At 46.1% G+C, this 144179-nt stretch overlaps 1 protein-coding gene and 1 long non-coding RNA gene across 2 annotated transcripts; one reads left to right on the plus strand and one right to left on the minus strand.

Moving 5' to 3' along the window:
• The first annotated feature begins 529 nt into the window (after positions 1–529).
• Positions 530–8232, plus strand: LOC140213730 (uncharacterized). Its single transcript, XR_011890643.1, has 2 exons — positions 530–1041; positions 8050–8232. It is a non-coding gene; the product is annotated as an uncharacterized lncRNA (long non-coding RNA).
• LOC126544746 (uncharacterized) lies at positions 5937–85790 on the minus strand. The gene is made up of 4 exons (XM_050192212.3): positions 84655–85790; positions 17029–17200; positions 12466–12778; positions 5937–10735 (listed from the first exon to the last, which is right to left on the minus strand). The coding sequence occupies exons 1-4, from the start codon at positions 84845–84847 to the stop codon at positions 10526–10528; spliced, it is 888 nt and encodes a 295-aa protein (XP_050048169.1). The 5' UTR covers positions 84848–85790; the 3' UTR covers positions 5937–10525.
• Positions 85791–144179: the final 58389 nt, after the last annotated feature.

A 144179-nucleotide genomic window follows, 5' to 3' on the forward strand; every position in this document is an offset into this window, starting at 1 on the left:
ACAGAAGAAAAGTAAATGTTAGGTAGGGCATTGTCATTGGTGCTGCCCTAGCCGAGTGAAATGGGAAAAATGAACATTGCACTCACTGCATCTTCGTTCATATTAGATTATTTGCAATATTTTAAAGGATATATCCCTTAAGAGATACGCGTTCCTGTATGTGGCTCACTCTGAAAAAGCCGCAGGCCTGCACACGCAGCGTAAGCTGGAGGAGCAGCTCCATAAGAGCTCCATTTTCGGCACCACTCACTACAGGGTCTTCGCGGTGAGATATCTGCGTTGTTTTCACGAGAAGGATCTGAACTGTCCACCCAGTGTTGACGGCAAGCTGCGGCTTGTCCTGCTCTCTGCACAGCAGTCTGCTGAGCTTGATGTTGCTTGGTTGCAGCCGCGTGCGTAGCTCTACGATTCACTTATTCAGCAGTGGTTCGTACCTTGCAAGGAGGCGCCATAACATGTACTGAATAGTAAAGACAGATATCCAGACTACGTGGCACACATCACTTCCCTTGACCCCTGGCACAGTACGTTGCTGTTGATGATGATGATAATGATGGTTTATTGGCATCCTCTTTGAAACGGGCTGGTGACAAATAGCCACCTAGTCTGCTTGAGTTAACCAGGTCCAGCTTCGTGCAGCATGCAACTGCTACATGTCGGGACACCTGGTGGAATATAAGGTAACTGCAATGCAAAGTTGGTACACATCAACGATGCACGGCGCGCATGTTGCATCGCATGTCAAATGGCACGATACGATGTTAGTGATGATGATGATTGAATGGCATTCCATTTGAAATGGAACGGTGAAAAATGGTCACCCAGACTGTTTGAATTAATCAGGTATACCCTACATGTTTTTCATTATATCAATTTTATACACCTCCATAATCTTCTATTTCTTTCCTCAAGGCTTCTCTATTTAGCTTGTACTGCTACTTATGCGACTGCTACATGAGGTCCTCCTGGCGTAATAATATACAACTGCAATGCAAATGGCGGACAAATAGATGCTACATGGTGCACATCTCGCATTGCAAGGCAAGTGACATGATACGATGATGACGATGATTTATTGGCATCCCCTTTGAAGCACGGCAGTGACATTGTCACCTAGCCAACTCTATTTAATCAGGTACACGTTTCCGAACATTCTTGTATACATCTCCTAAAACTTCTTTTTCTTCCCTAAACCTTAAAAGAGAAGTACTCTGCCACTTCATTTGTGTCGTGAAAATTTGCACTCTTTACAAACTTGCCTTTAGAATGCTCTTGAGGTTGCAGTCAGTAGTCTGAGTAGAATTGGCAAGTTAATGCATGTTTGTACTGTGAAAGGGCAATTGTGAAACTGCATGGAACCAACGAAAATGTGCAGGTCATGCGCAAACTCTGATGAAAAATTTTATTGCTTAGAAAAGCTACTCACAGAAAGGACTGGCATGGTAAAATGGTAAAAAGAACAATAGAAATAAAATGTGCCATGCATGTGGTGAGTAAAGTGAGTTGGGGAGTTGTGGCAGTAAAAAGTGTTTAGAGGATATGGTCATCAAGAATGACGACTCAAGCAGACATACTGACCTATTGCACCATATTGAAAGTTTAAACAGTGCAAAAAGGTAAGCAAGAAGATGCCCGCATGCACAGGATCACCACTATACTTGGTAGCTCTTGGTTGATGGTAGTAGAGTGCTGGTGTTGCGTGTATGCATGCCATTATCCTAGTCTTTTCGCACTGCACGAACCAACTTGCCCGTGCTGCGGTAGCACTGTGCCAAATATTACTGCGTTTGCACTTTTCAGTTTCGGTGGGGTTTCGTGCACCATGCAGACTGCGACAGCAGTGGCATTTGTTCGTGTACTTCCAGAGTCTGGTGAATGATGATGTTGTGCACATTGCGAAAATAGAATTGTGTTTGAAAAGATGGTGCCACTAAAAAAGACAAGCAAATAAGGTGGCAATCACCAGTGTGAGAAAATGCTGTTGTCTTAGTGAGTTCAGAGGTGAAGGAATTGGTGATTTTTATGCACCGAGAGGTAACATTTTGGCTGAATTCTCAGTACTATTTCCAACTACAGCTACTTGCCGTGAGTACCAGTAGGCTGGATGTGCTTTAAATTGTAGTAATTAAGCTGCTCCTGAATGTGCTTTAACGCCTGCTCTCAGAACTCTTCCATGAGCAATGCCACAAACTGTACGAGGCGAGACTGCACTTAAGATTTTGGTAACATTTGGAATATTGTGGCACACTGGGGAGTCTAATAAAATGAAACTTTGACATGATGCATCGTTTAAACTGGTCTCCAGTGCACCTCACACTTCCCAAATCAAACAAAGCAAAAGGTATGCCTTGGTGGGCTCAGCTACATAATTTTTGAGTAACAGCAGAACTAACGACACAGCAGGCTTTGTTGGGTTGCCTAATTTTCCACTTCAACGTCTGCATTTATTCAACGATGCCTTGAAATTTGGCATGTGGTCATGAATGTGCTGCATTTATATTAATTATGCTACATGCTATTAGTATTGCTACATATTGCTATCGGCTAATATCAAGTGCAACCTAATTTCTTCCTGCAGTGGGTCGCTTTTGTCCATTAGCATTTTGACAGTGCGTGCAGCATATTAAGAGAAACTGTCCAGTCATGTGTAGTCGTGGACACCCACTTGTTACAAGGTGGGCAAGGCGTCCCTCGACTTCACGCCTGTTACTGTGCGAGGTGTATCAATGCCTGGGGAGGTGAACCTTGACTTCACTACTCCAAACAGTACACCCACTTTTGAGCGCAATCTGCAAAAGGTGCCCATGGTATGTCGAGCCTGTTTCAGGCATACCTGCCAAGACGGCAATCGTTGCTGCCCTGAAACAGACTGCCTGGCACAAGTACAGTTAAACCTCAACATCACGAAGTCGGTGGAATCGGCAATTCGTTTCGTTATGTCAAAATTTCGTTCTATTGAAATTCAATCTTTTATGCAAATAAGTACAGGCGCCGATCGATTTTTTGTTACCCGGAAAGGGGCCGGAGAATTTTCCGAATTATCGGGCAATCGAAAAACAGAAATTTGCATGAGAAAACGATTCGTTTTCTAAATGTGCGAGTCTGCGACGAATGATACGGTTTCATGTCACTACGTCCACGATATCTCCGCTCCCACGGCTGATAGCGTCGCCCGCACTGCGACGACGCTATCGGGAAAAGCGCCGGCAGCGAATGTTTCGTCTGGTTCTCGCTCCAACCGGTCACCGAAACTCGAGATTACGCAACCTCCAATACTAAACGTGCGGTAAGACAGCTTACATATTGCCACGCCGTCTAGGCACGCCCACTCTTTCCACATGCGGCAGATTAGCTATAAAGCAGGGTGCACGGCTGCGCATGTGCTCAGTCGTGCTTACAGCCATGCACGGCCGAGGCGCGCGCCAGATATCGAGACCGTCGAGACGCGCGCCAACGTACCCTCCACTCCGTTCCCTCGCGCGCGCTTGATCGCGTTACCGCGAGCTCCCTCCCCTCCTTTCCCTTTGCTCACCCGGGAAGGAGGCACTCGTGAAGCCGCCATCTTTCTTGTCTCACCCTCGCGCACTTTCACTCGGACGTAAAGCACGCAGTGCCTGGGGCGCGATAGGATCTTACCGCACTTGTACTTTATACGGAATTCGGTGGTCGCTCTTGTAGCGCGGCGCGCGATTTGAGAGGTGCGTTTGCAAAGAGCCGCTTGTAATTCACTCGTTTGACCATCTGCGTCCGCGGAAGTTTCCATTAATTGTCTCGGCAGTCCTTTGTGGCGGCAGTGAAATTTCGTTATATTGAAATCGCATACACACTTCGTTATGTTGAGGTTCTAAATACATAGTGTTGCATGGACAAGAAATGGACAAGTTACATACTTCGTTATATCGAGCTTTAGCTATATTTGGACCCTAAAAGGAGATTTTCATTAACACTGGAGTATGCAGTCAATTTCAGACTGAATTTTCACGCATATTTTGCTAGCAGTCTGATCTCTTACTTTTTGAATGCCATCTATGAAAACATTATTATTCACTACCAAACAGTACTATGCAAAGTGGACAGAGTCAGCGTGCACAGAGACAGTGTCAGTTGAAAGCACCTCACTAAGCCAGCTTGCTTGCAAAGTGAAGCTGATTGAGCTTGAGAAGGCTTCTGGATGTTCCGCAGCATGAGAGTCATGGTAGTCGTCGTCGCCATACAGTCATCACCACGCATTTGTTGTCATACCATCGTCGGGATACTGTCGCATTCATTCCCTCATCATCATTATCAATTCGACAAGTGACTCTCGTCATGCCATCGTCATCACGCTGTCATTTCACTATCATCCTTACTTCAGTATTGTTATCCATTGTCATATCACCTTCATTAATCCATCAACATCATTCTTCGTTTGTCATTCTATCGTAGTCACGCTGTCGCCATTCAGTTGTGATTATGCCGCCATTGTTATTCCATCATCATCATTGCGTCGTCACACAGGCGCTATCATGCATTCGTCGTCATGCCATCCTCGTGATTCCCACTTCTTCATCCGGTTGTATTCATACCATCGTTGTCATACCATCATTGCCATACAGTCGCCATCACCTCACTTTTCCGATGTTGTCGCCGTTATACCATTGTCATATTTTACGAATCGTCATCTCGCTGTTGTCATGCCATCGCCATTACATGCCTTTGTCATTCCATCTATATCATTCTTGGATATTTTATCGTCACTGTGTCAGCGTCATGCAGTTCGTGCTATGCCTCCTGCTCATGGGGTGACCTTGGCAAGGGAGTGCCATAGCAAAGTAGGACGATATCGAAGTATGTGGCACAAAGCCAAAACAACGGAAGTCTCAGAATTGCTTCTACACGTGTCAAACAAACGTTACTTCAGGAATGTGGTCTGTCACTTCACTGCTCGACTGCTATTCGCATTACCGTCGAATCTCATAGTGAGAAGAGTTCTGGCATAATTTTTTTCATAGCCAATCGGGACAACCTGAACGAATTCTAGGGTTTTATGTGCCAAAACTACTATACGATTGCGAGGCGCGCCGTAGTGGGGGACTCTCGATTAATTTCGACCTCCTGGTGTTCTTTAATGCGCACCTAATGTACAGTATGTGGCAGAACTTGTTTAGCTTGGTGCTTTTGCTAGCTTTGTTCACGAGCATAGGTCGAGACTATTTGGTCACGAATATAGGCTGTTAGCTCACTTTGGGTACATTTTCGGAATAAAAAAAAGTCAACCTACATTTGAACAAGTATGGTACTTGTTTTCACATTTTCCAAGCCACAGCGTTACTGCATAGCATGGACATCACTACAGATATGCCAACAAATCTGCGTACTCTTACTTTTTGGGCGCGGTTTTACTTAGAGTTGGAAACCAGGAACACTGCACGTGTTTTGTAGATTTAAGGTGTCTTTTACTCAGTACTTTTGGTATGTAGAACTCAAATAATTTCACTTTTCATAAGGTGTTTCTTTGAAATTTCGCACAAGGATTCTTGAAAACTGAGAAATTATACCTGCCTTCCATTCAAAACACCAATGATGAGGCTGCAATTTCGTCTCTCACAGTTTATGTTGCAACTAACATGCATTGAAAGGAAACAATGAAACATAAAAGCACTGAAAATGAGCATCTCTTTGGTGGTGCGTATGTATTTTTGTCGGTGATTATTGTTGTAACACCAGTGTTGCGACAAAGATTTTGCACTGTCCCAAGGGCAGTAAGGCATGACCTACCAAATTTTATATTTTTTTTTATATCCAGTGGTTCACTATATACATTTCACATCAAGGTTTGACTGTATGGGGCAGATAGTAGCTACTCTTTCAATGAGCATGGAGGCAGCCAAAGTATGCTTCACACTAAACATCAGCACTGTGTACGCACATGCAAAGAAGGCTACCAGAAAACCTGGGAAGATGCGAAAAAGGAAGATGCTTTATTTTACAACAGAATCACTTTATACATAGCGTGCACGTAAAAAAATGGCATATCTGGGAGGGTGTTTCTCTTGGACAGGAGGCAGTACACTGGGAACTAAGTTGGCACGGGGCCCTGCTTCTTACGAAGCATACTTTCTTGCAACGACATTGTATCACTGTGCAAGCCACTCCGAGAAGAAAGCAAACATTGCAAATTAGTGTACACATTTTGGACAGCAGTAGTAGCACCTTAGCAGAAGGTTCTGAGTTTTTGGGTGCTCCCCTCCTTAATGTGGAAATTACCGTACTGTAATTACCGTACCGCACCACTGGTAAATGTGTGCATGACATTCACACTCCGAGCTGCCCTGGCTAATTCGACAAATTAAGAAATGTGACCAGCATTTTAAGAAATCGTTAAGACACCTGGTGCCTTTAATTTGCCATGGAGCGAGTAAAATTTCAGGGAGGAGCGTGTTTAGTTTCCTAAATTAATTATAACCAGTGCACAAATATAAGTTTACAGCAGAGACCAATATGAAAGCAAGCAAATGATTTGCTTCGATTTAGATTCATTGAGAGGAAAGACTGTTCATGGCAAGCGTTAGTGCGAGAGGATTGAGGTAACACTTCCACAGTAACCGTTGATCAAGTACTAATAAGCTGTTCCCTTTCACGCTGTCACACCCTATAAATTTCACACTATCAAATACATCCGTAACTGACACTCTCTGCTGTGAATACGGAATCGCAATATGCTTTCATCCTATCTGCTGCCGAATTCATTACTATAGTTTTGCACTAAAGTAGTAAACAATAGACAGTATTAAAAATGTGCTAGTCACTTCTACACAAACATTGTCTGACCTAAGCAAAGTTGTGAACCTCAGTCTAAAATTGCAAATAAGGTGTCATTGTATGGACTGATCGCTACTGGAGCCACCATCCTTGTTACCATTTGTTCCTCACACAATCCATCTAGGTTTAGCAGTGGGTCTCTTCAATATGTTGTCCCAGACTGCCCAAGACGCTGTGTATGCTTAAGCTGATTGATTACAAGCAGCACCTCAGGCAGGGCTAGCCAGCCCTGGACATAGCCTCCTGTATAATCTGGCCTTGCCGGATCGTTGGCGATCCTATAGGAAGCTGCAGTCACTGGAACTACGGCAATGGTACCTCTCAAGCACACTTTTTACATTTTTGGGTGGTCGCTGCTGACAAGAAAAGCATGGGAATCAATAAGAGAGTCATAGCAGCGAGTGAATAATGAATTTCTTGTTTATAGTTCCTTTTCCTATAGATTTGCTATGGTACATTATAGGGCGATGACAAGGTTTGTCCTTCCCCTGCCCAAAATATCATTACTCTGACCCTACATAAGTGGCACTTGCAGCAAAAGCAGCAGCTTTTGCTGATCCAGTAGGCACAGAATGTATATAGCAGGCTACGCCTAGGATGACAAATTGAAGAGACCGAGAGGTTGGCCATGTTGATTAAGGCAAGGTATGTGTGGAAAAGATTGCTTACTCAATTTTGAACATTGTTTATTGCACTCCGATGCTGCTTGAATTCACTGAAGGCAACTTCTGAATGCAAATGCAGCTGCTCACACATTTTGCTGTTCCTAAAGCAGTGCACATTTGACAGCATTTTGATTAGTAAGGGGGTAAAATTTTTCATGGTTAGAAATAATAACATTCGGTGACTGAAAGTACCAGGAAATTGGTTTAAAAACATGCCTCTAATAAATTATACTGCATTGTGCAATCTGAACAATTGCAAAACAGATTTTGCCGTTTTTCCGCATACTACTACAAATGGCCATTATTGATGAGCAAATTATGGCTCTTTGTTTGCACCAGAGCATTCTCATCCAGTTTGTACCAGTGCACTAAACAGATAACTGCCAAAGTGTAACAAGGTGAAGTAGTATTCCCTCTGCGTGTTATGACATCATACCTTTCAGAATTCAGCCAATATCAAAAACTCACGTCTACACAAGAAGTTCACATGCTTTCTGGGTCACCTTTTTATCGTGTATTTCCGGTCTCTTTTACATCAAGATAGACTGGCTGGTAATCCATACTATTTTTGTACGGTGCGCAGATGACAAAACCAACATGGCAGATGTCAGCGTCGACATCCACATTCCTGTCTCATCGACATTTCGGAGAGAAACCCAGACCACCCTGTGCAAAGCGGTTGCTCATGCATTGGGGCGTTTCCGTGGCAGACTGCACAAAACTGCAGGCCTGTCACTATATTGATTAAACAGACATTTGCTTCCAGCGTCTCAGAATGTTTGAACAGCAATGTGCGACACAGGGTATACAAATGGCATGAAGGCAGGTTAAATGATATCCAACAACCCATGGTCGTTTGCCGAGGCAACTCTTAAATGTCTTCACAAGTATAAGCCTTGCAGCGAGATCATATCGAGTCATTGTTTTCTATGTACAGCAACATGCCGGTTCTCATATGTGCAGCAAAACGCGTGGGATAGCAAAGCAGGGGAAAAGTGCTGAGGAATGGGGAATGGTGGGACGATGGCATGAGGGACATTTTTTCTTTTTCTGAATAAATAAAACTCGGATGGCACGATAGGGAGCGGTTGATTGGCCTCCCTCAAAGATATCTGCTGCAGCTGCTCGACTAGATAACAGGATAGAGCGGCTCGGGCACTCTTTCTGTTTGCGAGATAAGAAGACTGCTTTCCATTTGGCGTGGAGGTATGCCAAAAGCATTGATGACACACGAAGGAGTTAGAAGCTTAATGTAGAGGACAGCTGCAAGCAACGCCGAAGCTGAAACAAAATGTGGAATAAGAACTTGCACAGTTCATATCATTTTCAGTTTGATGACATGGTTGCTAGCAGTACTAATGAGCCTTAAATAATATGGGATGCCTAAAGGCAAATGATGAAACCATTATGTATAACTCGCCAAAGCAAGCCTAGTTGGGGATGGTAGCTAGCACCTGTGGTAACAAAGTAAAAATGGACTTGCGTGATCACACGCATAGTTTATGAAACTGGACTGAACCACAAGTATAGTGATAAACAAGGTTACTACGTAAACATAGACATCAGTATAGCAAAAACAAAAAAGGTGGTAATTTTGCAGCCTGTGCTTGCCACACAGTAGACAATGCCCTTTTATCTATGCTGGTAGCAGAACACGCTTCTCGACTATTATTTCAGTTGGCGTCACAATATTGTAAGTTCCTCCAAAAAAAATGTGAAAGATCTTTTACAAAGCCCACCATTGTGATGTGGCTTTACCTCTTCCACCTGAAAGTTCAGGTCTTAAAGAGTGCAATATGTTTCTCAGGTGAAGCCTGCGATGCCTGCTAACCAGAAATGAACTTCTTCGGCTGCAGAAGCATTTTATTTTATGTTAGCCACCAATAAAGCAAATTTTGCTGCAAATCAAAGTGGCAAAATTTTTCTACATTTGTATTTGGAAAAGGGCAGATTACTCATGTCCACTTAAGGAAAGCATAAGCTGTGGTGTCCAGTGCACCTTTATAGCTAGGAAGAGCATGGTGCAGCAAGCTCTGTTTCATGCCCAAGATTCCAAATTTATGCATGTGAATGAGGTATGCTGATGTTCTCAAGCTTTCCTTAGCGGTACTTGAGCGCCAGCCCATGTGTGGAACAGTGAAGGACAGTACAGCTTCATGAAGTCCTTATGGTAGCAACAATTGAAATGTGGATGAAGATGCCATATATATATGATAGCAAGTCTCAATATAATGCAGGCTCATCACATCAAAATGCCATGTGCATAACATATTCAGAGATCTTGTTAGGAAATACAGCTAAATAAAATTTAGCGTGGCTGACGTCTATGGAGCAAAATCAGCTTTCTTTTTAAATTGTTCACTTCCATGTGTTCAGTCACATTTCACAGTCATGACATAAAACATTTCAGCTCGGCTGCATATGTGTTCAAAATGTAAAATTTCACTAAAACAAGACATAATCATGTTCACCTGAGTGGGTTCATCGAATGTACAGACATACAATGCCATTGACATGGTGCAAGGAGCATTCAGAAGCAGGTTATCTGATCTGGGATCACACGTCACAGTTGCTATGGAATGCTCAGGGCTCAGAACGCTGGAGTTACCTGGTGGCCATGAATGTAAACAACCATTGCTTAGGATTGCCATAGCAATCAATCAGCAAATCTATTCCATTAGATGTCCCTCTCAGCACTTTCATGCTTCTGTTCCTTGTGACGTTATCGCTGTTCACTGGTGTCGGTTGAGAGTTCCTGCTCCTTCATGTTCCATGACTCCATGATCAAGGACTGCACTCACTTACGAGCTCACTCCATGCGTGGAGCAGTGGCAAAACCTCAGTATAAGGACATAGGCACAAACGAGGAACCGAAAGTTGGGAGCAGCACACACACAGCTGCAACAGACAGCCAAAGTTCTGGCGAGTCCTTTGAAGGAGGCCAAAAGAAGGCGGCGCTCCGAGATGCCTTTGCCAGGAGGTAGGTTTCCACGGGAAATTTGCCACGGTCGTTTCTTAGCCGGCCAGATTTGAGGCCTGCTGTTGAGTGTCTAGGCATCCTAACGTTCCTCTTCTGCATCCTCGTTGAATGCCGCCTGCACGACATACCAGTAGGGCCGGTGCCGACTGAAGGTTCCGATGCGCGGCCTGGTCGCAAATGGGGTGTCGTCCTCTGGTGATGTCAGGAATGGCATACTCGGCAGCAGCATGCGGCCCGTCGTGTGCCGCGACCCTGTTCCAGGGCGCCTGTGAGGACTGGTGTTGTCAACCTGCAGGCACATGTGCAGGGTGACACGAGAATAAAGACGTTGCTCAAGTTAGCCAGGCACATTACCTCACATCAGCTGTAGTGTAGCGTGAATTTAAGGAAGTACAGCCTGAAAGTTGTAAGCACTAGCACATGCCATGGCGTAGATGGAGAACATTTCTCAGTTTACTACTGTATCTTAGACTGGCGCCAAGAGACATATAATATGGACTCCCAGTGCATATTTCACTCCAACATTTCAATTTGAAGTTGTTACCTCTCCCAGCGACTGCCATTTTGACATGGCTTTCTAGAAGTGGAGGGTGATCGCTGTGTCGTCTGCTCCGAAGTATTCCGAAACCATATGCGCGCCACCAGATTCCCTACTGCACAGCAATGGCGTCTCCGTTTCAGCCCAGAATTATTTCACATGTGCGGGAAAAAAATTACATACCAAGTGTGTTATTCTAGACCTTGTCAAATTCTGTCACTTTAGAGTTTTAGCTTGTCTAGTATCCGGTAAACGCAGGTAGACTGGGCATTTTAACTCCCCTCCGTTAAAACGCCCAGTCCATAACGTGAGCACCTTAACATCAACAAAGTGTATTCTACTTTGCTGCTGGTGTAAATTTTATTGTGATCCAATTATACACAACTGCGAAAAGAAATATACTTGGTTACTGCAATATTAGCTCAGTGTTCGTCCAGTTCAGCTCTGTGCCACCAGTTGCCTGCACCGCTCTGGCCGCTCAAATTTATGTCTCCACCCATCCGTTAAAACGCCCTTTCGGCATGTGTTTGCCAGAATACCAGACAAGCTAAATCTAGAGAATGTTGCTTTACTGCTGCTCAACTGCAATACATAAAAAAAAAGATTGAATAGTACAACGTTCCTGCTACACCAGATGCACTATTTTACCGTCTTGCTGAGGAAAGCATACAGTTTAACTTGCAGTGCATAATTCAAGTTCGAAAAATCAGGTGCCATGGCATCTTGTATAAAAAAACAAAGTTGCCGGTGAATCCATCCTTTGGAAATGATTGTGGATGCTATTGCAAAGCAACCTTTCTTATGATGGCTGTGTAATTGATTATGATATGTTTTATATGTTACAATGATTGTTGTGATGATTATGATGATGGAAGCAACGAGGCAGTTGCGATATGTGCAAGTGCAGAGTTTATTAACGAGATTGACGTGCCATCTTTAATTGTTCTGTACACATACATACCCATGCAGTGGCACCTACCGAGTGACCCAAGTTGTCTACTAGGCCAGACAGCAGCCAGCAGCAAGTTGTCGATTTGGTCACATGACCTGTGACCCATGTTGCCTGCTCCGCAAGAGGCAGCCAGCACACATCTAGTGGCTGGTAGACAACTTGGGTCACTGCATGGGTCACTGCATGGGTACGTGAAAGAGGTTAGATAGGGACAGACAAACAAACATTCTGCAATGCGGGTAAAGTTCCCACAGAATGCTAACCGAACTAAAATGTTAACAAATATATTACGGGGTTTACCACTCCAAAGCGATTCATGGCGTATGGGAGACGCACTGCCTTCTTCTGGCACTCCACTGTTCATGTGCATCTTTCGGGCACGTTACCACACGCGTTTAGTTAGTAAATGAACATTTACTGCAAATTAATGTATACTCTCCATTAGGACTCTTAATTACTTCTTGTAATGTTCTAACAGTACTTTGTCACCTTCAATGCGTGTCTGTTTGTCTGAAACGTTTATACACACCTCGTTGTGCTCCCTGTTGACCTCGTGCGCCATCTGGAGCCGGGACGACGTAACGACACGGGGCGGTGTCGTCGTCGTAGACGGCTCGAGGCGCTGCTGAATGAGAGGCGACGGTTCCTGCCGGTCGCGTTGCATGCCACTCTCGGACGAACCTGAAGAAGCTGCAGAAGCTGAAGAGGAGCCTGAGGAGGCGACTAGATTGAAGGCGTCGAGGCTGGTGCCATCCGACGGCCTGGCGCAGTAACTGGCCAGCGTTGTAAAGCTGCACGGCTTGCGGCAGCATTCTTCCACTATGCCGCCGCTCGAGTATTGCCTGCGTGACACAACACGAGAACAGCTATTAGGCTGCTTCATATTGACTTCATCAGCAGGAAATATATATATGCAAACTTTATATTCCTGAGCATACAAACCTGCCAGGATCGCAAGAAGTGCTCGGTTTTGTTTCATATGGATCATGGTACGAACTAAAGTCAGTGCATCGCGCTAGGAACTGGTTGTTTAATCTCTTTTAGCCTGTTGTCACGATTTCGGGACATGCCAACTCGGAACTCATAAATCCAAATGGGACTCTTAGGCAAGAGAAATCCAGTTTTTGATGCCACGTGCAGTCATACACCAAAGCAGCTTACGCAATGTACTTCCAACAAGAGTGAACGCTCCCAAAGCTCGTGCAGCTACATTTATTCAGGCACATAAATAGAAGCTGCCATCTGTGCGAAACAGGCTGTTTTACATACTGCCATATGATATGAGACGGTTCACCTGCCAAGTCTGAGTTTGTTTAATGTGAAAAGATGCAAATATAAAAAGCATGTTCTTACTTTGCACGCAAGTGTTTCTGACTGCAATTGCAATGTTTTCACATTCAGGCAAAACAAAATTCAAGCCACTAGGGGTTAAAAGGCCACCAACGTTTTTAACACTCGATCATTTATTTGACGGAAAAGTGTTTGTTATTAGAGCAGAATGTGAATGGCAAGGTTTTCATTTCTATATTTCATACCCGAAGTGATATTTAGGGTACATAGCGACAGCAGGAACATTGAGGTATTTTTGCCGTGCTTGAAAAAAATTTGCGAACCTAGGCTAGGCTTCTTAGTTTCGATAGAGTGCAATCAGTCCTTCTTTATCGTATAACTACTGACACACGTTAATTATTCCCAGGAAGACATTTTTCAAACTTGATTACGCCACGCAAGGTTAGATGGGTACTAACACACCATTTCCAGCAATTTGCTATTTTTTTTCTTTAGGTGAACGCCCTTGACTTCCGTCTTAAAAAAAAGCATCCAAAATGTACTAAATAATTTATTATCACAGCTTTTCCGCAGGCAGTGCATGTTGTGATGTACACAAAAGATGGCAATGTGGGGAGCGACATTCTGGCACTCGTTCGTCTGCTGTGCTGCTACATTGGGATGTGGCATGAGTAACAGCCTTGAAGACGACCGAATGAAGCAGGGCGAATTCTAAACGGTCGCGCCGTCGACTACATTCTGTTCCCACATGACCACCTTCTGCCTTAGGACGTCACGATGCATACGCCTCATCACGAACGAAACTGGTTCCTACAAAAGTTATTACAACACACTATTTAGGCTACCCTGAGGCTCTCCAGTATTTTTCCTAGGGCTTCGAGGTAGAGGCTGTTCCACTTAAAGCAAGAAATGGAAAGTGAAAGTCAGAAATGTCATGTGACATCAGGCCAGCCTTATGCATTTCTGTCTTTTCTGGCTTACCGAGAAACTCCACTCACTGTAAGACTGATAGTTTAATTTACCAATGCAACCTAATTAACATGGCTTTTAAAAACAAACACTAAAGAGCAACACTGAATCAATTTAGACCGGTCAAATAGTATTTCCAATCTTTTTCATCCATTCTGCAGGTAAAGGCAGGTGTTTAATTGAGGAAATGAAGGCCTAACTTCCCTTTTTATTTTGTGTTATGTTGCGTCAAATCCTCAGTGATACCACATCAGCACGATGTCACAGATTTCAATGTATACTGTCTCCTATTCAGGCCGTTTTAGAGCAGGAGAAGTTCTCATAGTTTGCTAGTTTTAACCTGTTGTTGTTTCAGAATGCAATGCAGTCGTTCTTTAGTGACATACAGGGGACGAATTTTAAATCCTCTACAGTTAAATCAAGCTCAAGATCACATTTAATTGTTGCCAACTGATAAGATAGCTTGACCAAATCAATATTATTGCGTAGGTTGCGTATTGCGTAGAGAAATGCTGTCAAAGTCTGGGATGTCTCCGCGAGAGTCAAATTCCGCTATATTGTCAGATACTCTAATGGCGGCATTTTGAGGGAATCGTTAAAGCCATAGCAGATCTCTGGACCAATCAGAGCTGGCAAGATGGCGAATTCGACAAGATCGTGGAATTCGCCAATGGGTGTGCAGTCTAACATGGCTACCTCGCTGCCAATGTTTCAGCCATTTTGCTAGAGTGACACTTTTTTTGGATTCTAGAAGCGCAGTGTATTGATATGGCCTAATTTAATAGTTTTACGTGGTGCCCCTTTCAGTTTCTTTTACTTTTCTCATGAAGAGGCCATGGCGTGGTCGCACAACTATTATTGCGATAGCAATTATATGGACACTCCAGGTGCATTTCTGCCGTCGGCGTCGCCGTGAGGTTCCGCATAAAGTCTAATGGCGATGAAGTCGTCGCCGCGCGCCTTATGCTGTACGTGCGAGCGAGGGTGAGCCGGTGACCGCGGCTCAACCTCTCGCACGAAATGGTGGAAAGCAGGGAGGAAGCGCGCCGCCTTCCGTCGCGCGAAAGGCTTCGGGGGAGGGTACGGAGGGGGAGGAGGTGGCGTTCTACTCCTGGCGGCGGCGCGCACCCGGCCGGGCCGCCGCATCTTGAAAGCCATCTGCGACGGGTACAGAGTGCGCGCTGCGCTGTTTTCACTACATAGTTCGCGTTGATGTGAGCGGCAGCACGGATATCAATCAGCTCGCTGCTGCCGCCGCGTGTCCTCACTTCAGCGTCTTGACAGCGAGTTTTCGCGGTCATCGAGGGAGATGTGTTCTTGTTTGCTTGTGCGGTCGTGACGCCACTCTTGTTAATATAGTTAGCATGCCTATCTCTACAAGTTTATACGGCCGATAAAGCTACTCTCCTTACTTCGTATAGCTGTCCACTAGTTTGCTATCGCAATCGATGCTTCGTCTTTCGGGCAAAACTGCGACTTCTTTTTCTGATTATATATGTAAGTAAGTATAGAGGCACCAATACGGTTACACACAGAAAACTGGGCTCTCAGAGTAAGCTTTAATACGAAGTTCCCAATTTTAGATCGCTGCCTCTAAGCCTCTCACACTGTCAAGGACCGCAATTTTGGCATTGCTTGTGACGCCATGAAGTGCGAGGCCACTGCCACGTTGTATGCCGTAAACACTACAAAACCCTATGCATAGCTACCCTCACTCCCTGACACCCAGTGGACTCTCCTATGTTTACTGGTGGGCCAGCTGGTGGTGCATTCTTCGTGGCAGCGTACAGCATTTACAAAGCGTCGAGAAAAGGAGGAAGAGGCAGGAGAGCGCACTATCTTGTCATTTCTTATTTTTTTTCCTACACTTTGTAGCTGTGCTGCAACACTGCGACGAAGCACTCTCTTATCTCCGCATGCACCCACCAGCAGGAAGCAGAGAACGCCCGCAGGAACCAACTCGGGCAGACCACCGTATGATGATGATGAAGCCTCAATCAATGGCACAAACCCACTATGGGGGATAGGCCACGAATCGGGTGGTAATATGATTGAATAAATAAATGAAATAAATGTGCGCGATGCACTTCATTTCGTCACCCGTCAGTGTTGCCAGACCGTTAATGATGATGAAGCCTCAATCAATGGCACAAACCCACTATGGGGGATAGGCCACGAATCGGGTGGTAATATGATTGAATAAATAAAAGAAATAAATGTGCGCGATGCACTTCATTTCGTCAATCGTCAGTGTTGCCAGACCGTTGATGATGATGAAGTCTCAATCAATGGCACAAACCCACTATGGGGGATAGGCCACGAATCGGGTGGTAATATGATTGAATAAATAAAATAAATAAATGTGCGCGATGCACTTCATTTCGTCACCCGTCAGTGTTGCCAGACCGTTGCAACGTTTAACAGCAATATAAGAAACTTCGAACATAAATATTGCGCAGCACCGAGTGCGCTCAAATTTGGTCAACGTGCAGTGGGGCTTGCACGGTTTAGCTAAAGTTCGTTGAACAAGTAGTGTATAATGCAAGCTGGAAAATTTGGTGCTGCGGCCCCTTTAACACAATGGCACTTTTTTTTTCGCTTCACGGGATAGGTTATGCAGGCAATAGTTTTTTTTTGTTTCGTCGTCGTCTTCGGGATACCGATACTTCGTTTTCACCAGCTAGCTTCCATATATAGTAAGTAACGGAAGCTCTACATGCAGGACCTCATTCTCCAGGAGAGCCGGAACGCTCTGCCCTAATTAAAGCGTGTTTTGTGACATCGGGTCCGTATCTATGCTGTGGCGATGTTGCGATCATGACTGCGCACTTACCCTTGCGAGCTGTGATACCTCGCGGAGTTTACGGCTGGCTCTGGTGCTGTCGTGGTGGCGACCGCCTCGGCCGAGGTGCTGCCGTCTTCATCTCCGGCTCTGCCCTGGGCGCCGCCATCGCGACGGAGTGGCGAGGGCCTGTATATGATGAACGGCCTCCGCACCGTGCTCACTGTAAGGTACGTAATAAGGACGAGTGAGGCCCTGCCACAGGATCCAAAGGCGCGTCCTGAACGTCACCGTACATCCGTAAAAAATTTACACCCTTTGGGTCGTACACTCTTAAAATTACACCCTTTGGGTCGTATCTTGACACAACGATAATCGTCATCTGTCTTCCCCGCATTTCCTTTCTTTAATGCTGCGAGCCCGGTACTTCCAAGTCACGAACGGCATGAGAGTTATCAGCGTGACAGAGCATTCTCGACAGGAAAGTAGCGAGCGCAGCGTTTTCAAGAAAGGAAACGGAAGACAGATGACAATTGTACACTCTAAAAACAGTTGCACCCTTTGGGGTGTATATTTGCCACACAACGATAATCGTCATCTGTCTTGCCCGCATTTGCTTTCTTTAACGCTGCGAGCCCGGCCGATGGTACTTCCAAGTCACGAATGGCTTGCGCGTTATCAGCGTGACACAGCATTCTCGACAGGAAAGTAGCGAGCGCCGAGTTTTCAAGAAACACTCTTAAAACGGTTGCACCCTTTGAGGTGTATATTTGTCCCACAACAATAACCGTCATCTGCCTTACTTGCGTTTCCTTTGGTAATGACACCGGCCTAGATGGAGATGAGCAAGTGGCAAAATGGTTACGCATGCTTAGACAACTCGTACAGGAATTTTCCGCGTGATTTTTTTTTTTTTTTGATCGGATATACTTCCTGTTGGTTTTCGGCGACGAACGCTCTCCGCAAATCGATTGCGCTAGAGTACGCGCCCTTTGCATCGGCGCCCTTGTATAGCCGGTGAAAGTCCAACCACAAATCACCGTCCACGGGCGTAAGGGCCAAAGAAAGTTATTAGCTTTGCAATGTGACTGTATAGCAGCCGAGCAAGAGAAAAAACAAGACCCTTTGGTAATGAGCTCAACATCGTTAAAATGCCTGGTATACTACAATCTTTTACCAAGGTCGCCAGGATCAGTGTGCTTCGAGAAAAAATAACGGGGTGCATGGCTCTTGAGAAGCTCCTTTGCATGCACCCGTTCTTTCCGTACAAGCTGTCGTCCTTCAGATGAGCGGAGCTTCATCGAGGAGCACAATCCTTTCCGAGAACCCTCAACTTCCTGGCACGCCCTTTCCTCGAAAAAAAGAATAAGCCAGGGATTTGAGATGCACGCTTTCCGCCGCGGCCGGCTGACACATACATTTTTTTTCGTCAGATACCACGGATGCAACGAACGCCATTCGTTTGGGCCCCTAGTGGAGACGTCTAAAGGTTTGACTGACTGGTCCGATCGCATATGCTATAGCTTTCTCTTCATTTTATTCTTATATTATTTTTTTACTCATATGCAAGACAGCGGGCTCGCTGTTTACAAATAAGCCGTTCACATTTCGCGGAAATCCCGTAGTTTCCATGCTTATGAGCAGTGGCCTTGCGCTGTTGCAATGCTTGGTCGATACCCGAGAATGCTGAAGGTCGTGTTTGGAGTTTCCCGCTAAAGCAACAGCGATATAAGTGCGACAAGGGTGCCGTCAGCGCGTCGGCTTTCTTGTAGAGAACGCCCGGTGAAAAGCAAGTTGCCACTGTTATTAGAGGTAAACATCTAATACCCTCTAATCTACATATACAGATATTTAAATACGCTCTAATCCACAGCATGCGAGCCACGGCGCATGCGCCGTCTATAGCTGTACAGCTAGACTGTGGCACCAAAAGCTCGGTACAGGAGTGTTTTCGCATTACGCCACCATCGGAATGCAGCGCACAGGGAATCGAACCGGCGACCGCGTTCTCAGCAGCTCAACGCCGTATATCCACTGCGTCACCGCGGCTGGTACAAAGCCGTTTGAAGCCAGAAGAAGTTTAGGGAAAATCCAAGCGCTCCTCATTACTGTCACGTTACGGTGGCGAGAAGGGGCGTAGCCACGTTAGCCGAAAAGCTTCAGTAGGATGGATGGGTGTTATGAGCGTCCCCTTTGGAACGGAGCGGTGGGTAGCGCCACCAAGCTCTAGTAGTAGATACAAGCGCCAGTGTTCCCTCTGGTGACACTCGCAGGAAACTCTTCTGTTGCTACTGCTCAGCCCCTTAGCAACACAGTCCGAAGCACCCGAGCGAAGTTACCGATGGCGCGTGGTGTCACTTTCTTGCCAGTCATGATGCCACAGACTACGTAAAAAGCTAGCTTCGTTCCCGTCACTGTAGCCGGTTCTTCCTCTACTCTGGCGTCAAAAGATGCCGCCTGAATCTTCACCGACAACGCAGGAAATGCGCGATACACAAAGAGGGAGGGACAAACTGACGCCGCCGATTGTATCTCGCATCCGTGAAACTTGAACGCAGAGAAGAAGATGCCGAACGTTATGTAGGCACAGGGGAGGGACGCATAACGGGAGTCGGGGAAAAAAAAATGCTGCCGAGAAACTCTCGGTCTACGGCAGGCATACAAGTATAACTGACTGACTGATAGACTGGCTGAATTAATGAACGAATAATCGACCGACCAGCCGAATGACTGACTGACTGGACTGGATTGACTGACTGAGCGCTTGAATGAATGAATGAATGAATGAATGAATGATTGAATGAATGAATGAATGAATGAATGAATGAATGGCTAACCGACCGACCGACCGAATGACGGAATGACTGACTGGACTGGATTGAATGACTGACTGAGTGACTTGAATGGATTGACTGAATCAATGAATGAATAGACGAATGGCTGGTTGACCGAATGACGGGCTAACTGTCTATATGACGGCAGTAGTCCGCAATTCCCTCCATGCACCAAACTTGAAATATCCTCAAAAGTAAGCTTAGGTTACAGTTGCAAACTATATGCTCACGTAAGATCAGTATCAGTAACCTTTGCTTGACATAGATAACCTGGTAGTTTTACTAATGCCATCTCACAATAAACGTTCGAATTCTCATTACTTAAATCCAACGCTTAATCGTCAAAAGACAGCTTTTCGCAGAACAGGCATAAAAAGTATGTTTCCCAACGTCCGTCATTTAAGTCAGCTTCCTGTTTACTTTGTTTTTACTCTTATCTTCATCGTTGTCAAAAACGGCAATAAGGAACGACACTGACGCTCGACATACTATGTACCAAAACAAGTTGGAAGATACGATGAAATAAACGTAAACACGAGCGTGAAGCTGCGGCGTACGCAATCAACGCATAATACGAATTTCCTGCTCATGCGAACGTCTTCGACAGCTTTCATAAACTGTAGCTTGTCGAGCGCAGTCACGTGCAGTTTTCTTTGCTGCATCTGCGCTTGCCTGGAGCTCACCGCTGCGGTCTCATAGCTATCTGTGCCGCAGATGGTGTGGACCAATCTTCCCGATTCCTCACGCCGACGGCACGGTAGACAAGAGCCGATGGATCCATGCAGCGTGTTTACTAGCAATCAATGCCATGTCGGTTTTGCCTAAACATGCGTACAAGTCCCCTCTGCATATCGAACCGGAAGCACTTCCAGTGCTCGCTTTCACCGCAATCTTTACGCCTAGCACAGTAACTTTTTGGAAGCATGGGAAGTGGACGGGGCTATAGAAAAAAATAAAAGGAAGAACTTTCGGGAGTTTGCGTAGCACGCAGAGAGTAGAGTGTTTAAGGGAGCTCTAGCGGGGCACTTAAGTTAGCGCATGCTATCAGCTCTGCACACGAGAGGATCCGAGGTGACTGCCGCTACAGGAACGGACCATGCTTTCGCCCACGGCCTGCTGGCTATCGCGTTACCGACAGACACCATGAAGCAGCCGCGAAGCTCTCCTTTAACGCGATCTTTCTACTATTTCCTTCTTTTTATTTAGGCCGAACAACTCTTCTTCTGAAAATGCTCAGGCGTGTTTGCAGGTGGACAGCAACACTTAAAATGCCCGTTAGTGCACTTACTGCGGCTTTACTTTCAGCCTGGACGTTCTATTTCAGGTCTGCCCTCACGCATACGGATTCGAATCAAATCACCACGCCTGCCAATTTTACTTCTAAAAGCATTTTCCAGAGCGCCAGCGGGTAAACGAGAGAAAGACACATACAAAGGAAGGCAAAATATCTATTCTAGACATTCCATAGTCGCTGGATGAATGCGATAGTCGGCCCTTCGGTGGGCTATTTTCTCACTGGCTCATCATTTAGTAAAGAACAACAGGTACAGTCGCGATCAAAAGTTTGGGGACTACGGCACCAGAAAAACATTAATATGTACTCAAGCGCAGCTCCACGGCCTGGAATCGGTTTATTACATTGCATTGGCTAAACACACGCACGTACGCACATGCTCTGGATTTCAGCCGCAATGTCCAGGTTGCGAATATATATATATCTCGCGGCACCTTTGTTCCCCAAACTTTTGATCGCGACTGTACATACTATAAAACCCTATAGGCACGCGGAACGTTCACTTGAGAGCTCTGCAAACGGCTTTCTTTTTACCGCTGTTTCTTTATGGCAGTCGACACCAAAAGACCTCGACATTCGATAGTCTGCGGCTGGTGGGACTGCGTATCGGAAAGCGTCGTTCACATGATCGTCTGACCATCGCTTCCGCTTTGCGGAAAGGCACTGCGCAGTTTAAAAAAGAAAAAGGAAAACAAAAACGAACGACGAATAGATTCAAAGGAGTAGCGGCTGCGAAGGCCTCACATCGCATCATGTGGCGGCAGGTGCTTTTCTTTCTTTTTTTCTACCACGTGGCGCCAGGCTGAATCAGGCCTGCACACGACAGGCGACTGCGTCGAAAGCTCTTGCTCTGCCGTGGGCGGCGTGCCGCATGTGAATGGATGGATGGATGGATGGATGGATGTTATGAGCATCCCCTTTGGAACAGGACGGTGGGTAGCGCCACTAAGCTCTTGCTATTATACTGCCTAATGTCCTATCTAGGTTAAACAATAAAAAAAAATAAAACCCTATGAACTCCCACAACCACAACCAATCCTCCAATCGCCTCTTACTAATCCCTATTGCGGACATGTTTACTTTTCCATGGCTCTCGCTGAACCCAAGGGCTTCAAGGAGGCCACTGGTGCCTAAATCGACCGCTGGGTACATGTCTTCACATTCTAATAAAACGTGCTCCATCGCTTCCCTAGCTTTACCGCAGCAAGCGCATGCTTCTTCTTCCGTGCCGCAGCTGCGTTGGCGCTCTCTGGTGGTCGAGCGGAAAACCAGGCAGATTAGAAGACCGCGGTGCATTGAACGACGCTGCAAGACGATCTGCCGATTAGTTTTCGCCTCGGGGACAATTCACAACGCAAGACTGGAAAGTTCAGTCAAGAGGCCCACCTATCACGCACGTCCATCACGAGCTTGTCTGTGGATTAGATGCATGTGCATGCGCAAATTCCCCTGCGAAGAATGCGCAGGAATGAGCTAAATAAACATCTACACGAAAAAAAAAACACGAACCCCCGCGACGAATGTTGACACATCCAAAACGCCTTTTAATCGCTTACGTTGGCTTTATTCTTCGCTGTGTGCAAGGCTCTTTTCGTTTTGTATTTGGTGTAGTGACAGTTTAGTTTCACGTGCTCGCACGCGCAGGGAAACGCAGGGAAACGCGCACTGCACGACTGAAATGCGTACTTTGACGCGCGCAAAATTATGTGCATGGAAAAACTCTATCTGAAGTTTTGTGCGACAGGAGCTCCTTATTAAATGCGTGGCAACGGAGAAATCGGGTGGTCCGTCACCCATTGAATCCAAAGATAAGGTTTGTTGAGTATAGAAGAAAAAAAAAGACTAGGAATTTATTTGTAGGACTGTAGAGATCTTTTCTTAAATTTTAGGTATATGCTTTTTTTAAGTTCATAAATATCGAAAACTTTCAAAATGCTGAACTACCGAGTTTACAGCATTGTAACTGAGCAATAAAAACGATATCACAATTGTGCAAAATTCACGTGCTGAGGAGACACCAAAAGCAGACAAAATCGTAAAAATCGTTGTAACAGTGAAATTTTAAAACACTGAAAAATATTGAAAAATTGATTATGTGGCACGCAGTAGTGTGTGCGTGTGTGTGTGTGTGGGGGGGGGGGTGTGCTCCGGATTAATTTTGACAACCTTGGGTTCTTGAACGGGAACTTAACTAAGTACACCTGCCTCTACATTTCGCCTCCATCGAAATGCTGACGCCTCGGCCGGGATAGAACCCGGGAGCTCGAGCGCGGGGCCATAGCCACTGAAGGTGCCGCGGTGGGAATTGATGTATCATAAATGAATCTGTAACACACCACTGCGTTGTGAGGAGTACTTTTTTTTTTTGCTAGACCTTCGCAAAGGTGGCAACAATTTCACGTAGTAAGCTGCAAACTCACATATCACATTTGTCCGCTTCAGATGCTTTAACAGATGCGGTTTACCGAACTACGGTGTCTCTTTCTTTAGCTAATGAGTTAAGGATTTGTAAACGTTGTACTTCAGTTCGTGGTTAACGCTGCCGATGTACAGCATATATCTTTATTGTAAAGCATTCGAGGCCTCGAATCCAACTTCTGGTTTCATCAGTAGGTATAATTGAGGTTTACTCTTCCAGATTTTATTCAACTTATAGTTCATTGGTTGTCTAGGGAGAATTTCTGCATATTACATGTATCTGTATAGAGAAATACAGTGCAGGGTTGATGCCTTGGTAACGCTTCTTAAGTTGAAGCGCAGAATTGCGCACGTATCATCCGTGAAATTATATAGCTTGTCATGGTCGTCGTGTTCATGTGTGTTCTCTGCAAAACGTGTTGCTATAGCTGCCGTCGACCATGCAACTGTTTGTAAGAACGCGTGAGACGCCTCCCTGACACCGTCGATATAAACAGTCGCGGAATTCTCACGGACATTTCATGCTCGTCCATCTTCCGGTCGGTGCTTGGGCCGGGGAGATTTTCTGCGCTGGACGGTACGGTCATTGTCAGTCGAGTTTCCGCACTAAGAGCAGTTTTATTTTTAACGTTCACTTAAGTTTTTTTGCAGCACTTCATACACATGGAAGCCTGAAGACGCTGCATTCACCGAAATTCAAAAACAAGAAAAATAAAAGAAATATAACACGGTGAAATCACTCCAAGAGAATTGGGCCCGTTCAGCTGCTTCGCGTTAAACGAAGCCATTCAAGGACACGGATCTTTCTTCAACTCTTTTCTCTCTCTCTCTCTCTCTTTCTCTCTCAGATGTTGCGGTTTTCTATTTTTTTCACTGCTCATACTACGATATTAAGAGTCATCCGTCATCCCCCAGACATGATCAACCTTTTGCACTACACGAGAACACCACATATTCAGCCAATTTTTCCTAAGTGGTGGGGGGGGGGGGGGGATGTGTGGTGGGAGGCGGGTTTATGGATTATACTCGATGCGTTTCTTTATGCAGACTGAGTTGATTGTGTTCCGATCTCTCGGCGCGGTACCTACAACCCGGAGGAACGTTTATAATCGGGATAACGGTGTGGCGCAAGTTAGCGTCAAGGACACGTACCGCTCATTCTTTTATTTTTGTTTTATTTTTCCTAATACTTGGGATGCTGAAAATTTTCTAAGAATGCTCGTAACTCTCACAAAGTAAGAAGAATAATGGGATCAGAAGGTCTCAATTTTTTTTTGTCACTCACCACCACACAAAGAGACGAACAATGCCGTCAGTGAAGCCAAAGGGGATATAGATTTTTGTGCTTAAGTAGAATTTAAAAGAAAATAATATCGAAAAACAGAAATAAGCGTGGAGGAAAGCGTAACTTGCAGCAATTTCCAATTACTTTTGTGCTTCAATGAATAAAAACACATTTTGTGAAGAAAATAACTGGAACGCCAATACATTTCTCCGCAAATTTTGGGAATTAATATCTCGAAACTGGTGTCATCCTGAGGATTCGTTCCAAGTGGATCACCTTGCGAACTCCACGGCAAGAATTCGTAAATTGCGATATGGGGCTTAAGTTAATTAGTTAAAACTTCATTTGTGCTTATTTTGTTAATTAGCCGATTATGCATTTCAATTTTTTGTGCAAGTAATGTCCGCCTTGTCGGGCACACCAGCTCATGAACTAGAATTGTACTATCTGCCACAGGCAACCTATAAAAATTTTTGAAAGTGTTCACTGAAACGCTCGGTATATAGAAATATCCGAGGATAACAATTTCAGCATAATGCGATGTGTTCTTTTCAAGCATAAAAGAGGAAAGGCCCTTCGAACCACTCTAAAATTGCAGCAGCATTCTTGTCGTAAACTAGCGGTAAACTGCCTCGGTCTTTCGGTGCTGGGACCGTCGTACTTTATTGCTTAATTGTGCAGTAATACTCTCCTGAGAGCCGCCCGACGCACTAAATTACACCCTTTGCTCGCTTAATCCCGCTCGCAAGGGTAAACTCACTTGCTTCGCTCGTTTTTCAAGTGGCGGCAGACGTACCGCATTTTCTCAACTATAGCGAACCTTTTCTGCCGGCGTTATCTTTTCGCTCAGTTTGCACATGAAGCGGTGTTGTCGGATTTTTCCTGTAATTTCGACGGCCGTTGCAGATGAGTCATTACGCTGTCGCTGTTACGACGCCTTAGCTAATTGGGACAAATGAGCGCCCGTTTCACTCTTTTGAACGTACCCAAGGGAACGATGAGAACCATCTTTCCGTGCGTTTCAACTTTGCTGCAGCACACACTGTAAAATAATTTGCACCCTAAAAAGTGAGAAAGGGTGTAAATGTGTGTATACTCACACTCTTAAGGTGTCCATTATATAGACAACACCCTAAGGGTGTGAGTTGTAGACACATTTACACCATTTTTCACTTTTAAGGGTGTAAATTATTTTACAGTGCACTGGCCTCAAACAGGTGCCGTAGTTAGCTTTGAGAGCACGTGTTTGTTTAGGTTGTGCGAGCACTGTGCGCTTGCACATGCACCAATTTTTGCCGGTCATCGCTTTAGTCTAGAATACACCCTTTACAGAAATCAAACGGAGTGAAGAAAACTCCCTCTTTGCGGGAGTAATGCTAGTCTTATATGTCGTTACGGATAGATCTAGCTGCTACTCCCAGACGGACAAGGTTTACTACGGTCACGCCGGAGTGAACGACAGAGTGAACATTTGCTCGGTTATGGGAGCACGAGAACTCTCGCAGACAGGCGTAAAATTTGGAACGACGACTTACTTCAAAAAAAAAAAAAGAAAAGAAATAGTGGAGTTGTGAAACTCTCCCTTTCTTCTCAGAATGAATGACGCACTACAGACGAACTGTACAGGCAAGCTTCTAGTGATGGAGAGCGAGAAATACACAAGGGCAGGGTAGTTAACCAGGCGCACGCTAGGTTCTTGTTATCCAACGCAAACAGTACAGTAAAAGAAAAGCTCTAAAAGGTAAAAAGCCTCGATAGACAAAGATAGACACAGACAGACATCATCATCATCATCGTTAGCATCCTATTTAATGTCTACTGCAATGACGAAGGCCTCTCCCTGCGATCTCCAATTACCCCTGTCCTGCGCCAACTGATTCCAACTAGCACCCGCGAATTTCCCAATTTCATCGCCCCACCCAGTCTTCTGCCGTCCTCGACTGCGCTTCCCTTTTCGTGGCACCCATTCTGTAACCCTATTGGTCGAACGGTTATCTAAGCTGCGTATTACATGACCCGCCCAGTTCCATTTTTTTCTCTTAATGTCACACAGAGAGATAAGTAAATCAGACGGATGGATGGACCGACAGATATACACAGACAGATAGATACATCAAAGTGGCTTCTACAGAAATCGAACGCCCGTCGGAGGCACGTTGAACGCCCGCTGCGTATCGGTGCACTGCCGCTCCATCTATAATTGCGATCACTCCAGCGAGCAGCAATGGGCGGCCCACCACACAACGCGTCGACCACTTTGTCAGCGGCGGTGCTGCGCATTTCACAGCGCACGTTTCCGCCTGCCCGCGGACTCAATCGCAGCGCGCGCAGAGGCTTCCAACCACCCGGGCGGGCCGCACTCGTTGAACCGCAAAAAACAGGCCGCGGCTTGTGCCTCTTGTCGGGCAACAAGCGACCCACGTGTGTCGCAATGATTGCTCCGTCTCGCGATCGCTGGTGCGTGCGGTCGCGCCAGGCATTAAGAGCGCTCCATTGATCGACAGCGGCCCGTCACTGCTGGCGATCTGCTTTAGTGTAGCCTTTCTATTTTTTTACGTGATTCCTCCCTCCTTCCTTCTCTTCCTTCTTTCTCTCATTCTTTATTTTCTTTCTTTATTCTCGTCCCAATGCCGCGAGTGAGAAACAAAGTAGACTCGGAGAGCGGATTACGGCACGCCTGCGCAAGCTTCGAACGAGGACGGACACTTAACTAAACAGCTCGGCGTGTTGCGTGAGCGTCGTGACGTAATCGCCGACGCAACGGACAGTTCGTTCGCTAAAGAGGGTCTTTTCCGCGGACGTCATTGAAATGGAGGAAGGAAATAAATGCTCCTTAGTAGCTCTGCGGGTTGTTTAGAAAAGGATATTTGCCCGCGTGTTATCATTCAGCAATCATGCACCACAATTATGCGGTAATATCGCAAGAGGCCGAAGAGAGGAAAGTGAATATCGCGGGCGTGTTGCCAAAAGGCAGATGGAGGGTGAACGCGTACCCTCGAGGGAATCAATGGAGAGCGAAGACACTGAAAACGAGCACACCAAATAAGGTAGAGGCGCAATATGTGCCTGTGCTTTTCGCGATGCATCAGGTCCTCGAGCAAGCAACTACAACCCAATCGGGTGCCCCCCGGCGGCCAGTACAGTCTCAGACGAAAGTTCTCGAACCGCATCCCCAATAAGATTCATCACCGGATATTATTGCAGGGCTTCTCCAAAAGGTGGGTGGCGTATGTGGAAGCTAAGCAGAGTTTGACATCACTGTCCTTTCTAATCTCGGCGGACGAAAACCCCCTCAGGGCCCGCGAGCAGTCTTCGCAAAGTAGTGTAGAACGCTTCGCTAAAGCTCCCTATTCCTTCATTCCAGGTTCCTTCACCGCTGCTTCATTACGTTTTTTTTTCTGTCAACGGTCATACTTTTAAATTATGGGGTTTTAAGTGCCAAAACCATGACCTGGTTATGAGGCACGCCGTAGTGGGGGACTCCGGAAATATGGACCACCTGGGGCTCTTTAAATCTAAGTACACGGGTGTTTTCGCATTTCGCCCCCATCAAAATGCGAACGTTCATACTTTTGATGTACGTCCCGAGAATGTTCATTACATCTCTGAGATAACTAATAATACTACACATCAAGAACATCCAGCAAGTTTCCAGTGTATAAAACTCGAGTCGTGCTGATAGATAAAGCTAGATATAGATACAGATATACAGCTAGATATAGAGCTAGAGCTAGATATAGATAAAGATATAGAGCTAGATATAGAGCTAGAGCTAGATATAGTTACAGATATAGAGCTAGAGCTAGATATAGATACAGATATAGAGCTAGATATAGAGCTAGAGATAGATATAGATAGATATATAGATAGATAGATAGATAGATAATAGTAGGAAGTCAGAATAGGAGATGGATGAATGGCAAGAAGGTAGACAGATATTATGCACAATGTAGCGCAAGGTGAACGCGTAAGGGGACGGAAAGAAGGGGACACTGAGTTACACTGCACACTATGGCATACCAACCAGCACATCGGTCTCTTCTTTTGAGGGTTAGCTAAAGAAATAGATAGCTGGATAGAAAGATTGAGTAAGACTGAGATGGATAGATTAAACCCGCCTCTCACTGTGTCGGTGCTTCTGTCCTTCTAAACATGCATGGAAGCATAGAGAAAGCGAGAGAGAGAGAGAGAGAGAGAGAGAGAGAGATGCATGAAGCGCTACATGAAATAACACAAAGCACGCACGTAGGAGACATTGCTTCGTGCTTTGCCGCGTTTCACGGGAAAACGCAGCCAGCTCGGTTCCCGCGAGAGCGTGAATCTGAATGATTGAAATGCCCGCACCGCATCTCGATGCCGCTCAACGAAGTGCGACCATATATATATATATACATATATAGGTTGTTTTTCCCGCTTATTTGTTCGTCCGCGCTTGATCTTGCCGCTTCGTTTTTCGAGGACACCGTGTGCCCACATTTGTTCCGGCGGTTCGACGTATGTCTCTCGAAAGAAAACCGAGAAATGTACGCTGTGATGGAGTTTGTCAACATTGCTTGTGCGCGCAGTTTGATTTAATACTCGCTTCTTCAGGCCCCCGAAAAAAAAAAAAAAAAACTTAGCGAGCTTTATTATGTGTAAAGTTCGCGGGTCAAACGGTCTCGTTTTATTTCGGCATTCGCTGGCGGGCGAAATACGTAACTCAAGAAATCAAACATGAAAGAAGCAAACAAAACGAGATCAAGATTTTCGAATGAAGGACGCCTTATCTGCCGTGGTCTTCGTGGTACGGATACGATTTCGCATTTGCGCGGACAGCTGGCGAACTTTCCCATCCGGGTTCTTGATGCAGTGAATCGCAAATACGATAAGCCTGAGAATGTGAGTGTGTTACGTCGTGGGTTATTGAATTTCTGGTGGCGTCTGAGAACTCGGGGACAGAATTTCTTGGAACGTTTAAGTACTGAATGCCCAGAGAGCTTGAATTCCACACATTAAATCTTTGTTGGTGGCAACATACGAATGTTGGGAAATATCAGAGAGCACAGTGGATAAAGTAAATCACATTTACATATACTGACTATCGCAACATTGAACACAAGCGCACATTCAGGCAGTTTTATTGCTCCTTTTGTATTATATCTCTGATTACTGGCGCCAGTCTATTTGATGCTGTACATTGTGTACGGTTTTCTTTTTGTTTGTTTGCTTTTTTGTTCTCTTTTCGCTAAGTAGCCTGCGTTGCTCGTGCAGAGTCGTGCATAACACGCATTGTTCACCCGGCGGCTGTTAAATGACACCAGCGGAGTCTGGCGGTAACGCCAGGCGCAACCAGCATGTATGGCGGTGGCTGTGGCGTGCGAAATCGCTTTTAGTGTTTGTGTCGGTGACTTCAAAGAGAACAATCAAAGGCTCACTCGACTGCTTCGCGCGTTGAGAAAGCGAATCCTTTTTTGGCCCAGGCATAGCTGGCGCTATTAGTCGCGCCACCTACGGTAAAGAAAATTAACTAGAAAATGCTACTTTTGGACCATTTTACAGCAAAGCAAGGTCTAGGTAGGTATTACATACAAAATAAATTGAACAGTATTTCATGATAACCAGTGTTTTTTTTTTTTTAGTCAGGTTAGGCATTTCAAGCCCATTTTATCAGCTCATCCACATGGGTGAAGACAAGCTGCATTTTGCGGCGCACTGGTGGCGCGTGAATCATTTAACCGTTATAAAAAAAATAGAGACACCCGTACATGACCGCAGTTTGAAAAGGTGTGTCTGAAGCGGCATGAAAAAATATAGCCTTTTTAAAGATCAATACGCGTTTCTTTTCCCTTTGTTTGGCATCGTTCCATCACTGCATCTTAAGTTGATTAATGGATCATTGCGTGCGCACAAACCGCAAGACAGACGAGTGAGTCGAACGATAATACGCATACGGTCGCAGACGTAGCACGTCATGAACCATGCCGAAGCTGTCTTCTGGAACAATCAGGCGAACGAGCAGACGATCGAGTACCGTCTTACAACGATAGCCCCAGCGCAGCCCCCTGGGAAGGGTCGATAACGAACAATAACTTACAACAATTTTGAAAATAACTCTCGACAGACACTTTTTTTATCTCTCCGGCACACACGAAGTTCCTTTGTCCACGCGAAGCCGGGAAAGGTCGACCCGTTGTTCGCACCGTACTTCTCTGCAGGTGCGCGCGGCAAGAATCGGTCGTTCCGTCGAAGCGCGCGTAACTCAATTTGTTGAGTCGCAGAACGTTCCGTACGTCGACTGCTGCTCAAAGAAAAAAAAAATATGGCTCCGTTTGTTCAACTCAGGGTGCTTATACGAAGAATAATCGTGTGTAAGGACGAGCAAAGCAGCGGGCGCGGGTGCGTAATATCGCGCATTAATGCAAATTCTCTCGGAATTTACATTTCAAGGCGCATCCTGAATACAGATTACTGCGAAGTCCCTTGAGACCGGAAGAAAGTTGACCGGAGTGAAAGGCGCACAATTCCGAGCAAATCGCGCCTTATATCCTTCTTTCTGATTTTGTTTCTCAGCGCCACCGATATACTATAGCCCCGCGAGGCTCGCCGTCTTATATAAGCTCCGAAGAACGCTAAGAGGCGCAACGCCGAATTGTAGAAGTTTTCCGGGTGGTAAACTTGGACAGTTAGGGGTAGGTGTGCATGCCTTAAAAGAGAGAGATAGAGAGAGAACTATAGAAAGAATTACAAGTCAATGTTCCTTCACTCATGTTTTGTACACCTGAGAAAACAGAATTGGGTTTCCTCAGTATCGCATCGACCAGGCTTAGTGTGTGATTCACTTGACTCTCAAGGTTCCTTTCTTTACATGGCTGCATAATGCGTTTGCATAGCTTTGATGTCGGCTTGATGAGGGCTTGCAAAGCTTCCTTAAAAGCATAAATTCAATAAGCCCACAACGGATGAGGTATATGTCTTCCTTTCTTTCGGGTAACTGTCAGTTCCAGGACGAAACCATGAAAATTGCAATGTGGGATCCAGTGGCGTAGCAACAGGGGGGGGGGGGGGGGGGGGCGTGGGCCCCGGGTGCACGGGGCCAATAGGGGGGGGGGGTGTCATATACGTCTGAAGACACCCGAAAATTGTCGATATCCTCGCCTTCCTCGACTATACCCGGGAGGGGGGGGGGGGGTGACAGACGACCTAGCTACGCCACTGGTGGGATCTCCATCCATCCATCCATCCATCCATCCATCCATCCATCCATCCATCCATCCATCCATCCATCCATCCATCCATCCATCCATCCATCCATCCACTTTTTCTTTCAGAGGGGACTGGGGTGGGAAGTAGAGGACTCAACCAGTGGAGTTGCAATGGGGCTTTTTCACAAGACGTCGTTATGTATTCTAGTAACGCAATCAGCAACACGGTAGTTGTGTGTGACTGCGTGTTCTCCTGTCGATGCACTGCATGGTTATGCTACGCAGAATACTTTAAACCAGGAGTCTGGGGTACAAAAGGTTTCGACGCTTGATTTAAGACCAAATTGTACAGTTACTGCTTACGGCATAAGGTCAGAAAGGCGAGAATTTTATGCAGATACAAAGCCCACGCGCATTCTCGCTCGGATTTAAGTGCATGGCGATGCGGCAGTTTAGTAAACGGCGGGGAGCTAGCTGGAGTCACGTAGCTCATGAAAACAGGACATTAGATTTCTGCCAAGCGGGGTATAAATTGAATTTCCGAGATTTGCCTTTAGGGGACGAAGTATAAGGTCGCTGTAAGGTCCTTCAGGAATGCTATTTTCAATAGGAGACGAGCTGCTTCTTATCGCGAAACCTTTTTTAAATAGATCAATGGAGTTGATTAGCTCAACTGTACGCCTGCACAGCATTATTTTATCCTTAATACAGCGACATCCCTCCCCCCCCCCCCCCCCCCCCGCAAAGCTTCCTAAATTGCTCCTAACGTTTAGTTCACTTCGTTGCTTCCGAGGCTTTCGACGCACTAATTAGGCTCTATGGAAATACACGTCCACGATTCTAAAGCGCTTCGGTAAACCCAAATTTCTTAAAATCAGGTCTCGTTAAGGCTGTATACTAATTGAATGCTATCCATGCAAATCAAAAGTTTCACTTTCCACGGTTCGCCCTCTACCGCGCAACTACGCTGCGTTAGATACAGGAGCTATAAGAATACTAAAACTCGTGTTAGGAAGTTTGTCTCAGTAAAATAGGGAAGGCTCAGTCGTCATTCAGCTGACGTCACACGACATTCAAGGTGGCTTTGTGGCTTTGACGGATTGAAGCATTGCCACTCTAAACGTGGAGAGATATGGAGAGAGAGGGAGAGAGAGAGAGAGCCAGGGTGTCTAAGTGGAGAGAAAAAAAAGGAAGCGAAGGAAAGATGATGTGCCCAGGCATTCGCATTCTTATGGAGAAAAACAAGCTTTATCGATGTTCTTCAGATTCGCCTCGCCTGGACAGCGCTGACATCAGGTCGCCTTCCAGTGAATGTTTACGACGCCGATCCGCCACTCGTTCCTCGACGAGTGTTGTCCCCCTTTCGACATATCGATGCAGAGAGTACAGTGTCGAATGTTGTGTAAGTGATAATATGTCAGGAATGTTTCGAAGAACGTCTTACCGAGCAAAACAAGATTGCGTTTCTTCGAAAGCGCTGCAGCGATAGCGACCACTAGAGGGAGGCCCGTTATCGTTCCATCGTGGCTTAATGCCACTTCGGAGGACAGAAATCTGGTTGCGTGCACGAGGGTTATGCAAACGAGATACGCGAGTACGTATAGACAAAAAAAAAAGAGTGAGAAAAGTCGACACTCATGACAAACTCGTCAAATGATGGCGGAAGCTAGCGATATATCGACATGATTGAGGCAGGTACAGCCAACAGCAAAAGTTTACGGGATGCGGCTTCCCCTTCAAATGTGAATTACTCCACTGTTAAGGCATGGAGACTTCGTATTTAATGAATCACTGTGTAGGTGGCGAAGGCGACTACATGCTGGAACATTTAATTCGAGGCTGTGTGGCCGCGCTTCGCGAGAATTCAGCTTCTTGGCAGATCCTGCGTCCCGTATGCTTTTGCGGTTGACTGTACATTTTGTTTCTCGAGCACCAAACAGATTGCTTCACCGAGAGCGAATTAAGGGTTCGCCGCAAAGCCAGGGAAACGACGTAAGAGTGAAAGGCGTGGGTGGCGACGCCCACGGGCAGAACCAGCACTACAGACCTTCCCGACGTCATGGACTACGGCGACTTGTGGTGAAACCTATTTAATAAGTGATAAGAAACTATTAAACTGCACTCGAAAAAATAGACGAACTACGGTGGCCGCATTTAGATGGGGCTGAAATGCAGAAACGCCCATGTGTCGTGCATTGTACGCACGTTAAAGAATTGCAGGTGGTCAAAATTGGTCCGGAGTATCCCCCTCTACGGCGTGCCTCAACATCAAATAGTGTTTTTGGCACGCATAACCCCAGAATTAGAAATGAACTTTCGTGGGGTTTTCACCGCACAAGAAGACAGCAGAGGCCCAAATACGCACCAATAATCCGCGAAATCTCTGACGTCGTCGATAACGTGACCTGAGGAAACGTTTTTGTCATCCCACGCTGCTAAATGGCTTTTGCGAACCGTATTCTTCAAACAGCACTTTTGCTACGCAGAGCGGGGAATTAGTAGCCCTCAACGTATTTTGACCATACTAAAAGAAACAACAAAAAACAGGGAAGAGATTGATAAGACAGGATCCGTTACAGGCATAGGCAGCGGCACAAGGTAGATGAAGTTTCGAGAAGGAGAAACAAGGTTAAGGAGATGTACACAAAAATGCTAGAACCGAAAGTACTTATGGTATAACTGATTAACTTAAGCAAGCTAGGCGACTATTCGCCACCACCCCGTTTCAAAGGAGATGCCACTAAATCATCATCATCATAATCATCATCATCATGATACAGTCGAACGCCTTTGTAACAAAGGACCTGGGACCTCCGATATCATTCGCTATACAGGTGACTTCGTTGTAAAGGTCGCTCACCGCAACGCTCACAATAGAACGGAGACAATAATTATTCCTTCGTTATGCAGGGCATTTTGCTGTGGAGGCGTTTGTTCTAGAGGCGTTCGAGTGTACTTCTCTAGAGCTGAGCTGGCCGACACAGAAGGCTCGGGTAGGTCGCGCTATACCGATTGTTTTGCCGCACCTTGATTCGCTCGATTTGAATCGAATTGCGAGTGCAAGCGAGATAACGCGTGCGGGAGTACTTCGCTGCAACTCGAAGTGTATCGGACGTTGATGCCCGTTGCAGCGAAGCAATTGCGCCATTCATTGAGGGGAGTAAGATAAAAGCAATGCGAGGTCAGTGAACACGGTATACGCACAGTATACTTATATGCCGGTGAAGCAACCCGTATCTACCGAATACGCGATCCGGCTGCTGCGCAAAAATTTTTGTTCTGGAGCAGGCAGTCGGCGCCGAATAAGCATGTGCCTAGCGATAACATCAGGAACGAACGCGCGTTGAGAAACAAAAACAGATTGTCGGAACGGTGTTTGTACCTTACTGTGTTTCCCACTCGGTTGCTCCTAACGCTTCGACGGTTGTTAGAGCTTAGTTAAACTTTTTCACGCGTTATCGCTATGCCAGTGCGTACTTGCAATGTGCTAGCTGCGCCTTGTTAGACTGGCGGTAACCGTAGTAGGCGGTAACGACGGGAACGTTGAGCCGCTGATTTATCGCTTTCTTTCCGTAACCGTTTTAATAATTACCACGCGCTAAATGAACATGCACATAGCAGTGCATCACACTCAGGGGCAAAGTGGTTTGGTGCCATATATAGAGGCAGCAACTGAGCGTTTAAGCACAGCCTTATAATTTTTTTTTACCGTACCTCTAGCACCTCTGCCAGACGCCGACTGCTCACGATCGTCACAGAACAGCGATATACACCCAACTCGCGCCTGGTTCGGGGTGCACTGGTATTCGTACAGCGGTAATAGTAGAACACTTTAACATATCTTTATGCTTCTATTTTTACGTTATCTCTACCATCCCTGCCAGCTACTAACAACTCATGATCGTCACAGTACAGCGAATGCTCATGTGCTTAACACCCGGAATTGGCTGGTAACCGTAGTGCTACTGCGATAAAATAAAAAATAAAAAAATAAAAATGACGGTAGAACGCTTTCTCACAGCCCCGTACGTCGTTTTAGAACTGCCTTTGCTGCCCCTGCCAGATACCTAATACAGATGTGCGGCAGTATGGGGATTGCGCTGGCAGATGGTGCCTGGTTAGCCGTCAGTGGTATTTCGGTAATGCCATGCTAAACCGTTTCGATTTCGAATTTTCGAATTGCGCCTTTTTTGCCTGCGTTTAAGGAGTATACACCGTAAAATAATTTACACACCTGAAAATTTAAAAAAAATGACGAACATTAGTCTACTACCCACACGTTCACACCCTTTTGGGTTCAAGGGTGTGAGTTACAGACCGATTTACAGCGTTATTCGCTCTTGGGGGTGTAAATTATTTTATAGTGTGGGAGGTCCTAAGAGGAGACACGGCGCAATCTTAGGTAGCCCTATCCAGGTGGCCCATTGTCAATTTCAACCGCAGCTATGAAAATAAACATGCTAGGAGGGGAATCGCTGAGTCATTCTAAGCTCTTCACCGTGAACACGTTATTTGTTGAGGAAAATGTTGGTAAATGTTTGAACGTATGAAGGGGGAAAAAGAGAAAGATGGGTTCTCCCAGGAATCGGCTGTGATTCTGGTTTCGTTATCTCTCCGTCGCGTAGATAGCAGCATCGAGAGCCTAGAGATAACGAAGCACTTAATGAAAAGAAATAAGGAAAAAAAAAAGAAAGAACGGCCATATCCCACGCCCTGTGGAAATCGATGTTATGCGAAGGTAACGAAACGACGAAGACATATGCGGCTGTTTCATGACCTGCATGACAAACACGCCATGGTATTCATGTCACGACCAATCTTTCATGTTCCTCATACACTCTTGTCGTACTATGACAATTTTGCTGCATACCAAGTTAACGAAACGACCATGAGAGCACGAAGATGTAGGCGGCTAGATCGATAGGTACTGTAAAAGTGGCAAATGTTCGCCAACAAATGCTTGGCATTTAAAAGTTATCCTTGCCTGTGACGTCGGGACAGCCGATCAAATAAGCTAAACAAGTGCATTGGAATGTCTACAAAAATGTTCGATAATACCATTAATAAAAAAAAATGTTAAAGTCCCCGCTGGTCGCAGTAGACTTTCGAATTGCAGGAGTTCGTGTTGAGGAGCGTTTTGCATTGCGGGATAAATTTTTCATGAAAAAAAAAAGTTGGTGTCGGTAAGGTCTTTGTGACGTCCACTTTTTGCGTCTGTTCTATGGATGCTCTTGCGTACGGCGTGTTTCAAGAGTGTTCAGCCTTGTGCGACTGTAGGTAAAATTTTATTGAAACCTTTATTATGGGACAGTTGTGATTACCTTCAAGGACAACACTGTATAGATTTTACACATTACCATTAACTACACCACATTACCATTGTGGTGGTGTAGTTGATGACAGGTCCATGTCATCAACTACACCACCACAAGAAAGCCTTCACTAATATGCACGATGTCAGCACACCACACACGTTCGGAACGCACGATAGGGTATAGTACATCAGCGACTATCAACCATCGCTTACGTCGAATGCGTTTTCGAAGGGCACAGTTTCAGGCAGCCCGTTGCAAAATACGAAACGAGATTTCAGGACGTTGCTATGGAGACAGCTACAACGCGTACGCGACAGGAAAGTCGGTAACATAGTTTTCGTTCTTCCTCTGCATTCCGTCCAGCCATGGATGACAAACATGGACGTTAATTATTTTTGGAGGAGGAAGGCCATTTTCTCTGGTAAACATTGTTTCTTAACCGTTTCTAGCGGCTGTGTTTTACTTTGGTCGTTCGGTAAATTTGAGCTACCCGCAGGCGTCAGGAATCCAGAACTTCCGAGGGAACTGTATTGAAATAACTGCAACGCAGAAGGAATGCGTAAGCCAGTGAAGCGACCAAGCAAACAAGTTAGCGCGGTCAACTTGAAAGACAACCGATTGACGTCAACCTTAGAGGCGCCGGCAGTCTGGAAGAAGCAAACAAGGTATAAACAGCGAAATTTCGATGACGTCATCCTTCTTAAGCAAATAGAAGCTTATTTTGGTCAACAGTAGCTTTCGGTGCTGATATTTATCGCTAAAAGAACAGCAACAAACGGACAAACAACAAACGATCAAAGAAAGAAAAGAGGAGCGACGAAGCGAAAACACACAATATCCTCAGGCTGATCTATGACGAGTGTTCACTTTTCCAGCAGGCCAGAGGACGAACGCGCGTTGCTTTTATGCACAGCTGCAGCCCGCAACTGACATCACTGTGCTTGTGGCGCAAGTAAGCGCTTTCAGAAAGCGGTGAAGCCGCCTCTGCGATAAGATAGTCAAGCGGGCGTGTGATTTATTAGCCTCAAGAGGGGAGAGGGAGGGAGGTAGGGAGCGGGGTAGAAGAATGTCGCTAGTGGCGGCTGACTGGCGGCAAAGCCCGAATAACGTTTGCGCTGCGTCGCCGACGACAGAATCCGCGAAAAACAACGGATCGCCGAAGCGATTGCCGTCTCTCGGTCTTGCCGGTTAATAGACTTGTTTTTCTTCGGGCCCCAAATCGCAGTCAGCAGAATAGGAGCCCTCGAGCTCGGAAACGCGTTTAGTGCTTGTGCCGCGGCGTCCGCCAGAACATTTGAAGGGAAAGCAAATAAAGAAAAAAGGAGACGAGAGTGTGTCTACAGGTTGACACGCCCAAACTCCTTGGTTCCCGCGGGCTTTCTCAGGCTGTGGCATTGGAATTGTTCAGTCCGGGCACTATAGAAGGAAATGGTGCGGTTCACAGCTGGCCAAGTTAACTCTGCCCACTCGCAACTGTTAGGCGGGTGCTGTCGCACGTCTGTTTGTGCTAGGTATCTCGGTGTAAAGAAATTTCAAGAAGCGGGGGTGGGAGGAGGATGCGCGTTCGGTGCCGCCCCCACCTCACCTCACCTCCCCTCTCCGCTGGCTACGCCCATGACGTCACCGGATGGGCAGTGATTCTGCGCGCTTACGCCACGCTTGGTACGATATGTCGACTATATCGACAGCGACGTCAGCACTCACGGTGTTAAATAAACATGCTCGTTTAAGCAAGTTTAGTTCGAAAAAATACGATCGCTGCATCTGCGTATTGATTGGCTAATGTTAGCCACGAAGTGATTTAAGTGAAAAAAAAAAAAGACATTGACGCGACCAGCCGTCTATATCTGAATAGATCACGCATTTGTGTGGAGGGAAAATGAAGCCGCGTTTACAACTTTGCTGGTGATTGGCACTTTCTCTTAAGGTTCTCAGAAACGTCCGCGAAATCTTCATTGACTATTATCTCCTCATTCTTTCGTTCCCGTTCCACAATATTGTTTCATTTTTTTCCCTTCCATTTAGTAGCGTTTCCTCCTAATTACAGCCGCAAGCGCTTCTGGCCTTGGTGCTGTAATATTTTCTTTTGCCAATAATCGGGTCTCAATATTCTGTAGCGTTTACGCGGCCGGAAATAAATGTCAATCGTGCATAAATCTGACTCGTAAAACAGGTCGTCCGTTCCGCACCGTTGCATATTTTACTCGTCGCTTCACTGCCCTCTCACAGTTTTACGATCAGCATTGCAAGCATATGCGTCGATTCACACAAAGGCCGGTTTCCGACAATCTATGCATGTCGTCTTTGAAAGCTCGCAAATCGTGCCACGAAGCCTTGCTCCCAATGATACCTCATTAAATGTCAAACGGCTTTCAAGTCGGGTTCTTTTTTAATTGATATCGTTACAACAAATACCGGATAGCGTCGTTCTTTGTAAGGTCAAACGAACGTTAAATGAGACTTGGCAAACAAGGTCGTAGAGATTCATTGACACTATGCTCAAACTATTACTGTATCTATGCTATTACGCAGCCACAACGAGAACGGCTACCCAGATGCAGCAACACTTGCATACATATAAATATGTATCGTAAAAACAAGAATATAGGCCGAACTTAAAAAACAAACAGCCATGGCACAGAACCTACCCCCGTCTTATATAAAGTTATTTTCTTTTTCATTTTTTTAAGAAATAAACATTGGGGGTCGACCTATGTTCCGGTTTTTACGGTATATATACATATATGCAGATATATATGTATATATGTATACACATACATATACACATATACCTATATACATATACACACATATATATATATATACATATAAGAAAAGCTGTATCTTCAAAATATACTCCTACTGATAGAAAGTGCACAAGGAAGAAAGAAATTCACAGTTTGCATTGTTACACACATACAAGTTTGGTGACCCGCCGTGGTTGCTCAGTGGCTATGGTGTTAGGCTGCTGAGCACGAGGTCGCGGGATCGAATCCCGGCCACGGCGGCCGCATTTCGATGGGGGCGAAATGCGCAAACACCCGTGTACTTAGATTTAGGTGCACGTTAAAGAACCCCAGGTGGTCAAAATTTCCGGAGTCCTCCACTACGGCGTGCCTCATAATCAGAAAGTGGTTTTGGTACGTAAAACCCCATAATTTAATTTTAACAAGTTTGGTGCAATCAGACCTAGACCGTCCTTTCACAGAGAAGACGTTGGGCCCGTGTGTGCAAGACCACGAAGGCGCTGGTGCGTTTCTAGAAATGCACCAGCCTGCATGACCACCTGTGACTGAATCAGTGCCCAATAAAGGGAACGGGCAGGTGGTGACGCCGTCATTGGCAAAGTGCCACACCCGAAATACGGAGGACGTGGGTTCGGCGCCCACCTGGTGGCACCTTGTCTTATCGTCCACCCTTTCATTTACCTCTACTTTAGTGTATCTGCATTTTAGTTTAAACTTGACTATTAATTTCCCCTATAATTTTTCTGGCTGCATTGCCTGCATGGTTGTGACTAATCGAAGATTGATGTTCCTCGGATCCTCTTCATGATGCAGACTATTTCGAAAACGGCAACCACTCTGGCTTACAATTTTCACTGCAAGATTGGACCGCTTTCATTCGCCTTCCACATCTGTAGGTTCAGGATTTCGGATAAAGCTCGACGTCGACCGCCTTATCGAAGTTGTAAAGATCCTAGGGACAGGAGAGCCTGTGGCACAAAAACAAAGTTTCAATGTGTAGGTCACTCGATAAGGTATCACTCGGTAGGCGTCGGAGCTGAAGGGTTTACACTTTGGCCATGACATAGTGTGTAACATGGACGGTCCCTTAGAAAACGAGTAGACGCCGATACAGTATCACGCCGAAACCTTTCACATTGACTTCTGAGCTGTCAGCGCTCTGCTTATCAACCGGCTTATCAGCCTTGCTCTCAAATACCGTGGTTCGTGCATCTTGCTCGCTTTTTCTTTTTCGGAAACCGTAGAGTGCTCGTTCTACTGCTCGAAGACGCAAGGACGCGTTCAGCTTTAGCAGACTACGTGGGAACTAAAACAAGGATTGATTAGCCCGTTCACTAGCCGAGTGACCGACCAAAGGCAAGGTCGACAGGATTTATTAATTGGCCAATCGCCAAGTGTGAGCTTCCTACTTTTGCATAGTGTCCATCAGCGCCTGTCGCGGCGGTTCATTGGCTGTGACGTTCTGCGGCAAAGGTCGAGGGTTCGAATGCCGGCTGCAGTGATAGCATTGCGATGCGGCGAGCAATGCAAAAGACTTTGTGTATTTAGATTTTCGCGCACGTTAAAAAAAGACAAAAATAAAGAAAACCTAGGTGGTCAAAGTTATTCCGAAGCCCCGCACAATGAAAAAAAAGATGTTTACCATATCAACTCGGGAGTTACCTCGTCAAACCCCATAATTGACTTTGTTTCATTTCGTCAAGCATGCTCTATTATTGTATCGAGATATTATTTACGATTAGCTTGTTCGAAACTACCTGTCAACCACCCAAACTTTTCCACGCTTGCATGAATATTGGCAGAGCAAAACCGAAAAGAGAAAGAAAATGTCAAAGGCACCCAGATTGGTAACCCTCTACATGTATGAATGTGGAACCATGGCGACGTCTCTAGAAGATTTGTTTTACGTAACGTAATGGTGTTATTTTCACGCTGCCTTCTGTCATTTTTGACATCACGTGCCTGGACCTCGTTCGCGTACTTGCGTGAACATCCAAAGGAGCCTAGTGCAGCTACTGACTGACAAGTCGAAGTCGAAGGTTCGTCCCTCGGAGCGCGCGACAGAACTCACCGAAGTCACCGCACCGACTGGCAGTGGGCCAGTGCCGTAAGCCGTAGAATTTCATACAATAATTACTAGAGGGAACTCTGAGGCTGCGATCGCTCAGCCGCCATGGGAATGATAGGAAGTGCGTAGATTTGTGTCATCTTCGTATTTGTTTGATTCAGACATTCTTGCGGCTTTGTTTATTACGCTTCATCCGTCTTCGTTGTCCTAAACTTCAAAGCGATCTGTACATTTCTAAGTGCAGAACACTCCGCGAACACGCACAATGGCTACTAAGTGCAGGGGCTCAACCTGTGGCGGTGGTCAAATTGAAACGCGCCAAGCGTCCTGTGACGTCTCATCACGGCCAAGGGCATTAATCAGACAATTGTCATGAGGGAACCCCATCCATCCATCAACGCCTACAAAGAAGTCAACGCTGCGTTGTCACTGACTGCTGATGGGTCCACTAGTCGCTGGGCCGTTTGAAGCCACAAGGACTAGGGAAATCCATGTACTTCCCATAATTCCCACGATGGCTGAACCGCCCCCATTGCACCTCCCGTAGACAAGAGCGCCAGAGTTTCCCTAGTACTATTGTAAAAAAATCTATGACGTAAGCGTCTTCGCAGAGGGAGAGGCAGCATGGGAACGCAGGCATGAGGAGAGGCATCGGAGCCAGCTGTGGAAGACGACGAAGGCGCGAGCAGTGGGACCAGCTTGTCTCTGCGACCACGTGACTCTTTGTACCATCTGTAGCCACGGCGGCGGATTTTCCCGCCTCATGAGGCATATAATGCTCTCGCATTAAAAGAAAAAAAAAACAGACTTGCACACACAGAAGCGATACACGTCGAGAGCTGAGAACCCACTCAGTTGATGAAAGGACTACAAACGTGCGCGCAGGGGAGGGTGAAAACGCTCATATTTACACAGCATAAATGATAGGCTGCTGCATAAACAAATCTCCACAAATGAAAAGCGAAACGATTGCCATTGCACACATGCTAAGCTTTCGTTCAAGTTTACAGTAACTCTCCTTATGATAGTCCTACAAATGCATATCTATGTGACACTAACACAGATACAAAAAGAAAAGAAGCTGCAGTGCTTGATTGAAAGCTCCGCACGCATGCAGTGGTAATGATTTTTTCTTGCTTCGCAGAAATTTCTTTTAGGACATCGATAACTCTTATGATATATACATATTGGTCATTGTGAATGTTTAAACCCCTCGTATGCGCGTATATTTGTAATAATTGAATAAACTCACTTGGCGCCCAGCCCCCATCTCGACTATATTGCTTTTTTCAGTGTGGGCGTGTCTTCTTGAATTTCGTGCAGCGAATATGAATGTAAGCTCGAGCAAGCAGCCTAATTTACCGCCTTGAAACTTTTCCGAGATTACACTTAGGTTAGGTGTGCTTTGGAACGCGAAATGTCGAACGCCTGTTTGGAATCAAAATCATGGCGGCCCCGTCGTAATGTGCGATCAGCAGTCTCGTACACGAGCTGTACGATAACGATAAGGCAAGACGAAACCTAGAGCTTACGAGGTTGCAAGTGCCACCTGACTCGTCACTTCGAGGCGCAGACAAACACAAGAGACTCAAGAGAGGGGTCACTTCTATATGCTATGGACCAAAGCTTCGTAATCGACAGCATCGTAAAGAAAGTGCTGAACTCTTGCGTTCAGATGGAACATTTTGACTCCAAATATCGGAGCGTACTCAACGATCTCAAAAGTAGGAAAACACATCGTTCGTGATGTCACTCAAATTGGCCTTCGAGTAGTTTTTTTTCTCCTCGTACTTTTATGCGTTCTGCTCGCAGTGTTGCTACGTGTTTTCTTATCGACGGGGTGAGATATGGAAGCCATTCACGTCGGGGCGACAGATCATACTCTGCAGAGTTCCCAGGGTGGAGTGGCAGTTGCAGCGTACGGCTTCTGTGCCTCTTAAACTGATACGCCTCGTGTGGCTTCATAGTGAGCAGCGGCCCTGACCCTTATAGAACCGTGTCTTGCAAGCGTTTTAGAGGGCAGCTCTCAGGCGCCCGTTACTATTTGCGAGCATGGGCATTGTGCCTCGGCGTAACCGAGCGAACGAGCGCAGCAGGGGATGAAAGACGCGAGGAGGAAAGCGGAGAGGAGGGAGCAGCGGAAGCGTGAGGCGGAAAGCGGAGGAGGAAAGTATGGCGGAAGCGTGAGAAGAAAAGGGTATTGCGGCGACGATGGCTACGAGATGCAGCCAGAGTAGTGTGCGTCGTCCGGAAGGCCCGTCGGCGGCGACTGCTGTGAATCGCGCCCACGCACGCGCTGCCCACGCGCTGCCTCTCGCGATCTCCAGATTGGCGAGGCAGTCGCGCCACACTTAGCTACGTTCGTAACGTGTCACACGAGTCAGATTGTCTGCGCCAGCCAATATATCGCGAAATGAAAACCCGTATAGAGCTGCGCTCAAATATCGCGTTAGGTAGTATTGTAATCATCGGTGATCTTTTTAGCAGGAAGGATGTTTTACTATAAAGTCTATACAATCAATTTATATGCACAGCCCGTCGGCTGCGCGATAAGCTCATACCAAATTCCAAAAAGATAGTTCAAGGACAGTTTCAATGAATCGCCTCCTCAACAGAGGTCTACCAAGAATAGCACACTTTTGCACCATCGTACATCATATCCAGAAATTCAACAGCAATTCACCTGATTTAAATCGACGCGTATTTTTGAAGTAACACTACTGAGGAACACCAATTTAGTTTACATGGGCCAAAACATTACTTTAGTACCCCATTTTCATTCATATTGCCACACACGCCACACGCCACACTTTTCAAGTGGGCCGCCCTCGCATGCGCACTGTTACCTTTTCCGCCTCATTCTTTTGCCATGCCGCTACAGATTGGAACAATCTGCCTCACCAAATCTCTGCCATCATTTGCCCTTGTACGTTCATGGAGAGTGTCACTGCGCACTTTTTACAATGGAAATGACTTGTGTTACCAGACTGATATGCTCGTGCAACTTTAGTTTGTATTACTTAGGTCTATGTATTCACGCTGACGTATGTAACACTTTAGCACATGCAGTGTTTTGTTGTTGTTTGCGTTGTCAGTTATGCATTGTGCAAATTATGTACTAATGTATTCCCACCCCTTATGTAATACCCCTATCAAGGGGTCTTTAAGGTAATAAAATGAAATGAAATGAAAGTTTGCCTATTACTCGAGAAAATGACGGCCAATATTTTCTTTTTGAATTTGGCTGCGTCGGTGCATGATTGTTACGTAAATGATTTAGCGTTATTTTCCCCGTACTTGAAGGTCGAAGCTATTTTATTTGCCCATTGCATAAGGAACGCCTCAGAAAGCTGCATAATAAAGCTGCATTGCATAAGAAAGCCATTGAATAAGAAAGCTGCATAAGGAAATTGACGAGCCCATCGGTCGTCCTTTTTAGGCGTCCGCACGTGACGTCACTCTACTAACCTGTTAAACCTAACCTGCCAAGGATGACAAGGCCGCCTTTGACGAAGATATATGTCCTCCGATAGAAACGTAGGCCAGCTTTTCCGAGGCACCATATCCTTGTTTATAACCTTCGCACCATAGGGTGCTGGAAAATGTCTCCAGACTTGCTATGCCTAATCGTAGGCTCTAATAATACAACGTATTCTGGTTTTGCTTTTTTTGTTTTTCACCGGTCAGCCATTACCGAACTCGATGCGGCGCACTTAAAATTCACGACTGTACGGCGAGCTGCTGCGGAAACATTAGTGTGTCGTCGCTGGTAGTCTTTCGTTGTCACGTCCCGACTTCGCAAGTTTCCTCTCACGGTCAGAGAGTGGCGGCCGCTTTGACATTGCAGAAGCTTAATTAACTGATGCAGCAGAAATTACGCCCGTAACTTTTTATGCAGCCTCTGCTTTTCTACTTTCCCCGATTGTCCCCCCAGCGAAGCGAAGCCGCGCGAGCACCTTTAATGACGTCAGCCGTTCGATGATCACGTCACGTTAGCCTCGCGCCCAGGGCGCGCCATGGTCTCATGGCTCACCCAAGACGAAAAAAAAAGGCAATGAAAACATAAAGCACGGTCATCTCCATTAAAAAAAAATAAAGGGTTCGTTGTCTGGTTTGCTTGCGGCTTTCTTTGCACTGTTGGGCCGCAGTGTTCGTTGAACAGCTGCTCGGAATTGTATTTCGTCTGCTCTGGTCACCAGAGCATGTCGAAAGAAAGAAAAGACGGAACTTGTGTGCGCGTCCCCCGAAAACTGAGGCCGCGGAAGCTGCGAGTTGTAGCGGCTTCCGGAGATAAATTGCCGGTTTCCCGCTAGGCAAACGTTGAAGTGAATGTACACAGAACGTTTCCCGTCGGAACGTCGTCGGGGAGCAGACATACTACGTATCTCGACCTTTGCCTTACATACTCATTAAGGCCTGGCGGGTGCAGACGACAAAGAAATCGCCTTGTGTCGCCGATGTGCGGGTTGCACTTGGGGGGCAAGCACAACCAGTAAAGGGGGAAAGGGGTGTGTATGTGTGCGCGGAGGAGTGACGTAGATCCACAGTGTTGGTGGTGTATCGTCTGCACACGATCTGGCCGTGCCCTCCCTGCCCGGAGGGTCGTTAACACACTGGCGAACGCGACAGCACTGCTGCGTCTTCGCCGGAATGTGGTGGCATCGTTTTCTAACGAACGCCGCCATTATACGGGAGGGCGCAGACAGGCAGCCGGAGGAAGTAGGGGCGCCGTTCAGCGGTGGCTTTTGGCTTACAGGAGCGGCCGTTATGCGCTACGGCTGCGTGCAGTTAGGCTATCGCACGTGTAACACGCGTAATCCATCTCGGCACGGAACGTCGAGAGAAGAAAGCGTGAGCCTGGTAGCGGAAAGCGCGTAGTAAATCTTCAGGTCACGTGGTGTCTGGCCCTTCATTCAGCCTACGCATGTCGCGAACTCGAAACGCTTCCTCACGGTTCATAGTATTTTGTCGTTCAAGCTGTTCTTTCTTTCTTTTTCTTTCTTGCTGGTTGGTTTAAATTCGAATCGGTGGAGTTGAACGGTCTGGGAAGCGGGTTGCGCCGGAAATGGTGTTACAGACCTCACATCGCCTCAGTACATATCGAAAGGCCGGAAATTCTACAAAATCCTTGGAGGAAAAAATTCAATCTCCAAGCGTACAAACAAAGAAAACAGCGTTCCCTAATATTTTGAAAGATCACGCTCTGCGAACAGAAAAAAAGACCGACCTCGAAAAAGGCCGGTGCACCGACCGATACTGTTGGGTAAATAGACCAATGATAACAGAGAAGTTGTGCGTCTTATCTGTCTAATATATATATCTATATATATATATATATATATATATATATATATATATATATATTCCCCCTGAACGGTTGTCTCTAACGAGGCACTAAAGACAAACAATCGATCAGTTTAATCTGGTGAAGTATTTTTCAAAACTCTCTTTAAGTTAACTTCGGGATAATAGGCTGATTATTAGATGATAAAATGAAAGTAAAAGTTCATTTTTTTAATTGCGCGCCCAAACTACAACGTCGGTATACGTCAGTGTGACCTTGTGGAATTCAAAGTATCTTTCTTCCTTTTGTCGTATTTGGGCCGTGTCGGCTCAATAAAGGTTCCCGAAACTTTCTGTGTCCTATCATTGGTTCAATTAGAACACAGTGCAGTTCGTCTTTACCGATTAACACTTACGTAGACCCGAAGAAGCACCGTCAAAGATCGGTTTCCCTTTCGCCCCTTTCAAAGGTCAGCGATTGCGAAAAAGACGTATTGCGCTCCGGAAAACGTTTATTCGAATGTATTGGCCCTTATATGTCGTTGCTACCAAGTTTCATTCGTTTAAGAGTTTTGTTCAGTCGTCTAGTAGCACCGTTTCTGAGAGGCCCGTAATAAAAGCGGTCACATCACCGATACATCCACAGTCGTCCAAATCAACGGTCAAGCCAAAGCAAAACTAAGGAGTTGCCGAAACGGAGGCCTATGAAATTCCTTAAAGAACTTCGTTAAAGCTTTTGCGGGTATTCATAGCTCACTGAGGCAACGCGTCAAGACGAGGACAAACAATGAGGGGATAGACAAGTACATACATTATATTGGGAACTCGATTTTTTAACTGGAAAGCAATCGTTAATGAAGGAGGGAAACTGGCAGAGGAAGTACTCTCGAAGCCAAATGGCAATGAGCAAAAGAGGAACACGTGACAGAGAGCGACAGCGCAACTGAGCCAAATCACATAAATGCTGGCATGTCATGCAGAACTAAAGCACGCAGGAACTGCTAAGATAATGAAGTGATCCTGTTTAAAAAGCGTCAGATGGCAGACTGATACATGTACCTTTTAATCTGTCAACCTGAAACTATCAGATTATCTTTCTTTTAATAAATTGGTTACGAAGTTGCTGGCATTTGTATTCAAAAGTCAGTCCTCTTGCAGGCACATCGTTTCATTTCGTCAACAGTTGTAGCTCACAAAACTGAGTGACAAAAAAAAAAATGCCAGCGCGTTATTCTAACTTTCTTTTACTCGTCAAGGGCCCACGTTCTGGTACTGCGTAGTGGTCTGTGAGTTACGTTGTCTTAAAAGAGCCTCGAATTAATTTTCACCACCTCAAGTTATATACAGCGTTGGGCAACTAGTGAGCAGTGAGATTTCATTCTATTCAATCCCAGGATCGCAGGAGTTTCTTTTCCATGAGTTTCGAGGTTCAATGCCGGGGCATCGTGCTCTGCCGGAGAAATGACATTGACATCGGGGCAGGGCATTCGAAGTTCGCGAACGAACGAGGTGATGATTCGAAAAGTGCGTAAAATACCGATGACATTTCGATATCATCGATATCGGGACCGATATCATCGATGCAATCTCTCGAGCCGGCGCAAAACCCGTGCCGCGGAACTCACAGACCACTGGCGTTGAACAGGCAACACTGTCTTAGCGCCAAAAGAGGACAATCAAGGCCCTGTATGCCCCGACAATGAGGCCCTGTATCTGCTTTTTGAACGTCGCTAATGGGCAATGACAAATAAAACTTCAGCGTACTAGAAGTTACAGCTTGAGTGATATTGTGAACAAACATTAGGAAGAATTCGGAGAAGGAGGAGGCGTAAACTTTATTTTAGGACAGCAGATTTGAGACCAAGGCTTCTCTACGTACGTATATGACGGCCTCGAGCCCTTGGGCCCTGGCGCCATCTTCGGCCTGCTGGATTGCCTCAAGTTGTCCTTCCGGTGCCCAGCTGAGCAATGCGGTCTCCCACTGTTCTCTGGTCTTGTGTATTTTATTCTGTGTGGGTGTCCGAGCACAAGCCCAAACCATATGTTGTAGGTCCACCCTTTTTTCACAGAATCTATGTCTATCCGTGTAAAGGTCCGGTTAGTAGCGGTGGTAGGCCACCGGGGTCAGATAGCAATATTTTTTGCAACTTGTTTGGGCAGTAACTAGCGTATGTAATGTGTTCCTTGTACGAAGGGTTGGGGGCCAGAGACCGCATTTTCTGAACTTTTGAGTGTTTACCAGGATCATCTCTTTTTGTTGTCGCAACGATGCCCAGATGTTCTCGTCTGACAGTGCCCGGATAACGGCTCTGGCTTTTGGATCAAGGTCACTTGAAGGTCACCAACAACGGGAGCTAAAAGCATCTAATGTTTAAAAAACACTTACAGGTATCTTTTTAGTCAGCAGGGTTTCTCGTACGGACGCTTTATGAGGCCCCGCAGAATTTGTCCCGGCTGCTCGGCTCCGTGACCTTCGTAATATTAGAGGAGTACGGTGTCCTCGGATCGCACAATCCCGGCTAATAGGCACTCTTGCCAATTAGTCGAGGATTAGCAACTCTGTGGCAGATGATCAGTTCCGACCTAACAAATGCACCTGAAGATTACCTCTATTTCAAGCCGCCCGCATACCGTCCTAGTTCTTACAGGTAAGCTCTGCCTAAATCAAGCGGAAAGTGCGCGATCACTCGGCAACACTGTTTCCCAGCGCGAGCGATCTTTCAGTCTTACGAACAGCGACAGCGAAGAAATCAAAGCGTTACGAGATGTCGGATTTACGGCGCGCTAACTTACGCAACCGCGTGGCAACGCTTGCTGTGACCTCGAAAGGACGAGAGTTCAAGTAGGTTGCTCCCCGCAAAGCCAGCGAGCTGTGCCGTAAAGCCTAACTTCCAAAGCCTACGCGTCCCTTGGGGGGGTTACGAGATTTTCCACTCGGACAAGCACTCTTCAGCAGCTGGCTTAGGGATGAACGCGTCGTAAACTGCGGGCAGGCTACCGCTGGGGGAATCGTGATTTTGAAGCTTCGCAGCTCCGGCACGAGCAAACTTATTGCTTATCCGATTACAAATCCGACTACAAGACGTGGCTTTCCCATGTTGCTGCTCGGACCCCCTAAAACATTCTCGCCGATTGATGCGAAAGCAAATTTCACGAACATTATTGGTTGACAGAGCTTAACCTCACAGAGCCACACGCCTGGCCCGTGAGAGACGCAGCGGTAGGGGCTCAATGTGACAGCCCGTGGTTTCGCATGGTACACATTGGTTCGCGCGGTTTAAACTCCAGAGAGAAAGACTGGCGCTGCGAGATACGTCATAGTGACAGGCTCCTGGTTAATTTAAGCCACATGTGGTTCTTCAAAGTGCACATAAATGTACGTACAGGAGCGTTTGATATTGTGCAATAAGTGTAAATATACCGTTTAGCCCATAAAATATGTATACCCTTAGACATGTTTAGATAAGTTTATAGGCCCGACAAGTTTATTGACAAGTTACAGACAAGTTTATTGTATACGTCTACCTTCAAGAAACACGTGTAGTTTACAAGAAAATTTGTTATGGGCTGTTGGTGACTGATACGCTCACAAACGATCTTTTTCTGTGTAGTATTTAGGTTATATATTATTAGACTTATGGCATTACTCTGTCTCAACTACTGTATATTAACGTCAGGAAATCATGTAGAGAAAAAAACAGTCTGTCTGCAGGAGTTTTTCTAAGAGCCAATGACCATGAACTGTAATGAAAAAGAAAATTACACAAGGATTTTTCTTACGTTCACAGGAGCACTTGAGAGCACGCGACTTCAACATGTCTCGAAGCTCCTGACGGCTGAAGGAGCAGCTCAAATATCTCCAGGCGTTCAAATTGACAAACACACGAAAGTTGATCACGATGCCAAGTACTGTCGCTTTTTCTCTCTCTGTACATAGAACATAGATAAGAGATAAACAAGCTGTTAGAGGCGAGCGAAAAAAAAAAAAAGAGATCGCACTTCCCGCGAGACACCTTAACCCCGAATGTGCATACTAGGAAGAGGGAGATAGCAAGCTAGCGCGAGAGGAAGCGGCGGTGCGGAAGACAGATAAGACGCCTACTTTCGTGACGTAACCCCCACTAGAGGGCAGAGTCGGGTAGGCCAACAAACTTGAACCCGAAAGGTCCTTCTCACTCGTTTCCTCAAAGACAGCCTTTCTCTCTCTCTCTCTCAGATGTCAATGGGGGGGGGGGGGGGATAACGAGGGCGCAAATATGCTTCCGCGTATTGCAGGAGGGCGACAAACCAGATACCTTTACTTTGCCTAGTTGATGTCTTCTTTCCCCCGTCGTCTTATCTGATAGGACCCACATATATGTTTAAGGCTTCTGCTGCTGGGGCGACATCAGGGTGAGAGTGCACTGTACTCTATCGCATCAAAGGTTCCGTTATCGACAATTTCGAGCCTAGTGACGTCCTTCGAGGGTCGCAAAGTGAGGGGCAGAGGGGAGGGTGCCGCTTTAAAGACCCCAAGGAGGTGAAGTGGTTGGTAACGATGGTGCGGTGCTGGAGTAGGACGGGGGGGGGGGGGGGGGGGGAGGGTAGGGGGTTATACACGGTCAGTGGCAGATTTTGCAGAATCTTCCGACGACGGGTCTGTTTGCTGCTGGCTCGTGCGCGTGCCCCCAAAAATTACGATGACGCAACTCCCCCTGCGGGGAGAGGAGGAAATGACGGAGTGGGTACGATGAGCGCGGGGCGCTCATCGTAGCCTCTCGAAGACGTTCTGGGTTAGCGGCAGATTCCACGGAAAGCGAAAGCGCGAGACGTCGCGCAAATCGCACGTTCACGGCGGGTGTGTGCGGTGGTGTCAGCTCCTCAACCGAGAGGCAGTGGCGCGCGCGATACTTGTCCCAGTTTCCCGCCGAGTGATGCGTTATTTTTCACCGTCCTTCTTCTTGCTGCTTCGTTCCCCGCTTTTAGTCCACCGTGGGTGGATAAAATAGGAGGACCACGTCGAGTGTTTGAGGCGTTGATATCTCTCCCTTTTAAAGGCAACGCGCGGATTCTGACGGCCCTTATCATTGCGCTGAGTCAGCAGCCTCATCCGGCCTTTCTCCGTACGTTCGGCCCCTCTTTCCAATTCTAGCTGCGACATTGCGTCAGCGAGATTCTCTTCTGTTTTTTTTTCTGGCCACTTGGGAGATTGGAGTAGCCACTGTGCGTGCCATAGCCGCACATCGTTCTTAGAAATCGCCACCGCGAGAATTCGCAAAATTCGCGTTTCCCTGAATTTGGTTCAGACGTACACTATACACAATGAGTTACTTATTACCATTTGCTGTGTCTGCAAATAACGTAAAAAAAAAACATCGCAGGGCAGTGAAATCAATACATTCTGGAATACAAAGGCGGAAATTGAGAGCCAGCAGAACAAACGCGCAGTCATCACAATTCTTACACTGCATTCGTCATAGCGTGAAAAAGTGGCATGATGGTAACCAGCCTGGCCACATAAGCAATTTGAAATGCTTTTACGAGTGATATTTTTTTTTACACCTATGCAACAAACACGGTGTATGACAGCAATAGTGACGATATTCATGATAGTGTCGATATATGGAAAGTATACGGGCTTTGAGTATCGAAGCGAATATACAACGTTTTATTTTGACAAATTCGAGGGAAGAAACGCACTGAGAGGAAAAGTTACAAAAAGTAAGGGTTTGGCGCAAAAAGTAACATTATTCAGGCAATTAATATTGTTCACTTTTTCTCAGATTGCGCTGCCTGCCAACGAGCAAAATACAAAACGTTTGTCAATATTCAGGGCAGGCTGACAACGTGTCCTGTGATGCCGTGTCCATTAATTCGGCCACAATAAATCTTTGGATTCGAGGCCAGAGTATTAAATTCGTATATCGAAGCCTCGAATGTTTGCCTACACTCCTGCCGATTAGTGCCAAACGTCCAAAAGCGACAGCGGCACAACTGAGCTATGAGGGACGTTGTAGCGGAAGTCACCAGAATAATTGTGTCCATTGGAGCCCCATTTTTTACACAGAAGTCTTCGCTCATAAGTTTTCGAATTCCGCTGTCAGCACTTTAAAAAGTGCTCCGTATACGAGAAACTCCTTTTTCCTTGGGAATACTCGCTTTTGTCGAAAGGTGTAGTGTGTCTTACCATGCACAAAAACTTCAGCCCATTGGTGTCCTAAAACCGGTTCTTACAATAAAAAAAGTACAGTAATGAAGTGCTCCACACTTTAAGAACTCCTTTCATTCCTACAGGCGAGCAAGAATACATGGACCAACCCTAATAACTCATTTGGTCTTAGACTGCGGGCTGTTTAGCGTAGACTGAAATCTTAGCACGTCGGTCTTTACTCCTGTTTCCGTATTCAGAACAAGTGCTAAGGTGTTCCTCACTCTAAAAACACCCTTTCTTATTGGAAAACTAATTTGTCGAAGAGTGCAGCGCTCTTTGACGTACACTGAAATGCCAGCATATCACTATTTACTACGGCTTCCACTCCCAGAAAGTGAAATCTTAAGGGTTCCAACGCTCTAAAGCTTCTTTTTTTCTAAGAGTATGGAGCCTTCTAACGTCCACCGAAATCTCAGCATATATAGCGGCGTTTACTCCGTCTTTCGCATTCCGAGAACGGAGCGGTAAAGGTCTCGAAACTCTGCAAATTCCCTTTATTCTTATAGAGATGAACCATTAGATGTCCTCAAATAAAAAAAAAAGCTATTTTGTTAAGAGTGTGGTGCAAACTATTGTCAAGTGATGTTCACTTTCACATTTTTGGAGATGGAGTGTTAAAGGCCGCTCCCCACTAAATACTCAATTTGTTCTTGCACCTTTGACGTGCACTGAAATGACAGCGGTAGATACTCCTGTTTCAGCATTCCGAAAACGGAGTAATAAAGGCCTTTACATTGTAAGAATTCTTTGTTTATAGTGTAGGACCGGTACAACGTCCCCTCGTTCAAAAGAAAATTTTTTTTCTCGGAATGTGAGGTCTTTTACCTGCAGCACATCAATGTCGACTCGGGCCCTCAGGATCCGAAAATTGAGTGTTAAATGTGTCCACACACTGTTTACTCCCTTTTCTTTTATACATGGATTGTTTAAGGTCCCCGCACTATAAAATCTTTATTTTTAGTGTGTGGGGCATTTTAGCGACCATTGAACCCTCAGCCCGTGGGCGTTGACTCTGTCTTTGAAATTCTGAAGGCGTAGTGTTAAATTGCTCAACACTCCGAAAACTCCCTTGTTCCCACACTCTTAAACAAATGTATACACCCTTTCGGTCGTATCTTGCCACACAACAATAACCATCACCTGTCTTGCTAGCGTTTTCTTTCTTGGAAACGCTGCGCTCGCTACTTTCCTGCCGATAACGCTCTGTCATGCTGATAACACGCATGCCGTTCGTGACTTGGAACTACCGGGATCGCAGCATCAAAGAAAGGAAATGCGGACAAGACAGACGACAATTATCGCTGTGCGGCAAGATGCGACCCCAAAGGGGTGTAATTTTGCTTAAGAGTGTAGAGTGTGGGGCCATTTAACGTACACTTCTTCGCAGTCTTCATCCGCCAAACGTCATCTGGCACTGTCTGGAACCTAACCCGCGGGGCTCGTATTCGGCAGCAAGACGCCGTGGCAACCGGACCATCATGGCGGATAAGCAACTCGAAAGCACTGGACAGACGACCACACATGGCCGCAGGAGCTGTTGCCCTCACGGGGTGGATTTCTTATGCTATTTCTCGTTTTTTTTTCTTTCTCCTACCCTGTCCTTCACGTTAATCTGCGTTATGGCCTAACCAAACTGTCGGCGCGGCTGCCCGAGCACCGCGTCAACGAAACGACAACAAGCCGCGGGGAGCGCTTTGACCCTCGGAAATATGCGATGGTCTAAAGATAGAGAAACGCGTGCAGAAGAAAAATAAAGCTACAAAGAAATGCGTAAAGAAGAACCAAGACGTTGGCTAGTATCTTATCTGCCCTTGTTTTAGAAGCCAGAGATCCTGGCGGTCGCCGTACAGCCCTTTGCGTCGGTTGTATCTGTCTTCCTGAGTGTGTTGTGTCTGCGTGACAGGCTGCGGTCTAACGAGCAGAGAAGCCGGCTGTTGACAGCGCCAGGGTGCAATGACGCCCGGCTACACAAGACGTCTCCCGGCGGCGTATTGATAATGGATGCTCCCAGGGGGACGAAGGGTGCGCCACCAACGAAAGCTTGGTTTGGAAGCGAAGCGGTTAGGAAGCCAGGCATTAAACTCATGAACGGCGGCCGATATCCTCGATATGAAAAGCGTACACGATGATCGCATTTTACCAGTACTTGGCTGCGGAACCAATACATGAACAACGACAATGAAACATGCCGGTCAGGATCACGCTTTGAGCGGCAGAGCGAGAATAAAAACAGGCGCACCATTACGAGATAGAGAGATGGCACTATGGAGCGAAAGCGCCTTTAGATTGCATTCTATCGTTGTGGTGAAAAAGTGAGGCTGAGTTGTGCCATGCGTAAATGTTACCTTTGGTCTGCGAGATTATCAGCGAACTGAAGAGATGTTTAATTGGGGTTGGCAGCTGCAGATTTGATGAAGTGTTACATTACGCGGTGACGAGATAATGAAATTACCGATCAGGAAATTCGCTCGGCTGGCACAGGACGGGTGTAATTAGATATCCTTGGGAAAGACTTTTGCACCGTAGAGTTCGATGGTGATCACGATAATACTCGTGCCATTTGTCATGTACTGCGCATGCACGAAATAAAAGTCTTCAAATGCGCAATATTCCGCGCATTGACAAATGCGTATAGCCGGCTTTATATCTTCTGAATCAGGCTCCGCGACCTCCTTGTACCAGCGCATCTTAAACATACGTAAGGCGGAGGTGTACTGATTTCGATGGCTGCTCTCATAGCTAAACAGGTATGCAGCATCGCAGGCGCTATGGGGAGGTAACGTCCCTAGATAAGTTCTTGCTTTTCTTTAAAAGAAAGAAAAGTCCGGGGTTTTATGCGGAGGTTGTGGATTTGACTGCAGCCCGCGACTCGGGGCGGCATTTTCTTCGGCGGAGACTTCAAATGCGTCACGAGCGGCGAATGACAAGAGTAAATGGGTCCTGGAGACGCATACGCTTCGGAGTGCAGTTTAAATGCTGTTTTGGCGAGTGTTCTGACCTCGCTACAGCGTGGTGTGTCTCTACTCTCCCAACTGAAACGATCTAAATTTATGCAGTCCAAAACCAAGAGACAGGAACGAGAGAGGAAAACGCACTGTCCATTTGGATAAACTTTCTGCCTGGATGATCTGTGCCGACTGCAACAGTACATGCGTGCAACAAGAACCGTGTCAGCCGTGGGTTGACTTCTCACGGCTCCCACAGGAATTCCCAAATGTAACAGCTTTTTGGGACCTTTTTCTGTGCCTTGTCGAGGATGTCAGACTGCTACGTACGTAAGATAACGAACTCAGCCTTCCCTGCAGTATCAGCGTGAGAGGTAATCCAATAAAACGTGAGCACGAAACCGCGGCTGTTGAGGTCTTTCACACGCCTCAGCGCCCAACGCCGCGGCACTCACCTGCTCTAACAAGGTGCTTCGAAACTTTGTTAATTAATAACCTGCTTAGGCTTCTAAATCACATTTTGAGACTCTACCAGTAAGTACCGCAAAGTCAATTTGCTTGGTTATTACAAATTTTTGCCGGTATACATATCATCGTCTGCTTGTGGTAATCGGGATCGAAAATACCCGAAACCGAAAGCTGCTTCTTCCTTCCAAACGATCAGAGCAGCCGTTGCTTGATAGCAATGACTCTTGGTAAAAGCCGGCTCAGTTTCAATTATCGATGCAGAAAATTTTGGGCTAATCAGCCCTCTCGTTACCGATTACCAAGGTACACTCAATTACATCCACTCGTAGACTCGAGGGAAGTTGCACCTGTGTGACAAGCGATCGCCTGAAATATTGTAGTCAAAACCTAGTCACCGATGGGACTGGATCGTTGACAAAAATGAATAAGTTCGGAAAGTGTCTAAAATACAAAATACACATATATAAAGCTTACACCCAGTTAATGATGAAACAATAGAGTTAAAATCTACAGTAACTGACGGTAAGAGAACAATGATCTAGACGCCGAAGTCCCGAATAGAAAAATAGCAAGAATAGTCCTGCTAGTATATGCGCAAAATACTGAGTTGCATGTATGGAACAGCACGTTGAACACTCGTGGGCGCCAGTTTCAAAAAAAAGAAAGAAAATTCGAGCGGCGCAAGAAGCAGAACTTTTGTTTGTTTAATTCATGCCACATTGTGCGTGTGTCAAAGACCACTGACCCGAACGCACTGACATCCAAAATAGGCGCTGACCCCCGAGCACCATATCGAATGAGGGGATTGGCCGTTCTATTTTTGGTCGCACAGGCAGCCAAGCCGCGTCGATCGCGTGCAGATTGCACGCAATGGATTCACATATCGAGTTGTGTACGCCAACGCGGCTTCCTGGATGTCGTCTGCTACTAAGCCGCAGGCGACGTCCTCGGTGTCAGGACACCTTGCTATCGGTTGCAAGGCGTCGCGGTCTTGTTTTGCACAGGGAATTGCCGCTGTAGCGCAAAAAAAGAAGACCAGACATCACGGGCGCTGCATTGACAACATGTGGAAACATGGTCTACGTTTTTCTGTTTGTTGTGCTGATTTTATTTGTGCTATGATGGCTTCCCGAAGTATCAACCATCTTGTCAAGGAAAAAGTTTATTGTCGTTGTACACTTTCACCAACGGGTGCGCCGTTTGCACCTTGACTGACTTGAGTGTGTCGCAAAGAGCTCGATACTGTTCAGTTTTTGTTATTTGACAGCAATGGTATGCTATCAGGAGCAGATGTAAAATACTGCAAATAACGGTCTTGATTTTGTTCAGTATAGAGGTGTTTTCTCCTCTATATTTCGATGTGTGTAGATGCATTTAAAATATACATTACTGTTAACGATTAGTGGTATTTGACGTATTTTATTCTTTATTTGTGAGTAAAAAATTGTGTCAGGTGTTTCTTTATATTGACACTCCAGGCGCATTTCTACCGTCGCCATCGGGGTCGCCGTGATGTACCGTAGAGGTCCAAGGGCGATAACATCGTCGCCGCGCGCCGTATGCTGCATGTACGAGTGTAAGCGTGAGAGTGTGCGCCGACGGTAGTAGCTCAATCTCGCGCGCGCGAGGGAGGAAAGCGGGGAGGAAGCGCGCCGTCTTCGGTCGCGCGCAGGGCACCGGGGGGAGAGAAGGGAAACAGCGTACTACTCCGGCGGCGGCTTTCTATGGCGCGGCCATGAGCGCTCTATATTGAAAGAGATCTGCGATGGGGAAAGATTGCTCTGAATGCTGGTAGCTTCGTGTGCGCCTGTGTTCTAGCCGCTTAGTTCGCGGTTTTGCACATTTAACACTCCTGCTCCGCTTACGGCCTGAACGGTGTTGCGGTTAAATAAGGGCATAAGAATAGCTCGAAAACGTATGCACAGTCGGTTCGCGTGTTTTCATTAAGAAGCTATAAAGCAGTACTATTGTACTGTACTACTTTATGCTACATTGTACTGCTTTGTACAATTCAATCCGATGGAAGGTCTGCTAAAGAAGGTCGTGGGAAGCAGTGGTAGAAAACGGTCCACAAAGCTCACCACTGTTAACTAAGATAACATGCTGTCATTTTGTTAATTATTGTGAAGTCTTAAAACAACTTCGTTTTAAGGCCTAGCATTACGGAGTGCTGGCTCCCAGAAATCGTTACGTTGAACAGCATTTGAATTGACTGGAAGTTTCATGTACGAAAAAGCCATAGTGAAAACAGAGTCATTTCGCCACAGCACGATGCACATTCTCTTTGCAAGATTCTTTGGCTAGTGTTCTGCGCATGCTGACGGCAAAGGCCTCAACTCCTGAATGACTTGGAACAGTAAATTTGTCAAGGGCACATACAAAGAAAACGTTAAGCTATAAAGGCTGGCCAGCTTGTCCGAATGTATACCGAGCGACATTTATTGAAAACGAAATATTGTTGTTAACTGTTTGGTTTACTGGAAGCTGCGCAACACGTCAAAACAACCTTTCTATCGTAAAAGTGCGGCCTTAGTGGCCGCCCATTTCTTGGTGGCCACAAGAAACGAACATCTGTGAGAGCTCCACTAATAGATGGCACTCTCAGGTGTACTTATTGCTCTGTAGATACCTGGACTATCTGCCTTGAATTGAACAAGGAAATATAACCTGATAAGTATCGGCAAAGAAGGGTTTCAAGCTCGACAAACTTCATTTAACGCACAAAAAAAAAAAGTCGAAGTTGTCACTTCAGTAGTCCTCTAACGTCAATGGCGGACTGTCTTTTGAAGCACAGCGTAGCGTCGGGCATTTTGAACGTATACTCCAGCCCAAATTCAAACGAGGACGATTCCGAAACTACACTGTGTTGTTCCGCTTTCGAGATCACCTGCATTTGTAACAGCTGGTTGACTCAGATTTAAAAACACACACCCGAGAAAAAAAATTATGGGGTTATGGGCAAAACCACTTTCTGATTATGAGGCACGCCGTAGTGGAGGACTCCGGAAATTTCGACCTCCTGGGGTTACTTAACGTGCACCTAAATCTAAGCACACGGGTGTTTTCGTATTTCGCCCCCATCGAAATGCGGCCGCCGTAGCCGGGATTCGATCCCACGACCTCGTGCTCAGCAGCCCAACACCATAGGCACACTCGAGACTACACTACGCTTAGAGACCGGCTACGGAGCTATTACACGCCGCACTCCCATGTAATTACACGTAGCTGGTTTCCGACATATTATTTGCTGGTCGCGTTACGATTTCTGCTGACGGTATGCTTACGGTCACTGAATATGTAGCTGCTGTAACGCTTCAGTTCAGACGCTCGCAGTACAGAAAAGCGTAGCGTGGGCCTCAGCCACCCATTCGCTTGACTGTCGTTTATGCAGAGAAGCAGAAATTTAAAGTTCCGGGTCTTTTACGTGCCGAAACTGCGATCTGATTATGAGGCACGCCCTAGGGGGGTGGGGCGATGGACTTCGGATTAAGTATGTGGGCATTGAGCTTATCTATTTCGTTGCGATGCCTTAGCGAAGCACGTTTTGGGCATAGAGGCCGCATCGCGGCGAAGCCGCTTTCGAACTTCGCGCGCGCGGGCCAACGCCTTCCCTCTCTTTCCTCCGAGGGCGCCGTACGGCAGCGGGACCGTAAAACACTTGCTGCTGCTTTCCCCCCAAATGGACCAAGGGGCTCACCCGATTGGTTTGTTTGGGCGGGAACTCGCGCACCCTCTTTCCCGGCGGCGGCTTTCAGATTCTCCCGGTCAGTGTCTCGGCTGGCCGGCCTCCGCCGGGGGTCTTCGACTCGAGGCCGGTGCACACCTATTCGCTGCTCCTGTTCGCTAGGCTACACCAAAAGAAACACGGCCCACTTCACGCGCGCGGTCGTACTGCCTTTCCTTCTTAGTTTCTCTCTCTCTCTCTCTCTTGATTTGTAGGAGCTCCGGCTCATGCGCACCGCGCAGATAGGGTTTCACAGTTATAGTCAACGCTAAGGTCTAGTCGTCCGATATACGCCTTCCTTGTACTCCGGGCCTTCTCCTTGCGGCGCTCCATCTCGCTCCCAGTGGAGAGCGAAAAAGCGTTCGCTTCTGAGCTCCACGAGGGGATCGGATCGTCGAACCCGTGCGGTGGTCTATATAGGCGACTCCCGGTGGTGCACCGCAAGACGGAGACCACAAGTTTAACCACCTGTTTTTTTTTCAATGTGCCCCCAACGTAGGCACACGATCGTGCTTTTTTTTTTGCATTCCGCCCACTTCGTAGTTCGGCAGGTATCGAACCCACGGCCTCGAGCTCAGCAACACGCCCGCGCCACAGCCACTGAGAAACCCCTACGGGCCATGCCGAGAAACATCGACAATACGAGAGGGCGAAGGACGCCCGCTGATACCCGTGCTCTCTATACGTTGGTGCACTTATTTTATTTATTTATTTCAACATACTGTCAACCCTTTGACAGGGTTATTACAGGAGTGGGGTACAGAAAGAAACAGTAATAATAGTAATTGTCATCGTAGGTATGCTAAACAAGCACAGATAAGAAGGAGAAATATACATACAACAGTAATTGTGAATACGAGTATTGACAAACATGCTAATAGAAAAAACAACTTATCATATTGAGAGTAAAAATAAATGACATCAGGTTGATGAGTACGTATTAAGCGAGTTTTGTAACATCTCAAGGAAATCTTCAATTCTTTGTTGTTCGACTATAAGTCGGTCAATGGTATTCCATTCCCGAATGGATCTAGGGAGAAAAGAATAATAGAATGTATTGTTGTTGCACGCATATTCTTGTAGTGTGAGATCATGTGTGTGACGTAGTTGCCTTGTTTGTTTAGTTTCAACGTAAGTTGTGTGGTCTATCTTAAAATAGTTGTGCAGTAGCATATATATCTGGAAGTCGTCGGCCTTCGTTTGTTTACAGCCCTGGATTTCCTTTTTTCTTTCATTTGCGCCAAGGTTACAGGTTGCTGCTTTGCATGAAGGGTGTCTTCTCCCACTGGCGCAATCTATATAATAATAACAAATAATAATAATAATAATAATACACTGCTGCTAACAGGAAGCGTTAGCTCGAGGTCGACTTCTATATACAAATGCACTCGAAATGCCCGGAATAGACGAGCGCCGAGCGAATTCTGAATACAATAATTGCTGAATGGTCGCTGAACGCAATGCAATTTTAATTGCATTCGAGAGAAAAATTAATGCTCTATCGCCCGAAAGAATCAAAAGCTCGATTTCAGGTCCTCCAGTTAATCAGAAAAATTGCCAGTAATCAGCTAAAAAAATAAAGTATGGATTTAAAGTTACATAACTCTGCGCCAAGAACAGGCATCGCAATTCCGTAAACTGAATTTGCGTGAGTGCCTAAAAACGGACACACTGTATGCATAAGTTCGTAGCTTAGTCAAAATTGTAGCGTTGTTTACGGCGGTTTTGCAGCGTGTCTTATTTTCGTATTTTCACCTACTTTTAGAGCGCTGTAATATATGTTAATGCATGTCCGCTTTAGAATTTCTTTAGATCCACTTTGCAGAATTGCAATATTTTCTTTTATTGCTCAGCTACTGAGCTGCAAAATATATACGTAAGTGCTAGAATTTCCCACCAGTGAGAAACTTGTTGAAAAAAAAAAAGGAATTGATGGCCTATACATCAAATCTGCTTATACAGTCGACATATTTTAACTTTTCCTTTCAAGTACAATCACCCTTGTCAACTTCGGTGCATTAGATGCCCACAAAAATTATTTCTCAGTTCCAGTGTATTCAGAACTCCGGAGGTAAGGCTTACTTTTAAAATAGATCAGCATCATGCAAACATCCCCAGTTGCCGGCAAAAAAAGCGGGGAATGCAATGTCGCGGGCCACTCAAATAAACGATTACGTGCAAATAGGTGTTGAATAAACACTGCGCCTAGCCACCGCTTTTTTGGAATAACTGAATCATATCTCGAAGGCAATGCTCTTGCACAGTTGATGTGCCGGAAGAAATTGCAGAGCCGGAAACACGTCATAACCGCCATGCTTTGGGCACCACTTACAGAATACGGTGCTACCTGGCCGTGTTTACGACAGTGACGGCCTTAGCGGAAATAGATGGCTGTAGAGGATTTGTGCAGTCCGTTTCTTGTATCGTCGTCATTTATAGTGATGCACGATAGCGTTATCTCATGTGCCTGATGATGGTAGTGCATTGCTTAGTGGTCTACCCCCGAAGGCACTGAAATTTTTAGAGCGCAGCTCGACGCTCGCCGTTCCTGCTTAGTGGTCTAACCCCGAAGGCAGTGCAATTTTGAGAGCGCAGCTCGACGCTCGCCGTTCCTGCTTAGTGGTCTAACCCCGAAGGCAGTGCAATTCTTAGAGCGCAGCTCGACGCTCGCCGTTCCTGCTTAGCGGTCTAACCCTGAAGGCAGTGCAATATTTAGAGCGCAGCTCGACGCTAGCCGTTCCTGGTTGGTGGTCTAACCCCGAAGGCAGTGCAATTTTTAGAGCGCAGCTCGACGCTCGCCGTTCCTGGTTAGTGGTCTAACCCCGAAGGCAGTGCAATTTTTAGAGCGCAGCTCGACGCTCGCCGTTCCTGCTTAGTGGTCTAACCCCGAAGGCAGTGCAATTCTTAGAGCGCAGCTCGACGCTCGCCGTTCCTGCTTAGCGGTCTAACCCCGAAGGCAGTGCAATATTTAGTGCGCAGCTCGACGCTCGCCGTTCCTGCTTAGCGGTCTAACCCCGAAGGCAGTGCAATATTTAGAGCGCAGCTCGACACTCGCCGTTCCCGGTTAGTGGTCTAACCCCGAAGGCAGTGCAATTTTTAGAGTGCAGCTCGACGCTCGCCGTTCCTGGTTAGTGGTCTAACCCCGAAGGCAGTGCAATTTTTAGAGCGCAGCTCGACGCTCGCCGTTCCCGGTTAGTGGTCTAACCCCGAAGGCAGTGCAATTTTTAGAGCGCAGCTCGACGCTCGCCGTTCCTGGTTAGTGGTCTAACCCCGAAGGCAGTGCAATTTTTAGAGCGCAGCTCGACGCTCGCCGTTCCTGGTTAGTGGTCTAACCCCGAAGGCAGTGCAATTTTTATAGCGCAGCTCTACGCTCGCCGTTCCTGCGGCGAGCGTCAGCGTAACTGAGCGAACTAGCGAAGGATGAAAAAGCGAGCGCGGAGCGCAGCTAGGAATGAAATACGCGAGGACAATAGCGGAGGAGGAAGGTGCAGCGGAACCATGAGGAGGGAAGTATGGCGGAAGCGTGAAAAGAAAAGGGTAGTGCGGCAACGATGGCTACGAGGTGGAGCCAGAGTAGCGCGCGTCGTCTGGGACGTCCGTCTGCGGAGGCCGCTGTGAATCGCGCCCACGCGTCACCCACGCGCTGCCTGTCGCGATCTCCAGATTAGCGATGCAGTCACCCCACACTTCGCTCCGTTCTCAACGTGCCGCAAGAGACCAGATTGTCGGCACCAGCCAAAATGTCCTGAAACGAAAACACGTATAGAGCTGCGCTCAAATTTCGCATTATGGAGTATCGTAATCGTCGGCGAATTTTTTTAGTTCTCTGGTTACGCACATAGTCACGAAGACTCGGTCGAAACTACAAATAACTGGTTGTGAGAGAAAAAAATTAAGATTGCAAGTCTTTCTGCGCTAGTAAACATGCCAATTACGTCGCACCATTGGTGGAGTCAGCAGCATTGGCGTACGCTATTTTCAGTGAGCAGCACTGCCTGCAGCGTCTTGGTCAAATTATTGATTTCTCTGTTAATTTTTTTACTTAAAATTAACGCCTGGAAATTGGACAGTGGGTTACGAGAGACGCTGCAGTGGAAAACTTCGAATTAAATTTTAACCACCTGCGGTGTTTTTTAAACATGCACCTAACTCAAAGTGTTACACGAGTGATTTCTTTTTGCACTCCGCTCTCAGCATTGTCTGGTGAGCAGCGCCAAGATATCGGCTCAGGCCCACGGCATCCTGGACTAAGAACGGCGCCCACCTCGCCGTCGGCTCATTTGTGCAAATGAAGTTTATTGCTCATCTTCCTCCGCTCCCGCGGAAACTCTACTTCCGGGATTCAAACCCGCGACCCCATTGCTCAGCAGCAGAATGCCATAGCCACTGAGGTACAGTGGCGGGTAACACGTTGCTAACATGTATTGAATCAAGTAGCAGCAAAGGCAGCGGTGGGACTTTTGACGCTAAAAAAATAAAATAAATTATGGGGTTTTGCGTGCCAAAATCACTTTCTGATTATGAGGGAAAACATGGGGAAGTCGGGAGATGGAAATTCAAGACGATGAGCAAAACATGAACAAGGTCAAAGATCTGGGCATCGCTCATTTTCTGATCATGAGGCACGCCGTAGCGGGTGACTCCGAAAATTTGGACCACCCGGGGTTCAATAATATGCACCGGAATCTAAGTGCACGGGTGTTTTCGCATTTCGCCCCCATCGAAATGCGTCCGCCGTGGCCGGGATTCCTCGTGCTAAGCGGCCGAACATCATAGCCACTAAGCAATCCCGGCGGGTACTTTTGGCGCTCTTAGAGGAAACGGTGACGAGGTGCCGAGATCCATTGAGACAGCTGACTTACGCCATCGCAGTAGAAGACTTATCGTTTCTCAGAAGTCGTCATCGAAGCGGTGCTGTGCGCGTCGAGTGCTTGATCGAGTGAGCCGGACGTTTGTGTATATATTACCGTGTACGCGTCAAGCGCGCCGACCGGGAAGTGTGTCGAGAAGCTACACACGGGGTCTCATACACGGGAAACTCTCGCCACTTGAAGCTCTAGAAGGCGCGTAGAAACCCGCAACGCTGTCAGCCCGTTGGTGACGGCTGTCGCCGGGACGAAATCGGACACCGAGCGAGCACTTGCGTAACGTCCCGTGAGTCTCGACGGTGTGCCGTTTTTAAGTGTACGGTATGCCTCGCTGGATGCTGGCTGGTCGCGTGTATGAGGACATGTTGCGCGTATCTCTTCTGTCGAGTGATAAGGAAAAGAAAGAAGAGAGAGAGAGCAAGGGTTCAAATAAACATTTGATAGAACCAGGCCGAAGATTGTTCGTTTTGCGTCTTCGGCAAGCTCTGCAGTCGGGTGTACTCAGAAATGAATGGTCCTCGAAATTTGGCGACCACGCGAGATACTTGTCACGCTTTACCCTCTCGACGCTTACGCTGATAACGCTGATAGTGCGAAGAAAATGAACGAGTCGTCAGAAAGTTTACGCCATTCCTCGTAAGTGGCCGCAGCCATCAGACGGCAAGACCAGCTGAAGGGATGTGGGCTTTTCCGTTACCTTAAATACTGGCTCAGTGTTATGGCGTAGTGATGCACAGGTGGCGGTTTATAAGAGCGCGACCGCATGCGGCCCTTGCCGTAGCTACCAGAACTATGCTTTGCACGCGCAGGCTCAAGAACGACTGATTCAGGCATCGCGACCGGACGAAGGTTAAGAAAGGAACAGAGAGGATACGCGCTGTACTCACAGCTGAGCTCCGACGATACGTTAACGCGATTACCTTGTGGTCTCGAAGAATTACGCTAACATCAGGCGAACAGCGATCAACATCCTATAGCCTCGTTCGTGAACGCGGCTGTGATTTGCGCTTAACAGCCGAAGTCATGAACAGCATTCAGCCGCAGTACCACAACAGAAGCGCTAATTTTTTGCCGCGCTAGCTATCTGTCTCCTGTAAATGCAATCGTGATGAAGCCAGTGTGTTATCTGTGACGTCACGGCTATATTTCAAGCATTGTTCTGGAATCCCGTTAGGGGGCGCACGGCAGCGCGGCTTGCACTGACCTTATCTTATAGTCGCCATGTTGGGGCACTTCTGGCATTGCGGAAAACCTACAGAGTCGAACCGATCCACTGCAGAAGTGTTCCGGAAGCTTCGGAATGGTGTTTCAACATGGCGTCAGTGGCGTCGTGCACGGAGAGTCATACTTATCTCCGCAACTGATTCGGCGGCGTTTCGCGGAAATTTGCAGTCACGTGACTCACCGCATCCTGATCACCGCCAGTTCCATGCCGAGTAAAAGAATCGTTGCGCATGGAGCGATTCGCGTTCGACCAAGTAGGATACGGAGTAATGCTTCATGACCTTTACGGGCAACTGCATGACATTTACTCCAGGTATAGCCGCCGCAATGACTCACTGGTTATGACGTTCTGTTGTTGAGCACAAGGCTGCGGTTACGATTCCTGCCCGTGGCGTCCGCGGTACGGTGGAAGCGAAATGTAGAAACGGTCGTGTGCTCAGATATTGGTGTACCTCAAAGAACCCTAGGTAGCGAATATTTACAAGAATCACCCAGCCACGGTGTCTGTCGCAGCCCCAGTGTTGCCTTCGGGCGCGAAACGCAATGAACGATTCCGTCAAGAAAGTCGAAGGCTTAATCGAAAACGAGAAAGAGCTGAGCAAATTGGTAAGGATCTTTGTTTCGTAAAAGGTGGGCGTGAGAAAAAAAAACTTTGACTGAGAGAAACGCAAAGGGATAGCTGTAAATGCAAAGTGGTGTTTGTGTTGTCCTCGTCAATGCTTTTGATTCCGTGATTCCCAAGGCTGGTTGTTAAAAAAAAAACCGCGAAAGAATGTAAGTTTGGGCATGTTGGTATTCCGCGGAAGCCTTTAGCGCTCAAGAGACAGAAATTGTTGCAAGCAAGCGGGGGCCTTCGTCTACGTCTTTCTAAATTGACCCCCGCGTCTGCTGCGCACTAAAAACTTTCTTTATAAATCACGAACTTGGTCCAGGATTATTTGTCGAGGAACATTCCGACGGTCAAGTGACGGAAGGTGTGTTACAAGGCGGCTCGATCGCATACACACGCCGGCATCACTCGGCGGCACAGCAGAGATAGCACAGACGGCGCGCGACCTTCGGCGGAGATTTTGGCGGGCCGTGTGGCAACTGCCGGTCGGTCCGTCGGTCGGCCGGCGAGCCGCGGTAGGGTGGCTAGAAGGGGAGGTGTGAATACCGGCGGCGCTTTCCTTCGGGCGCGCGTGACCCCCTTGCGCACCGATGCCACCAGGGGGAACGTGGCGCTGCTGCTCGCGGCGTGGTATTACGGCGTGGTACTCCCGCGCTGGCCTGCGCCCTCCGCTGTCAGTTGGTCTCGTCGCCTGTTTTGGAGTGTTTCTCCCGATATTCCGTCATTCGAGGGCGAGATGCTGTGGACCACCAAAGTTATATATATATGTTGAGCACCGCAGCGACGCACGGCTAGTTTATTACATTGCAGGTTATGTGGCGAGAAGACGTGTTTTGCCCACACATTGTGAAGACTGCGAAGCACCTAGGCAATATCCCCAGAGAGTTTCCACCAGAGGCATCCAAAGAATGGGACCTTGAGGGCCTTTTATATCCGTCAGAATCGTTCTATAAGCTGGACAATGCCCTTGAAAACAAACTCACTCGTTTATTCAGTGTAACACCCGCCGTGGTTGCTCAGTGGCTATGGTGTTGGGCTGCTGAGCACGAGGTCGTGGGATCGAATCCCGGCCACGGCGGCCGCATTTCGATGGGGGCGGAATGTGAAAACACTCGTGTACTTAGATCTAGGTGCACGTTAAAGAACCCCAGGTGGTCACAATTTCCGGAGCCCTCCACTACGGCGTGCCTCATAATCAAAAAGTGGTTTTGGCACGTAGAACCCCATAATTTTTAACTCAGTGTAACACGCTAGCATGCCAAAGCTGTGGCCGAGATTTTGCAGTCAATTGGTTAAATGTTAAAGATTGGTTGCCTAGACCATTCTGCTACCCTGACAGCCTCAGTTATACGTTTTTATTGCCTCACAAGGATTCACTTTTTGCTTAAAGGTGTCAATCAGCAGAGCAGTGAGAAGAAACGGAAAACACTGAAACATTGTGTGTTGTATATTTTTTTGCTCACTTGTTAATAAACGATTTCATGACCAGATTTGTTGCTTTACGTACTGTCTGCAATCATAGTAAATTCCTTATATGAGCATCAAAATGACATGCTACAGGTCTGCAAGCGCAGACAAAAAGTGGTTTGTAAATACGTCCAGACTTTATCAGGTAATGTCTGCAGTTTACAGGTCTTACGTACGGCACGCATAGGGTGATTGACTGCTGATCTCGAGGACGATGGTCGCATTTTCAGGGAGGCGATATGCAAGGCGCCCGTGTTCCGTATGATGTGTCAGTGCGCGTTAAGGAAACCGAAGTGGTCGAAATTATTTCGAAGCCCCCACTAGCTCCTAACACCCAAAGCCAGCTCACGAAATGCGCACAGACAAAACTCGTTTTAATCTCGATACAGTGCGAACTGGGCCCGTAAAATTTCACAGGAGTAATGATTTGGGCAGACATAACATTGCTTTCATGATAAAGATTCATTCTTTGACGCTCGCAGAAAGCGCGCGATACCCGAAACGGGCTCACTTTCACTTCGCTGGTAGAGATGCAGCCGACGCGAGGCTGGCGAGGCGCTCATTTCGGCTGCGTGCTTACCCGGATGGATGGATGGATGGATGTTATGAGCGTCCCCTTTGGAACGGGGCGGTGGGTTGCGCCACCAAGCTCTTGCTACTATGCTGCCTAATATCCTACCTAGGTTAACCAATGAAAAAAGAAAAAAAAAAACACTATGAACTACCGCGTCCAAACTTTCTGATACCCTATTGCGAATTGTGCTTTTGTACGTCTCCGTCTTTTGTCGTTTCCCTACTTTTCTTCCACCAATCCTCCAATCGCCTCTTACTAATGTCTATTGCGGACCTGTTTGCTTTACCACTGCTCCCGCTGAACCCAAGGGCTTCAAGGAGGCCAGTGGTGCCTAAATCGACCGCTGGGTAGACGTCTTCACATTCTAATAAAATATGCTCCGTCGTTTCCCTAGCTTTACCGCAGCAAGCACATGCTTCTTCTTCCTTCTTATATCTCGCTTTATAGGTGCGTGTTCTAAGGCATCCCGATCTCGCTTCGAAAAGTAATGAGCTTCCCTTTGAGTTATCATAAATGGTTTATTTCCTGATTTCGTTTTTTCCTCTTAAGTAATTACTCATGCCAGGTTTCTTTTCCATTGCCGCCACCCATGAGATTAATTCAGCCTCTCTGACTTTCCGCTTGACCTTCCTTGTTGCTGTGTTGCCCACCCCACAGGCCGCATACTTGCTGGTAAGCTTCCTAGTTCTTTTCCTCCACTGTGAATCAATGTTTTGCCTGTACAGATACCCGAACACTCTCCCAGCCCATTTACTTTCTTCCATATTCCTCAGCCGTTCTTCATACTCAATTTTACTGCGAGCTTCCCTCACTTCAAAACTAGTCCAGCCCATATCCCCCTGCACAGCTTCATTTGTAGTCTTCCCGTGAGCGCCCAATGCGAGGCGACCCACTGACCTTTGGTTCCCGTCGAGTCCTGATTGTACCCCTGATTTAAAGCAACCGCATTTCCAAAAGTAAGTCCTGGAACCATTACCCCTTTCCACATACCTCGGAGGACCTCGTACCTATTGTATCCCCATAGCGCTCTGTGCTTCATTATGGCTGCATTTCTCTTCCCCTTGACTGTTATGGTTTTTTCCTGTGTTTCCATATATCCATTGCCTTCGTTTATCCATATACCAAGGTATTTATATTCTGTTACCCGAGGTATTTCTTGGCCCTGTATCTCCACTGTCTGTTCACTGTTTTCATTGAATACCATAACACCTGATTTTCTAACACTAAATTTCAAACCTAAATTGTTGCCTTCCTGTCCACAGATATTAGCCAGACGTTGCAAATCGCTTTGCTTGTTAGCGAGCAACACAATGTCGTCCGCATAAAATAAACCTGGGAGTTGCTGCTCTATTACTGTACCTGCCTGTTTGTATGAGAGATTAAACCCGATATTACTTCCTTCCAGCGCCCTCTCCATCCTCACCATGTACATCATAAACAGCAGCGGGGATAAAGGGCACCCTTGCCTCAGTCCCTTGTTGATATGAACTTTCTCCGCGCTCCTCATCCCTTCCCATTCAACGCAAACGGTATTTTCGAGGTAAATCTCTCTCAAAAGCTGTATACAATCGTTACCTAAGCCTTCCCCTTCCAGAATATCCCACAAAATGTTGCGGTCTACGTTGTCGTAGGCTCCTGTAATGTCTAAAAAGGCCACATACAACGGTCTGCTTTCTGCTTTTGATATTTCAATACACTGAGTAAGAACAAACAAGTTATCGTCCAAACGCCTACCTATTCTGAAGCCATTCTGAAGCTCTCCCAAAATGCCATTATTCTCTGTCCATGCTTGAAGCTTTAATTTGATTGCCTGCATTGCTAGCCTGTATATTACCGATGTAATGGTCAACGGTCTATACGAGTGAATTCTGTCTTTCTCCCCCTTACCTTCATAAATTAAATTCATTCTACTTTGTCGCCAACTGTCTGGTATCCGTCTATCTTTTAAAGTTTTTTCCACTGCTTTCACCAGAGCTTCCTTACTTTTTGGTCCTAGTTCATTTATCAGCTTAACGGGAACCTCGTCCAGCCCTGTGGCTGTGCGCTTAGGAATTTTCTCTTCCGCTTTCTTCCAGTTGAAATTTGTGAGAACCAGCTCCTTTTCCTGGGTCTCTTTCATGCTCTTTTTTTCCTCAAATACAACCTCGTCATTGCCTTGGAAAGATTCGGCTGTTATTTTTCGGATGTAATTTATTGCTGCTTCTCCTTCCAGTCTGCTTTCATCTTCGTCTAGGATATGTTGTTGTATTGTTGTTGACTTCCTGCCTAATAATTTTATGTGGTTCCAAAATATTCTAGGTGCGGCCTTCTTTTTCTCACGAATTTCTGACAACCAACGTTCACTCAACCAACGTTCACTTTCACCTTTTAATTTTGCTTGCACCAGTATTTGAACCATAGACTTTTTCTCCCGGTATATTTCCCTTTTACTAGTTACTTCATCCTGTGACAACTGCGCCTTCTTTGCCTCCCTGTGCTCTCAAGATGCTTTCTGTCGTTCGGCGATCGCTTCTCGTATCTCCTTGTTCCACCAGCTTTTTGGTTTCTTTTTTCCTTTCCAACGAACATGTTGTTTCTGTTTCCGTATTTCTGTCGTTATTACACTTAGAAGCTCACCATATTCCCACTCTTTACTTGGCCATTTGCCAAGTTCTTCCTCAACTCTAGTGATTGTATTTGCTATTTGTTCAGCGTTCAAATTTGGACTGGCCATTTTGCTCTCCTTGCTCTCTTTCCCAACTACATATCCCATTTTCAATATGATGCGTTTATGGTCACTCCCTATGCTGTTAAACCCTTCTTCATCGATGACCATTTCTCTCAACTTATCATGAATTCCTTCTGTCATAAGACAGTAATCAATGGTTGATTGCCGGTTTCCCACTGCCCACGTGACCTGCCCTTCACACTTAGGCCCTGTATTCACGATCACGAGGTTATGTTGCTCACAAAGGTCCAGCATTGACTTCCCGTTATTGTCGGTATAGCCACTGTCACCACTGTTTCAAAAATAAACAGTGTCGCGGAGACCGAAGGTATGACACGCTCTCGCACGCGCTCAACCACGCGGCCACGCTCTCACTTTTCTACCAAACACGCACAGTAAAACCGCTAATAGCTATTTGTCTTGCCACTTCCAAGCTACTAGTTAAAGACTACAAACACTCAACGTCCCACCCGGCTGCACGTGTTGGAACACGTGGCACGAAAGGACGCTCTAATCATCCTGCAAAACAAATTTACACGAAGCACACCCGCGCACCCGAAATACGAGAGACAAAAAAAAGGAAGGAAAAGGAAAACCCCCCAATTACTATTTAAATGCAAAAAACCAGCAAATAAAAAACAGAAGCAAGCTCAAAGCATGCACAAAAACTTATGATTTCGTCGTTGCCACGGAGCCCCGAAAAGCACGTCCATCCGCCACAAAATCCAAACGAACGTCCCGCCCCGCTACCCCGCCTTGGTCAACAGCGCCGCCCCGCGGCATCGGTGCGCTGTGGGGTCACGTTTGCGCCGCCGGTATTCACACCTCCCCTTCTAGCCACCCTAGCCGCGGCAACGGCTTACCACGAATGGAGATCGAGTAGGCACGGAAGTCGACTCGAACGGCCCCGCACTTGACGGTCACGCCGATCCGGCGCAGCGAGTGGCGACACGCGCGTCATTTCCGGGCAGCCCTCTATAGTGCTGGAGCCGCAACAGCCGCAGTGTCGTATCGGGTCACTAGCAGACGCCATACAGCAGTGCCTTCGGCCAGCTTGTTTTACACATACGATGTATAATATACAGGGTGTTTCGCGTAACTTGAAACAAGGATTTAAAAGAAGTGGTTAGCCGCAGCTGAATGAAACCAAACAACATATGGTTTGCCGCTATGTGACGCTCCTTAGAGTATATTTATATTTAGCTCAATTAGTTAACTAAGATCAATTATGAAGTATTTTTAATATTCACTTTAGGGACAAGTGCTTTTCGTTGCGTTGTGGAGGGGGTTCAGAAACGACCGATCCAATTTTTTGTGGCAATGTAGACGCTCCGCGGCGACATGTTTCGGCGTTTACAGGAAGCCCGCGAAATATGAAATAAAACCACGTGACTGCGCTGATGCGCTACAGTATTGCAGCAGTCTCAACCGCGCTTCGCGCGAAGGAACCATTCGCGCGGACCGTAGCGAAATGAGTGGCCGCGGCTCTAGGCATCGGCTTCACACGAATAAGCGATAGGCTCGACGTACTGTTGAGAGCGCGACAGTGCAGGAGCGCAGTCACGTGGTTTTATTTCATATTTCGCGGGCTTCCTGTAAACGCCGAAAAAAGAAAGATCGCCACGCAACATGTACGTTCCCACAAAAAAATTGCATCCGTCATTTCTGAGTTCCCCCTTCTACAACGCAGCCAAACACGCTTGGCGGTTAAGTGAATATAAAAAAAAAACTGCATAATTAATCTTAGTAAATTAACTCATTAAACAAAATATAAAACCTACGTTAAGAGCTGAGATAACCACGTGTTTTTAAACCCCTGGTTCAAGTTACGTTACATTATATATATATATATATATATATATATATATATATATATATATATATATATATATATATATATATATATATATAGGGTGTTTCTGCGAACACGCTCAAAAATCTGTCAAAGTTGCCTGTGGCAGATACCACAATTGTAGTTCATGAGCTGGTCCGCTCGAAGCGGCGGACATTACTTGCACGAAAAATCGAGATGCAAATTCGGCTAATTCATAAAAATTCACCAATGAAGTTTTCAACTAATTACATTATGTGCTATATTGCAATTCACAAATACTAGCCGTTTGTTAATTTGTTAACGAAACGTAGTTTCATGCACTGAAGCACACAATTAACTGGAACGCCAATGCATTTTCCCGCAAAGTTCGGGAATTTATACCTCGAAACTGGTTTCGTCGTGAGAATTGGTTCCAAGTGAATTGGCCTTGCGAAGTCCACTGCTAGAATTTGTAAATTGCAATATGGGCCATAAGACAATTAGCTAAAACGTTAATTTGCGAATTCTTGTTAATTAGTAGATTTCATTTCAATTTATTGTGCAAGTAGCGTCCGCCGCTTCGAGTCGACCGGCTCATAAAGTAGAATTGAGCTACCTGTTACAGGCAACCTTTACAAAATTTTCAAAGTGTTCGCTGAAACACCCAAAGCATTAATGTTGTTTGGAAGGTAAAAGACACAGACGCATATTGGTAGAACTGCAGACTGTACACTGTAGGGGGACACTTCACTATAGAGAAATCGCTCCAAACGCGTGCTATGGACAACATAATTGTTTTAGTATAGGAAGAAATGCTTACCATCCGATATACAAGGAGGCAAAAGGGGCCCAGGTAAGAGCCGAAAGTGGTAATTATGAATATCTTGGACTTTCTCATCCACGCCAGACGAACCGAGTATTATTCAGAAATCCGCTGGGGACCTTTAGTGGCATTTCAGTAGACTGCACCTGTAGGTGCGATTTATCAAGGTAATTAGTCCTAGAAGATATGTTATCACGATAAAGAAAAGGTCGTTCTGGCGGGCAGTATTTGCTATAACAAAATTTTCTTGATTCTACCATACATTAGACCGGCGTTTTTTTTTTCTTGTGTCATGACAATCACAAGAGTTAAATTAACACCACTCTCATTTCTTATTATTAAGGAGATTTTCGCTATATCCGACTTCGATCGTGCTGCTGTGGTCTACAAACACAATAGGCAAAACCTTCAGAAAGGCCCTTTAACGAAGGAAAACGGATGACGAGACGTTGTTTTCCGAGTTGTTTTGTTGACCGTGGCCCGCTAGATTTAGACGCGTGCGCGACAGCGGGCGCAGGATAAGATCAGAGCGGCAAATCTGAGCTTATCTCAAAGCTCATTTGCGCATGCGCCTCGAAAGCAAATGTTTTGAACGCCGTGTCCGAGCAGTTAAGCTGCAGAAGAAAGCTCTTGGGCATCTTTCTCCGCTGCATTCTTGCCTTCGGCGTGCGATGTTTCCCGCGCTATGTGTGCGAGCAATTAACTCACTAACATGAATTGATGCACACTTGTTCGCACAACGAGTAAACAATGAATAAAGAAAGCGCGTTCCAGAAACCATTCTGAAGGTCCTCACTAGATAATTATCATTATTACTATTCACGTAAAGGTACAAACACCACACAAAACAGAAAGGGGGCAAGCAATTGTACCCTGAAAGGGAGACCACACCCACCCGCTTCAAGAAAGGACGGAAGAAGAAGAGAAACGGAAAAGGAAGAAGAAGGCGCACAACAACGCATCACACGCATTGTATGAGCATCACGGATTACAGTCGATTTCCGTGCACGAAAAGAATGATCTACTGCAGCCTTGTGAGCCTCGCATCGAGTCGAAAGGCCTTTTGGAAATACGAAACCATCGATCGCTGCCCAAACACACTGTAAAACATAACATATAGCAGTGCGCGAGTTAAAATGATCAACGCTAACGAAAGTCTACTCAATGCAAGCCTTCAACGGTTTGTCCGGAGAACATTTACCATAACAGTTTACCATCACTGATTACTGGCTTGTGGCCTTGAGTCGACAGACGCGCTTTGGATGGCTGGAATGGTTACGTAATCGTTCGCTACGATTTCAAGTTGTTCCCAGACAAGTTTTCCCTCGCCACTGACCTTCAGGCAAGGAATAAAAAAAGTAGGGTACAAGTACCACAACCGAGCCTCAATTGGAAACATCGGCTTTCATCAAACGTCGAACGTACTCCCTTCTCATTGGCCAGCTACTTGCGCAGAAAACTTGGAAAGCGTCGTGAATCGCCGTGTAATTAACGGCTCAATTAGCGGAACCGCAGATAATCGAACGAATGCGACCCCCCCCCCCCCCCACACACACACAGAAGAAAAGGAATTCTAAGTAGTGGTTATTTGATTCTGTTTTAGCTTCCCGATGCCAAGCGCTGTCCAGGAGCATTAGCTAAAGCATTTTTATTTGATTGCAAATGGCGGACGTCTTAGAAACTTTACCATCGCATGTCTGGCCACACGGAAATGAAGCAGGTGGTGTGCATTCCAAAGGAAGCTTCCCTTCCCTACGCATCCACGGTTTAGTGGGCACGCAAGCACTTAAATAACCTTTCTCGCAGAATAACGTTGCCCGATGTAGCAGTGTAAGCGACCGCAGTTGTGTTGCGCGCAATTAAAGAATAGATCGCGACATGCAGCCTCTACATCTAACTTCGACTGATAGACGTCTTTAAAACAAAATACCTCTCAATGGAATCGCTGGCGATATTGAACGGCTTCTTCGCTTTTCTTATTTGGACTGCCCCATTGATGGGGCACATGGTGTGTGTGTGTGCCTTTCCCATGTTCCCATTCTTTGCTCATCCCTCAGAATGGGAATGTGCAACTGTGCTACAAGCGGTATAGGAGCCTTAATGGTGCGCCGGTGTGTGTCGTACGTAGGAAGGGAAGGGTACTACGCAATCCAGGATTGCAGAAAAATAGGCGAGGTGATGAAATTAAGAAATTCGCGCAGTCGCAAGTTGGAATCAGCTGGTGCAAGGCAAGGGTAATTGGAGATCGCTGGGGGAGGCCTTGGTCGTGAGCAGTGGAAATAAAAATAAGCTGCTGCTGATGATGATGCTGATGTTGCCAACTTTTCTCCATGTACACGCAATTTCACCACCATGCTCCCCTCGACGGGCAGCATACATCCGTCGCCGCGATGACGCAGTGGCTTCGGCATTGCGCTGCTCAGCACGAGGTCACGAGATCGAATCCCGGCCGGGGCGGCCGCATTTAGATGATGCCGAAATGCAAGAACCCCTCTGTACCGTGCATCGGGCGCACGTTAGCGAACGGTCGGTGGTCAAATTAAATCCGGAGTCCCCAGCCCCGGCATGCCTTATAATCATATCGTGGTTTTGGCACGTAAACCCTAAGAATTTAATTCTAAATGGGCAAACATTTCTATGCCTACCTAACAAGGAAACCTGTTCGTCTGTTATTCAGGTAAGGCGAATCGCTATAAAGAAATGATTGTATAAGACAAAATAAACACGAAAGAAAAAACGCTGACGGTGAGGAGTTTCGAACATATATGCCTACGACCCCACGCTCAAAAGCTGAGTGTCTTACCCACTAGGCTGAACTCCCACGCTTGCAGTATGTGAATATATCTGAATCACGTGAAAGAGTTTTTCTCGCCGGTATAAAACAAAGGTCAAAGGAGAACAGCTTCTATGAAGGCTTCGTTGATAGATTTGGTGACAGTGGCATAAAAGCCATTCTTAGGAGCCCATGTAGAGTCGACTTAGAGCATTGTATACGTCAAGAAAATTCCGATATTTCGGAAATTCAATGCAAAACTCGCCACATCCCCGATGCGTTGCGGTGGCTGCGGGAAGTATCGTCCGTTGGGGGTCTTGCTTCACTGATCGAAATACCACCGTTCTCTGAGGGCTTATGCCTTTCACGCCGCGCAACACAGACAGATAAGCATTCAAGCAGTTGATAAGGAGCGATGAGGGGTTACATGGGTCTCATCACAGTTGATAATGGTTCGACGCGGATGGGCCATACTCATATATCGCCATCGTCATCACGGCATGCGCGTTTCATGTGCTACCGCTGCTACCTCGATAACTCAAAAGATTGGCGTTGCTTTTGAGTCCCAACTTCACGTTCATGTGGATGCCTTCTTTTTTTATGAACGAATGTCCTGCCTGGCCCAAGACGTCGATGTGTGCCGCCTGCTCTGAACTTTCCGACCCACCAAACATAATCGGGAATTCTTGCCTAGGGAGTCCGTTCTGCGCAGTGACAGACGTCCTGACATCCAGTACGTGGCTTCAAGATGGGCCTCAGTACAGAGAGAGAGAGAGAGAGGAAAGGGGAAAGGCAGGGAGGTTAACCAGAGAAAAAGATCCGGTTGGCTACCCTACGCTGGGGAGAGAGGGGAGGGGGAGGTAAAGTGGTAACAAAGTAGAGATAAGGAAAGGAAGGAGAATAGACACACAATCACAATCGGTCACTGTCACTGAATACTGTCATCGCACAGCACAGTGACACTTGAAGCACTGTCAACACCTGTTCAGGCTACAGCCGCCTGTCCAATTCTGTCGCCCTCAAAAACCGCAACAGTGCACTCGTCGCCCTCTGCTGCGAAGGCTTATGATGGCGGTATTTTAAAATAAGTTCCTCTGTGAGAGGTCTTTGGTCAAAGCGCGCTATCGCGGTTGCGAGTGATTGTCTCTGTAAATTATATCGAGGACATCAGTACAGAGCTTTAGCAAAAATCCTGCGCGATGCGGGGTATCATCCAACTATACGTCCTTTATTCTGCTACGTAAGGTGACAGCCATCCACAAAAATAAACTTGCTCTTTGCAATCTTCTTTGACTGCGTGACGTTATTTTTTTTTTATTTCTCGCATATGTTACGCTTTCCCTCTCTCATCGGCCTTCTGTTCCCTTCCTCCGGTGTACCGCAACCAGTACGAAGCTCTTCCGGTTAACCTCGCGTTAAATAATAATAAAAGACGTAAAGAGAACTCGTAGCTTACGCTTGTTGAATACGAAGAGGTAAGACGTACCTTGAGGAAAGAATTCGCAAGGTAGGAAATACTGAAAATCGAAGTACAATTAAGTGGCGGTGATATCTTCAGATCTCCGCACCAATTCTCCGTGAAGTCAGAGGTTTTCGACAGTGCCTGCTCGTTGCTATGGTCAGCTGTTCGGCAACAGTGAACGACTACGATGCATTTGGGAGCGCGCAAGGACTCAGCCTGGTGGTTCTTGAACACTTCTGAACAGTTCTGAACACTCAAAGAATACAACTGTTTCAAACTCGTTTTCTTGAGATTAGTTGGAAGGCGGCGTTATTGTAAAGTGTATTACTGCTTCTGATTCCGAGCATGCTGACGGTGTAGACATTTCCTAATAGAGCAGTAATGCCGCCTACAGCAGCCGTAAATAAATAAAAAAAATATCTTTAAGGTCGTCCGGACTTGAGGAGCAACGCGATTTCAATGCACGTTTAAAAAGCGTATTTTTATCCGCACTTTGTTTTGCTAATAATAAATGATTTTCTGCCGAATCATGCTATTTGGGGATTGAAAGATTATCTTATTAGAATCTCCGTCGCCCCATATCTGGCGAAGGGGAGCACCAAATATTTCGAAAAGAACAGTAAGGAAAATCTTAACAGCACTTGTTGCCCACGCTTTGGAAACGGCATGTTTTTGTGCCCAAAATTTATAACTCTTTGTGGACATTATTACCCCCCCCCCCCCCTTGCGACCATGATAGACAAGGGTGCTTCTCTCACGAAAGCCACGGAAAACACGATAAGAGTGCTTCACAGAGGCACTCAAGGTTTGTCGGAGGAATGCGAGAACGGCGACAAAGCGCACTCCTGGACTTTCACTTCGCGTTGCTACGAAGAAACAAACGTCAGAAAGAAACATCCAACTGCACTGTAGAAAGAGCACTCCATTAAAGGTTAGTTTTTGGTATCCATATGTCGTGACACTTCACGGTGGGCATAGCAGTAAGGAAACATTTTGTGCGTCAAGGAGTGAATGAGATGCGTAAATACAGTGCAATTGATACTTCTTTTAACGCGGCAGTCCAAGTAAATAAATATATTACAGGACAAGATGCAGAAACATCTTGCTTAACCGCTCTAATCATTCCGAGTCTAGACCACATCAGGTACACACTTGGAAAAGGTGTAGAAATAAGCCCACCCTGTTATGGAGCGTAAGCAACACCCAACTAGAAACAGGTTCTGTTTGAAGATACCTACGATTTCGAGTGCTCCGTCTTCTGAGACAAAGAAATGGTTACAAGTACGTTCGGGCTTACAGGACATAAAAGTGCTTCGCGACAATCACGTGCGTTTTGCGAGATGCATGTTGAACTGAGTCGAGTCGTTCACAATAACTGCGCAAGTAGCACCGCACTTAAAGAAATATCTCTGCACAAGCACTCTGTGCAGAGGGTTAACCCGCGAAGCTGAAACGTGCGGCCGCGGTGTTTATCACTGGCTTGATCCCGTCGGTTCAATAAATGACTACGTGGTAGCCTGCCGGACTCTAGGTATGCAGTTGCTGCTTGCACTCAGCTGCACGAGCCTGTTCTTGTGTCCGGGCTGCAGCATCGGCACGGCATAGACGAGGTCGTTCCCGGTTCTACTCGCGGCTTTCCTGATCGAAAGCTGCCTGCTCCTCAGGAGGACATATGACGCGTGGCCTACCCATTTCGGAGCCAGAGAAAATTTGCCGGAGCAATTGAAATGATGAACCCACCACGAGCAGCAAGGGGGGAATGAGCAACTAGCCACAAAAATGCTGAAGAGACTTCGATACATGGACTATCGGCAAAAAAAAAACAACAACAACAACGCGGAGCGCACGATTTGAGAAATATAGGTGAATATTTCCGCAGCCTGGACACACAGTCTGGTATTAGGATTTACAGTCTATACTAATGTATGCGAAAAATATAATTTTACACTGTTTTACCGTCTGCCGGCACAAAGTGTTCCGAAATTACATCTTTTTCGTGGGACCAAGGCCTTTAAATTTACACGCTGACAGCACGTCTTTTATACAGTCTTTTTTTAAGTGCTCCTTGTGCACGGGCTGCCTGTCACGGATTCATCGAGGAGTACGTGGACCATAGAAGACGGAGTAATGTGTAGAAGAAGCAGTTACTCTCTCAAGAAAGAGCCGTCAGAACCACCCTGGTTCAGATGGTTTATGTTCTCTCGAGTAGTTGGACGGAAACGATCGTTTGGGTAATTAACAAGTGCGCACCAATGCGCACGGACACACACAATCGCGACGTAAAGAAAACGAAACGACACTTGCGGTCGCGTTAATCTCGTAAACCCTTCCACACGAGGCCGAAGGTTTGATTTCTTCAGAACGCGAGCGCGTATCCCCCTGATAACCATTGTCCCTGCTGTTCGTCTTTCTTTTTCTTCTTTACAATTTCCCACGCGCCCATCATTATCGCCTTATGTTTGTCGTGCAGAAAGACACTTTCCGTCGATATTACTCTCGCTTTGTCCCGGACGTCTCTTTTGAGACGGAATCGTAGTATCCCTGCGCCGCACTGCTAAAGAGATTAGGTGGATGTAAGCGGATCCGATTAAGCGCATTACGCCTGCAATTACCCGCTTTTATTTCGAAGCGCAATTGTACGGTGTCCGTCTCATTACAGTGCTAAGCTGCAGAAGTTTGGTTCGCAAAAGTGTGTCTGTTATCTTCAGTCCAGTGTGTCTCGACTATATCACGTGCCAAGTTGCCTTCCGCCTGACTTCACACGCACGTCCTGCGTGCCTCAGCCGTTCTGTGCGTCTTTGCAAGCTTTCATGATTATTAAAGCACTTATCTCGTGCGCTACTTTGTGCATTCTTTCTCCGTATTTCCTTGCTACCAATTATCCAACACTCCACCATTAGCCTCCACCGCTCCGACAAGCATGTTCTTGAACCACTGTTGTGAATTCAAAAAAATTAAATTATGGGGTTTTACGTGCCAAAACCACTTTCTGATTATGAGGCACGGCGTAGTGGACGACTCCGGAAATGTCGACCAACTGGGGTTCTTTAACGTGCACCTAAATTTAAGTAGACGGGTGTTTTCGCATTTTGCCCCCATCGAAATGCGGCCGCCGTGGCCGGGATTCGATCCCGCGACCTCGTGCTCAGCAGCCTAACACCATACCCACTGAGCAACCAAGGCGGGTGTTGTGAATTCAGGTTGGTTATACAATTTTTGAACTCTCCCAATTAGAAATTTGATAAAGTTTAATCTACCAGAGCAGCATAAAAAAATATGCCTACCGCAGTGAACGGCTCCAGATCAATTTGTATGATTTAACGCAGGCCCCATTATCAGTGTAAAACACACGCACACTGCGATAACGATTGCGATAACTACGAGGGCAAAAAAAAAAAACAGCGGCTAGAGAATGAAAAACCTTCGTTGACCGAAGTGTGCCCGAGTCTAAGTCAGTCATTACAGTCTTATAATAATCACTGCGCTTATAACTGGCCTATGCATCGATAAGAATGATACATGCTATGTCTACATTGGCGAAGCTAGTAACGACACTTAGCAAAAACATTGTGCCGTGAAAAACTTGATCCACGTCAGTTTGTATAACTGCGACCATATCACGAAAAAATATTTAAGAAACTATGATAACAAATAGGTGCAATTTCGGAACTAGGAAGTTCCGCAGAAGTTTTTCCCACGTACGTGTCCAATTCGAAGAGTTTAGATAGCAGCGAAAAAAAAAAAAAGAAGGAAGAAAAGAACGTGTGATGATAGCGGGTGATAAAAAACAGAAGAAAGTGTTGCAAAGATAGTGATAACGACTTTTGCGGACCAGCACGGAAAGATAGTTATCGGAAATTCGTCTCAGACCAGGCCGAATTTTTCTTCAACCGCGAGGCATCTTTCCGAGGAATCCGAACGGCTTTCATTTGTAGCATCGTGCTACGATTCGGGTGGATGCTAAATTTCCCTTTCATAGCGATAACTCGTGCTGCACGTGGTCGGCAGATCTGAAAATTTTAAAGGGACACACATGAAAAAAAAGGAAGATAAAGAGACGTGCGAATGCCAGATGCGAAAGAAACAGGCCGCCGAAAGTAGGTCAAGTTCAACAACAACAACAACAAAAAAAAAAAGCGCACTTGTTCGACAAAGTGACACCGAGCAAGTCGCGTGCCCCAGCGTAGGTCACAGACCCTCAATGGACTCGAGAATATATTCATGGTCTGGAAGGTCGACCGCTTGGACCTTGGCCAAGTTTCGATCGGCAGCATCGACATTACTGGTGAGATAGGGCGAATGCGAAGGAACACATATCACAGACGTAGCGACACGTGTGGGACACCTTAGATCGCCCATGGTTTCCTCAGTCACAGAACTATCCAAAATACACATACGCGTGCTCAGGCGAGCATTCAAGCATTGGCCAAGTACTGGGTGAAATAATAAACGGTTACAATGTATAAGCCGGAGAATATGCAAGACTTTACGACTTCGCCGATCCCTGAACGGCACCGTCTATCACAAGTGGACTTAGTTTTGCACAAATATTATGGGTATGAAAACACACCTACATCAATGAGTAGATGGGTGTTCACAAAGCATTGGACCGACCGTGTGCCCACAGAAGGTATGTCCAACGGCTCGTGCGAAGAGTTCATTTTTTAGGCGATGACACCCAGTTTCCTTGGTGGTATGCGATGTTGGATGTATCGTGATATGGCCGGTATGGCACATTCATGTTTCTTTTGGGGCAACGAAGTACTTATGCTGCTGCCATCCCGCCTACTGTAATGCCATCCAGCTAAAGTGTAAATGTGAATAAATAAAAGTAATCAAGCAATGATATAACAATGGCTGCGCACTAGGAAATAACTCACGGTTTCATCGGTTTGAGTCACGCACGGTAACATCGCACTCGTCATGTTCGTTGTCCAGATTCTCACAGACGCACCAAACGCAGGTCCAAAAGTATAATTCAGTATTAGGCCCTTGGCAAAGTTACGTTTCTAGCCCTGGAAAACGGGTGATCAAGATAAAGGCGTTTAGAAGGGCCATACTGGAGCCTGACGTAGCGGACAACCGCAACAAGTTTATTAGAAACAGTTTCACACACACACACAAAAAAAAAAACATTGTTACAGGATTATGCACGTGATGCAGAGTTAAGCGGATTCTCATGAGCGACCTTTTAAAAAGAAATCTGCCGTGGGGAAAAAAAAAAAAGAAAATACGTTGCGATATAAGGAGTGCCACGATGCAGATCGCAGGTTGACGTGATACGACGTAACGCCGCACACCCCATTTTAAGACGCGTCTGCCACACGTGTATCCACACGAAGAGAGTTACACGCTACTGATCGCTCGTGCCGGGACCAAGTTTCGCTTCGAACCCGCTACGAGATAAAGGGAACGGGACGCTACAACCAGCTGGCCGGTCGGCGGGCCGCGCGAGACACGCCGAAAGAGACACATGCAGTAATTGGGCCTCGGCCAAGTTTTTCCACATCCAAAAAAGAGCCGCGAAAGACTCAGGCGCGCGAATGTCGCTACACGGCTCACAACTGGAGATAGCGATCGAGCGTGCGGGATGAAACCACTTACGGGCTCGCCGGTCCATGTGGCTGTGAACGCCGCCTCGGTCCATGCAGATCATCCACACGAAGTCGGCCAGTCGTCGTCCGCAGAGCCTGACGGACGGGGCATCGGAGAGGCCCGCGCCCACCGCGGTCACTGATGCCCACGGTCCGACCACGAACAGGGACAACGCTAAGACCAGGTTCCTTGCCAAAGCCATTGCCAAGGCCTCTCTCTTTCTTTGCGTGTGTGTGTCTTTGTGTGCGCGTGTTCTACGGACGTCCAAGTCAAACGGAAGACGTGCGGCCCTGAACAGTTTCTCGATGCGTGCGCGGATATTGTCGGCGATGACGGGTGACGAAGGCGCGGACCGGTGGGATTTGCAGTGGAAGGAGACTCGACGGAGGGGGCTCTTCTTGGCTTCTCGATGTGTTTGGCGGTGCTCGGGGATGGATGTTTGGGAGGGGGTGCTGTTGGTGACTCCTCCGGGACGATGCAGCCACGCAACGCGCGCGCGCTCTTTCCTCGGCGACGGGGTGCTTTTTTCGACGGCCTGCCCCTCAGCGCGGCTCGCACGCACCGAACGTGCCCGCGCCTCCGACCGGCCTTTTTGGCGCGGTCGGGAGAGCGCGCGAGGCGACGCCTCGCGGACGTTTCGGGGGAGAGGGACGCGCACGTGGTGTGCGCGCGGAGTTTCGGTTTTCTTTAGAAGCGGAGGGCGGGCAGGTGCTGGGCAAACTTTCCGTGAGCACGCGGCTGCCCTTCCCCCCCACCCCCCCTCATTTCGGCTTTATATTTGGGCGCTGAAGTTACGTCGCCACACGAGTGTAACTGGACGGGCAGGAGCCAGCAGTTGTACTGCCTTCCTTCGTAGCTACGGAGTTGATCAACGTATCTTTATTTTTTTTTTTTTTTTGGTGACGCACACTTCTTAAAGGGACACTAAAGAGAAAAATGATTTCTGCTGCATCATTAAATTACCCTTCTACAACACCAAAAACACCAATCTTACCACGATAAGACGATTACTAAGCAAGAAAAAGCGCGAAAGCGATATACAGGTGGCGACGCATCTTTGAAGTTCCCGCACCAGGTCACTGTGACGTCATGGAGTTTGATAGCGTCTTTTAGGGCTTACTTACTTACTTCCTTAGTAGTGCAGATTGACTGCGTTGTGTTCCAGAGGAACCAAATATTTAACATGAGATGTTTGGGGAACCTTTACTGAGACAACGCGGCCCGAATACGAAAACATGCTTTGGAGTCTCTGACGTCACACCGACGTACCGGCGTCGGTGTTTCAGCACGAAATTCAAATACCGATATTTTCATCCTAATTTTTTCATCTAATATTCTAACTATTATTTTGAAATAACCACCTGCACATTTCTCAGACAATGCTTTATCAGTCTAAACTGATATACTGTTTTGCTTTAGTGTCCCTTTAAGCAACGTACGAGATGTTCAGGCGGAACAATCGCACGCCATGCATTCCAGGTTACCCACGCCTGCTTTATTAAAGGAACAGTGTGGAGAAACAATAAACGCGTTTGGACTGATGGAACGTTATTTCATAAATGTATTTTGGTTGATTTGGCGATTGAGAGGTACATTATAAGACAAAAAAAAAATGACGGTCGAAGTTCCAGTTCTTGAACTTCTAGTCACAGCGTCGGTGCGCCATATAAAGGCACAGATTTCGAACGTTGTTCTCACAATTAGGCCATATCTACCGCCTTAAAACTTAAGTTTACCCTTTGGCTGCTTTAGAATACAATTTAGTCCATCTTTAGGATGAAAAAAAAATTAACTATGTCTGAAGTGACGCTGTCAAAGTTTCTGACGTCACAGCAAGCCGTTGCGGAAGCTTCAAGACCGCGTCGTTTTTTTTTTGTTTTTTAGCAGGCAGTGTATGACAATGAGTTTGATCTTGTCACGCACTGCTGACGCGTAAGTCAAAGGAGCTTTTTCCACCAGGCTGGCCTGTTTGGATGGATGGATGTTGTGAGCATCCCCTTTGGAACGGGTGGGTTGCGTCACCAAGCTCTTGCTATTATACTGCATAATGTCCTACCTAGGATAAAAAAGAAAAAAAAAAGAAACGCACGATGACTTCCCATAACGAAATTTTCTGACCTCCTATGGTAAACTTTGTTTTTGTACGTCTCCGCTGGTTGTCGTTGCCCTACTTTTATTCCACCCATCTTCCAACCGCCCCTTACTAATCTCCTATTGCGGACATGTTTACTTTCCCCCTGCTCTCGCTGAACCCAAGGGCTTCAAGGAGTCCAGTGGTGCCTAAATCGACCGCTGGACAGATATCTTCACATTCTTCACGTATATATGCAGATTACACTAGCCTTCTAGTACACTGTAGGCAGATATCTTCACGTTTTCGACATTGAAAAAGCGCCTCTAGCGGCTGGCGCCAAACACACAACTGGGAGTCTAGCTGGCGCGGCTTATCGGGCCCGAACGCGCGGGTCCATTAATTCGAGGTAGAGTGTTCTAGTCTAGCACCCTTTTGTCACCGTGAGCATGCCATTTGTTTCGTGCGCTGTCACGTTTTGTGTGTGTGTGAGTGTATCAGCTCTCGTGACTAGCTTGATTGCGCGCTGTTTCGAAGAACGGCCGTGATCCGTCATGTTAACGCGGCATCACAGACGGATCACGGCCGTTCTGGTATCGGCAGCGAACGACACGCGAGGGTAAGTGGGAGGCGCGGTTCAACATCCAGCGCCACCTTTTAGCTGCTTTTTTCGCCCTTCATTATCACAGTTTATTGCGCTCCGCGTGCAACATTGGTAGGGCCACCAGCCCTCGTTCACAGCATTCGTACGGCCTGCTTCGCGAACTTCTTGCTTCTCTGAGAGCACGAGCGATAGCGGCAGGAAAGTTTAGCGTTCCGACTCCATAAATGCTTAGTCACACATTGTGCACGACAGCGCATCGCTCTTGCTTTCGTTCGCCTGCACGTGCACAACACGAGCGGTTTCACAGCTCGAAGCAAAGGTAGTGGCGCCGCGGCCACGGAAAGGGCACCTGGGCATGCGCAGAGTTAGTTTAGGGTGGCACAGAAAGCCACGAAAGCGTTGTTGAAGTACCTCAACTCGACAAGTCTTGGCAACCGTGTGGAGACTCGGTGCGAACCTTCAGATGCGCACCAAACTGTGCTCTCTGCATCTCCTCTCTCTGTATCTCCTCTCTTTGTATCCCTCTCGCTCTCCCTCCCTCCCCCTCTCTCTCTTTTCGTCCTTATACATCTTTCCCCAGTGCAGGGTAGCAAATCGGACGCGCCTCTGGTTAACCTTCCTGCCTTTCCTCTCTTCCATTTCTCTCTCTCTCTCTCTTTCTAGCACAAACAGGAAAATTTGATAAAACGAAATTGCTCGTCCCGTGTATTATTATTGCCCTGTAGAGGGGTCCGTTCTCTTCCCGCTAAACTTGATTATTTAGTGCCGAACCTGCCTTGCACCACAGGGATCTCACAGGCCACGGGACGGACCCGTTTCTGAAATGGAAACGAGAGAGAACAAGAAATCGGCGTGGGTGCTGTGGGCAACTGACTTGCGAATGCTGGCAGCGTGATGCCATACTCCCATTTGAAGGTTGTTTCCTTTTTCATGATTACAAGTAAAGGTACTTTGCTACAGTGCTAAGAGCAGTACCCGACCACTTACAACGTGCCGGGAGCAAAAAATGAATGGAAGTATAACAACAAATAAGGAAACAAAAGAAACTTTATCTTTTTTCTTTGACAACTTCTATCATTTGTTCATCAGCTAGCAGAGCAGACAAGCGAGTTGCAATCAGTCACGAAAATATTTTCTCTTTACTCTCGTTCTTTTTTTCCTATATTTTGACAGGCTTTCCTCCATTTCTCTTTACTTGTTTGCTGTTGCTTACAAGTCCCCAAAGCCAACAGACATTGTCACCCTACGAATCTATTTTAGCCGATGTATCTCGCCGATTTCTTGTCTTCTCGGGGCAAACACTCCCACCTTAGCGGCCTCTGGGTTTGACACGAGTTTCATTAGTGGGTCCTTCAGAACACAGAACACGACACATCTCTGTCGACTTGTCATCGAAAAAAGTACGTCAGCCTTCCTGTCGTTGTTACCTCAGTAAAAGAAAGGCAGCAAGCAAGAAAAAGAAAACCGAACAAATGGACAGTGTTTTTGACATGACTAAGTAAGGCGTCTCTGAAAACCAAATGTTTCGCCCTGCAAGACGATGATACACCGGGATTGAGAACTTTCGTGCGAGACCACTGTCCTCGACATTTTAACAGTGATTTGTTTCTGGTTTGCTGATGTGTGCAGTTGCAAGATCTGCTTTGCAAAGTGAGAAACGCCAACGAAAATTCTTCATATCTTGGGTGTAAACTATGCAAAATTCATGAGATGGTAAGGCGAATATCTCGCCCAGAAGAATCGACTGATAAGAATTTTAGAGATTTTGTGGCTATCTTCGACCGATGACTGTAATGGTTATCATGGTCCGCACGTTCCAATTAAGGTATCTATGTATACTGCGTTTGCGGTGTGTTTTGTGTGTGCTCGTGCGTCTGTCACGTCCAGACGGCCGCATCATTTCGTCTCTCATCACTCCCATCTGAAATCAATGCTCCCTGTCAAGGCCGTTCCGCCAGGCAAACCTTTCCAGGATCCATCAGAGAGAGAGAGAGAAAAGGATGCATAGAAAGGCAGGGAGGTTAACCAGAGGCAGTTCCGGTTGGCTACCCTGCACGGGGGAAGGGTGAAGGGGAATAAAAAGAGAAAGCCTATTTATCGTATGCGGACATTTCCTCTGTTTAAGCGTCACAAAGGCACGCTTGCTAACGGCGTGAAAACTTTAGGTACGCTGAGGCTTGGGATTAGCCGTGGATTTCTTGAATGACTGTTCGGAATTTTTTAATAAATGTTCAAAGTTGATCCTGTGGTTCGTTTTGGAATCGTGCTTGCAACATTTACTGTTGAACGCATACGCATTGCGCGGCTTATGTCGGCTTCGTAAATTCGTCTTTACGTAGTCCCTTCAATTCATGGTGGGTCTTGGCTTGAAACCAATGTATTAAACTGAAGGCGAATTGCCTATAAAAACCAAGAAGAGTACCGTTTGACGCGTAACTTGAAGCTATAACCCTGAACACACGCATACAAGCACGCACACATGCACACACTCACGCACGCATACACGCGCAGATCCTCTTAAAAGCCAGAATAATTTCTTGCCAAGCATTCAACCTCGCCGTGTGGAAAAGAAATACTTGGTGCTTTAATTATTTAGGCTACGGAAAATAAAGCTTTTTTTTTTTTGCTGGTGACCTTCTCTGCCAAGCAAACAAAACGAGTATGCTGGCAGCGGCGACGAGGATAGTTTTGTTCCATGCCATGAAATTTGCCCGAATTGCCCTTAACATCTGTTGATGCAGATTGTTTCTAGCAGGTCATCAGGTTAGTGCATTTGCTTGGCACTAACACATAAAGGACACATTGATGACAGTTCAAACACGACGACATTCCTTCTATTGTGACGTTAAATGAGCTTTCACACGCTTTTTTATCAAGACAAGTTCAAGAAACTCGTATCTTTATCGCTAAAGATAAACGACGAAAAGATAATAATAATAATAAAAAAAACATGCCACAGACTTGTCGCCTTGAGCAAGCTGTCCTCCTATTCAACCGAATATGTCGTTCATCGCGTCGGCGAGAGTTTCCGGGTGTGGGAGGGAGTGAGACGACAGAACAAACTCAGTTAACGGACAGGTCGAACGATAATGTAGATGGACAAGAAGTACGCGCTTTTTCCCGTGAAGAGCGTAGGAAGGCGCAGAAATTGAGCGGATGAAGCGTGGGTGTCGACCGTTGTCAGCCTCGTAAGATGTCCCGTAATTCGGAGCGGGGGATGCCAAAAAAGAATAATAATAACGCTTTCCCGCTTCGAGGGGTGAGACCGTCTTGTGCCAATGCGGACGCCTCCATTTTCGTCGCGACTGCTTCAGTTAGGCGAAAATTGAACCAAGCGAACGTCGTTTCATACGTGAGTGAACTTACACTTGAGCTGAACCGCGTCGCTTTTGCTTGAGAGGAGGCAAAGTGCTGAACGGCAGCAGTTGGAAGTGCTTCCAGGTGAGAGGTAACAGAACGGGTCACTCGAATCACTCAGCGAAGATTTATCGCACGATTGCCTCTAAAAAAATAAAATAAGATAAGTGGCCATTCAAGACCTCCTAAACGCCTTTTTTCGCTCCTGGTTACAAGAACTTGACAACGAGCATGATTAAGTGAATTTGAAGTAAAGTAATGTTGCGGGAAATACGTCGCTATTTTCTTAGAAGTTACAAACACTAGTCAAGAAGGTTACATGGATGGCTAAGTGCATGTAACGCGAAATGTAAGCTGACGGTTTCGTTTAAAGGTCAGCTTCCAACAAAAGACTCACGAAAGAAAAACCTCTTTTTTTCGGGACATCATAAGGGGGCTCTGTATTGGAATTGTGCTCGGTTTTAGGTTGCCCAGTTTTTGTCTGGTAAAACGGAATTTTTTTCACCGTGCTGCCGTACACAAAAGTGCATCCTGTTTGCAGGCAGAAAACTCACTTTCCATAACTGTTTTAAGAAAGAGAATATGCTGCATCACAGCGTGTCTAAATGTGTGTGTGTTTGTTTTTGAGGATTTGTTTGCGTAATGGCTATGCGCATTCACACAATTTAACATTCAGCATCCGCGAGAGATGTCAACCACACCGGGACCTTGGTATCAGACAAGTGCCGTGACAAGGACACCAGATTCAGCCACATAATTGACAAATCGAAAGTCATGCCTCATCACGAAAAAGAGAGAGAAAAGACATAGGAAACAGTTCCTTGGTGGACGAAACTTACGATGAGAGACGCATTAAGTAGCGGGGTGAAAAGTTTATCTCATAAGTCGTGCTCGCTTCGTGCTCTACTAACTTGGTGCACTTGGAAGATTCGAACGTGTGAATGGGACAACAGAACTCACTCCGTCCTGAATGATAACTTGCTGAAATTTTCATTAGATGTACTTTAATCTCAAACCTGCGCGTCCAGAAAATTCTCGCAGATGTGTCAAATACGAGAAGCCGGATCTTCGTGCGAAGACGTTCTTTTTTGGACAAATGTGATTGAGATAAAGAGATTTCTTTCTTTTTTCTGGAAACAATCCATTTTTAATGACAACGAACTCCACACAACCCTCGGCAATCACTGTAACTTATTTAATTATTAAGTGTTCACCTACTGAAGTTTTACGCAATTGCCTAAAGACACATGCCGGACATACGCAATAGAAGCCGGTCAATGCACAGGGTTAAACAGCGTGAAAGGGTCAAAAAAATTAAATTATGGGGTTTTACGTGCCAAAACCACTTTCTGATTATGAGGCACGCCGTAGTGGGGGTCTCCGGAAATTTTGACCACCTAGGGTTCTTTAACGTGCACCTAAATCTAAGTACACGGGTGTTTTCGCATTTCGCCCCCATCGAAATGCGGCCGCCGTGGCCGGGATTCGATCCCGCGACCTCGTGCTCAGCAGCCTAACACCATAGCCACTGAGAAACCACGGCGGGTCAAAGGGGACAAAGGATGACAGAAAAAGCGGGGGGGGGGGGAGGGAGGGGCAGGCAGACAAGTGTTCTCTTCCAACTAATTTTTGTTTTTCAAAAGAACACATACGTACGTATGCATTAGCAGCTGCGCGATTTCGTAATGACCTGGACCTCTAGAAATGCCAACACAATCGAAATAATGCAAAACGCGTTGCCAAATTCTTAAGTGGGCGCGTCACTTCCCGCGCACCTCCCCAAAAGATACCTTCTTACCTGCCGTAGTTGCTTAGTGGCTTACGCTGCCATAAGCACGAGGCCGCGGGATCGAATCCCGGCCACGTCGGCCGCGTTTTGAGGGGGGAGGGGGCGAAATGCGAAAGCACCCGTGTACTTAAATTCATGTGCACGTTAAAGAACCCCTGGTGGTCCAGATTATTCTTGATTCCCCCACTACGGCGTGTCTCATAATTAAATCATGGTTTTGGCACGTAAAACCACGTTATTTTAAATTTCGATAGCTTCCCATCTGACAAAGCACGGTGGACTTATTTAAGGCTCTACCATTTTCTATCTCAGCGGCTTTCATGATCAATCTGATCTGGTCACTTGCATGTCTTGCAATTACTGTGCTTCTACTCAAAAGGTGGGGGGTGCAACCACATTCAGAACAGTCTAGCGCTGCCTGTGAACACTGAGCTCGGCATATTTAACTCCATTTTCTAGTGATTGTACTCCCAGAATGAGAACTTCCAGATATGGCGTTTTATATTCGAAGAGCATTGACTACAGAAAACACGAGCTCCCATGTGGCTCTATGTTAGAGTGGAAGTCATTGACGGGTCGAATTTGTCGAAATTAAAAATAAAAGAGAGAACATCTTTCGGGGATTTCTTCTCGGCATTTTTCTCTTACATGCCCGATGATGGGATTTGCACCATGATGCCCCAGAGCCGGGCAGCACGGTTCTTTAACTACGCCTGCATAGCACTTGATAACCTTACCAGTCCTTTCCTTGCGCGAGGTGGCGCCTTAAGATGCTATGTACGTGCGAGAGCAGGACAAATGTAAACAAGTAACAAGTCCGCAATAGAGTTTAGTAAGAGCCGACCGGAAGATTGGTGGAAGAAAAGTAGGGAAACGATAAACGATGGAAGCGTCCAGAAACAAAGTTCACAATAGAGGTGCAGAAATTTAGTGATGGGAATTTTTCGTGGGATTTTTTTTCAGAAATAGGTAGGACTTCAGGCAATATAATAACAAGAGCTTGGTGGCGCAATCCGCCGCCTCGTTCCAAAGTCGACGCCCATAGCATGCACGCATGCACGTATGCACGCATCCACGCATCCACGCATCCATCCATCCATCCATCCATCCATCCATCCATCCATCCATCCATTCATTCATTCATTCATTCATTCATTCATTCATTCATTCATTCATTCATTCATTCATTCATTCATTCATTCATTCATTCATTCATTCGTCCATCCATCCATCCATTCATTCATTAATTCATTCATTCATTAATCCATCCATCCATCCATCCATCCATCCATCCATCCATCCATCCATCCATCCATCCATCCATCCATCCATCCATCCATCCATGGCATGGCACAACCTTCGGGATCGGCCCAAATTAGCTGTAGAATGGACACGTCCAGCGTTGCGCTTTGTGTAACACTGGAAAAGTGAGTCAGGCACGTGCGATCAAGTTCGTGAAAAACCGTGCGCCTCGCGGTCACGCCTGCGCTGGACAGCGAGATCCAGCCGCGACCCAGCCGCGCAGAAGGGCGCCGCTTCGAAGTTGCGCGCCAACGAGCGCATCGGGGAACAGCGCGAGACAAAGTCGAGACAAAGGCGTGAAATTCGGTATCGACGGGCATCGTGAATAACCCGAGAACGAACCCGTCTTGTAGGTCGTTATAGACAACGCTGCACATAACGTTGGCCCTGACGTGGCGAGAGACGCGTGAATTTTGACTCCCATTTTATCCCTCTTTTATTTCGGTTATTTTTCTTTACTTTTGTTCTCCTTCAATAGCATCCTTCGCACTCTGATGTCGGTCATGTTATTGTAACTTTCCCCCCTTTCCTTGTACGCTGTGCATTTATTATCTAAATTTAAGATGATTATAAGCTTTCCAAAGTGTACCCTGTGTTGATTTCTACATGCGCAGGGCTCAACGTCTGAGACGCGATACTCGGACCGTCAGACAGCCGGTGACTTTTTTTTGCGCTACAGGTGAGTGCTGGGTGATCACAGATGGGGCCGAATGTGCCACAATGCATCACAGAGGCTCTTGCTTCCGTGTGAGGCAAAAAATGCAACGGTTCGGTGTCCACAGCGCCCACCGATGGCAGCAAGCGGGCCGAAAACTACGAGCTGCGAGCATCGCGTGTCGATCGCCGAGCACTTTCAAAGTACTCCTGCACGCTGTTTAATCTTCTTCGTCTCGAGTGTAACGTCAATCCTCACGTAATGCCCCTGCGGGGCCTTCAAGACCAATAAGACGAAACGAAATACACTTGTGCAGCCGTTCTCATTCTTGTGGAATGTTGCGCGATGGGGCACAACCGTATCTTTGAACGCTGATGCGAACTGATCGGTCTTTGCCGCCGGGTGCGGAATGGCGGAGTTAGACAATGGGCGACCTGCGAGAAAACAGGTGTTGATAGAAAGTGTCTGAGTATTGGCAGAGTGTTTACGAGGAGCTTCTAACAATGGCTCGCGGAGGCCGTAAATACCCTTCGCTGGGACTTTGTTCTGGGTGAAACCTGAGGCTCTTGAACGGGTTTGCCGCCGTCAGGCGTAATCCCTGCGGGGGCAGCTTCTGGCGAGACTGAGCCTTTCGACGAGCAGCTCAATCGGGTCGGGCAGCTCAGTCGGGGTAGGGCAGCTCAATCGATCTCTACTTCGCTACTTGAAGAAGTTGTAAGATATTGCGGAAGAGGTAGGGGGGCGGGGAGGTGTAGCACGCGAGCGCCTTTCGAAGAGACTCTCGATTGAAAGCATAAGTGCCCTAACAGCCCCAACATGGCTTAAATCAGTGCTGACACGTATTTTCTAAGTGATAAAAACACTAACACACGCTTTTCAGACGCAAAAGGATTCCACTCGGCAAATATTAAGGTTAGCAAACAAAAAATTTTTAATTTTATAATAAATTGGTCTCGAAGTTTCGGACCTGGCGGCTTTGATTTTTTTCATGACGTCAGCATGTACAAAGATGATGATGATATTTTATGTTTTTTAATTCCACAAAGGCAAGCTGTGGCCAATGAGTGCCATAGCATATGGTAATGGATTGTCATTGTTTTCGGTATGAAATGATCAAATGAGTGGCAAATGGTAGTTGTAATGTGACTGTAAAGAGGCCTAAAACGGGTCGCTGTGAAATGCATAAAATATCTAAGCATCAAATTAATGTTAATGACTCATGATGTCAGCTATGAGCATAAATGTTTCGCCATGAGGAAGTGATATAATAAAATATAAACAAGCACTACTGCCTGCACAGGGCTCTTGAAGTTAAGGGCTGAGAGGCCCGTGCTGTAAAAAATTGTCACTGCGCTACAGCCTCAAAGGCGAGCCTGTGCTACACATGACCCGGTCAAATTATTTTGAATATGTTAATTTTATATAGAGAGCTAAAAACTGCCTTCAGGTTAAAAAAGGGTTCGTTATGAGGAAGAATGCTTGACCTGGAGTGGAATGTACTGAAGACACGCAGAATTAAAATACTTTTTCCGCTCAGATTCTATTTCCCTGCACTGGATGAGGACATGGAGAAGTGTAAGGTCGTCAGCACACCTTCGACGTGACGGAGAATCACTTCTAGTCAGTAGGTAAGAGTGGGAGCCAAAGGTATGACCTATTCTTAATCCACAGAGGAGCACTTCCTTGTATCGCGCGGTTTTCTCCTATATCCAGTAGCCTAGTTTAGGTTTGATCAGTTGTAATTTATTAGATAGCCGAGTATCCCACTGTTTCTGCCAGTGCTTCTTCAACTTATGCCGTAAGTATGGTTTATAACCCGTGGCTGTAATGGGTGTGTTTATATCGGTGTCGCTAAAACTATTGAGGTAAAGTTCTCGTGAGCAACTCCATTGCTTTTACGCCACTGTGGCCAGGCACACAGCAAAGGATGATGACTTGTTTATCCATATAAGCAGAGCATAGAAATGCATATAGTTCGTTAAAAACAGTGTTCTTACGTTTCTGAAAACTCATTAGGGTTCGGACTACACTCAATGAGTCCGTAAATACATTAGCCTTAGTGAGATTTGTTTAATGTGTTTAACCGTAGAAAGCATCGCACATGTTTCCGCCGTAAAAATACTTGTATATTGATTTAATATACCGGCTATTAAAAACGATGCTCCTAGGGCTGCGTTAACAACGCCAGCAAGATACTTCAAAGCGTTTGTATAAAATTCAGCTCAGGAATACTTATCGTGAAGTTCAAGAAAATGCGAATGCACATGTGCTTCATGTGCTGGCCTTGATATTTCGACGAAATAGACGTCACACAGGATGGTCTGCCACTCCCAAGACGGTGGAAGCCTAGTAGGAAGTCCTTAGGAAATTCTCTAGAAGGGGGACGCCTGTTTCTTCTGAGAGAGCTTCCAACCGGAGGGACAGAGGAGGCCTAGTGGCTGGGTGGTTACGGAACAGCCTGGTCGTGGACAAGTCGTAAATAAGTGAATTACATCAAGCATCTGCAGCTGATTTCGCCTTCAAGGCGTAGGAAAAGCTTAAATATGTCCTTCGGAAGTACAGAGACAATTCGTTAGGTTCAACGTAGACTCTTCGCACAGGACTACTCCTGAAGGCTTCTGTAGCAAGGCGGATGCCTAAGTGGTGGATAGGATCTAACATTTTCAAAGCACTAGGCCTAGCTGAGTTATAGACTATAGCTCCGTAGTCAAGGCGTGATCGTACTAGACTTTTACACAAGCTCATGAGGCATCTCCTGTCGATTCCCCAGGATGTGCGTGACAGGAGCTTCATCAGGTTCATAGTCTTGAGGCACTTCGCTTTAAGATACTTCAGATGGGAGATCAATGTCAGTTTGTCCGGGACATTACCGAATAATTTATGTTCGGAGCACACGGGCAGTTGTTCTCCGTGAAGGTCTATAACGTGTCTTGTAGTACGACTCTCTTGTTGGAGAAGAGAACGAACGTACTTTTTTCAAAGTTTAGTTTGAAACTGTTTTCATCCGCCCACTTAGACAATATATTTAAGCCAAGCTGTATATGTAGCTCGCAGATAGATTACATGATTTGTAACCCATCTGGATGTCGTCCACATATGCGCAATAAAACGTTGTATGCGGTATGCAATGTGGAGTGAGTTCATTTTGACAATAAACAGAGTGCAGCTCAGCATACCACTTGTGGAAAACCAGCCTTTTGAGGAAAAGGACGAGACAGAACGTAACAACCGGCGTCGCCTCAACTCCCCGGATCCCCCTTTCCCCAGACACGGCTAAGCCGCGCACGGCTACACGTGAGAGGATCCAAGCCTCATGTGCTCAGGTACATGGCTTCGCATCACACCAAACGCCTGCTGAGGCAGACGGCCCTACGAGGAGCATGCACAAAGAGTAAAGTTAGCTAACGCCCTTTATCGGTAAGGGTAGATACAATTCAGTACGCAAAGAAAGAGAGAGTGTGCTACCCCCTTTTCTTGTAGTTGTACTTGAGTGGGGCAGCAGCAGAGATAGCGGGAATGGAGCTTGCCAATGCATCGTGACGGCATAACGCATCTGCCTCCGACGTACTGAAACAAAATTTACATTTCGTAGACACGTGAATAACAGTAAATTATTTAGGGTGCTGTTACCCTTGCCAACTTTTTTTTCTAGGATTCGGAGTCTTTAGACCTCCACTAAACGAAGAAGAAAATGGTAAGTTGAAGATGTCATCTCAGCACTAACTTAAAGGATTGGTCTATTCATCCGTATGGTCTGCACTCAAACTGACATGGATATAAACCACCTCTTCCCCACCTTTATTTTTCTCTCACACGCGGTCACATGGTCAGAGAAACTAACACTTAAAAGCACGCGTACGCACGCACGTACATGAGAAATGAGAACCATGGAAACAGAATGAAAGTGAAACAGATAAATGAAGCGATACACGATAAAAATCACATAAAAATAAACATGCACAACGCTCACCTGCATGCCTACAAGCATAGAAATCACTTACAAACGCGCATAAAGACAATCAATCAATCAATAAATCAATCAATCAATCAATCAATTAATCAGTCAATCAATCAATCGCGTTTACACAGAGGTGCAAGTTTATGAATATAGATTTGTGAATCTATTGTATATGTAAACGCTTGTGTACAAAGAAATTTGTTAGCAAGCGTCTTAGCAGTAATTAAAAAAACAAATTCTGGGGCTTTACGCGCGAAACCGACGATGTGGTTATGAGGCGTGCCGTAACAGGGGTCACCGGAACAATTTTGGCTACCTGTGGTTCTTTGGGTGCCTCCAATGCACGGTACAGGGTGGCTTTTCGCGTTTCGCCCCCATTGAAATGCGGCCGCCGCGGCCGGGATTTGATCCCGTGTCCTCGGGCCTCGTAGCTCAACGCCAAAGCCACTACGCCACCACGGCGCCTGAGTTAGTTGTAATTGTGTAGCGAACATCAGGCGACGGTGAATGGGTAGTTAAATGTCAAAATGATTAATTGCTGGGTCGACCACCACGTGGCAGGCATATCGATTGGCGTGGCCCGCATGTCGCTTGGAACAAACTTCCCAATCGGGGTTCAGGAAGCTTGATGCTGGGAATTCTTTTTGTGTTTGTGCTTTCGCATTTAAAAGACACACTCTAAGAAAAGTTTACACCCTTTGAGCTGTATCTTGCCACACGATATACGTCATCTGTCTTGTCCGCATTTCCTTTCTTTAACGCTGCGAGCCAGGTACTTCCCTATAACGAACGGCATGCGCGTTATCAGCAGGACACAGCATTGCCGACGGCAAAGTAACGGGCGCTACGTTTTCAAGTAAGGAAACGCAAGCGAGGCAGATGACGATTATCATTGTGTGGCAGATATACACCCCACAGGGTGTAAGCGTTTTTCAGAGTTTAACTAGGGCATTAGGCCCAACAAGAATCACTGCATGTGGCGCAACTCACCACCCCGTTTCAAAGGGCACGCTTGTAGCATCCATCCATCCATCCATGGCGGCGCGGCACGCAATGCGCATAAATTAGTTGTAACCCACGGTCGTACCGCATTCCCTAAATTGCATTGCTCGCTACGAGTGTCGGGGGTTAGCGTATTGACGACCGTCGTCACAGCGTCTTCCGCCCGCGACCTACATGAGAGTCGACGGTGACCTTGTCCCTAGGCGTCAACATCGGGTCGGTTCTCTTCCCATGGCCACTTCCCAGGGTCGCCCAGACGCTCTCTCCCCCTTCTCCGCTTGGCTTGGAAGATGCGATTATTTTGCGTCCCAGTGAATTGGCTGCTATCCGTTGGCTGGATGCGCGCACTACGGCTGCAGTGTTGCCCACTTCCGGGCCCGCTTATTACTTATGCGGCGTCGTTCGTTTTGCTTGCTTGTTTGTTTTCTTCGTTCGTAAGCGTAATGGCGTTATGCTGGCATTCTCTGCAGTCTTGCTTGGCGTCGCCGAGTCTCCTCGTCTCCGAAAAGTTTGCCACTGACGCCGTTGAGTGGGACGTTTTTGGTATCATTTCGCTTTTTTCTTTCCCCTACATTTTTTCCTTTTCTTCTCACGAAGCGGCACTGGTGCATCTGGTCTGAATGCATGTTCTGCCAAAGTTTAGCGTGGTTGTTGCTTTTGCTTCGACATGCTCGTGCGAGTAAACCGTTCTCTCTTCTGGAGGTGATTGAGAAATAGCTGTGTCACGTGCAATTGCCCTCCCGTATGTGCTAAGTGTAACGTGCGTTTTCCGTGTTTTGCACTTGATTTGTTCGGGCTCCTTTGATCCCTTTTTTATTAGCCTTGACGAGCCAGCCGATTGACCTCCGTACTTGCTCCGCGTGCACTTAGAAAAGAAGGTCGTATTCATCGGAATGGCGCCGTGGCTGAGCACGAGCTCATGAGCTGAAGATTGGACAGACGTTAAATAACTCCAGGTTGTCGACAATTTTCCGGAGGCCTCTGTTACGCCGTGTCGGGTCGCTCCTGTTTTTCTTTGGAGCGTTAAACTCACAGGCTGACTCACTACAGCATTATTATTATTAACTAGTTCAATCAATCAATCAATCAATCAATCAATCAATCAATCAATCAATCAATCAATCAATCAATCAATCAATCAATCAATCAATCAATCAATCAATCAATCAATCAATCAATTTTGCTCGCGTTAGAATCCCCTAGCAGCACCCACAATTACGGTAATATGACAGCGCGACCTCCTGGTGGAAAAATGGTGGAGCCACTTCAACTCCACCAGTCATCGAATAATTGAATCAGAACACTCACTCACTCACTCACTCACTCACTCACTCACTCACTCACTCACTCACTCACTCACTCACTCACTCACTCACTCACTCACTCACTCACTCACTCACTCACTCACTCACTCAATCGGTCGGTCGCGATCACCTTAAGTATCCCCAGTGTCTTCACATATAAACAATACTGATAATTTCTAATTGGAAAGAAAGGTGGAGCCATGGCAACACCATCAAATAGCAAATCAAATGCCTGCGGCATGGCGTGTATCCAGTCACGAGTAGGATGACTGCAAAGCTAGCGCACCATGCTGCATTTCAGACACGCAGCCATTTTTTTCCAAAGGCTACATGCTTTCTAGACTATCACCATTCATGTGCCACGCTGCAAGAACACGGGTGCGCGTTAAAAAAAAATCCCAGGTGGTCAAAATTAATTCGGAACTGCCAACTTCAGCGTGCCCCATGATCATTTCGGGATACTGGCACATAAAACTCGCGAATTAGTTTTTTTAAGCGCTGCAACGCTTCGCTTGATGCGGTGATAACAACGGGGCAGAATTCTTTTTTTATTGCGAAGCAATACTGCGTTAGGTCGCACTTCAGCCCGTTCCGTGGCGAGGCGGTGGTAGGCACCATTGACCTTTAGCGTGACCTCGCTGCGTGACGTCACACCACGTGACCTAGAGGGACGTCACACCAGCTGTGTAAAAGCGGGGCCCCATCTCACGCCGTCGCGAGGCGAGGCGGTAGCCACCAACGGCGGCCTAACTCCCGCTCCTCTCACCAGGGGCGCGGCGCGGCGCCCGAGTCTAGTGTTCTGTATATGCTCCCGATATACAGGAACACTACCAGAGTCATCCTCGCGTGTCGCGACATCAGCAGCGGCTTCCTCGCAGCCGCCGACGTTCGGCGGGTGTCGAGCATCGAGAACGTCGTCATGCGCTACTTGGACCTCTCGTCCTTCAGCTCGATACGGGCGTTCGCCAACGGCGTGCTCAAGTCCGAGATGCACCTGGACGTGCTGGTGCTTAGATGATTCACTGTAAGCCGTAACACTAGCATAACCCAAGACTACCACCAGCCATACTACCAGCTGATTCGAGAATAACACACTATTGCTTCGCAATCACCAGGCTTAACCAAGCTGAGCCACGGCCGTTTTTTTTTTGCTTGCTTGCTTTCTTCGTTTCCCACATGTTTCCACGGACTTTGCTTGCCCGTCAAATCCCGATTGTTTCGCTGACCTGGAATGGTTTTCTTTTTTTTGTATGCTGAAACAATACTTTCTGCAACAAGCTCTTCTTGTACCGCTCGAAAACAAAAATTACGGCGACACTACTCCTGCAGTTCTGATAAATGGGCAAATATTGTTGAGAAATGCAAATGCATTCTAAGACCTCGTTCCACGCAAGTTACAATAAATAAGAGAAACATTCTTGCAGATATTTTTCATTCGCTTAGCGGAACCTCTATGTGGATAGAGGTCGTTCCACTTAATGAAACCCGCATGGAATAAAACGCGCGTTATGCTGCAACGGTGGCCAGAAGAACAACAGAACGAGGAGCCGACGCTCAAGCACACTTGTTCCACACAGTGTTCCACTTTTTAGTTGCAGTACCTTCGAAAACATGTGCACCTTATTAAGTGCAACCTATAAGAAACGACATTTAAGAGCGTATAAACGTTGTCATATGTTCGCCGCCTTCACTGTGCTAACGCGGGCTGCCATCTTCGTCATTGAGAAACTTTCGCTATCCGCATTCTCATCGGTACGAGAGACACTCGCTGAATAAGTAACCGCACCCGCGACGGCTGAGACGATAAGACAAAAACTACAACTTGAACTGAGAGATGAGACTATCTGCTTTGACAAATAACGGACGCCTAAAGACAAACGTAGCTTCTGTTTTTTTTTTCTGCTGTTGTATCGCAACTGAAATTTGCGCAGTGCTTGCGACATCAAAGAAAGCAGCGATGACGTCTTTTGTTGACAAGATTCTTACGGAATAAAGTGCGGGCGGTCTTTCTGCAAAAGCAAGGAAGCGCAAAATTTGTGCCCCGGGATATTTAGGAGTTCAAATAATGAATGAACAAGCAACCTTATTCCGATGCCGAAGAAACGTTAACGGATATCGAATGCTCGACAATACAAACAAGAAATACTTGGTGGCCTTGGCGACGTTCAATCTGCAAGCAGTTCAATCACTTCAGGTATTTCGGGCATCTAAGGAACTTTTCATTGCAAATCGTTGTCGTATAGGAAGGAACATAAATGCGGCTAGGTGTTGCTACACGACATTCAGAGTATACGCCGCACGTGGCTTAGTCTCAAATCGATTTAATTCTGGGTTAATGCGTTGAAAGCCTCTGACGCATGTCCATGAAAGCAGTGTTGCGACTCGGTGTTCGAAGACGTGAGATCCTCTTTTCTCGTGGAGGAGCGAGTGAACGTGAGGCTGGGTCCGATATTCAGGACGTTGGACAAGCACGTATATATTTACATAAGTACAAGAAAGTGCAAAGAAATACAGAAAAGTTGATGATGAAGTTGTAATCACACATCACTCCCGCCGTCCGTAGCTGCTTTTATGCCTTGCATGGTCATTGTTTAGTCACTTCCCACAGTCCGGTTCCAGGGGGCCGATGACATTAGTTCCCACCAATCTGGTGTCAGGAGGCCGCTGACATCAGGTCCCATCAATCCGGTGTCAGGAGACTGATGACATCAGGTCCCACCAATCCGGTGGTAGGTTGCCCTTTTCGCTGACGCCGATCGTACTCTGAGAGGTGATGGCCGGATCATCCCACTGAGCGCGTCTCTGGCTTTGACACGCCAGTTTGTGCTGCATTGCTAATTGCTGAAACCTCTCATGAACGAGGTATACCCGCGCTGGTCATAATTCATCCGTGTCGAGAAGCATCTTGACGAGGCCGTCGGCCCGTTCCCCAAAATCGTGCGAACCGTGACTGAGGGGTGTCGCGGGGTGAACGGCCGATCACAACAGCGGTAACAGTTGATTTTGCGGGAAAACTGGTTGCCGAGTTATCTTTCACGCAATTGTGAACTCAAGCGTTTTGCGATTTTTTTCTTACGATGAAATAAAATTGACGTAGAAATAGTATTTTCTTGGGTTGCCTTTTTCTTCATAGTAACTGCATTGTTTATTGCGAAAGTTTGTTTCTATTGCTTTTATTTCTATATAGATAACGCGTTGTTACAACTGTGCCCTAGGGGGCCTTGTATGACTCGTTTAAACGACTTTAAACCCTGAGTTTGCTGCAGTTGTATTTAACCTTACCAGCTCCTGTATGTCCGCAATAATTTTTGCTACCTTGGATTATATAACGGGCACCTATATCTAAGTAAATCTGAGAAAAAACCCCTGTACTTAAATTTAGGTGCACGTTAAGGAACCCCACGGAGTCCAAATTATTACGGAGTCCCCCACTACGGCCTGCCTTATAATCAGATCGTGGTTTTGGCACGTAAAACTACACAATTTAATTTTTATGTACTTTGAGCGCTTTACATTAGGAGGTCCCTTTCGCGGCGCATTTAACCTCGGGAACTCCCAGCGCAATGAAAATCAACCATGCGTTACAGTTGTCTTTTCGAGGTCCAGGTTAGACGAGGTTAGGTTAGGTACTAAAATTAGAGCAGTTAAGCAAGGAGATAAGCACCGTATGTAGCAAAGCTGTGATTACAGCTGCGCGTGTTCGCCTCATTTGAGTTGCTATCTTCTGACATTGCCGGTGCCGCTCACTATGTTACGATTGCTTATGAATGAGTAAAGGAAGTCAAGTTCAAGCAGGAACTCATCTGGGAGTTGTTTATGTGCAAGCATTGTGCCACTGGCTCATCTCCATGCACCCCGGTGTCATTATCAATTTTATGAAACTTGATCCGACCAGTATAAACCAATATCAACCCTTATCGGTCGTTATCAACCTTAACATGATCTTGGATTGTAGCGCGAAGTGAACACGGACACAGAAAGGATCAGACAGGACGAGCGCTAACTCTCAACCAAATTTATATTGTCAACCTTATCAGACTAGATCCGACCCTTATGGACCCTTATCGGTTGTTATCAGTCTTATCGGACTCGATCCGAGCCTTATCGATCCTTATTGGTCGGTATCAATCTGACTGCAATCGATGCAATTCTTATCAACCCTAATCTTTCCTTATTAATCCTACCGGACGTGATCCGACCCTTACCAACCTTATCGGACTTGATCCGACCCTTATCAGCACTTATTATCAATCTTATCAAAGTTGCTCCAGCCATTAAGCCCTTATCACTATTTAGCACGTTAACCATCCGCGTCGAACCATTATAAACTGTGATGAGATCCATGTAACCCGTCACCACTCCTTATCATCCTTATCAACTCAATGATTGCTTATCTGTCTGTACTGCGCGACGTCAAGCGCATGAGAACGCATAGATGGGTGGAATCCCGGTCGGTGAAGGAACGACCCAACAGAAGGCGCATCCTGCGACCACCAAAACGCATCGGGGGTGGGACGTGTTTGGCATTAAGATTCTCTTAAGATTAAGATTAAGAGAATTCTCCAAGTCGGATCTACATGTGGTCCCAGAGATGGCTTTTGTTCCACCATCACCGAGTCTTTAAACGAAGCCTTCACAGAAACTGTTCTCCCTTGACATTTCTTTTGCATTGCCGACACAACACATTCATATGGTTCAGATATATTCACCTTCTGAGAGCGTCGGTGTTAAAGCACAGTGGGTAAGACACAGCTTCTGAGCGTGGGGTCTTAGGTTCTGGAAACTGACCACCGCCAACGTTTTTCCTTTCGAATTTATTTTGTTTTACACATTAATTTATAGCGATTCGTCCTACGTGACAGACGAACGGACGGTCGGGTTTCTTCGTTGCGCAGGCGTAGAAATGCTTACGCTTTTAAAATAATGCTGAACAACATTTACAGAACCAAGCCACAAGAATCTACCTTTAGCCCATACCGCAGAAATGCATCTGTGCTCCTTCATGTTCCAAGACCAATTAATTACCAATTAATAGCCTTGTTAGATATCGTGTTTCGATCACCTTGTTGCGGGCACTTAAAAATATTCTTCCTGTATGCATTTTTTGTAACTCATATCTCGTTAACACAAATGTACAATGTTCTCTTCGCGACGAGAGGAACTAATTAGGGCAAGACATACGTTTTACCATTATCATATGGGAATACCTTCCAGTTAGATATTAAATTGTTTCCATCATTACGTGCTTTAAACGAGTATTTTTTTTCTCTCCTAGATAGCCAACCTGTGATTTACGGTGCCATATAAATGCTTTTGAGTATTGCCGTTATTGTATGTATTTTTATAAGTTGTCTAATATGTGACGCAGTTCTTATATAGCTTGCACTTTTTTGTTATTGTTTGTTACTGTAACAATATGTAGTTCCAATGATAGTCTCTACTCAAAATATGTATTTGTCCTTCCCTACTGCTAAATGTACTGCAACATTCGTTTATGGATAGGAGGTCTGCATACAGGTCTACGCTACGGGACCTTCAGCATATCCCAATAGTAATGTGCACCATTGAGTTGCCTAAATAGATTGAAACTGAAAACCTCCCCTTTACAATGTATTTCCCTGGTTGTAGAAATTTCTGGTCATTTGAAATTTTTGCAGCCTCTATCCCTTTAGCCCCACCCCGCCCAAATCGCCGAGCATTCCGAATAATGTTTTCACTCGCTCTGTAATTAGTGCTTATAGTTGCTGAGCAATCACAAAATTTTTGCAGTTATATGTGGTTCGAGACTGGAAGACTGTGGTCATGTACTCTTTATTACTGTTATAACACCTCTCGGGCACAGAATTAAATAAAATGAAAGTACTGAATGCACAAGACTTGCACAAGACTTGAGAGGCTGAGATTTCGTAGCGTCAATAATTACGAAAACAAGTTTGACAGAAGTCTGTCAGGTGGATTTATTGCAATTCTTATTATATTATTTCAAAGGGAATCTGCTCCATGATGATTTCTTCATTAACACTCAATAAAGAAAAACTACTTATTTTCCTAGAAAATTCATTCCTACCTCTTAACCGCTTACATCTCTAATTCGCGCCATGCGCTTTTGGTAGCAGTTCATTCCAAAAATTTCAACAGCATAGATAGTTTAAAGCATAATTGCCTTACTCTTAGATCCGTTATATGAAGGAGTCTTGAGGAAAATTATCAGTAAATCCTTACGTTAACGTCCCCTACATTGGTAATTACTTATGAGAAAGAAACATTACAGACGAACGAGAGCAAGCATGTGGGCTTTTAAATATGGCGTATCTTAACAGCACTTGTACATATTTGACTCCATGTGCACCGTCGTCTGCTTTGTCTGTAATCTTCCGCGGTCATTCCCGCGGCAATACAGAATTTTATGGATTTAGAACGTTTCGAAATATGCAGCCCTTGTGGTATGCAGGAAGGTACGAGTTCGGCACGTGCCTGCATTCACCCGGGTTGTCGCTACGGTAGTTAGAGAACAATAAAAACGAACATGCAAATCCAACACACATTGTTGGAACTTTGTGATGTGAAAGTGATGTGATAATTCATGTCGTGGGAGAATCCCGTTCTGATTTACGGTTGTAAGGCTCTTCATATGTCACAAAGTCCGTCTTGGAGGCGCATTACATGCACCAGGAACGAATAATGTGTAGAGACGACTACGTCCTGTTCTGTTTTAATGATCTCTTTGACAGCGTCATTACTTCTGCGACTGGCAAAATAATTCAAAGTAAAAAAAAAAAGGAGGGAGAAGAGTTAAGGCTCTAAAGGTGCGCTAAGAATTGCCTCTGCAAAACAGCATCCAGTTTCTACACGTTACCTTGATCTTTCTGAATGATTATATGTGGGAATCAAAGTTATCCGAAGCATATTGCAAGGTAGCTGGCTATGGCGTCAACCCTGCGAATGTGCGCCTCCAGAACAGCTTTTTTACTCTCTCGATGAATTCGAGAAGGTGCTCATTGGGGACCTCGGACATGCTGAGGGTGAGAAAGAGCGTGATCATGTCAAGCTGCTCGATCACTGCGAACACATTCCTCTGCCTTTGCGCCCCGTAGTACCACAGTAGTATGCCATCCTCGAGCTGCTAGAGTAAAACCCTGACGAATGCAAAGCCCGATTTTACGCACTTTTCGAGAAAGTTGCAACTTTTTAAAAACTTCTTGGTCAGCGTCAGAAGCTGGGGTCGTTGATCCAAATCGCTGTAATGACTCTGCCTTGCTGGAGTTCGGTGTGGCGGTGTCCAACAATGCGCAGAACGAAAAAGCAGGCGATCGATGCTTTATTAAACGGCCTGGTAAATACGAGAATGATCGTCAAAGTCCATTGTGAGCGTGGGGTAAAACGAGGAGGCGGCACATTGCTGTCCAGCGGTCGGAAATCAACGCTCGTGGGAAACTTGCGTTTGAATCGCTGTTCGTACGGAGGCTACGACCATACCGTGCTGCCGTCTGCAGCTGACATGCCCGGATAGTTTTGTACGCGCGCCACCTGGTTCGAGCGCATGTAGTACGCCAGAACCAAAGGCGAGAGTCGGATGACAAAGCTGGGTCGGCCACGATGCAGAGACCACGGCGGCATCGCGAACACGAGTCTATACCCAGCGGCTCAAGTTGGTAGGCACTGCCAGCACCACGGCCAGGAGGATGGCTATATATATATATATATATATATATATATATATATATATATATATATATATATATATATATATATATATATATATATATATATATATATATATATATATATATATATATATATATATATATATATATATATAGATAGATAGATAGATAGATAGATAGATAGATAGATACGCTTAACGTGCCTGAAGTTGGCAAAGAATACTTCACAACTATTTCATTGTTGAAGCGATCTTTGCTTTAAATGCCCAGCCTTTATAAACAGTAGTCTCAAACTCGCGGTGGGTGTAACCGGAAAACGAGAACACCTATTCCAGTGACCTAGCTGCTGCGTGCTAGATACGAGAGCATGTTGAGATGTTCTTAAGGTTCGCAAAAGCAACTAAGGCCATGCTGCGCCAATCACAAGACGGTACAAAATCGAATGTTAAGGCGGAAAAAGCTGCGTTAAAATAAAGTCGATGTAAATAACCTGTTTCATCTAAAGAGTTGAACAAGACCGTGAATGGCACTAAGTCATCTCCCAATATTAGCAAAGGGTGCAAAGGTACATATATATATATATGCAAGTTACACAAATTATGTAAAAGATTCCGCCTCTGTGTTTCAGCATGTGAACATGTCAAAATAAAATGGATTACTGTAAGATATTCATAGCACTTCTCGCAAGTTGCTGGGTTTTCTTGCCTATGTAAAAAAAATGTGTTGGATGTGTTGGCCCAATTCGAAATCGACATTAGATTACCTCATAGAACCGTTCTCGGTGTCTGCAATGTTCCCACTAGCCAAGCAGGAGTTTAGTCACAGATAACTTGTTATTTACGCACGAGTTCCACTCCTGTTGCCAATTTGATGCCAGGGCCCTACGAATCACTTGAATACTCTCTTTGTATGGGAGTATTGCTTGAGTTATGCTTTTGTGCGCTGCCATAGATGTGCATCTACCTGCCGCTTCATTCCCTGGAATCCCAACATGGCTTGGGAGCCAGCAGAATCGTATGGTTCTACCGTACTTGTTATTAGAGACCATGTTTAAGATATCGTGAAACAGGGGTTCACACGTGGGGTTTAAGTTTAGAGCTTAGAGTGCACCTAAGGAATCGACATAAATGACAGCATTGTTCTGCTTGTCAGTGGTAATTTTTGAAAACTGCTGTCCATATCGTTTAAACTTTGGCATTAAAGGCGGAAGCAAAATAGTTTATTTGAATGCTATTTTCCCAATTATTCGCTAGGATTCCGAATACACAGGTATTCTTGTGATTTAGGGCAGTCAGTGTAAAATTCCGCTTAATATTTATATTTTTCGTGGAGAGCTCGGAACTCTTGTAGTATGTGTGTTTGTGGGGTGTCTTTTTATTAGCAGTGTTAGTGTCCAATCACACAGCTGTGTAATATCCCAGCACGGGGGCAATATTTGTGGCCTTTCAGCAACCTGCAGGACCCCTTGAAGATCATCATAAGTCTGACGCCATTCCTCGTGTCGTAAGAGAAGTGACCGAATCATGTTCGGTTTATTTGTGTAGTGTAAGCGTGAGTTGCATTGTGTGACGATGTTGTAGCGTGCGTGCTTCGGTTATGACTGACTTCTGAGTACGTAGAAAAAGGTGAGTGACATTCTGCGCTGCTGTAAGGGAGGTTCATTACACTTAACGTATATACTTGAGACAGGTGACGTTCTGTAAACTTGCCAGTCGCAGTCCAAGGTTATGTGCTGGGCGAAGTCGTCGAATGTAAGACTGTCTGGCTGGGCCATAGACCACGCAGCGGTAGTCTAGAAGGCTACGCACAAGAGACCGGTAAATAAGTAAGAGGCATGTCCGGTGCGTATGGTATAACACTTTCAGAATGTTTAGCGCTTTATTTACGTTAATTTTTGTTGTCTATATATGGACCAGCAAGTTTAGTTGTTTTTGTCAGAGATTACTCCAAAGAATTTATATTCTTGTTTTACTGGCAGCGCCACATCATACAATTTTAGAACCGGGTCTAAGTGCTATCCTCGTTTTTGCGAGAATAGCACTGTAACAATTTTTTGAATAGAGAAGCGGAAGCCCATTGTATTAGCTTATTGTAATCTGGGGCTGCCCTTCAGATGCTGGTAAATTTGAAGCGCGTCGCGCTATTTGCAGGTCATCGACGTATATGGAGTGCATAACAGAGGGGGAATGGCTTTGTTAATAGAGTTCATTTTTACTATGAAGAGTTTTGTACTAAGTATGCAAACTTTTGGCACGACATCTTGCTGGATAAATATGCGCGGGAGAGCGCAGTGCCTAGACTGATTTAGAATGTTTTGTTGGACATGAAATCAGCGAGACAGATCAGCATTTTGCAACGGATTCCTAAAACAGCAAGGCCACCTAAGTTTACAGACCTTCAAGTTCTGTCATACACTTTTTTATATCGAAGAAAACTGTCAGGCAGTGCTGTTTGTGTAAAAGTGCTTCACGTATTTCATGTTCAAGTCGGGTGAGGTGGTCAATCATTGAACAGCCTTTTTGATACCAACACTGATGAAAATATATTAATTTCAACGTTTCAAGAATAAATGTCAGTCTCGCATTTACGACAATTTCGTACGATTTAGCCGAAGAATTTGTCAACGCAATGGCTTGCAGGTTGCTTGGGGATGTGGGCGATTTACCTGCTTTCAAAAAAGACACAACTATTGCGTTTTGCCAATCCTTTGGCCTGATTCCGGATTCAAATACCGTATTGAAAAATTTAAGGAGAACATCCACCGATGCTTGGTACAGGCGTGCAAGCATGGACTAATGGGTGTGGTCACGACTTACTGTTTTTTTTACCAACATAGAGTATTTTAAGTTCCTGTAAAGTGATTGGAGCATTGTATTCTTCCTTTGAAGCACAAGCAGTTGGTAATTTTTACTTTTCTGCTTACAGTTTGTACTTTTGGAACGTATTTGAATAGTTCGCCGAGCTAGAGACGTTTTAGAAGGGCTCCACAAGTATATTGGCTTGTTCTTGTAGTGTTGTCTGAGTGCCTGAAGGTATAAATAAGGCTATCGTGTATGCCGAGTATACACGATAGATAGACGATAGAGTACTGAGCGCCACTAAACTTCTTGACGTGTTGTCGCATCCTTTTGGATGCGATGGTGCTATTATTGTAGATGCGCATTTCTGGCACGACAATTTTTCAGCTTGTCTCCGAATATATCAAACTTTCGGTTTGGCTTGTTTTAATTCAAAAAGTTGCTATTAATTGGGCATCCACGCAAGATCCTGAAGGCCTTATTTTGCTGCTTTTTTGCTTCCATTCATTCATCCGTCCACCAAGGATTCAGATTTTTTCGAACAATGCCAGACGATTGAGAGATAGCCTTTTCAGCGGCGCAATTATACACTCAGTAAATTTTTAAAAGAATTTCATGAATGCTTAGGTCCGTCAAAATGAACTCCTCCAGCCTTGCACCTTCTGTGAAAACAGGCCAGTCTGCCATTTGTAATTTCGAACGGCGCAGTTTATGGCTGCGCCGATGAGATTTGAATGATGGCAGGTAAATGAGCGCTGCCATATAATGTGTCAAGCACTTCTCATTTAAAATTGGTCAGAATAGACGGCGAGGAAAAGGCTAAATCAGAGCAACTAAAATTACGGGAGCTTGGTGAAAAATATGTTTGCGCACCTGGGTTCAAAAGACAAATATTATTTGTTAAAATGAAATCCTCGATAAGTTGTCCTATTTGGTCATATTTATCAGTGCCCGCAAGAGTGCAGTAAGCATTGAAATCTCCTACTAAAAAAAAGGTTCCAGGAGCTAGTCTGTTAAATTTTAAAATCTCTGGTTGTGAAATTAGTACGGGGACGAATGTACAGTGAACAAATGGTGACAGTTTTATATACAAAACTGTGACGGCTACATCCTCGTATGGGGTATTTAGTGAAACGTTCGGGGTGGGAATGCCGCCTTGTGAAACAATAGTCCTCCAAATAGATGGATAGAGTGTTCGAGGTCCACTGGTATCAGAGTAAAATCTTTTAAAAAATGTGCATTTTAGGGCCTAGATTTGTTTCCTCTGAGCAAATCGCTACAGGTGAGAGGTTGTTTAGTAAGTCTTCAATGTCACCTAAATTGTTAATCAGGCCTCTACAATCCCAGTGTATGAGAAAAGCCATAGTGATGGAATCGAGAATGTTAGTTGATTTGTAAGGATTCAAAAGTTGTCGGTGGCATGTGTTAAAGGAATTGTGCTATTTGCAAGAGCGGTACCCCTTCAGGATACTGTTCTCTTTCTCGGCACAGCTACAGGAAGTTTCTCCTTCTTGGAACGCTCCAGCGAGCGCGAATCTTTCGGCGTCGATGACGCCGGGGTTTTCGGGTCGAGCTCCATCGCCTTCTCTGAGGCGCTAGACGATCGAGAGCCAGGCTCCGAGAAGCCCTTCTCGGGCCGTGGAGTTCTGCTCAACTTTGGGCGCTGTCACACTGCGGTCTCCCGGCCCGTGTTCGATGTTGATGGAGCAGCACTGGCTGCTGCCACCAAGGGGGCCGATGCAGTTTCCACAGGAACGACGTGCGCGGACCCTGTAGACACTGGAAACCGTTATGGCGCTGCCCCCTGCCGCGCCGCCCTTGCGTAGCTTACTTGAGGCAATTGCCCTAGCCCTTTCCTCGTTTCATAGAGTGAGATCGTTTCTTTTACGGTGATCGCGATGATTTCTTCTCCTTTCTACCAGCAAGGGCGGCTCTGTGAGTAAGCTGAATGGTCTCCTTTGCAATTGACACATTGTGCAGGAGCATTGCAGTTATCAGAAGGATGGTAATTGGCACTACACCTTGCGCATGTTTCTTTGCCTCCGCGTGATTGTAATGCATGCCCAAAAGTCTGGCGCTTGAGGCAACACCTCGGCTTCAGTATTTAGTCGGAGTGTTATTCTTTGCATCGTAATTATGTTTTGTTCCTGAACTCCTTCAAGGAGCTTTTCGTGATTCTTGTTCAGGAAGCCTTCTGCTGATATTTCTCCCCTGCTTGTGTTGAGTGAGCGATGTGGAGAGATTGTCCCGTCGATGTCACCGATATTGGCGAGTTCTGCAAGTATTTAAACTTTTGAGGAGGAGGTCACCGCTCACCATCTTTGAGGCTTTGTATCCAAGCGTAATCATGTTTTCTAGGTATTTATAAACCATAAATGATGATATTTTTCTTACGGTTGTGTTGCCTTCTCTGCGCAGAACATGTTACTTTGGAAATATGCTTTGGTTTAGTTTGAAAAAGAACTGGAAAGTTGCTTCGGTGCGCCCTCTCTTTAGGGGGCAACCTTAGAGGGTGGGGGGAATCGTTTGACAAGTAAGCCTTTGTATATACGGTGGTGACTGTGGCCACCCACGACCAAGCCCTGCAAGGGTATGCTACCACGTCGGAAGAATACCTGCAGACACCAGTCGTGCATCACCGCTATAACCTAGTTAGTGTAACCCAAGGTTGGACCAGGTTAACCAGGTTAGCCCAGGTTAACCCTTGCCGCCAAGAAACTCGGAAGTGAGATGTGAGGAGAAGGAAGGAAAGATTGAAAGTGAGAGAGACAGACGAAGACTGAAGAGGAGGACAGGAAAAGGAGACGGCCGATTTCCTCCAGGTAGATCAGTCTGGAGGTGCCGTCTATGTGAAGCAGATGCCGAAAAGTTGCGCTGCCTCCACCGAGCGACCTTAAAGGTCCAAACACCCATCATCTACTCAACCCCCAGGATTCCCATTTCCCCCGACACGTCGAAGCCACGTGCGGCTGCACGCGGGACGGTCCAAACCTCATGTGCTCGGGTACGTGGTGTCGCACCACGCCAAACGTCTGCTGACGCAGGCGCCCTTGCGGGGGAAGAACTCGGCTGAAAAGAGGTGCCATTAATTGTTATAGCGCAGGTGTAAGGAAGCACAAGAAAGGCGAATAAGCTGAAGCAGGAACAAAAAATGTTTTCCTAAGGTTTTCTAGTTAAGTATGTGCGGCACGCAGCTCAATCTGACTCTGTAGTTAAAGAAATACAATAGCACATTTTAAGAATTTCGTTGAGTTGTGCGAAATATCTGTAGAATATAATATAGGTGTAGATATAGCACAAATTCGCAGGATGGAGGCTCCAAGTGACTAATAGCATACACTGAATAGATGTCCAAAACATGGCGTGTATGACGTGTTTCCGGCTGTGGAATTGCTTCCGGTGCATGCAGTCACCAAAAACATGGTCTTGGAGATAAGGTACTGTCAGCCAGTGAAAGGTGGGAATTTCGGTACCACTTATGCACACACACAAGCATAAAGTACGCGCGTGTGTGTATTGTGTTTAACAATGAAATTCTATTCAGTTCAGTGCTGCAGACCATGAACGTCTGTTTTTCGTGACGGTCTGAGTAAATCACGCACGGCCCCTTCATACTTTGGCGAGGAGCTTAGTTTCTCAAACTGAGCCAAGGTGCAGGTCGATAACCATTTCAGCCTTCTTTTTTGTTTTCGAAAAATAAATGCTTTCAATGTACCGATTGGAGCGTGTTGCACAGTTTACTAAGGGAAATTGTGTTTCATGATCATGGCCGAAATGTAATTTAATCTGATCGGGTTTATTATAGCACGTCGTGATCACTTAACCTTCGCCTTTGAGAGTATAGAATGTGCGGTTTCTGATTAATTTTCTCGCTTGATTAATTACTGAACCACAGAAGAAAGCTTTAAATGAGTTTAAAAATTATTTTGCAACAGAAGCACACAGGGCAATTTCCAGGTCGCTAACCCAGACCAACCTGAATTTATAATCTCTGCTGACGAATCCAGACTAACTATGAAATGCCGTAAGAAAAAAAAAGGAAAGAGAGCGATGCCGTATTAAGTCAGATGATAGCGGACCTGAACGAGACTTCTGCAAGATTACTGCGCAGACAAAAGAGAATAATCTTTTTTCTACGTCACAAAGCAGTAAAAATTAAATCCATGAGCTTTTAAAAACTGCGGCAAGCTCAGCTCATTATGCAATCTCTGAAATCAGATTACGGCTGTGCGAAGGAAGCAAATGTACTTCATATTTCTTTTTTAAGCTCAATCTGAGCGCCCAAAAGACTTATTGCTGCTTGCACCCGTTTCGGTACAAGCAGCAATAAAAATGTTGCTTTTCACTTCACTCCCTAATTCAAACTAAATTCTGCCTCACGAACAACGTAATGCCTGAAGCATGAATGAAGAAGAAAGATTCTATGATATAGCACACCCTGCTATATCATAGAATGCAGAAAAAAATATTTGTCACTACGTTCTGCCCTTTAAGTCAAGACGAATGCAATGAGTTTGCGTTGGCGGTGCTCTGAGACTGGAATAGACATTTAATTTAAGTATATGACGCAAATGATGACGTTGTTGGAATATTCCGTGCGCCATTCACTCGCATATCTGGCCCACTGTAGTCGCGACATCTTCTGTGTTCTTTTTTCTCTTTGAAAATCGTCTGCTGCAGTGCTGGAAGCAGGCGCCACGCGATGAGCAATAAGAGTTCGATTTTAGCGGGATGTTTGACTCGACTAGCCTACAAACACGTACCAACAAAGTGCCAACTGCTGCGACCATTTGCGATATGTCATTAGCGCGAGACTGAGACCGCTACATCGATGTTGTAGGCTGGAGCAGGATTCCTTCGCTAAACGGGACATTATATGGAGGAATATATTATATTGCGTTAGATCTACAGCTCATCTGAATAAAGGACTGTCAACGTACTTTTGCGCGCCAATATACAGATTTGTTGCGTAGATTATTGCCACAGAATGTCCCGCTGCCGCTGCTAAATTTGAATCACGAGCGTGAAGGCTGAGGACTTGACGTAATGTCAACGTCACCTTCTCCGCTGCCGCTTTCTGTGGGTCAGTCACTGCTCTTTCAAATCGCATCGGCGGCGTTCCTCGAACCTCCCGCCTCGCTAGTGGGCGTTGCCTCGGCTCGCTCAGTCAGGGTTCAAAGAGGACGGAAGTCAGCAGTCGAGATAAGTAAGAAACGAAAAAAAAAAGCAGGGAAGGGTTTAATATAACGGGAGTCATTGCAAGCGTAGGTAACAGTACAATACAGAGATAGAGGAACTAATTAGGAAGACATGGATCGAGATCAGATAGGCAAAATACTAGACGGCGGCAGATGTGAGACCTGATTACAATTTAGACAGGCTAGCTGAATATTTGTCCACCCCGTTTCAAAGGGGGATGTCAGTAATGATGATCATCGTCTAGACAAATACTTGGCCTCCTGCTTGCCCCTACCCACTCCGTCTCTCGCAGCGCGCGTTGACGCAGTGTGGGTGCTGCCATATTCTGTTGACGGCTCTTCCCTTGTACATACTTCCTCTACATCTGCATGCAGCCGGCAGACGGAGAGGAGCAGACGATTTGGCCGAGGATCTCCAGCAGCCCCGAACGCTGACGTCAATAAGACGTCACACGAGAGAAGTGCCACAGTACACAACTGGTGGCGCCACCCCGATTTTACACTTTCGTCATTTTCTCGTTTACGAAAAAGCTCAGTTCCCTCTACGAATAACGAATTGGCTGTTCCAGAACAGTAATGTAGCTCGGTATTTTCTTCCCTTTGGTGCCACTTTAGAAAAAATAAATCCTGGGATCTTACGTGCCAAAACCACGATCTGATTATGAGACACGCCGTAGTGGGGAGGGGAGGACACCGGATTAAATTCAGCCTCCTGGGGTTTCTTAAGGTGCGTCCTAGCGAAGGGTACACGGGCGTTATTGCACTTCGCCCCCATCGAAATGTGTCCGCCGCGTCCGGGATTCGATCCCGCGTCCTTGTGCTTGGCAGCGCGACGCCAGAGCCACTACGCATCCACAGCGGTTGTAATCAGAGATTCCTGGATGACTCAGCAAACTGGCCCGTGGTCGAATCCCAGAGTCAAGGTTTCCGAAAAGAAAGGAGGACAGGATACAATCACGATGCTACGGTTCCCCATGTTCCTCGTTGTGTCTGTACTTAGGATACCTCGGCAAATAAAACTCGCTTCAATTCCGTCCTTCTGGGTCACGCGAAGTCTTTGATGATATTGTGTTCACTGCTCATGCTTTTCTTCATTTGTAATTTGAACATAATATTAGGCACACTAAGTCTCATAGTGGTGCCTGGCGTATCTTGAGAGATACTCCTTTTCTGCTGGGAACCATGGTATCGGCGCTTGGACGCCTAAAGTGCAAGAAATAGGAGCGAGAGTGATGGTAGCTTTAATGAAAGACGGACTGACGGCCTGGCATGCATCTCCAAAAGACGAGGAAAATATAAAGTTATACTCATCGTTGTTTCTTAATTAAGCTGAAAATACCTGCCTTCATTTCGTTTTCGAGCCGGCGATCCCGAAATTCAAAATGCAGCTTATTCTAAAAACACATCGCACGAACACCAAAATCACGTATTAACATGTGAGGATCTGATCTAAAAACAGTATGTCCCACTTATATAGTGGGGCCTGAGATGATTTTATTTATACATCTGAAAACACTTGTTTTTCACATAGGATCCTTTGCGTGGTTGACGATGCATTTATGAAATGTATGTTTGTGTGTAATAATTTTCACTAATTTGTTGTACCGTATTTTTCCCTATGGTGCATCAGCTATCTATAGTATAATTTCTTATAGAATTTTCACGTTACTGCCGAACAGCGCATATGTGGTAAGGCCATCGTCTGACAGTCTTTTCTCTCTTTAGCTGTACTTTCCAGTGACCTGTAATGTGCCGTAACGAATAAAATGAAATGTTCATATAATCATATGGTATATGCCTCATACTCATCCGAGATTTTATGTAGAATCCCCGTATGAGGGGGGTTCATTTGGAAATATTGGATACGGAACATATGGGGCTTAGAATAGGGCCTATATGGATGTACCAAGTTACAGAGTAAAGCAATGGTAGAATTCAGAGATGCCAGAAAGAAATAGACTATGGCACCTTGAAAGAATTGAGTAACGAAGAATAACGACACGTCGAATAGATCTTCCTTCGAAAGAATGGGGTGAGAGGTTTTGCCAATGTGAGAGTGGGAGCGGATGATAAAACGTTCTCACTCGATCTCTCAAGAAACCTCTCGATGTCGCGTTACTTTGCGGCCGGCAACGGGTGACAGGGAGATAAGGAAAGCATGTGATATGGGATACCATGCACTGATATCTCACGGCTTTCGAGCGGTGTTTGCTTTTGTCGAGTGTATCCGGTATACACGTTCACGATCACGGTCACGGCTGATGGCAATGATCTGGGACTTTACAAAAGGTCACTGAGTGTGGGTAAAACATGTTTCGTAACTTGAACTCAGGCTCGAATACGCCATCTTGTTTGCATCTGTGTCGCTCACGAGTCTATCTGCTTTTAAGACGTATCGTTTTGCCTTTATAGCCTTTCATCACCATCATATTCCTCCCTCATTAGCATCATCATCATAATCATTGATCTTCACTGCAGGGTGAAGGTGTCTTCCAGCAATCTCCGAATACCGATGCCTTGCGCCAGCTGACACCCTCTTATGCCTCGAAATATTCTCGTTTCACTCACACCTTCCGATGCTCTGCCGCCCTCAACTTCACTTCTCTTCCCTTGGCACCCATTATATAACTGCGATGGACCATCGGTTATCTGCCCTACGCATTCCCTTGCCTACGCAGCTCCATTTCTTCGTCTTATGCTAACTTGAGTATCGGCCACCTCTGTTTGCGCTCTAGTCCACATGGTTGCTTTCATTTAACACTATTGCTTTTGAATGCATGGCGTCAAATTATGTGTGATGCGGGCTCCGCAAAAATCGATAAACTTTAAGATAACTTTAACTTAGTAGTCAGTGAAACAGTACAGCATTATGACGGTAGCATGTTGCACACGTGGCGAGTCTGAAATCCCCTCTATATATACAGGCTTTGGGAATATTCTGCTTTTCATAAGATCCGACGCCTTGTAAACTTTTGTCGTGGACTGTACCTTTTCAAAGATCTCTATTGTGCGCGTTAGGAGACTGGTGACCCCGAGAGACTGATTTTGCCAGAGTGTCGGGTTTGATTTAAATGACTGATTGACTGGCTGATTGATTGATTAATTGATTGATTGACTTAAGTGTTCCAAAGGAACGCCTGTAATATATGACAGATGCTTGAGCGAAGAGCTCAAGGAAAAATTTGATGACTAAACATTCTTAAACGTGGCCTCAGATATAAATACGTGAACGGTGCTCCGTCACACTAATAAGCCGAGCTAGGAACGATCATTACCTCAACAACAGAATGTCACCTCTGCATAGCCACTGCAGGACGTTAGGGTAAATTTAGCACGTAGACCAGCGATTGCTTAATGCCTTCATTACCGAAGGCATTAACGAACTGTTCATTAACTGTTCACTGACGAGGCGAGGAACGGTGCAGTGACTACAGACATACGAATCAGCAACGCGGACAAGTTCTTTAAAAGTTATATACAGCAAAATGCTTTCACTAGCAGAAGCGCGTGAAAGTGGCATCAAGCTGTACGTATTTTGATTTTCATATTGCTATTGACGCTTGGCAACAGAAAATAGGTTATTGACTCCCAGCAGAATGATGTGATAAAATGCCAAATGATAACGCAGCAATGAATATAAAACTTGTGGGTGTCTTTTTATACTCCCTCTGTTTCTTTTGGTGCCTTTCAAGTCTACACAGATTTGGAATGAAAGTTATGGCGTCTAGATACGAGCCTTCTCTGAAAAAAATGCCAATAACTGACCTTCACCAAGGTGTCCGAAAGTTTGGTTTTGACAGCGCAGTCACGACTTGAACGTTCAAAGAATACGTACGGAAAGCGCGCAACGTTATTGGTGATGCGAGCTTGCTGTCTGTTGGCGTAAGCCATCTTGGATCTCGTAACAATGATTAGAATTTTATTAATTATTGGGACGTTATCTTCAGGCATCAACGCAAACACGCTGATATGAAGCAAACAAGATGGTTCAAGTAAAGCAGAATACATAGGGGAACACTTTGGCGCCCCCCCCCCCCCCCCAAGAAAAGAAAAGGTAAATGCTTCACCCTCATTTTTTCGGCGGTTTTGGAATTGTAGCGAAATAAGAAGCTCGCTCTATTCATGTTGAGGCACAGCATCTTAACCCCTCCCGTGGCATAACACTATTCGAAACTTGTCTAATTATCTTTGAAGCCACCGGCGACCAATTAGTTTTACTTCCTGAGAAACAATAAATTAGCTTCTGCTTTCGCTGTTTGATGGAGCGTGTGGTGCCGTCTACCAAAAGCCAAACTAAGAAGAAACTAGGCTCCTTCATAGATATTGCTAAAATATCCAAGATGAAAATCCCAATGGTGAGCAGTCCTCGTTCTTGAACGTTTTTTTTTTACCAGAAACGCGCCCAGCTCGTGCCAGTCACGGAAGGGGTTAAATGAACTCTAAAGATGAACGCCAAATTTCTTTACGTTGATGAAATGTTCCTTAGGCACTCTTATTTTTGTTAATTTCGCGGTTCTGCGTTGTTTCTTGGAAGAGAAAGAGAAGGTAAAAGTTCAATATCTTGAATTTCGCGCCATAACTACGGCGCTGGTTTGTTAGAGCGACGTAACGGATTTCGAAGCTCCTTATTTCATATTTGGACCGTTGTCATGCAATAAGTGTTTTTAAATCTTGGTAAGTTGGTATTTGGCTCTCTTAGAACCCAATACAGTACATCTTTGCGAATGAAAAAATGACTAATCCCGAGATGACGCCGCCAATGTCGTTGACGCCGCAACGAGCCAATGTGGAAACCTCAAGGTAAGGTCTCGAAGCATCTTTCGTTTTCGCGTATTTTCTGTCTTATAATGCAATTTCTCATGCTAAAAGTGGCTTTCTTTTGCAATTAGAAAGGCAATTTGCCGATGCAAGTCAACCTATTTTCGGCCAATAGAAGTTCGCATATCTGCTGGTCAAAGTGGGACCAACTTGTGCTTGAATAAATGCCATTTGAACAAGCGTTTCAGCAAGTCAATAAATTCTTCTAGAGATTACAGGGTTGTGGCAGACGACTACCTCTCCTTGCGAAGCGATAGTAGTTGCCGACATATCGGACGGCCAAGTGGGCGCTAGTGCACTTTCAGCAAAGAAAGCACGGCGTGTCTATGACTAGCCTACAGCGTCATTTACGGATATATCAAGCATAACTTCCTCGTCCCTTGCGTGTATTGCAGCTAGAACGTTCCTTCGCTCAATGTTGACCCCACGCGCACACATGTTACAAAGGGGATTTCCCTTCAAACGTTCATCACCTTAAGTTTTGTTTGTTATATCGCACGCGGGCGTACAATTTCATTCCCTAGATGTGCTAGCGGGATTTTGTTGTGATCCATGCTACGGGCATCGCTAGGCTATGTGACGCAGTGCTGACATGTCAAATACTCTTGCGTTAAACAGCAAGTGCGGAGCTCTGAGATTCCTTGTAACGTCTTATGTAACGTTTATAACCAAACACACAGAGCAGCGCCTTCGGCGTCGATCGGCCCGACTAGGGATACACTGCCTCATCGAGGAATGTACTGCACGACCCAGGAATGCGACGTAACGTTGAATAAGCATAACTCCCCGCACGTACATTTGTGCCAGATAGCAAATACAGCGCCGTCACGCCAGCTAAATAGGGGCTGTCCCGGAATTTCTTATGCAATACGTATGCAAAGGCATACAGGCAACGGTCGAGTTACAAGTGTCCTTGTCGAAACGCTGGCTCGAGGCCGCGGCTTCAGTTGTTAGCCAAATGCAGATCGCATACGCGCGCAATATTACAAAATGAAGTAAGCAGCATAATAAACAAAAATTTTAACACATGTCAGCTCAGTTGACTTCTGTACATTCCTTCTGCGAGCGGTTAATATTTCCATGAATTTCACTCAAGGTGTTGCTCCGGCTCACGCGCACAGGACGGAAGTACGGTATTTCCAGGAGCCGCCGTTAGTCCGTTCCGTGAAGTTATACAAGATACCTCTCCTTTACTTGTCATATATTGGGATATGTGGGTACGAAAACAATGAAATTCTGGGGATTTACGTGCCAAAACCGCGATATCGTTATGAGGCGCGACATAGTGACGGGGGTGGGGATGGAGAGGGACTGTGAATCAATTTGGCTACCAGGGGATTGTTAACGTGCCGCCAATGCACGAAACATGGGCGTTTTTGCATTTAGCCCCCGCTGAAGTGCGGCTACCGCGGCCGGCATTTGATCCCGCGACCTCGTGCTTAGCATCGCAACACCATAGCCGCTAAGCAACCATGGCGGCTACGTCTACATAGTGACGCCACGCTTTTACTGACGCCAATGACGCCAACTTTTTTTGTCTGAGCCAACACTGAGAGGAACTGCATAATTTGATCGTCATTGTCTCAGAAAAATTTCGACCTGGCCAAGAAGCTGCTTCTCTTGCGTTGTTATTGTTGAATGAGTGCTGCAAGAACTAACATTATTTCTTGTGCTTCTCATTACTTGCACAATGTAACCCCTTCGTGAAATGCTTAATTATATTTAATTGTGGCCACTTCTGCTACTGGAAAGCGTCCTCCTAAAAATTTTTTTGCACGTAAACTAAAGATATCTATGATTAAATCTAATTTTCTCTTCTGTGTGCAACTTCTACAAGAACGTTTCCACGCTCACTTTGAAGCATACTAATTTCCACCGAAAGAATACGGAACTGAAGAGCATTCCGCGTAAATTCCATATCATTTCTTCAAATGGAGACACAAAACAAGTTGTACTGCACACCAAACCGTCAGCAAACCGTCAGCAAACTTTATTTATAACACCCCATGGGCTGTGTTGCTATCGCGATATGCAGGGTGTCCCAGCTTTCATGAGCGACGCCTTACAAAAAAAAAAAAAAACAAAAAAAAACGAACGTTTATAGGATTATACGACCAAGTGAAAACTGTTCAGAGCGTAGTTAAGGAAGCACCAGCAACATTTTGTTGCGGCTATCCAATCGGTTACTCACTAGTAATTAAACAACCTTTTAATTGTTGTTACAATTATCAAGATGTCCATCAGGAGGTAGCAGAAAGCCATAAGATTAATAACATAAGGTTTCCAGCAAGTTGGACATCGTGTGTTTTCTTTTTCCGGCGACGAGAGAAAAGAAAGTCCGCGAAACATAAACAAAAATACCCTGTGGCTATACACCGGTGCGCACAAGGTTTCTGAGGAGGAGGAAAAGGAAAGAAGGAAAGGCAGGGAGGTCAACCAGATGCGCGTCCGGTTTGCTACCCTACGCAGAGCAAGGGGTTTAAGGGAAGAAAAGAGAGATCGCTGAGCCATCGCATAGTGGCAGTGGGAAAGAAAAAGAATGCAGCGCGTTTTTCTGATGTTGATGCGCGATTATCTCCGGGAGCTGTGGGCGTGTTGTGGCAAAAACGCGTGGTGTAAATGCTCATTCACACCAGGCCGACCCGACACCGATTTCGGTAAGCCGACTGTCGGCAACAGCGTTTCTTACCTTCGTGTCGGCGCCTCTGTCACACTGTACCGACGCCGACAATTTGCCGACAGTCGGCGGAGAGCTCGGCGTCGGTACAGTGTGACAGAGGCGCCGACACAAAGGTAAGAAGCTCTGTTGCCGACAGTCGGCTTACCGAAATCGGTGTCTGGTCGGCCTAGTGTCAGTGAGCCTTTACCGTTGCCGCTGGGCCCAGAAAAAATTGAACCATGGCCTCCGAGATCCAGCGGCCCACGCTGTATCTGCGATCCTAATCTCTGAGGCCACGATTGAGCAGGTTGATGCTACCGTGAAGCTGTTTGGAGCGCTGTCTATCCCGTACACGTGGGTCTTCTAAAGGTAACGAAAGGCTTTGATCTCGCCGCCAGGCTACATGATTGGAAGATAACATCAGCGTGCCCCCTGGTTTGGGCTAGGAGCAACTGCTAGAACGACATGTGCCTCGCACGTATCGTTTTCCTTCTCATTGGGCGCGCGTTTGAACCCGGACATGCCGTTTCATGTGAGATGACTTTGATGTGGCGATAAATGCTTTCGCTGTTGCAGGGTTCTTCTGCGTTATTTGATGCAAAGGGAAAAGAAAAGGAGCGAACGGCTTTAAAAGAGCCGCCGAACTCCCGGATTTCCCGTCTAATGTCACACAGCCGTTTAATGTAACGCGACACGTAGCGCTTGCGCAAATAAATTGTTTTCTCTCGGCGCACAGTCTGAGGCTCTGCGGGTAGCTGTCGCTAATTTTAGGAGATCAAGGGGCTTTAGTGCACGGTAGTGGCCAGAGGTTCTTTTTTTTTCGTATTTGCCCGGCAAAAAAGAAAGGAGACCCCGGATAGAAATGTGGGGGCACTTACTATGTAGTTTTGCCTCTCACACTCCTCAACATGGGGTTTTGCGTAAGTCCCAAGGAGGACGACGTGTGTTGTTTTCTTTGACGGCCGCCTTAACTTGCGTCCAAACGGGATCATAGTGGCCGATAGAGTATGTAATCGTGAAGCGTCAGTTATGTTTTTTTTTGTCACATGAGGCGGCACTGAGGCGACACGTAACGTGAGCTTTGCTGTTTCGCAATGCCTGTTCGGCGCTTTGCCAGTGCCGAACACGACGATCGCGACGGCTGCGAGAGGAGCATGTGCCACATGGACACGCTGTGCGTATGCATCGCCCAGCCATGAACAATAACTTCCGCGTAACCCGCAAACGAATATTTTGGAATAAAACGGATTCGCGGTAACAACGTGTCGTTATTGTTTGGTCGGCGGCCGCTAAAGCCACGTCTATCTAGCCTCACCCAACACCCCCTCCCCCCCGCCATCTCACGCATCCACATGACGTTCGGGCAAATACGAAGAAAGTCTAAACACGCCTTCCCCCCCCTCCCGAGTCCTCCCCCTAGCATCTTTTTTCTTTTCATATTCCGCGTGCTTATATATCTTAGCCGGAAAAAAAGTAAACATGCGATGCGTACGTTGCTGGAAACACCTCATTTTCCCGTCCTTTGCACCACCGGTCTACAATACAATTAGAAGAAAAATTGAAAAGCTGTCCAACTATTTTCGAGTAAATAACTGGACGTCAGAAACGGCAACATCTACTTGCGGCTTCACAACCAGACTCCGAACGACATATGGCTGGTCTTATTCGCGTGGAATTATATATTTCTTTAAAAGATTCGTGCATGATAGCGGGGACATCATGTATATATCCGCGTGAAAATCAGTGTTCATAAATGTTCATAATATGTTCATAATATGCTAAACCTATAATCAGAGTCAATAGTGGGTGTAACGTTAGCGGATAAGAATAGAGCAGATAGGGTGAGGGAACAAACGCGAGTTAATGACATCTTAGTTGAAATCAAGAAAAAGAAATGGGCATGGGCAGGACATGTAATGAGGAGGGAAGATAACCGATGGTCATTAAGGGTTACGGAATGGATTTCAAGGGAAGGGAAGCGTAGCAGGGCGCGGCAGAAAGTTGGGTGGGCGGATGAGATTACGCAGTTTGCAGGGAGAACATGGCCACAATTACCACACGACCGGGGTAGTTGGAGATCGTATGGGAGAGGCCTTTGCCCTGTAGTGCGGGTAGCCAGGCTGCTGCTGCTGCTGCTGCTGCTGATGATGATGATTATCAGAGTCATCATGGCTAGCGTCCATTTCGGAACGGTTGCTTGAAAGACAGCCTGAACGATGTTAGTTTTCATTGTTCACTACTGGTGGACTTGTTTGCGGTTATCTCTTGCGACAATCTGTAATATACTGAAGATTATGCGTCCGCGTAATAAGTTCGAAAAGAAAGGCGGGAAACAGAATACTTCAACCCCGAAAATAGCATTGCCTCTAAGCCTCGCAGCCATTAGGGGCTCAATATTGGTGGTGCTATATTCAGTGTCGTTCATTTTGATATTCTGATGCGTTTTATGTATCTGGGCCCGAATTAACGAAACTTTCTGTTCCCAAGTGCACTTTCCGATTGGGCGGCGAAATTCGCTAGTACTATTTGCAGCCCCAGGATTGGCTGGAATCTTTTCTTACGAACAATTCCAACGTAAGATGTTCTTGTGAATACGGGCCCTGACCTTGTACTGTTGAATTTAAGTAAGAAAAATATTTGGGATACCCATGCCCTTGCACACTTTCCCTTGCAGCGAGCTACTCGTTTGAGTCTTCGCGTTTGCACTGTTTGTCCTGTTTGCAAGTACTACCTAATTTACCGCTTTATTGCTATTTTGTGTCTGCTGCTTTCTGTCATGCGTACTTTTTTATTATGTTCAGTTTTCAAATACCGTTTTAATAACGGGTCTGCATTATGCGATCGTTTGTGTAACATACCAGAGTTATGTTTATTAATCGACGGGCCCCTCACACGACTTCGAAAGGAGTTCCGTGGTCCCGCCTACGATACTTTTCTTTGAAATTAAATATTATCAACCCAGATTTGATTGATTGAGAACGATGCTCAGTGACGTGTCAAACGCGACGATCGAAGCTCGCAGGCCCTTTACGACTGAGAATTGCCGAGTGAGTAATCGTAAAGGAAGCTGCTCTCTTAGACGGGTGAGGCACGGCGTTAAATATTTATTTCAGAAAGCGGCGCCAGGGGATCTGTGCGCGACGTTTCTGTGCTTTCGCATCGAGGACTCGAGTTGTAAACGATGCGGGAGAGTAATGGCGCGCGTGGTAATTCTTGTTGCATCCAATGGGGTCGCCCGACTAGGCAGCATTTGAGAGACTGCCGCGTACGTGGTGTCTCGATCCTCTCAGTGAAGCGCTTTTCTGTTTGGGATTGTTAGAACGATGTTTTCTGGTTTCTCGTCCTTTTGTCTTCCTTTCTGTCTCCTTTCTTTTTCCGTTTGGGCATGTAAACTGCAGCTACCGATATAACTTCTTCTTTCCTTTGGGGTAACACTGAGTCGACAGCGCGCGTTTCACTTGTGTGTTCCTCGTTTCCTAAGCTACCAAGTTTGTGCGTCAGGGTGCCTGCCACAGCGCAATAGAACTATGAGGATAAATGAAGGTCACTGCTTTCGGCAATGATTCTAATATTATTTTTCTTTTTCAGGAAACGTACAAAGGCGAAACATTTTCGCCAGTTTCGTGAACTGTACGCAAGTCTTGTACACTGTGAAATAATTCACACCCTTAATAGTGAGAAAGGGTGTAAATGTATCTGTAACTCTCGCCCATAGGGTGTTATTTATATAACCCAGACCCGAAGGGTGTGAGTTATAAACACATTTACACCCTTTTTCACTTTTAAGGGTGTAAATTATTTTACAGTGTAGGGGCTGTATTACCCGCTGGTCGGCATACATACTGGCCAGTACACTGACTCGTGCTCTCTTCCCACATATTTAATACGGGTGATATACAGAGTGAAAGCGAGTGACGAAGGGTGTGAGTGTACGAGAATGTAAACAGGAGTGAGTGCGGGTGGCTGCGGCTAGGCACGAAATTCAGTGGCGGTGGTTTTGAGCGTATACGTGAGTTAACATTGAATTGAATTCGGGAGCCTTAAAAGGGCAACTCCGGCGATTTTTCGATGTACGGTGATCTTCATAAAATTTTGGATATATGTTCTCTTTTACACTCCGATTATCTGTGCCAAACAATATGGCTGCAAGTCATTTAGTTTGCTTGAAAATGAATTTTAAAGATTGGTTGCGTTCCAGACTCAACACTTTCTACTGGCAACCCTGTGCTTGTGACGTCAGAGGCTACACCGCCAATGTCATTGAAGTCATCGCTGAAATCGCCGCTGTCTAGTTCAGAAAATCTGTAAAAGCTCCCTGTGTCGTCAGGAGGTATCATCAGCTTCGCTTCTTTGGCGTTAGCGCCACGTGTACTGCGTGTTTAGCACCGTTCTGCATGTTTACATTATGGCAGCGTAGGATCTGACGTCATCGACTCATCGTGACGTCACACTAAGCAGCTAGCTCTTTGGGTCTCGGTGTCTCGTTTATTGGTTATTTAAAATGATTGCTGAATATCCAAGCAAAATGAACAACCCTATTGGGGACAGGACTGTCAATGCCATCTGAAAATGACCATACACCAATAAGGTTGAAGAAACACCGGAGTTGCCCTTTAATAGTCGAAACCATGATCTCGCTGTGAGGCACGCTGTAGTGGAGGACTCTAGATTAATTTCAATCACCAGGGGGATCTTAAAGTGCCTCTGTATTCAGGTACACGGGCGTTATTGCATCTCGACACCCACCGAAATTCGGCCGCCGCGGCCGGGACTTGATCCCGCGGCCCCGCGCTTAGCAGCGCAGCACCATGGCCGCTAAACCACCGCGGCGACTGTGAGTTCGAACGTCAGTGACTGTCGGCGAGTGCGAGTGGACGTAGTGGGAGTGGACGTAGTGGGAGTAAGGGAGGCGGTGAAATGAGAGCAAACACAGTCTGTTAGATTATCAGAAGTGATAGATAGATAGATAGATAGATAGATAGATAGATAGATAGATAGATAGATAGATAGATAGATAGATAGATAGATAGATAGATAGATAGATAGGAAACTATATACATCTTAACGCAGTTCGCGACTGAGGAAAGCAGTTCCACCCTAGTTAGCGCGCCATGCACGTCACAGTGTTTTGTGTGACGGCCCCACACGTCATCATTTAAAGACGCGTGGCGTCAAGCATTCATTATCACCAGCCTCTCGCTACGACGGGTGACCTGAAGTGAACAGAATAAAAGAATAAATGATCCCGACATAGTGCGACTCTAGGACACGTAACGGAGAATTCCAAACTGCGAATTCTAAACTATGCGCAGCGAAGGCCAGCCATATCTCCGTGACCTTCGCAGATCAGTTCGCAGGTTATTCCGCGGATTGCTTCCTGGACTGACAAGCGCTACTAGAGGGCGCAAAATAACGCTTGAAAAGACTCGCTAGAGCGGCCAGCTTGTTCTGAGTACGGAGAAGGCTCGACGTCGATGACCATGACCGCGGAGGTCCCGGAAGTGGCGGTTTTGGAGATACTCACAATGTTTACTCTAGCGGGAATAACCTGCGCTCATGCAAATTTATGATGCTTAGTCCATTCAGGCTGTGCAGCTGCTCCCTTCGCTGTTTGCTCAGAGTCAAGGAATTTCAATGAGGGCTCAGAGAAGCTCATGGGGGGCACGTGGGCATTAAAATTAAGCACACTATAAAAAGTATTGTCCCGTAGACTTCACTTTTTTCATTCTTTCCTTGTTCTTTTTACGTTTTGTGCTGTGTAGTATCCAAGAATAGAACTTTGAAAAGCCAAGAGTTATCAAGAACGAAAAAAAGGAAAGAAAAAAGAAAAGAAAACCAAGGAGCAACGCCACACTGCTCCTATATTATTTTGACACGGGTACAAGCCTATGCATCGTCAGCTATGGGAGAAATGAGTCTCGGGATGCCGACTCTGCGTTTATGCATAAACAATCTTCAATATTTTGAGCAAACAGGCGCAGTACAGTGAAAACAAGCAGATGACTGCTGGGTTTTGACGTTCTCCAATTTTCATTGTTTTGAGCAAAAGAAAAAAAAAAGACCTTAACTTACGACCAGCAGCACGTCGCGCTGCTGAGCACGAGGTGGCGGGTTCGTTCCCTGGCCGTGATGGATGCATTGCTGCAGGGGTGCAATGCCAAAGCGCCCGTATGTGGTGCACTGGGTGCCCGTGAAAGAATCCCACCAGCTGGTCACACTTAATCTTGAGTCCACCACTACACGTCCCTCATGACCCGCAGTGCAGTTTCCTACGTGCGGCTCCAGAATGCAACTGTAGTTTTTGCCAATTACCTATTTAAGAACTCGGTCGCGTGTGCTTATATTGCGTTCAGAGAGACAGAAAAAAAAGAAACCCCTGCTTTTTGCTTGTAGACCCCTCGAGGTGCCCACCCTGCGTCTGCTACAAACAAACACGTACCCTACACCCGCCCGCCTCCACCTTATATTTCCAGACGTTTAGGGCCGATTTACGCTCAAGCCGCCCATCGCCGCAAGCCGCACCGCAGGCTTGCGGTCGCGCGAAAAATTGCACGTATCCAGCACTTGTGCACAAATTACCATTTACACTGTGTGCACAGTGTATACCTTACACATTGTAAACCGAAATGTGTGCGCACCACACGCGTGCGGTCGCGCGGAAGATTGCACATATGGAACACTTGCGCACACATTTCCGTTTACACAATGTACACAGTGTAAACCGTACACATTGTAAACTGAAATTTGTGCAGAAGTGTTCGACATGTGCAATTTTTCGCGCGACCGCATGCGTGCGGTGCGGCTTGCGGCAATGGGCGGCTCGAGCGTAAACAGGCCCTTACACTAGATCCAACTGCCGGTGCTTTGGCATTCACCCGACTACGCTTCCGCATATGCCGTGGGAGTGCCCAGCACAGTACACACACACAAACACCACGACCCTCTCGTCGAGGTTGCATGAGGCTCTGCGGATCTCCACCCTCGACGACAAAACCTGGGCCACCCAGCACGCCCGTGAGGCGGCGGTGAGGCAAGCCCTCGACGTCGCCTCATGGGAGGCTTAGGCCCGGCCATCATAAAGTGCTTGTTTTACAATAAAAGTTTATTTCGCCCCTCCCCCTTGCTTTTTGCGGGCCTTGTTTGCCTGCATTGACAGCAGCGCCACCACAATTTTGTGTCGTCATTCTCTATAGGTTGTCAATATAGGAACCGCCTTCCTTTTATGGCACTTCTGTATATATCATTTGTATTTTTTAATTGCCACCCTTAGCTTCTGGAGCAACTTGCCCAAGCGCAAGGCTGGCGTAATCTCTCCGATTATCGGGGAAGCAATTCTCTCTCACTTTGGTCCATTCTTGTGGCTCTGCGTGTAAACAAGCTGTGACGTCACTTGGTCAATCGTGACCACCGTGGCATGACTTTCTGCGGCGTGAAGCTCCACCTTCGTCGCCGTTCTTTTATGAATACGCACGCTGCCTGTGGGAAAGCTAACACGAAGCACAGCGTTTGTGGCTCCCTTATATTACGACGGGAAATTCCCAAGTCAACAAGTCTCGCCTCATTAGAGCAGTTAACGAGCTCGGCAGAGGAACTGTTGTCGCTTTCGGCGCGTGTCATGAGGAAACCAGGGAAGTTCTTGCGGTGACGTTGTTTAATCACTGCAGGGGGTCTTCCCGTCAAGTTGATCACATATTGCACACGCACATTTTGTTGCAGGAACGGCTTCGCATATGGTGTGTCCCATTCAAAAGCAGTTTTTTTTGTCAACTCGCTTTGGTTGAAAGTACAGCAGCCACTTAGTATTACAGCGATAAGCTCATTTCTGAAGCAGGGAAAGAAAATAGCGCGACTTTGCAGAAATGAACACGGCGAAAGATAACAAACCGACGTAGCAGACGGCAGCAGGAAACGGCAGTAATATGTTGCTGTTTGCTGGCTAGTGGTTTGGGCTGAAGATTCTACAAAAAAAATAATATTAATTGATGGCTCTGCCGTCGTTGTGGGGTTTTTTTTTGCGCGTCTGCAGCAACCAGTGTGATATCTTAAAAACCAGTTTCGATTTTCTTTGCGTACTTCTAATGAATATTAGACCAGTCTGTGACGTTGTAAGACTCTGTTGTCTTGCTGAACCGCTAAAGAGAAAGGGCAAGTGTGCGGAAATAAGCGGTGGTGCAGACACCTGCCGCAGTGTTTGCGGCTTTCTGCTCGTACGCAGTAATTTAATCTGGAGTGAGGACTTGTATAAGCCAGCTCAGGCTTTTGAAACAAACAAACAAACAAACAAACAAACAAACAAACAAACAAACAAACAATCAAACGAACGAACGAACGAACGAACGAACGAACGAACGAACGAACGAACGAATGAACGGATGGACGGACGGACGGACGGACGGACGGACGGACGGACGGACGGACGGACGAACGAACGAACGAACGAACGGATGGACGGATGGACGGACGGACGGATGGACGGACGAACGGACGGATGGATGGACGGACGGACGGATGGACGGACGGACGGACGGATGGACGGACGGACCGACGGACGGACGGACGGATGGATGGATGGATGGATGGATGGATGGATGGAAAATTTTTATTGTAGTCCATTAGGTCACGCTAGTTTCCTATCTCGAAGCGGGCCGCTCCCACGTTGGGACCGGAAGGCCAAGCATTTGGGTCACTTCTTGAATGAATATTTTTTTCTGCTAGAAAGCATAACAAGGTTTTGCGGATCAGACGCTACAGCACTGTATACCCAATGAGACCGATAAAGGCCTAATACATGTGTCGGTATTTCCTATCAAGACTACGCGGCTCTTGTTAAAAGGAAGCTTTAGCTCGAGGCCAACTCCGACTGGCCTCTTCAAATACATGTAAAAGCACAGATAATTTTATGAGACGAGTGCTTGACCGATTTGAAAGAAATATCTTGCAACCAACACAGAAAAGTGAATCGTAGTGACTATAGTGAACAGAATTGTCCCTTTATACATCGACTTTATTTTTCACATTTGCCGAAATTAGGCAAACTTCAAACTAGTAATAATAAAAGGGCCGCCAAGTTACAAACCCGTTTACAAATGTCCCTTAAACATATGGGACTGTAGTCCCAGCCAACTAAATTTCCGCCATCTCGATATGTTTCTTAAGTTAAAGCTAAAGGCACACTGTGGAGCTTTTGATTAGCTAACGTGACGAGAAATAAGAACAGTGCATAAAAAAAGGAGGCTCGGGCTGTAACCATCGCTATGTTAAAAAAAAAAAAACTTTTCTTTTAAATCGAGACAGATATAATTTTTCACACAAATCATAATTAAATTTAATGATGCTCCGGAGCTCTACGTGCCAAAACAACGACCTCATTATGGGACGCGCCGTAGAGGGGAACTCTGTAGCGATTTCGACCATCCGGATTCTTTTTTATCGGGAAACTAAATTTAAGTACACGCCTTGTTATCGCACTTCGCAGGGATCAAACCCCGACCTCAGCAGCGCAATGGCATAGCCACTAAGCTACCACAGCGGCTGACGTGGTAGCTTGAAGTGGTCAACAGAAGTCGAACGGGGTGAACCTCAGCGTGGAGACAACGTTCTGACGAGGGAGCTGACTCTAGTCAGGGCGTTAAGCTACTGATGAATATAAGTAGCCTTGTGGAAGCGTTGGAAATAGATGCTGACGCTTCATTTGCTCAACAGATGTTTATCGTCTGCTTTCCGGCCCGCTGCCGGAGCCCTTAGCGACTATGGCATTCTGCCTCTGAAACACGGGGTCGCGGGTGCGACTCCTGGCCGCGGCGGCCCCATATTGATGGGTGGCGAAATGCAAAAATTGCCCATGTTACTCAGGTTTAGGCGCACGTTAAAGAAACCCCAATTGGTCGAAATGAACCTACCGCTATGCTGATCCGCAAGCACTTTTCTTGCCGGTGAGCATTGCTTGAGCATTAAAGAAGTACTGACGCGTATTCTCAGAGTTGTAAAAACGCTACCGCAGTTTCTCGCAGAATGACACTTAACTAGTAACGAAGGGTGGCAAATATTTATAACCCCCGCATTCAGAAATACGTCTTAACTTGAAGTCGCTGCTTCACTCAATCAAGCCCGGCTCAAGACAAATGACAAATGCCCGACTTGCAGGCTTCCATGGAAACGCAATACGCGTCTTTATATATATATATATAGATATATATATATGCGTGTGTGTGTGTGTGTGGTGCACGTTCACGTCAGCCATTATATTGGGCCGGAGCTGACCAAGCCAAAGAGTGACGTTAAGTCAGGAAGTCAAGGAGCCTTTCCAAAAGCCGGGGTAAGATTGGGAAGTTGGCACTGCAGCTGACGTTATAGCCATCATAACACGGAATGAAGTATGCTGAGGTTACGTTGATATATATATACGAGAATTCTGCACGGTTCTGTTCGTTTTCTAATCGCAGGAACGGAGCAGGCCAGCATATGATGTCGTACCGATGACGTCACGGCGCCTCTTTCTCCCGGATACCACAACTGCTACCGGTTCGCGCAAAACGTGCAGTACAGTAAACGAATTAAGGCGCTCCGACTCTCGCCGCCATTTCCCGTGAGTTGTATCGCGCGGCTCGAACACTCATTTGACGCGAAAAAAAAAAAAAAGGGTGCCAAGACCAAATGTCACGCGAGTACTCGTTTTAACAGGTTCGAGCTTCAAAGGGCGACGAAGCGCCGAGAGCTCCCGGAAGCTTCCTCGCTGCGGCCCTGACGACCGTGCGCTAAACTTCGAACCGGTTTTAATCATCCAATTCAAGCGATCAGTGTAGTACGACTTGTCGACAAGGTTCATAATAAACCCACGTGTGGAGCAAGCGAAGAGTGGAGCAAGCGTCAATCAGCCGTGCCCTTTCAGCGACGTGAGGAAATTCGCCGCGAGGGACTGTACTGCTCCCGAGCTAACAGCATCCAGCATTGCACATTTGTTGTGCACTTCCCTTGCGCAACCAAAGCCAAATATGTTTAGCTATTGAGCTTATTGCGCAAGCAGGCGCACTAATGAGTTGCAAGGACGCGATAAACCATACAGCTGGCACTATTTTGGAGAAATTGCGTTCGCCAAAGGTCACGGTGTAAGCACGCTCGCGTAATTTGCGGATTGTTTGACAGTTGTTCTCTCAGGACCACATTCCCCTATCGTGGGACCAGAAAGTGTAGGCAAGGATCATCAAAATCCGAAAATCGTGCTTGCCGTAGGAGACGTGTTTTTGTTCTTCGCGTTTGCTCATTGCAGTGGGTAAGTTCTGACTGAACCTTTCTGACTGATTCAATAAAAAAAAAGGCCTTTGTTCCTTATTTTCAGTTTCCGCGTTTGTGTCTGAAGTGCGAGAGGATCATTATTGTACGGAAGACTGAGGAGATAAGAAATTTCAAGAAATTTGGGAGATGTTGGACTTTTTCATTACTCGTGAGGAAATCAGCTAACTTGCGGGCATAACATGGATGTCCGCTTACGCAACACAGGCGCTCCAAATGGAACAGTATTGTAAAGGTGATCATTGTACTGCAGGCGTCTCATCTGCATACAATATTTATTGATTTATTTGTTTATTTGCAGTGGCCTCCAAGTAAAATAACTTATAGAGGGGAGGGGAAAAATTAACAACTGTAATATATATCATAACAAGCCAACAAACACTGACACCAAGGACAACATAGGGGAGATTACTTGTGCTTAATAAATGAAATAAAGAAACAATAACCTAATGGAAATTAAAGTGGTTGAAAAAACAACTTGCCGCAGGTGGGAACCGAACCCACAACCTCCGCATTTCGCTTGCGATGCTCTACCAATTGAGCTACCGCGGCGCTGTTTCCCCATCCACTTTCTTGGGTATTTATGCGTCCTAGTAGAACCCTGGGAGTGTTGGGCTACACAAGTAAAAAGTGCCATCTATATTCGTACATTGTTTCGAAGTATCACGGTAATAACAAAAGTTACACAATGTGTCATTTAACGACATCATCATAATCAGCCTCGGCATCCTATTTTTATGTCCACTGCAGTACGAAGGCCCACCCCTGCGATGCACAATTTCCCTTCGCTTGCGCTAGCCGATTCCAACTTGCGCCTGCAACGACATATTCAGCGACAAAAGACGTATTACCTAATAACACAATCTCTCTCTCTTTTTATTTACGTTTAACCTAGCTGTGACGCTCGAGAAGTTACTTAGCAATCGGCTCTCATACAACGCTGGGATATTAACCCCACGCATTTGCTCAGCAGGACAACGTCTTACTCCCCGTATTTTATAACTATTATAAAATCACACCTTGCTTTAAAAAAAAAATATGGGGTTTTACGTGCCAAAACTACTTTCTGATTATGAGGCACGCCGTAGTGGAGGACTCCGGAAATTTCGACCACCTGGGGTTCTTTAACGCGCACCTAAATCTAGGTACACGGGTGTTTTCGCATTTGGCCGCCATCAAAATGCGGCCGCCGTGGCCGGGATTCGATCCCGCGACCTCGTGCTCAGCAGCCTAACACCATAGCCACTGAGCAACCACGGCGGGTACCTTGCTTTTCTGCTGTTAGTATATATAGAAGAGCCTTCCATGTGAGGCCAAAACATCTCGGTCTCTTCACGTGTTTGAGAAATCGCTAAAAAGCTGTCTTTGCGAACGGCCAGGTATTTTTTGGAGCACGGACGTGTGGATTACCTGTGCTATGCTACCCGCCATGCGCTATGTGTGCTGTGTTTATTTTGTAACTGAGTTTTTGTTGCCAGGGGCCATCAGCCAAGCATAGTGCTGTTTTGATTAATGAGAGCATATATTTATCGATGTTTATGCATTTTCTTACATTATCAATTAAATGCTACACAGTTACTGGCGCCTACATTTGCTGCATGTTTACTTCTTCGCACTCTCATGTGCATAAGGGTCGAAATACGGTGTGCTGACCTAAGGACCTTCTTCTGCATGCCAGGCGTTCTTTTTGATACTATACAGAATTCAAAAGGAAGACTGCCTTCGGCAGATGGTACATTTCTAATGCTTGAAGTAGATTGACTGAAGAGGCGGACATCACGTGCCCAATGAATCGGAATGCATAATTGAGTATATAATCGGATATTACTAAATGTGCTTATAGCTAACCAACATCAGGTACTGCAATTTACTAATTGTAACCGGCGACTTTGCAAGGCATACAAACTCGTACAAATTCTGAGCAAAGAATTGGCTTCAAAATGTGCGCCGTAAAACTTGTGCTGTTGTTAAGGTGGCCTGTTGTTCAATTAACTTTTATTGCAAAACGCCGTTTTAAGCTTTAAAGGACAAAAGTAACTAGACAATCAATCCATTTCGTTGCGCACTTTCGGAATGAACATCTCGAAACTTGTGTAATTCAGAGAATCCGTTTGAACTAGGTATGGCTTGAGAACTTGGCGCCTATGATTCGTAATTTTCAATATGTACACTAAATTAATTAGTTAAACGTTAATTACGGAAAATTTTAAAATCAGTTTTTATTTCTCGTGAAAGTACAATCCTCTGCTCCACTGAGTAATCGAGCTCAAGGAATAGAAATGCGTTATCTTCTACGGGAAATTTTAGAAAACTCTCTATTAATTAAAGAAAGACACCCTGTGTACGTGTGCATGTAACGTTACCCTTTTTGAGATAAATAAAAAATATTTAGATATGAAAATTTTCCGGAATGTTAAAGTACTGAAAAAAATATTTTTAATGCTTTGGCCACTCCAAGAGCGTTATAGTGTTAAAGTATTGTTTAAACGTTAATGTGTTGGTGAGAGCGTTCGTGATAGCGTTGGTGATAGTGTTAAGCGTCATAGTATTCATAAAAAAATCAATAAATACTTAGGTTTTACGTGCTAAAATCATGATCTGATGAGGCCCTCTGGAATGAGCGGGAGAGGGGGGTGGTGGTTACGGCTTAATTTTCGTGACCTGTGCTTTTTAATTGCTGATGAACGGTATACGAACGTTTTTGCCTTCCACCCGCATCGAAATGCGGTCGCCGTGGTCGACATTCACCCTGGGACTTCCAGATCAGTAGCGCATGCGGGGACATGCCCACTGCGCCTGGAAAACAGTCCCTGTGCGGAGGACTGGTCTGCAACGAACTTACTCCATAGCTAGCTCCAAAAAAGCCTTTGCTTGTATGGATACGTTAGAGAGCCTGCTGAGCTTGCCAAGTAAGAAAAGTTGCATGCTGGACAAAAAAGACTTCAACCGCAGCGTGTTCGACTTCTGACACGTTGAACGTTTTGTCTCGGAGTAGGACTAGCATAAGGCTCACAGTATGACTAGCATGTGCTGACGAATTCATACGTACGTGTTACAGTATGACCCATGTGGTTCACGAACTCATCGTCGTATTGACACGTAAAACCCGAGAAATAAACCAGTATGCGCTCAATTTGATGTTTACTCCTGTCACGCGTGCCTCTTTTACGAAGTGCATTTATCACGCAATGGCCACGGAATTGTTTATTTGTTTACAACGTGTAGCGAGGCAGGTGCATGACAACATTTTGTGTCCCTGCTGAGCATAGCTTCTTTTTTGCTGTTTCACTTCTTTGCTTTCTGTTGTATGTGCCAAGTTGCTGTCCACTCTCGTACAAGTTGTTAGAGCCAGTCAAGCTTTTTCTTGCAAGTTCTTACCACAGTGATTGTCCTCTCATAACCCTGTGCATTTTAAATGCAAGAAGAAGAAGAACAACAACAACAACAATAGGTAGTGGCATTGTTGCTGTCATTGTTTTCGTTGCTTTCCTCTGAGAGCCACTCTCAGAGAAAAGCAAGGCAAAGCAAACAACAATGACAGCAATAACGCCAACATCAACATCAGCAACAGGAAACAGCAACTTGTTCAGGTTATTGCTATAGGTTTCAAAGAGGCAGCAAGGAAGAAAGCGACAACTCGTCAGCCCACACGACACCTACACTTAGAATGCACCAACAGACTACGAAAGCCTTTACAATATGCACTGTTACTTGCATAAAACATTTACGGCCACATGCTTCGAATGGTACACGTGGGCCTGAAGACACGACGTGGCTTATAGGGACATCTGTAATATTAAGCACTCCCTTATAAAAAAAAATGCATGTGGCAGCTCCGTTCTTTGTGGCCGAAACAAGCGGTCTCACGCCACGCTACGTCAATCATTCTGGGCGAGTTTCATCATGCCATTCATACGAGTCCTCAATTCTTTATCTTGTTTGACACACTTGCGAATGCTTGCTGCGCACGAAGAGTATAAGTATGACAAATTTAGAAGCGCTCGAAAACGTGGACTGTGAACGCACGCAAAGACTGGACAGTTTTAGGTTTACTATCACCGGATGATCTCTTCGAGAAGATACATTCATTTATGGCTAAAATATTTGTCATCCCGAACTGTCACTGGTTGCTCATGTGCTAAAAATTAATTTCATTTGTCGTATCTGCTTGTTATGGAAGATGTACAATTATCGCATTAGATGCACAAGTGACAGTTATAAGTGTTCACACACACATTCATTCATTATATATATAGAATGACTGACAGACAAGCAAGCAAACGACCAAACGACAATGCACAAAGGAAGGCCAGTGATCGACCAAACATAAATTGCCGTTTCAGCCATAAAACGGCCAATGCGAAGTTGAAGGGACGCACATCGGGAAGCTCGTTTCGGCGTGAATCACCGCGCAAGTGTCAAGGTGACGCTCGAACTTTCCACTCGCAACGACACCGCGCTGCCGACACAACAGCCTCAATCGCCTATCAAGAGCCCGTTGCGCCCCACTTGTTCCGGCGGTTGCCGCCTCACGGCGCTGGCGATAACGGTCAGGCCCGGGGCCGGTCTCCGCGGCGCGTCGTATGTCGGGCGACCCGTCGTGTACGTACTGCCGGTAACTCGGCACGAGAAACGCAGCGATGGATATCAAGCCGGCCCCGTCGACCAGATGCCACCGCCGCCACAACTTTCCGAAGAACGCGCAATGTTTGCATCCTTGAACTCGAGCGTCGCGTGTGCAGTTTTGAATTCCTCGCCCTCCTTGCAGCCACTCTTTTTCCACGCCTCCTCCCCCCTTTCCTTTCCCTTGTCCACTGCCCGCTGAAGGCAGTAATTCATGATTGGGAGGCGACACGTTGGGACAAGTTTTAGTCACGTGCAGCAAACCACGTGCAACGAGTTCAACGCACTTGCGCGTACGATTCCGTTGGGCAAGCATAGGAAAGTCTGAGTGGCTTTATAGTTTGTGAAGGGATCAGTTGAATATCGTGTGATGCCGAAGCGGCTGTAGCATTCTAGCAAAGAGGGTCGAGATGCGTGGGGCGCATGGAGATTCGAGGCAGTTGCAAGACAGAAAATGCTTATGGGTAAAAAAAATACGACAACCATTTTTCCTGAACTAGTGCACACTTGACTTCATCATCATCATCACGATCATTATCACTCTTTTCTTATGTCCACTGCAAGACGAAGGCCTCTCCCAGCGTTCATAAATTACCACTGCCTTGCGCCAGCTTGTTACAACTTGCGCCTACGAATTTCCTAATTTCATCACCCCACCTAATTTTCTGCCCTCCTTGACAGCACTTTCCTCCTCTTGGCACGCACTCTTTACCTCTAATGGATCACAGGTTATCTAGCACACGGACTACATGGCCTGCCCAGCTCCTTTATTTATGTTTCAACTAGAATATAGGCTACCCCCGATTGCTCTCTGATCCACACTGCTCTCTTCCTGTCTCCCAATGTTGTGTCTACCATTTTTCGTTCCATCCCTCTTTGCGTGGTTCTTAACTTGTTCTCGAAATTGTTTGTTAGCCTCCAAGATTCCGTTCCATATGTTAGCACCGGTAGAATGCAATCATCGTACACTTTTCAATGACAATGGTAAGCTCCGTGACATAATTTGGTCGTTGCTGCCATAAGCACTCCAACCCATTTTTTTTCTTCTGTAAATTTACTTCTCATGGTCAGTTCTCATGGTCTCATGGTCAGTCTGTGCGTAATTTATCTAGATAAACGCGCTCCTACGCAGACTCAATAAGCTGAATGCTGATCATGAATTCTTGTTCCCTTGTCACGCTATTGAACGTTACCAAGCTTTCTCTTCTGCATATAACTCTTCAACTCCACTCTGGCACTTTCTTGGTTAACGTCCCATGCGCTGCAATTCATCTCCAGTGTTGCTGAAGAGGAAACAGCGGGGATGAACTGCAACGAACGATTGAGGACTGACCTTGTTGGGAGGCAATGTGAAAGCTAACGTTGAGGTGTTCAATATAGCCGGCAGGTATCTCAGGCTCTGATGGTGGGCGCATCTGTGCACGCATTACGGAGGCCACTGCACGACGTTGTGCACATCGTGAATGAAAACTCATTGACAAGATTGGGCGGCGCTCAAGGTTGTCAGCCTCGGTGTCTACGGCGTTCCGCAAGCTCAGCACGAGGTCGCGGGTTCGGCTGCCTGCCATTGCGGACACATCCCGCTGGGTGTGGAATGCAAAAAGAATTATCTCGTGCCGTGCTCTATATGCAAATATAGGCAGCCTCGGGTGGCAGTAATTATATGCAAGGACCTCGAATACGGCGTCCATCATAGCCCAATGCGCAACTCCAGTAGCTTAATGACTATAATTTGACTGAACACATTTTTCAAAAGAGGTGGTGCATGGTGCAATGTGAGCGCTTGCTACTTTCGCGGTAAATGAGTTCAAGCCTGCCGAAATGTCTGATGTTTGGTGACTTGTGGGAACATGTGAGAGGTCTGCAAGTAGCGTGTCAAGGTCGAGAGACATTGCGTCCCAAAAAAAGAGTGCCTGTCAGACTACAGCACGCTCTTGCGCATTATTGTACAGCGAGAGTGCGGGATTTCGTCGCGTGCGGCAACGCACGTGCCACGAGTTCAACGCACCGCGTATCTCTCTACGTTGGCCAAGCGTACGCTGCTTTCCACGCTGTCAAAGCATCCCCCGTTTCAATGAGAAGCGCCTGCACGGACGGGCCGCCACCCGCGCGAAGGAGGCCGAGATACGGACGACTGAGGGCCGCGGGCAGCTTAAAGAAACGCAGAGAGAAATGTGTCGCGAGTCATTTTCTCTACGTCGCGGCGAGATCTGCAGGATCCCCCCCTCTTCCGCGTGCGTCACGTTTTGTTGACATGTGGCGTCGTCGGTTTCCTCGTTCTGTCTTACGGTGCACGCGCTGCGGCAACGGATTGCGCAATGGCAGTCTTTGCCGAGTTGAAGGCTGTTCTTCGAGCTTGTTGGACATGTCGCGGAAAAAAAGCTGCACGAGGCTTTATAGGTGAATAGCAACCACCTGGCTAACATTACGATCGATGGTTGTAAAGTAGCGTACGTGATCGAACGTGAAGGCCTTACCTACTTGGAGTCATAGCGCTGTCCTCACTAGCGTATACTGAACTTTATCGTGCTACTTTAGCTTACGTACGGTGAGGGGGTTTACGTACGCATTAGAAAAATGTAGTTGTCAACAATGGCGGCACCCGGCCTATCACTTGAGTTTGAAATGGGAAGTCTGTGCTGAAATGAAGTCTGTCTGAAATGAAATCAGTGATAACACCTCTGATTAGTAAAGCCATCATGCTGCATTCTCCAAGACATCCTCATTAGAAAATAATCAAATACCGTTAAAATATAGAAAGACGGCACTTTCTTCACTCTCTGTGTCCGAAAGTCGCCAGTCAATAAATTAGGAAGTAAAGTTAATCAAAATGACAGCTGCAGTGGTACTGCTGGTCACAAACGAAGTCATATTTACGCTACGAGATGACAGAAGAATGAAAAACACCTAAACGCAATGTTTACGTTGAAATGGGGAGGGTTACACCCACCGTAAACTTGTGAACACGAGAGATATCCACATATATTGCAATACGTATTCTGTTATTGTTTAAAAAATGGCTTGACGCCGGTCCGTTTCTCTTCTCTATCCGTTTGGCTGCTCTGTAAAAACAATTATGTGACTAACATCAAATAACCCTTTCGGGAACACGAAGAGTGCTTCTTAACAGCCTTGTACATTTTATTTCAAGAAACCCCTAAAGGCCCTCATAACGAGGGTATTACATAGGGGGTGACAAAAATTCAACAAACATATAGTAAAGCGTATTCAAGGAAAAGGCAACAAGAATAAAAAAAAAAGTAGAACAGCAACACTTAAGTAGACATAATGAAAAAACGCAACATAATAAAGAGAACACAAGAATATATATATGGAAAATCAAACAAAACTAGAAGGAAAGCTACTCATCGCATTCATTCTTTAGAAGTTCATGAAATTTAGACGTATTCATTTCAGTTGCGATTGAGGCAGGCAGCTGGTTCCACTCAATTATTGTTTTGGGTATGAATGACTTCGCAAAAGATGAAGTGCGGCAAATGATGCGTTTGATCTTGAAAGGATGGTCACGGCGTGGAAAGACGGCCGATGGTGATTGAAAGAAATCATCATGAAGCAAGGGATGATGGTAAATTTTGTGAAAAAGTGTTAAGCGAGCAAGTTTGCGACGATGGGAAAGGTTATCAAGACCAGCACGAGCCTTTAACACTGTGACGCTAGTGAAACGTGAGTAATCTGAAAAAATGAAACGAGCAGCACGGTTCTGCAGGGATTCGATGTTATCTATGAGGTAGGCTTGATCCGGGTCCCATATGGCTGAAGCGTACTCAATTTTAGGTCGGATTAGGGTGGTATAAGCAAGTTTACGTACAGGCGCCGGAGCGTGTCGAAGGTTACGTTTTAAGAGGCCAAGAGAACGGTTAGCAGCTGCTAGAATCAGATCAATGTGATAATTCCAGGTTAAGTCGGACTGAAGGTGAACTCCTAAATATTTGTAAGTAGAAGCTGTCTCAACTGTTACGTGATTAATAGTGTATGCTGTTGGGATGCGGGAAGAGTTTCTTGTAAAGGAGACCAGCTTTGTCTTAGAGTGGTTTAGGATCATTAGCCACGATGAACACCAAGTGTTAATTGAATCGAGGTCAGTTTGTAAAAATTGGTGGTCAGTTTCACGTTTAATGGCTCGGTACACAACACAGTCGTCCGCGAACAGTCTAATTTGGGAAGACACACAAGTGGGTAAATCATTAATAAATATTAGAAAGAGCAGGGGACCAAGCACGCTCCCCTGGGGTACACCAGGGGAGTAAGCATTCGGCATGTAAGCACAAGGCATGTAAGCATTCGAGCGAATATCATGAATTTTGGCAATAAAGCATAAGATGATCGGGCAGAATTATTCTTTTGAACCTGCCAAACCATTGCCTCAAGCGCACTTCAACAGATTAAGCGTTCATATTGTAAGTGAGGATTTGCATGCGGCAT

This window comes from Dermacentor andersoni, chromosome 10 (assembly GCF_023375885.2).
Source record: "Dermacentor andersoni chromosome 10, qqDerAnde1_hic_scaffold, whole genome shotgun sequence".
In the NCBI taxonomy this organism is placed as follows: domain Eukaryota; kingdom Metazoa; phylum Arthropoda; class Arachnida; order Ixodida; family Ixodidae; genus Dermacentor; species Dermacentor andersoni.

Bases quoted from the DNA above. Each gene is read 5' to 3' on its own strand.
- LOC126544746 (XM_050192212.3), bottom strand. From the start codon at position 84,847: ATGGCTTTGGCAAGGAACCTGGTCTTAGCGTTGTCCCTGTTCGTGGTC. The intron at 17,201-84,654 runs GTAAGTGGTTTC...CGTACCTTACAG, and splicing joins CCACATGGACCGGCGAGCCC to TGAGCACGGTGCGGAGGCCG. The intron at 10,736-12,465 runs GTGTGTATAAAC...ATGTGCCTGCAG, and splicing joins TCAACAGGGAGCACAACGAG to GTTGACAACACCAGTCCTCA.